This window comes from Megascapheus bottae, chromosome 11, assembly GCF_031878675.1.
Source record: "Megascapheus bottae isolate mThoBot1 chromosome 11, mThoBot2.hap1, whole genome shotgun sequence".
NCBI lineage: Eukaryota > Metazoa > Chordata > Mammalia > Rodentia > Geomyidae > Megascapheus > Megascapheus bottae.
The window spans coordinates 60,790,685-60,934,863 of record NC_143519.1 but is presented as its reverse complement, the minus strand read 5'-3'; the positions used below and the strand labels follow the sequence as shown (position 1 = coordinate 60,934,863).

General features: G+C 39.7%; 3 protein-coding genes and 1 long non-coding RNA gene across 7 annotated transcripts; 2 read left to right on the top strand and 2 right to left on the bottom strand.

The window, feature by feature from the left end:
• Positions 1 to 6,506: 6,506 nt before the first annotated feature.
• Amer2 (APC membrane recruitment protein 2) lies at positions 6,507 to 9,421 on the bottom strand. 2 transcript variants are annotated; one of them, XM_090342390.1, is made up of 2 exons: positions 8,404 to 9,421; positions 6,507 to 8,229 (listed from the first exon to the last, which is right to left on the bottom strand). In XM_090342390.1, exons 1-2 carry the CDS (start codon positions 9,326 to 9,328, stop codon positions 7,319 to 7,321), a joined length of 1,836 nt encoding a protein of 611 aa, XP_090198516.1. In that variant the 5' UTR covers positions 9,329 to 9,421; the 3' UTR covers positions 6,507 to 7,318. The 2 variants fall into 2 exon arrangements, with proteins under 2 accessions (XP_090198516.1, XP_090198515.1); XM_090342389.1 differs by having other exon boundaries at positions 6,507 to 9,421.
• On the top strand, positions 7,949 to 22,255 carry LOC150057244 (uncharacterized). Its single transcript, XR_016537167.1, has 3 exons — positions 7,949 to 8,029; positions 21,317 to 21,657; positions 21,885 to 22,255. It is a non-coding gene; the product is annotated as an uncharacterized LOC150057244 (long non-coding RNA).
• A 12,249-nt stretch (positions 22,256 to 34,504) lies between these two features.
• Mtmr6 (myotubularin related protein 6) lies at positions 34,505 to 75,504 on the bottom strand. 2 transcript variants are annotated; one of them, XM_090342387.1, is made up of 15 exons: positions 75,314 to 75,503; positions 62,216 to 62,332; positions 56,348 to 56,510; positions 54,367 to 54,524; positions 53,614 to 53,742; positions 50,468 to 50,602; positions 49,519 to 49,632; positions 47,791 to 47,923; positions 46,444 to 46,553; positions 45,869 to 45,994; positions 41,229 to 41,278; positions 39,889 to 40,089; positions 38,911 to 39,042; positions 38,336 to 38,462; positions 34,505 to 36,624 (listed from the first exon to the last, which is right to left on the bottom strand). In XM_090342387.1, the coding sequence occupies exons 1-15, from the start codon at positions 75,335 to 75,337 to the stop codon at positions 36,364 to 36,366; spliced, it is 1,980 nt and encodes a 659-aa protein (XP_090198513.1). In that variant the 5' UTR covers positions 75,338 to 75,503; the 3' UTR covers positions 34,505 to 36,363. The 2 variants fall into 2 exon arrangements, with proteins under 2 accessions (XP_090198513.1, XP_090198514.1); XM_090342388.1 differs by lacking the exon at positions 49,519 to 49,632 and having other exon boundaries at positions 75,314 to 75,504.
• Positions 75,505 to 84,534: 9,030 nt separating this feature from the next.
• Nup58 (nucleoporin 58) lies at positions 84,535 to 135,809 on the top strand. 2 transcript variants are annotated; one of them, XM_090342386.1, is made up of 15 exons: positions 84,535 to 84,819; positions 90,459 to 90,604; positions 94,452 to 94,601; positions 96,519 to 96,656; positions 99,379 to 99,489; positions 101,243 to 101,267; positions 103,841 to 103,906; positions 104,137 to 104,311; positions 107,541 to 107,620; positions 109,319 to 109,437; positions 109,857 to 109,939; positions 117,297 to 117,498; positions 123,801 to 123,899; positions 125,368 to 125,463; positions 135,461 to 135,809. In XM_090342386.1, exons 1-15 carry the CDS (start codon positions 84,713 to 84,715, stop codon positions 135,541 to 135,543), a joined length of 1,680 nt encoding a protein of 559 aa, XP_090198512.1. In that variant the 5' UTR covers positions 84,535 to 84,712; the 3' UTR covers positions 135,544 to 135,809. The 2 variants fall into 2 exon arrangements, with proteins under 2 accessions (XP_090198512.1, XP_090198511.1); XM_090342385.1 differs by lacking the exon at positions 135,461 to 135,809 and adding an exon at positions 126,725 to 128,814.
• The last annotated feature ends 8,370 nt before the right edge of the window (positions 135,810 to 144,179 follow it).

Sequence of the window (144,179 nt, the reverse complement as noted above, 5' to 3'; positions counted from 1 at the left end):
TATAACCCACCGAATTCAACCTAAAATTACATTGCTGGCTATTTTGTAATGATAAAGGCTTTATCAGAACTTGTAAGTATACTAGCTTTTGTAATATAATCCTCAATTTTGATGGATCTAGGTAAGAAAAGCACCTACTAATTAAGCCTCTGAGAGCATGCCTTTAGACTTGTAGGTAATTTACATGATTGAAGACCAGGAACTATTTTTTAATTGAGTTTAGCTAGCCACCAGTGACTCACATCTGTAATACTGCCCAGGAGGCTCAGCTCTACGGATTAAGGTTCAAAGCCTGCCCAAGCAGGAAAGTCCATGAGACTCTTATCACCAATAAACTACCAAAAAAAAAAAAAAGCCAGAGGTGGTGCTGTGGCTCAAGTGTTCAGGGACAGCACCCAAGCCCTGAGTTCAAGCCCCACCACCACCAACAGAAAACAAAACAAAACAAAAGCCAGACTTAATGGACTCAGAGAGTGGCAGTTACCAAGAACTGACTGTATATCCATGGACATAAAGTTTCTGCTACATCAACATGAATAACTTCTAGATACCAGCTCTTCAACAGTGTATGTACAATGAATACTAGTACCATTTTTTTTTTTTAATTTGAGAGGGTAGGGGTCAGGAGTGTGACCTAGTAGTAGAGTGCTTGCCTAGCATGCACAAAGACCTGGGTTTGATTCCTCGGTACCACATACATAGAAAAGAGCTGGAAGTGGTGCTGAGGCTCAAGTGGTAGAGTGCTAGCCTTGAGAAAGTCCAAGGACAATGCTCAGGACTGATAAAAAAAAAAAAAGAAATTTGAGAGGGTAGATCCCATGTTAAACGTTCTTACTACAATTCAAAAAACCTGTTAAAATGCATACACAATACCCAGAACATGTCTAGTCTAGACTTGAGGCAAGAAAAGAAAGGAATTGCATTTGAAACGATGGAAATCCAGTCTGGGAAGAAATGTTACCATGACAACAAAGAGGTGCTAGGTGCTCTTAGCTCTTGTCTGTAATCCTAGCTACTCGGGAGGCTGAGATCTGAGGATCATGGTTCAAAGCCAGCCCAGGCAGGAAAATCCATGAGACTCTTATCTCCAAGTAACCACCAGAAAACTGGAAGTAGTGGTGTGGCTCAGCTTGTCATGAGCAAACAGCACCCAGGCCCTGAGTTCAGGCCCCAAGACTGATACAATCAAACATACAAATAAAAAACAAAAACAGGAGAGGTTTCTATTCCCTGCTGATCTCTGATGAAGAAGGAACCTGGAAAAGAAAGGAGGGCAGGTGATAACCTGCCCTCATGAGCACCATAAATCTCTGATCTCAGCTGTTAAGGATTTCAGCAGCTCCTAGCAATATGTAACTCACTGCACACTAGATAATTTGTATCCCTGTCCCAGAGACCAGAGAAAGAGTAAAGAAGAAACAGAAGGATAAAAACAGAGGAGGCAGAGATGGAAGGTAGTTACAAATGAAAAACAATAACAACAGAAATGAATTAAAAGATATAGTACCAGGGGACTGGTGGCTCACACCTGTCATCGTAGCTACTCAGGAGGTTGAGATCTGAGGATTGTGGTTTAAAGCCAGCCTGGTCAGAAAAAGTCTGTGAGGGGCTGGAAGTTTGGCCTAGTGATAACAGTGCTTGCCTAGCATGCACAAAGACAGGGGTTCAATTCCTTGGTACCATATACACAGAAAAAGCCAGAAGTGGTGCTGTGGCTCAAATGGTAGAGAAAGAAAAGAAAAAGTCTGTAAGACTCTTTAACCACCAAAAGTTGGAGGTGGAGGTGTGGCTCAAGTGGCAGAGCAACAGTTGTGAGGAAAAAAATGTCATGCTAGAAAAGACATTACCTTCCTGCTAGGGATATTAACAAAAATTAAATATTTGTACAGCTACTATCAGTGGCTGGTACACCAATGTTAACCATTGCTCTAATTACTAGGACTTTTAGAAAGGTAAACCAAAGTAGAAGCAGTTTCACCAGTACTTACAAAAAAAAATTCAGTCACAGCACAGCAGCATGTGAGGCCCAAGATGAAAGGACTTTTAAAATTCTTAAATATTAGATATAGCACATATATGTGTTGCATTGAATTCAAGCAAATATCTTACCTGCTTAATTTCAGCTGGGGAAGGGGTCTTGGAATCACTTTACTTCGCTCTCTCTCTCTTTCTCCCCACCCCCCACCCTCAGTTATAAAAGGAGCTGCTTTCCCATAATCTTTAAGCTGGTGTTCTGAGTCACCCCTTGAAATCATTTTCTGCAGGAGAATAATCACTTTTCTTTCATCTGGTTCCTTTAAGTCATCCTCACTGTGGAAGAGCTTCTGAGGAGCAATAGACTCAAACTATCAGAAAGTCTTAAGCTAGCCAGAGTTCAGTGGCTCACACCTGCAAATCCTAGCTACTCAGGATGTTGAGACTGGAGGATTGTAGTTAGAAGCCAGGCCAGGCAGCAAAGTCTCCAATTAACTAACCTATCCTTCCTCCCCCTGCCCCACCCCCACCCCAGCTAAAAAAGAGTCAGAAGTGGAGCTGTTGTTCAAGTGTAGAGAGCGAGGGGGAGGGGGAGCTAAAAGATAACCCCCCATCCCCTACTCAAAGTTCAGGCCCCAGGGCTAGCTGACACAAAAAAAATTTTTAAAAATTAAAATGAAAAAGCTCAAGGAAATCTTGAGACTGCCTTGATAACTGCATGGGTGAAGGAAAGTCTATTTGTATATTCATTTAAATATAAATACTTGAGAACTACTGAGACTGAATAAAAACTTTCAATTGGGCAAGTTATCATTCTTAGATTAAATACCTACTGTATACTTGTATTTAAGTAGACAGAAAATTTTCTGTGGAAAATGTATCTAAACAATGTTCTTCAGTTTCTACCTGGCTTCCTTGTTAGCAGGTAAAATAGTATTGTTTTGTTCTGGTTATTTAAAATGTTATATAGTAGGGAAGTTAATGTGATAAAGCATAATATATACATGTACAGAAGAATGCAATGAAATACTTCACATTGTATAATTAATGTGCACTAATAAAAATAAAAGGTTTGGCAAGAAGAAAGTACAAATGCCTAACATAGAAAGAAATAAAAGATAAAAAATAAAAGGTTGTAGTAAATAAAATTTCTCCCACTGGGTACTAAGGAAAGAATAAATTACTTCTGCACTAAAGCAGAATGTTTTAAATCATATTGTGTAATAGATATTAAAGTCAAGCTTTTCTGTTAGTTCTTAAACTGACAGAATTCCACGCAGCAGTTGACTTGGCTTTGGCTGTTTCTTCTTTCTTTTTTTTTTTTTTAACCAAAAGATACTAAGCCACTGGGAATCTGAGAGTCATACACATTGAGAAAATATTACTTTCTCATATCCAATCCTTCCATTAAAAACCCAGATAAACAAGCTGGGCATGATGGCTCACGCCTGTAAACCTAGCTACTCAGGAGGCTGAGATCTGAGAATCATGGTTCAAAGCCAGCCCGGGCACAAAAGTCCTTGAGCCTCTTATCTCCAATTAACCACCAGAAAACCAGAACTGGCACTGTGGCTCCAAGGATAGGATGGTAACCTTGAGCTGAGGAGCTCAGGGACAGTACCCAGGCCCAGAGTTCAAGCCCCATGATTGACAAAAAAAAAAAGAAAGAAAGAAAAAAAAAACAGCTAAACAATCCCCACAAGGTTTGTAGATAATGCATTAAATAAAAACTGGCAGCCAGACACCAGTGACTCATTCTTGTAATCCTAGCTACTCAGGAGGCTGAGATATGAGGATTGAGGGTCAAAATCTTCCCAGGAAGGAAAGTGCATTAGGCTCTTCTAATTCACCACCATAAAACTAGCAGTGGAGCTGTGGCTCAAGTGGTAGAGCACCAACATTGAGCACAAAGGCTCAGGACCTGAGGCCCTGAGTTCAAGTTCCAGAATTGGCATATTTATTTATTTATTTATTTATTTTATTTTTTTTTTTTTGCCAGTCATGGGGCTTGAACTCAGGGCCTGAACACTGTCCTTGGACTTTTTCTCAAGGCTAGAGCTCTACCACTTGAGCCCCAGCACCATTTCCAGATTTTTCTCTATGTATATGGTACCAAGGAATCAAACCCGGGTCTTCATGAATGCTAGGAAAGCATTCTACCAGTAGGCCAAACTCCCAGTACCAGAATTGGCATTTTAAAAAAATGTATAAATGTAGAAAATTCAAATCAATATCTTTACAAACACAAAGAACAGCAAGTAACTCTTGACACAAAAGAGCAAATCCAATCCCTTCTGTTTGGAGAAAAAGTAGGCCACCCCCCAATTCTGCCACTGAGACTCTCTCCATTAAGCCAGCAGGCAATTTAATTCATTTCCACAAACACTCATTTGCCTAGTTGGGGTGCAATTACTGGAGATATAGGCAGAACAAACCAAACCACAAAAACTATGGGAAAAATAATTTTTAGAAAGAAAGCATTTAAGTCTTTGATAATGACTTCACTGATGGGAAATTAAGGTAAAGTTTGTTAACCTTTTCCTTGCAAAGCGAAGGTGGTACAATGACATGAATACAGACATTCATCCATTTCTTCTGATACTTCAGAAGAAACAGCTTTTACTACAACAGTATTTTCTTTCCCATGTATTCGTAACTTAACTAAACAAACAAAAAAAAGGACAAATAAAGCTTAGCCATGGAGTGGTGCATGTGTGTGTGTGTGTATGCATGTGTGTATACATATATACATGCAAGGAATCTATATATGCAAGAAATATATATATATATATCTTGTGCAGGAAATGTACAAGATTTAAAGATTTTTTTGCTAAAATTGCTAAAAATAAAAATACATACTCTGACCCATTTGCTGGGGGAAAGTGTGTTTTGGGTCTAATTAATAGTACTGATGGCAAATCAAATTCAAAACCTCTCTCAAGGACAGAAACAGCTTCCAAAACATTTCTAAACTGAAATAATTCTGCATGTCTTTTACCTATTAATTATATTAATTAATATATTCAGATGTATGTCGAAGTGCCTATGAGCTGCTAGAGTAAATACTTGATAATGGGTTCAGAAACCTTAAGGCTATTTCTACATATCAGACCTCTTCTATAGATATAAGGGAATTAAATATTACAACATAGCTTTGAAATAACATGAAGGATCTGAAACAATGAAATGACAACAAGCAATATAGGTATTTGGCAAACCTCTGTTTCCTTTTCTAATTGGATTGCTATTTAAAAATGACCAACATTATTTAAGCTACTAGCTTAAATTTGTTTTCCTCTAGTGTCTATTTATTCTATTTCCTTTACACTATTAAAATAGGCTTTAGTATATTTAATTTGTGATGGGGGAAAAAAAGCCTATAAAAGCAAAATAGAAAAGCATGTCACTTGTCCTGGCTACACAGGAGGCTGAGATCTGAGGATAGTGGCTTGAAGCCAGACTGGGCAGGAAAGCCCCTCAGATTTATCTTCAATTAAACACCAAATAACTAAATAAATAAAGGCCAGAAGTGGAGCTCTAGCACTCAAAATAGAATGCTAGCCTTGAGCAAAACAAGCTCAGGGACAGTACCCCAGGCCCTGAGTTCAAACCTCAGTACACACACACACACACACACACACACTAGCAGCTCATTACTAACAGTCTTTCTGGAAAATGAGAGTTATGGAAATGTTGGAGTCATCTCTACATGTATAGTGAATAATCTTTTTGATATGATGACTCAGTCCCTGCAAAAGCACTGGCTTTTGATGAATACACTCAAGTGCATAGCAAAGAGGATATAATTTAACCACCAGACATTAATAGCATTCTAGGAACTGCTTCACTTTATCATTTAAACTACTGAGGCATGTTAATCATATATATATATATGATATATTTATCACTTTTCAAGAAAAAAGTCTTAGTAGGATGGGTTTAGGATAATAAAACAAAAGTCGAATGACATTTTTAAAAAAGGAATGTATTTTCTGATTGATTTTCATTCTGTGGCCCTTATTCTGGATTCCATCACTGCATTTTGAATAGATGGATTCAAAATTTTGTAACCAACATCAAAAATAACAATCTCTGCAAACTAGGGTTTAGGGATTGAAGGATGGAGGACAAATAGACTCTTAACTAAGACAAAGCCAAGCCATCTCCCTAGAGCATCAACGCAACATGTATATATTTTCTTGCTTTTTGTGAACCAGACAACCCAATCAACCCAAACCAGCATTGCTTCCAGTTCTATTATATAAAAGGACTTCAGTGGTTTGTGGGAAGTTGTCATAATGTAGCTATATGACCAGATTTAAAAGGTTATTGACAATAGTATAAAAATCTTAACAGCGGGAGAAACTGTAAAATATGCATTATTCACACAAGAAAGTGACAGCTTAGAAAGGTGAAAAACGACTGTACCTAATGGCATTTAGTTGACATCTTTTCCCTGATTTTGATTTTCTTATTGGGAGAGAGTCTGTAGAGAGTTGCCAAGGAGGGGTGATTAGAGAGTGTTCCAAAACACAGAAATCTACTCTGGGAACCTTTTATTTCTCCCAACCAAACCAAAAGCTTGCTTTTATTTTCCTCATAGTAGATCTTTTACCTATTTGCATATCTAACCACTGAAAGTAAAGTTTTCTCCCAATCAAATAAGGTAAGTACTACCTGGCTCCTTCTGTTTTTCAGGAATTTGTCACACAGTGATTACAGCAAAGAGTCCTTTCTTTCTTTCTTTTTTTTTTTCTGGTTGTTATTTTTGTTTTTCCTGAAAAGGAAAGAGAGGGAGGGAGAAAGGGGAGAAATGGAGGGAGGGGAGAAAGGAAGGGAAGAAAACAGGAGTGAGGGAAGAAGGAAGGAGAGGGAATAATCCTCAGGTCTGTACTGATTTCTCCCGACCCTTTGGTTCTAGCACTCCCCCCATTCACCCCCTCACCAGTACTCTGGTATGACTTTTATTGAGATCTGGTTGTCTTAATTACTATTATTTTTTTTAACAAAGGAAAGTAAAGATGACTTCTGAATATTCCACCATGTTGAAGTGAGAAGGAGGAAAGAGGAAGGAAAGCAAAAGGTTTTTAAAAAGAAGTGGTGGGGAGGGGAGGCAGTGCTTGAAAAGGCTTCCCAGGGACTTATCTTGGTTGGAGGATCATTCTGGCACCCCTCTTTCCACTGTCATTCTCCCAGCCTTGTTTCCAGCCTGCCCAAAGACCTCCCGGCTCCCGGGACTAGGAAACAAGAGTAATCCTATCGTGTGCACGTCATCCTTCGGCAGGCTCCGGGAGCCCCTCGCGCGTCCTGGCCCGGCGCAGCCCGGGTCTCCAGCCGGGAGCGCTCACAACTTCTTGGCGCTGTCGTGGCAGGCCGCTGCCCGCAGCGTGGTCCCCGCTAAGCCTCGATTGCCCACCCTCCGGACCAGCACTTTAGACACCGGGATTTTTGTTCTGGGCATGTCACTCCTGGCTGGTTGCTGGGGTCCAACCGGGTGGCTCGCTGGCAGGTTTGTGAGGTGTTTCACGCTGATGGGGATTTTGGAGTCTTTCGGCAAACTGCCCGGTGTTCGCAAAGGACAGGTGATGGCGCCCGGAACCACAGGCTTTAACCGGGACAAACAGGTGTTCTCCTCGCTGGCAGGAGGGGCTGCTGGGCTGCCGTTCGGCTCAGGGTAGAGGCCGTACAGGGCGTCACCGCTGTCACTGTCCCGGGGGCCACTGGCCTTTTTCCTGCTGCTCCCTCTGTCTTCCTCCGGCCCAGGAGTGGTGGAGTCACAATAGCCCTCATCGTTGTTGGGGATCCCTTCTGACTGCTCCTCCTTCTCGGCGCGTTTGGGGTTCTCCTGGGGATGGAGATCCACGGGGATGCGGTGGAGTCGCCTGCGCTTCACGGAGGACGCGTCCTTCGCGGCTTCGCCACGTCGGGCGTCTTGGGAGGTTTCCGGTGCCGCCGGCGCGGCTTCCTGGGCCGTGGCCGGCTTGGCCGCTCTGTCTTGGGGCCTAGCTTCCCGCGGGTCCTCCGTCTGGGAAAGCATGTCCCAGAACTCCTGCAGGTAGGTGTCCCCGACCCCATCCGGGCTGGCCATGTCCTCGCCTCCTCCTTGGTAGGCGATCACGCTGGGATTCTTTTGAGAGCGCGCGGTGGCGGTGGCGGTGGCGGTGGCGGCGGCGGTGGCGTTGCCGGCCCCGGGAAGGTGCTTGTCACCGCTGGAGTCCGCCTCTTCTTCTTGATCTGCAATAATATCTCCACAGCCTGTAAGAGAGTCAAAGCTTTTCAGTGAAGTCACGTCAGAAAACATCAAACAAATACGGTCAGCCGATGGGTCAGAGGGTGGGTCGACAGAGTAGGAAAGGTCAGGGATGGCAGGTGCCCGGCCACTGCCACCTTCCGAGTCGACCGTGGGGACAGGCTTTATCAGAACATCACCTGTGCTGGGAGGCTCCTGAGCCGAGGGCGCCGGGTCAGCTCCGGGCTCGGGGGGCGTCCGGGGCTTCTGCGGGCGCGGGTGGGGCCGGGGGTGGGGACCCTCCACGGAGTCCTCGGCCTGGCCGTGTCTGTCGTTAGGACCCCCGGGGCTCCGGGGCTCCCGGGCGCCATCGGGGGTGGGGACGGCGGCGGGCACGGCCTCGCCCGCTCCGCGCCCGCCCGCTGGGGCCGGCGGGCTCTGGCGGCCGGCGGGGGGACTGGCGGGCCGGCCGGGGGCTCGGGGCGGTTCCTCCTTGACGCACTCCAGGCTGGCGGTGAGCGAGCCGGGCAGCAGGAGCAGGAGGCTCCCCGGGCTCGGGGCGCCGGCCGCCTCCTTCCCCGCGCCCTGGCCGCCGCCGCCGCCGGCGCGCCTGTCCCTGCGGTGCCAGCGCATGCTGCTCAGGATCCCTCGGAGTCCCTTCTTTTGTTTGGCCGCGGCTCTGCCGGCCTCGGGAGGCTCCGCGGCTCGGCCGCTGTCCGGCCTGCCGCCCCTCTTCAGCAGGGAGAAGAAGCTGTGGGACTTGGCCACCGAGCTGGGGTGCGGGGTGGCCGGGGAGCTGGCTCGGGGGGCCCCCGGGGGGGACGGCTGGCCCGGCTCGGCCGCCCCCCGCTCCGGGGCTGCCTCCTCCTCCTCCTCCTCCTTCCGGCCGCTCCCCAGCTCCGCCGCCGCCGCCGCCGCCTCCGCCAAGCCGTCGTGCGTCCTGCTCTTCACCATCCCCGCGGGGCCCTGGCTTTTCCCATCCCCTTTGTGTTTCACCCCGAAAATGCTAGGCAGGGGGCTCCCCGTCTTCCTCTTCTTGAACAATTTGAAAGCTGCTTTATTGATCTTCCCCGAGGGCTGCTCCGGAGCTGGCGTTTCCGAGGTACAGTCACCAGGTAAGTCCATGTCTGCCGCCGTCCACGACCCCGCGCCCGCCCCCGGCCTCCGCCGCCGCCGCCGCTCTCCGCAGACCCCCGCGGACGCGCGCGCTCCCTGTCAGCCTCCCCCGCCGCCGCCGCCGCCGCCGCCGCCGCCGCCGCGGCTCCCGCCCGTCTCCATGGCAACCGAGGGATCGGGGAAAGGGGAGGGGGGGCGGATAAGCAGCTTTCGTCAGCCCTGGGCTCCAGCCAGGCCACTGTCATCCGGATTCTAAATCAACCTGAGCCTCTCCGGCGGCCGCCGCTGCAAGAGAACGCACAGCCCAGACCATCTCTCCCTCCCTTCCCGCAAAGGTGCTTGTACAACGCCCTGCTCACCCAGCCCACCCCAGCCCAGCCTTGGCTTCCACACTGCCCAGCAGGTTGGTGATCAGAGCCAACAACGCAGCCTCTCGAGCTGACATTCAAATCGGGATTATGGAATTCACAGTCCATCTACCACTCACTCCTGTTCTTCTGGTTCCTCCTCTAGACTGACTGTTCCTGAGAATCTCACCATGGATCACACCCATACAACAACAACAAAGCAAGTTAGTTAGCTCAATGCCCACCCCCCTCAAAAAAAAAAAAAATGTTCCTGAGCTGGGTGTGAGCGGCTCACAGCTGTAATCCCAGCTACTCAGGAAGCTGACATCTGAAGATTGAGGTTGAAAGCTAGCCTGGGTAGAAAAGTCCACAAGACTCTTATCTCTAATTAACTAGCAAAGTTATAGAAATGGACACATGCCTGAGTTCAAGGCCCAATACTGGTACACACACACACACACACACACACACACACACACACACACACACACACACACACTTGCTCCTTTTATCATATGTGATGGTCTTCATGCATCCTGGTGTCTTTCCCTTCACAAGCCCAGCAGGGATGAAATGTACACTTACATCTGTCTGGACCAGGGCTAAATATGATCTTCAAATCAATGTTTCATCCTTAATATTAGGGCTCTTGTGCCTGCTACAAAAGCACTAGCCACCAACCAAGCACCAATTTACATCTCAGCAAAGAAAGCTCAACCAGCAGTTGCCTGGTGCTTTGGGGACATTGATGGGTTTTTTTCCCAGACTCCAGTGACCAAAGATTGAAGTTATAGAAGTCACTGCCTGCCGGAGCCAGCCAGCAACGAACCGGGATTCCTGACTTTGGGGGTGAAGACTGGGAAAAGAAATAGACAAGAAAAAGAAGGGGCCAGGAGGACTACAGCCTAAGTCAGCAGCCCAAGTTCCAACCTTAAATACTTTTCTTAAAACCAGGAAACTGCCAGGGGTTATATTTGTACAAAACAGCAATCAAGTCTCAAGTAGGTTAAGTGAGAAGCAAATGACATAGCCTAAAGTCATCATGATAACAGCTTACTTCCTTGTGTACTCAATTGTGCAGGTCCAAGGTCACTCTGACCCCATATTCGGTCCCCAACAACTGCCCAACCCACAATAGACCGAGCTGATGTTGATGTAACTTGGAAACCTCAGGTCCACTGCAAAGAAGAGCCTTGGGATCTGTCCAGGGTTCTGCTCTCTCTTTTTCCTTTTAGTGAGATACTGCTTTATTCCTGCCCTAGCCTTGAACACCTCCCAGGGCTGGCTTGTAGCTCACTTCATCCTGTAGAGCATGAAAAGCTGACAGGGAGCTTAGGGCTCCCTTTACCAGCTCTCACCCAGGTGAGCTAGAAAAAAGAAAATGCCTACCCTAGAGAACAGGCCAGTCAGGGTACTTTGACTTTGAAGGTAACTATTGACCTTGTCATCTTGATGTTTATTTTCATGATCCTAGCTGAGGGCTCATAAGCAGAGAAAAGAAATCTGGAGAAACACACACACATCATTAATATGTGTCATATATTTATTGTTCAATACTAGTATTAAATGCTACTCAATTATATAGAGAGCTTATACACAAATATCAATCTCTTTCCTACTCATCCTATATTCTTCCTTTCTTATTTTTCTTTCCTTCCTTCTTTTTCTTTTCTTCCCTCCCTCCCTTCCTTCCTTTTTCATTCCTGGTAATAAAGCTTGAATTCAGGGCCTAGGCACTGTCTCTGAGCTATTTCACTCAAATGTAATGCTCTGTCACTTAAGCCTCACCTTGGCTTTTCACTGGTAAGGTGGAGATGAGTCTCTCAGATTTGTCTGCTGACTTCAAATCATGATCTTCAGATCTCAGTCTCCTGAATAGTTGGGATTGCAGGCATGACCCATTGGTGCCCAGTTCATTTCTGTGGTTCTACTGTTCTCCTATCCCCTATCTCTAAGCCAGAGTGGCCTTTAAAAAAAGTCACCACATGGTTACCACTTACCAAAACCTCCCAAATATCCTCTTTGCTTCTGCTCTATTTAGCCAGAGCTCTCTGAGCAAATATCTCATCTCAGATTGCAGAACTAGATGGGGTCTCTTCAGTTGCCAGAATCCAAACAAGCTCAGGGCAGCCAAAATGAGGGCAGAATGAGGCCAAATAGCAGAGGGTGAGCAGTCAGAATGCCAGGGCTGTGGGCATGGATAAATGCAGGATGAGAGGGCAGCCAAGCATCAGTGGGAGTCATCTAATGCCAGCAGGGGAGCAAGGTGCAGGTGGCTACAATCCTAGCTATTCAGGAAGCTGAGATTTGAGGATATCAGTTTGAAGCTAGCCCAGGCAAGAAAACCCATATCAGACTCTTTCCTCCAATTAACCACCAAAAAGCCAGAAGCAGACCTGTGGATCAAGTGGTAGAATGCAAGCCTTGAGCAACAGCAGCTCTGGGATAGCACCCAGGTCCTGAGCTTAAGTCCAAAGACTGGCACCAATAGATACATAGATGAAATACAAATATGTATAAAAATGGGTGTCATTTATATAATTATATGACAATATAGCAATAAGAATTAGCACCAAGGGCTGTGAGTTTGACCCAGTGATAGAGTGCTCACCTAGCATGCATGAAGGCCCAGGTTCGATTCCTCGGTACCACAGTCAAAGAAAAAGCCAGAAGTGGTGTTATAACTCAAGTGGTAGAGCTCTAGCCTCGAGATAGCCCAAGGACAGTGCTCAGGCCCTGAGCTCAAGCCCCTGGGACTGGCAAAAAGAAAAAGAATCAGCACTAATAGATATAAATAGAGATGTGTAGATATAGATAGATATAGATATAGATATAGATACTAGCAGGGAAGGCAAGCAAGACAGTGTGAAGATGGCCCACAGCTGTGAGGAAGAACTGGAGGAGTAGGAATGTGAGATGATGAGGCTGAGAGGTATGAGTGATCCACTCACCAATGGCACAGTCATTCCAAGCCAACGCTCACAGTTGCTTGTGCCTAAGCCCTTATACTTTAGAGGCAAGTGATCTGTCACTTGAGACATACACCTCCATCCTTTTCATATAGGTTCTTGGCCTATCTGGGTTAGCCTCAGACTGTGATCCTCTCGCTTCTGCCTCCTGCTTAGCTGGCATTATAGCTGTCTCTTACCATGCTCAGCTTGGTTTTGGAGATAGGGGCTTGCTAACTTTTTAACTTGGTCTATCCTCAACCCTCCTATCTCTACCTCCCACGGAGCTAGCATGAGAGATATGTGCTACCTAAGCCTCTGCCTCTTGTACCCATTTAAAAAATCTCTGCTTTGCCCTGGGCTTCTGGATATAAAGTCCACATCACACCTAGCCCTTGGTTCAGCGCCCCCCTCAGCAGACAGATGGCACGTGTGAGCTCTCCTGGGTTGCGCTAATGCGGGCCATTCTGTCCAGGTTCTTCGTCCCTTTAGTTCCAGCAATTGGAGGAAGCAGCTTTCTGCTGTCACATCTCCTTGTCATAGTCTCTGGAATCATCCACTCCATTCCCAGCTACTTGCACTGCTTGTGAAGAGGCGTGAGAAGTCTCTCTTGCTTCTTTGGGCCACGCTTGTCCCTCATTTAAGTCCCCAGCCCATGATCCCACCGTGATTGTACTAGTGACACTCACAAGGGCTCCAGACAACGGGGAAACAGTGTGTGTCCCCACTCCTCTGGAGTTACCTTGTTTGTTTTCATTTTTGTGTGCTAGTAGTGGGGAGGGAAGTTGAACTCAGGGACTTTTGCTCTTGTTTGCCTTTTTTTTTTGGCTCAAGGCTATTGCTCTACTACCTGAGCCACAGCTCCACTTCTATTTTTGTTGTTGTTTGGTTGGTTTTGGTAGCTAAGAGTCTCCCAGACTTTCCTGCTCAGGCTGACTTTGTGGTTGTCAGATCTCAGCTTCTTCATTCAAGGCTGGTGCTGTATCACTTGAGCCACAGCTTCACTTCAAGCTTGTAGCTGGTTAATTGGAAATAAGAGTCTTACAGACTGTTCTTCCCAGGAATGGAGTGGAGCACTGATCCTCAGATCTCAGCCTCCTGAGTAGCTAGGATTACAGGCGTGAGCCATCAGTGCACCTAACTAATCCATCCTTTTTTCAAAGGAGCATTTCGGCACTCCTGAAGTCTGGGTACTGTGATGCCTGCCCTAGCCAGTGCCTGGATGGTAGCTTGGAGGTCATTTTTGCTCCTTTGGAAAAGAAAAAAACAAAACAACAACAACAAAAAAAAAACCCTCTGTTTTCTCCTCAATAGCCAGGTTTCATTTTGCCATGGACCCTGACTACCTACTGGATTTTCTTCACAGACTTTGGGTTAATACTCTCATCCATATTCCTTCAGCTTTCTTTCTTTTTTTTCCTTCAGCTTTCATTTATGTTTCTTTTACCAATCATCCCAACAAGCCTACTCTTTTTTCAAGTCAGAATCTCAGCCAATCTGTTCACCCAGAGTGTTCCCTGGACTCACACCACTGAGCTCATTAGCCAAGCTAAAGATGGGGCTTTTTCCCCTCCTTTTCTTTTCATTTTAGCTTTTAGCAAAGAGTGAAATCATGTGATCTGGCCCCAAGTTGCTCTCAAGCCTGTATGTCGGAGGGACACTGACTTGAATTGTCCCCTAGAAAGAGAACTGTGCTTTTCTAAACAAGCTTCCTTCCTGCAAGGGTCTGCTTTCATTTAGTGGAAGATTGAAACTCTGAGCAGGAAATTTCTAGGTCAACTCTACTTCACTCTTAAAAAAACAAAACAAAAACAAAAAAACACCCAAAAATCTCTAGCCAAAAAGAACAGCAAAGCTATGGCCTGGGCTTTCTTGGTGTGACTTTTCTGATTACCCAATTATTATGGCTTAGATTAGGATGGATTAAACCCTAAGGGTGGACAGATGGAGAACGCTATTATAATACCCCATGTGGGTTTTCAAAGTGGGATATCCGTGAACACCTGTCCCCATTTCTCGAGTTAGTCTGTCCTCATTTAGAGTCCTGAGTTTACTGGCTTTGAAGTTGGTATCTGAAGAGACTGAATAGCCTAGGAAACAAGTGGACTGCCCTGGCTGGTTCAGCCATTCTGCCTTGCTGGCTCTCTGCCACTGTCTCGTGCACTGCCCTAGATTGACACAGTAAAGAAATATTTGCTTGAACTATAAGTGACTTTGGGGTTATCACGCAGGGCCTGGGATATTTTCTGAAATCAGAGCAGACAGGAAAGATTTCAATTCCAGACCTGCTTTTTAAAAAAATTCATAACTGAAGAACTAACCAGTGTATCCTTCTTGGAGCCTCTGTAATTAGGGGGCTACTGGGAACTGGGTCTTTGTGATCTTAGCAGCATCCTCTACCCCCAACACTTGTGGGGAGATTGACAGAGTTTCTGTAACCCCTTCCTGGGTAGGGAGGTAAGGGACCTGTGTGTCTTTGCCTTCTGGCATTGAATTCATACGTAGAAAGGTACAGTGAAATAATTGCTAAGACAACAATGCCTAGGCCTTGAGTTCAATCACTAGTACAGGCAAAACAATTAGTCAAGATGAGGATGTCTTCCTTTTACAGTCAAGAAAAGCCTATTCAAGCTGGGCAGCACCTAGGGCTCATACCAGTAATCCTAGCTACTCAGGAGGCTGAGATTTGTGGATCAACGTTCAAAGCCAGCTTTGGTGGGAAAAATCTATGAGACTCTTACCTCCAAGCAATCAGTGAAAAGCTGGAATTGGGGCTGTGACTCAAGTGGTAGGTTGAGAGGAGAAGCTCAAGGACATTACCTAGGCCCCGAGTTCAAGTCCTAGTACTGGAGCATGGTAGCTGGACTCTAAAAACTGGGATTCTGATCATACAGTGCCCACCTAAGTTGAATCCATATATATATATATATATATATATATATATATAGTATGTATATTCTTGATATATATATTTTATATAAAATATATAATAGATATTCTTGACCCTTTCATGGGTTGTAGTGTATCTAAGCTATTTCCACTGGATTATTTAGTGGATAATAATTCCAGTAAATAATATTTACTTAATTTGTACTTAATAATATATTTACTTAATAATTCCAGTAAATAATATTTACTTTATTTATTTATTTACTTATTGGTGCCAGTCCTGAGGCTTGAGCTCAGGGCCTGGGCTCTGTCCATGAGATTTTTTTTTTTTTTTTTTGCTCAAGGCTAACACTTTACCACTAGAGTCACAGCTCAACCTTCTGCCTTCCTAAAAGTAGTTTGTTGGGGGCTGAGAGTGTGGCTTAGTGGTAGAGTGCTTGGCTAGCATGTATGAAGACCCAGGTTCAATTCCTTGGCACCACATACATAGAAAAAAGCCAGAAGTGGTGCTGTGGTTCAAGTGGTAGAGCTCAGCCTTGAGAAAACCCAAGGCTCAGGCGGTGGATTCAAGCCCAGGACTGGCAAAAGAAAAAAAAAGTCATTTATTGAAGACTGTAAACTCATTCAACCACTCTGGAAAGCAATATGATTCCTCAACAGACTAAATCTAGAGCTCCCCTATGACCCAGCAATCCCCCTCCTTGGCATTTACCCAAATGTCTAGAAACAAGGACATACTAAAGCTTCTAGCACAATTATGTTCATTGCAGCACTATTTACCATAGGAAAGATATGGAACCAAGCCAGATGCTCCTCAGTAGATGAGTGGATCAACAAGATGTGGTATTTATACACAATGGAATTTTATGCTGTAATAAAAAAAATGACTATTACCCCATTCGTTAGGAAATGGAAAGATTTGGAGAAAATCATACTAAGTGAAGTAAGCCAGACCCAAAGGACATAAGCTCAATGGTTTCTCTCATTTGTAATAATTAGTACACATCTAAGAGTCTCCTAGCAGAGGACAAGACTAAACGAAAGGAACTCTAGGATATGGAAACAAGAGCTGGGTACTATTTTATTTCTCTTCTCTTATTTTGCTCTTATGGTTAATCTCATGTTACTGTATCTGACTTTGTAAACTGGTATTTTGTATATACCTTTATTTGTTTATTTGAAATAGGGAAGGGAAGGGGAAAAACAAGATGATTGGGAGGGGGTGGGAGAGGGAAACAGGACAAAAACATGAATAGGAGTATCAGTGTTCTAGAAGTAATGCACCTACTACCTGACAAATGTAACTGTAACCCCTCCACACATTCTCCCGATCAAAAAAAAAAAGTAGTTTGTTGGAGACAAGAGACTCATGGACTTTCCTACATAGGCTGTCTTTGAACATTGATTCTCAGATCTCAGCATTCTGTGTAGCTAGGATTACAGATGTAATCCACTGGTGCTTAGCTTTCCTCAGTTTTTAGATGACCAAGAGTTTTCCTTCCAAGGATTTTCTTTCTAGCTGTGTCCCAGATTGTTCTCCATATAGCTTCTGTTTCCCCCAAGTATTTGATGATTTTGATGGTTTCTTGAAATTGGGAAAAACTGCAAAGGAACTGTACATTCACTCACAGTCTCTATCTCCCAGTTCCCTGAAGAAACTGACATGCTTCTTCCCAGATCTTTTTTTCCCTCCCCAACTCCCCCTCTTTTTCCCCTAAAAAGAAGTCTTGTATCAGTGGCTAATTATATACATTTCCTTTCAGATTATTGTATGAGGAAAATTTTGTGACATGGGAAAATGCTTAAGATAACAAGAATGAGGGGGTGAAGCTAGAAAGTCTTAAAGCTACATCCAGTATAGTCTCAACTATAGAAAAAAAATACATTAAAAGGAAACTTAATCAAGTCAGGTGTCGGTGGTTTATACCTGAAGCTACTCAGGAGGCTGAGAACTGAAAATTGCCCTACAAAGTCAGCCAGATTCAATTTTTTCTTTTCCTCCCTTCTTTTCTTTTCTTTTTTCTTTCTTTCATTCGCTCTTTCTCCCTTTGTTTCGTTCTTTTTTGTACAGGTCCTGGAGCTTGAAACCAGGATCTGGATGGTGTCCCTGAGCTTTTTTGCTCAGCCTAGTGCTCTACCACTTGAGTCACAGCTCCACTTATAGCATTTTGGTGGTTAATTGAAGATAAGTGTTTCACAGACTTCACTGCCCAGGCTGGTTCTGAAGCATGATCTTCAGATCTCAGAGTCCTAAACAGCTAGGATTACAGGCTTGAGCCATCATTTACCCAGCCTCAAAGACATTTGATGCAGCTCAAATCCTAGACTGATGCACCTTTTGAAATTCTTCCACTGATGACAACACATTTTATTTTATGAGTAGCTATTTCTTTAAATTATCTAGTACTATATATGTGCATCCAGATAGGTCAAAAAGGACCTCATCTGGTTTCTTAAAAAACTGAAAATAGACCTTCCCTACGATCCCGCCATTCCACTCCTGGGCATCTACCCTGAGCATCATAACCCAAGATATGATAAGGACACCTGCTCAGCCATGTTCATCTCTGCACTATTCACAATAGCCAGGCGATGGAAACAATCCAGATGCCCTCCTGCAGATGAATGGATACAGAAAATATGATTGACATATATATATATATATACACACACACACACACACACACACACACAATTGAATTCTATATAGCCACCAGACAAGATAAAATAATGGCATTTGCTGGGAAATGGATGAAATTAGAGCCAATCATGTTGAGTGAGGTAAGTCATGACCAAAGAGAGAAATGGCACATGGTTTCCATGATATGTGGACATTAGATCCAAACAGTACAAGAGCGATGATTCAATATTTGGGTATCCAAGGTTATACTCAAGACATGGTTTTGGAGATATAAACATAACTGCAGACATAAAATTCTATGATGGGATATATACTCTTTAGACATAGTGTTTTATTATGTAGATTAATATGTATCTATGACGTATAAACCCTCAGCTTAATTTTAATTAAGCTATCTAAAATCTATGTGCCAGTGATTGTATAGATAGAGATTCCCTTCTTGAATACTTGTTTGTTAAACATGACATTTGAAATATGATATAAAAATCAGTGTTAATAAAATCTTAAAAAAAAAAAAAAAGAGGGGGCTGGAACTTTAGCCTAGTGGTAGAGTGCATGCCTAGCATGCACAAAGACCAGGGTTCAATTCGTCAGTACCACATACATAGAAAAAAGCCAGAAATGGTGCTGTGGCTCAAGTGGTAGAGCTCTAGCCTTGAGAATGCCCAAGTTTAGCACCCAGGCCCTGAGTTTAAGGTCCAGGACTGGCAAAAAAAAAAAAGAGCAAAGAAAAAAAAAGGGCTTCGTCTGGTTAATAATCCACTCCCATGTGGGAACTGTAGACAAAACCACAAAGACCACAGGTTTAATGGTAATTGTGTAGTTCATAAGCTTTGACTATCTGGGCACTGGTAGCTCACACCTGTCATTCTAACTATACACAGGAGTCTAAAAATCTAAGTACTGAGGTTCAAAGCCAGCCTAGGGAGGAAGGTCCATGAGTTTTTAATCTCCAACCCTTCGTCCCACCAAAAAAAAGTCTGAAGTAGAGATGTGGCTCAAGTGGTCGAGAGTCAGCCTTGAGCAGAAAAAGCTAAAGACCAGTGCGCAGACCCTGAGTTCAAGCCCCAGGACCAACATACACAGTGTGTGCAGTGTTCAGGTCTGTGCTGTACTCGTGTGGCTTGTCACACTGTAGACATTTTTTTTTTTTTGTCAGTCCTGGGCTTGAGCTCAGGGCCTGAGCACCGTCCTTGGACTTTCTCAAGGCTAGAGCTCTACCAGTTGAGCCTCAGCACCACTTCCGGCTTTTTTCTATATGTGGTACCGAGGAATCGAACCCGGGTCTTCATGCATGCTAGGCAAGCACTTTAACCACTAGGCCAAACTCCCAGCCCTGTAGACATTTTTTTATTAAAGAATTTATTAACATTGATTTTTACATCATATTTCAAATGACGTATTTAACAAACAAGATTCAAGAAGGGAATCTCTATATACAATCACTGGCACTTAGATTTTAGAACATAATTATAATTAGGCTGAGGGTTTGTATGTCATAGATACACATCAATCTATATAATAAAACGTTATGTCTATAGAGTCATAGATTTTCATGTCTATGTAGTTGTGTTTATATTTCCAATACCATGCCCATAGCATTGGGTACACCAATATTGAGTCCTTGCTCTTGTACTGTTTGGGTCTAATAGCCACATATTAAGGATACCATGAGCCTTTTGTTCCTTAGATCTTGACTTGTCTCACTCAACAGGATTTACTCTAGATTCATCCACTTCCCTGCAAATGCCATTATTTTATCTTGTCTGTTGGCTATGTAGAATTCCATTGTGTGTGTGTGTGTGTATATATATATATATATATATCACATTTTCTGTATCCATTCATCTGCAGTAGGGCATCTGGATTGTGTCCATCGCCTGGCTATTGTGAATAGTGCAGAGATGAACATAGCTGAGCAGGTGTCCTTATCATATCCTGGGTTAGATGTTCAGGGTAGATGCCCAGGAGTGGTATGGCAGGATCATAGGGAAGGTCAATTTTCAGTTCTTTGAGAAACCTCCACACTGCTTTCAGAGTGGCTGAACTAGCTTACAATCCCACTAGCAGTATAGTAGGGTTCCTTTTTCTCCACAACCCCACCAGCACCTGTCATTGTCTGAGTTCAAAATCTTGGCCATTCGTGTTGGGGTAAGGTGGTATCTTAGGGTTGTTTTTACTTGCATTTCCTTTATGACCATGGACGATGAGCATTTTCTCATATGCTTTTCTGCCATTTTAACCACTTCTTTTGATAAGTCTCTCTTTAGTTCCCTTGCCCATTTAGTGAATGTTTTGTTTGGTTTGGGGGAGATTCGTTTCTTGAGTTCCCTGTAGATATTAAGGATTTGTCTGATGTATTATTGGTAAATATCTTTTCCCAGCTGGTTGGCTGTCTCTCTACTTTAGTGGCTATGCAGAAACTTTTTATTTTTAGGTAGTCCCATTTATCGAGTCTCTCTCCAATCTGTTGTGACCCTGGGATTCTGTTCAGGAATCTTTTGCCTGTGCCTATGAGTTCCAGTGTCTCTCCTACTCTATCATGTACCAGTTTCAAGGTTTACACTGTAGAATTTTAACATGCATGAAGTAAAAACAAGAAGATCAGCAGGCTCTGTCATGAAACTAATCTTTGAAGTAGACTTGTTGGATGTGAATTCTCTGCCAGTCAGCTTGAGAGGAGTCAGGCTTGGCGGTGGAGAACAGTCCTTGGAGACGTGTCTGGGTGACAGCTGTTCTCCCTGGTTGGCCGAAGAATTTAGCTGCAGAAATCAAATTTGGAACTCCCTAATTAAGCTAATGAAGTCAAATCATTTTAATCTGTACTGGGTCTGGCTCTGATTAATCCTAGAATAAATAGATAATTGTGACTCGGTGGCATATGTACCCCCTTTTATCTTCATACGCCAGCCAGGCAACATCTTTGTATGATTTTTTCTTTTCTTTTAAGAAAAGCAAAAAGAGTTGGGAACTTGAGAAAGGAAGGCAATGTCCTGAGTCAAACTCAGAATTTAAGATGAAAGAAAATCAGAACACTTCACTGAATCAACACACTCCTATTTTAGCAGCTTTGTTGTAAACCACTCTTACCTGCTGCTATAGCTACTCCTGCTTTATTTCTCAGCAGTTGCATTTGATACTAAGGGTGTCCTCCCTACTTCAAAAAATACAGATGAAAGCCAGAGCATCCTAGCTACTTTGGAGGATGCGATCTGAGGATCAAAGACAAGAAAGTCCGTGTGACTCCTATCTCCAGTCAGCAAAAAGCTGAAAGTACAGATGTGACTCAAGTGGTAGAATGTCATTCTGGAACCAAAAAATGCTCAGAGACAGTGCCCAGACCCTGAGTTAAAGTCTTGGGACTAGAACATCATCATCATCATCATCATCATCATCATCATCATCATCATCAACAACAACAACAACAACAAAACTACAGATGAATGCTCACACCCAGGGATGGCTCTGGAATCAGACTCAGCAACCATGTCCAGAGTTCATCTTCTTTTCCAGGTAACGGAAGCCAAGTTACTTATTGATTCATTTGCTGAATGTTTTTTCTTTGACAGTATTGACTGAGGTTTGAACTCAGAACCTCGTGCTTGCTTAGCTGATGAGCTTTCTCATGTGTCATCCCTCCAGCCCAAAGTTAAAAGTAACAATCAAAGCTTCTGTCTAGTGTGGTCATCTGTCTTTAGAAAATTTAATTTGTATCTCCCCACTTGTAATTTAATTTCTAGGGAAGTACAAGAACAGCTGAGCTACGCGAGAGGATCACAATTCAAACACAGCCCGGGAAGAAAAGTACAAGACACTCAATCTCCAATTAACCAGTTAAAGTCTAGAAGTGGAGGTGTGGCTCAAATGATAGAGCACCAACCTTGAACGAAAAAGCCAAGGCCCAAAGATCAAAACCTAGTACTTGCATGGGAAAGAGGGAGAGGGAGATAGACAAAGTAAGGGAGAGAGAGGAAGAGGGCGAGAGAGGAAGAGGGAGAGAGGGAGAGGGAGAGAGGAAGAGAGAGGAGGTGAGAGAGAAAAAGAGGGAGAGAGGGGAGAGAGGAGAGGAGAGAAAGGAAAAGAGCATGAAGAAAGGAGGAAAGAGGGAAGGAAGGAGGGCAGGAAGGGAGGGAGGGAGGGAGGGAGGGAGGGAGGAAGGAAGGAAGGAAGGAAGGAAGGAAGGAAGGAAGAATTTATTTTTCCAAAACACACTATAACTCCCTTCATTTTACCTTTAAAAACTTGTCAGGCGCTGTTGACTCATACCTGTTATTACTCAGGAAACAGATCTGGTTTGAAACCAGCCCAGGTAGAAAAGTCCATGAGTCTCTTGTCTCCAATTAGCTACTGAAAAGCTGGAAGTGTAAATGTGGCTCAAATGGTAGAGTGCTAGCTTGAAGCAAAAAAAAAGCTCAGGGACAGCAACCAGGCCCTGAGTTCAAACACCAGTATGCTCATATGCACACACACACACATACACACACACACACACACACACACACACACACACACACGTACAAGCCCTTGTCTTCCTTTGTGAATTCAGTTTCCTCTATCGTGAATATTCCTATTTCAGATACGTGTATCTTTGATGACTCCTCAGTGTTTACCAGTGTTTGCAGTAAAATCTTTATTTACTCATCACTAAATTCCAGGCAGTATTCCACAATGCCAACTGTGTAGCAGTGAGCTTTTTTAAAAAAATTTTCTTTTTTATTGTTTATAATTGGAGATGAGTGTTGCAGACTTTTCTGCCTGGATTGGCTTTGGCCCACAGTCCTCAGGTTTCAGCTTCCTAAGTAACTAGGATTATAGGTGTGAGCCACAAGCAACCAGAAGCAGAGAGTTTTTGCCATAATAATGTTGAATAACAAGCAGCTCAAATCTCAGTAGACCATCACCAAAGCTATTTCTCCCTCTTTTATGTATTTCTTCTGAATATCTTTTTAAAAATATCTGAGAGTACTGGGGCTTGAACTCAGGACCTTGAGCTTTTTTTATTCCCTCTCTTATGACCACTGCTCTACCGCTTGAATCATGCTTTGCTCTTGCTTTGCTTTTTCACTCAAGGCTTATGGCTGTTCCACTTGAATGACGCCTCCACTTCTGGCTTTTTTCTGGTTTCAGACTTCTGCCCAGGCTGGCTTTGACCTGTGAACCTCTGATCTCAGCCTCCTGAGTACCTAGGATACAGATTTGGCCACCAGCACCTGGTTTACATATTTCTTCATGCAGAAATTTTCCAGTCCTAATTCTATGAGTGATGAGCCAGGAATTTAGCTTCTGCAGGAGATCCTGGGTCGCCTAGCTACTCAGGGGCTGGACTCTAAGGATCACAGTTCAAAACCAATCCAGCCAGGAAAGTCTATGAGATTCTCATCCCCAGTTAAACACCAAAAAGCCAGACGTGGAGGTGTGGCTTAAGTGATAGTGTGCCAGCCTTGAGCTTAAAAAAAGCTCAGGAAAAGTGTCCAGCCCCAGCACACACACACACACACACACACACACACACACACACACACACACACCTCAGCTCTCTAAACCAGGCCAGACATGTTCATTTCCTCCTTGTTTTCCTCTCACTGCTCAATCATGGGCTCATTATTACACAGGCTCAGGACAACAGCAGCAGGCTCCTTTGCTAAGTGTGTGTGTGATTGCTGCAATTATCGCTAATGACAACCCCCCTCCCTCTGGAATGCCTGGTGGGCTGTCTTCTTAGAACCATCCATCCTGCAGGGTGGGGTATTTTGTGCGCATGCGCCTGCGTATGTCTCCATGCCAGCCCTTGGTCAGCTGTGAGATTGCCAGCCCCCATAGACAGCCATCCTTTTGGAACCAACTATCATGTTCTTATGCTGTAACAAGGCTGGGAATGTGGCACAGTGCTCTATTCCAAGAGATAGAACTCTGTGGTTGATGATTTATCAAATTCCCATCAAAGATTTTGCTCTATCCCTAGAGCAACAGCTCCACTTCCTGCTTTTTGGTGGTTAATTGTAGCTAAGAGTCTCATGGATTTTTCTGTCCTGGCTGGCTTTGAACTGGGATCCTCAGATCTCAGTCACCTGAGTTGCCAGAATTACAGGGATGAGCCACCAGTGTTTGGCTTCTATACAATAAAGTATTAAAAGGGAAGAATCTGACAGTCTTCAAGAATAACCAGTCAATGGGAAAAAAATCTTAATAAAATAACTTGAGTAACTAGAAGCAGAATAATTATATTGTTAAAAAGTCTTATCATTCCTGCCAGGCATGGGGCTCACACCTGTAATCCTAGCTACTCAGGAGGCTGAGATCTGAGGACCAAGGTTCAAAGCCAGCCTGGGCACACTAGGATCAGAGATTCATTTCTCCAATTAACCTCTAGAAAACCAGAAGTGGTGCTGTGGCTTAAGTGGTAGAATGGTAGACTTGAGCTGAAGAGCTCAGGCACAGTGCCCAGGCCCAGAGTTCAAGCCTCACCACCGACAAAAAAAAAAAAAGCCAAAAAGTGAAGCTGTCAGTTAAGTGGTAGAGTGAAATGGTAGAGCACTAGTCTTGAGCAAAAAAGCTCACCAAGAGAGCCCAGGTGCTGCCCTAGAACCGGCACCAAAAATAAAAATAAAACCACCACCTCCCAAAACAAGTATAACGAAATAATTGAAAATGTCTTAAAGCTTATGAGCTTGTTTCTTTCTGGAATTTTTCATTTTGTATTTTCAGCCTGTGGTTATATAGGACAACAAAAGGATAAGGAGGGGCTATCTATTGCTTTTTTTCCATACAGCATCTATAGGATCATAGTGAAGATCAGATGAGGGGATAAATCTAGTATTCCCTTTTGCATCTGGACATGCATAAAGTCTCTGGAGGTTGGGGCTGGGAGTTTGGCCTAGTGGTTAAAGTGCTTGCCTAGCATGCACGAAGATCTGGGTTTGATTCCTCGGTACCACATATAGAAAAAAAAGCCAGAAGTGGTGCTGAGGCTTAAGTGGTAGAGCTCTAGCCTTGAGAAAGTCCAAGGACAGTGCTCAGGCCCTGAGCTCAAGCCCAGGACTGGCAAAAAAAAAATTTAAAAAAAAAAAAGTCTCTGGAGGTTTTTGTTCAAAAATCAGAGCAGGTACAGCCCTATTTTCTATGTAGTGACCACAGGCCCTTGATAAACATCCTCAACACCTCCAAGACTCTTCTACAAACCACTGATGTAAGCCTATTCCTTCTAGACATTAAGAGAGTACATGAGAGAGAAGCTATGCACATCAGAAAATTCTTCTCAAATGTATCTTTTTCTTTTCTCACTTGGTCCTCTTGTCTCACTGGGTCAGGAGGGAGAATTACAAAGGTTTCACGTGCTTTTCCAATCTGTTTCAGACTTCCTCACTGATGCAGATGAGCCAGATTCCTGTCCATGGTAACTGGCCACAGACTCACCATGAATATTATCAGGCCTCTGGAATGTATGAGGACCCTACGTGAGCAGGGGGAGAGGGAGAGGGGGAGGGAGAAGAAGAGGAAGAGGGAGAGGGAGAGGAAGAGAGAGAGAGAGAGAGAGAGAGAGAGAGAGAGAGAGAGAGAGAGAGAGAGAGACAGAGAGAGACAGAGAGACAGAGAGAGAGAGAGAGAGAGAGAGAGAGAGTGAGAGAGAGAGAGAGAGAGAGAGAGAGAGAGAGAGACAGAGAGAGAGAGAGAGGGAGAGAGAGGAGAGAGAGAATTTCCTGACAGCCATTTTGGGGAAATGGATGACTGATAAAATATTTCTGGAATAGCGATTCTGCCAATTGTGCTCTAAAATAATATTTATGAAATATTCCAGGCTTTCAGTGAAAAGGGAGAGATGAGGGTCATAAATACAGCATGGAGGCTCATTAGGCAAGCCATGGTGCCTGTGTCATGGCAAATGGGTCTACAGCCGGGCTCCATTCATCACATCAACCCACAACTGTCTGAAGAGTATTAGAGGACTTTTCATGGGAGCACTGATTAAAGAGGACATTTATAACTCGGAAGTACAGAAGTCCAGCTAGGCCACCAGTACGTGGGGAAAGTACTGGTTGCCTGGAAATTTACTAAATGGTTTTGACATGTTCAACTACATGCCATGGAATGCAAAGCACTGGGAAAACCAGTGGCTCACACCTGTAATTATAGCTACTCAGGAGGCTGAGATCCAAGGATTGCAGTCTGAAGTCTGCCAGGCAGAAAAGCCCAGGAGATATAGTTCAAATGGTAGAGTGCCCGCCTTGAGTGAAAAAGCTCAGGGATAGAACCTAGGCCTTAAGATCAAGCCCCAGAACTGGTGCATATGCGTGCAAATGCATATGCATGCACACACACACACACACACACACACACACACACACACACACACACACACCAGAAAATGTAGTGTGTTGGAGCATGTCCTAAATTAGCAGAGGAAAATCTCTCTGCTTGTTTCATAGCTGAGTCTTGGGAGGCCCAGATGGTGCAGGAGGAAAGGCCAGGAGTGAAGCTGATTGGGACTTCATGAAAGCATCCCGGTGAGATAATCAGGGTTCACCCTCTTAAGATAAATGCTACATCTCTCAGAGACATTCCTCACTTCTCATACTCCTCATTGCAGTGAATGTGGGGTAGTCAGCTTCTCCTTACTGTGACAAAATAAATTATAAGAACAATTTATGTGGGCTCGCTTTCAGAAGTCCTCAGTCTGTGCTCCATTAGCATGTTGATTTGTGGCTAGTGGTAAAACAGAGCATCATGGAGGAGAAGGGGTATCAGTGTGTGAGAAGTAATACACCTACTATCTGGAAGATGTAACTGTAACCCCTCTATATATTACAATAAACATTTTTTTTTAAAAAAAAAAAGGACATCATGAAGGGAGAAGCCTGCTCACTTTATGGAAGCCAGCGAGTCAAGGAAAGAGGAAGAAGCCAGAGTTCCACAATCCCCCTTAAAGATACCCATACACATACATCCACCAATGACCTAACTTTCTCTTACTAAGCTTCACCTGCTGAGTTCTACCATTTCCCAATTAGCATCAACATCTGGAGGCTAAGCCTTTAATATGTGGACCTTTGCAGACACTGCAGATGCAGACTGTAACAGGGTATCTCTTGACAAGCTGAGATGAAACGATATGCCCCCTCCTCTAGTGGGCTGATCTGATCAGCAACAATACTAGATTTTTAAAGGTGATTGGACCTGCCTGGATTTGGGGATCAGGGTGAGGGGGTCAGATATGCTGACACTGCATGGGGGTCTTTGTTACTGCTATAGAGCTTGAGTTCTGTGTGTGTCCTACTCAGTTTACATACGGATCGCAGGCATAGCTGGGTCCTCAGCACAGAGCTGAGAGGCCAGGACTCCCACAGAGCTGCCTCAATATCCCACACATTCTGGAACCAGTGATGATTAATTACAGAGATGCCTTCAAAGAAAATGTATCAACACTAGGCTGGGCAGATGGATTACATTATATTATTATTTTATATATAGTATAGTACATATTATTGTGTAATAGAGAATACATCAGATGCTTTATCAAGGGCAATGTCCCTACTACAGACAGGAAACAGGGGCTGAGGAGCCCTATGTCAGGTCACAAGTATTTTTGCATTCATGAGAAAGGCAAGCCATCCATTTGCCATCAAAAGAACACAATCAAGTCAAGTGCTGCTAGCTCATGCCTATAATCTTAGCTACTCAGGAGGCTGAAATCTGAGGATTGCAGTTCAAAGACAGTCTGGTCAGGAAAGTCTGTAAGACTCTTATCTCCAACTAAATGCCAAAAAGCCCAAAGTGGAAGAATGGCTCAAATAGTGAGCACTAGCTTTGAACACAAAAGCCCAGGGACAATAACCAGGTCCTGAGTTCAAGCCCCAGGATTGCATGAAACGAAAAAGAAAAAGAATCAAATAGTTGAAAGTAATACACTGATGTTAGGTTATGGTTGTGATCAACGTGAATGTAAGATGTTGAGGCTGGAAGAAATGGGAGATGAATATAGACTTGTCTAAGTCAACACTATTCTGAAATCATTCTAAGACTATTTCAAAATTAAAAGCTTAGGGCCAGGCCTAGTGGAACATGCCTGTAATCATAGCTCTGAAAGAAACAGAAATAAGGAATCCAGTTTTGAGGCCAATCCACGTTAAAAAATATATGAGACTTCATCTCAAGAAATAAGCCAGGCATGGTGATTCACACCTGTATTCCAGCTACATGAGAGTCAGAGGTAAAGGATGGTTCCAGCTCAGCACTAGGCAAAACTTAGAGACTCTACCTAAAAAATAACAAAACTAAAAAGGGCTAGAGTGAGGGTCAACTGATAATAATAATAGACATAACATATTGGCTGAATGCTAATGGCTCATACATGTAATCCTAGTTACTTGGCAGGCTAAGATCTGAGGATCACCATTCAAAGACAGCCCAGGCAGAAAAGTCTGTGAGACTTGCATCTCAATATTCAGGCTCTGAGGCCCTAAATTCAAGCCCTAGGACTGGCACAAATACACACACACACACATACACACACACACACACACACACACACACAAATTACTTTTAATTATAATAATATATATCACATAACTATATCATAGAATATTGTATATAATACTATACTATTAGTAATAACTACTATTGTCTCATTATCTAGGGGTTGGGGATGTAGTGTAGTGATGAGTATTTATCTAGATTTGATCCCATGTCTCTCTCTCTCTCTCTCTCTCTCTCTCACACACACACACACACACACACACACACACACCACAGAGTTTAGAAACCTCAGATGAGCAGAAGCCCAAATAGTCTTAGATCATTAACAGGGGACTAAGAAACAGAAAACAGAAAAATGACGCCTGGGTCCTGTCACTTGTTCTAAGAACTGCTAAGACAACACAAATTGAAAAACAGATAATGACTTTACCCAATGTAATTTCCTCTGACTCAAGATGTATGACAGTACCTGCATCTATGCACAGTCATTAATCACAAAAGATTACCTAGGCAGTGAGTTTATATAAATTTTGAGTGTCATTTTTGCTCACAAAGATGTCTCTAACTTGCAAGTCACTGTGTGTGTGTGTGTGTCTGTGCCAGTAGTGGAGCCTGAACTCAGGGTCTGGGGCACTGTCCTTAAGCTTCTTTTTGTTCAAGGCTAGCCCTCTATACATGAACCACTTCCGACTTTTTTTGCCAGTCCTGGGGCTTGAACTCAGGGCCTGAGCACTGTCCTTGGGCTTTCTCAAGCTAGAGCTCTACCACTTGAGCCACAGCACCACTTCCAGCTTTTTCTATGTATGTGGTACTGAGGAATCAAACCCGGGTCTTTGTTCATGCTAGGCAAGCACTCTACCACTAGGCCAAACTCCTGGTCCACTTCTGGCCTTTTTGATAATTGGAATTTTTTTTTTAAAGTCTTGCAGATTTTTCTGCCTGGACTAGTTCTGAACCAAGATCCTCAGCTCTCAGCCTCTTGAGTAGCTAGGATTATGGGCATGAGCCACCAGATCCTGGTTTCCTATAGCTTTTTTGCTCAAAGCTGGCACTTTACCTCTTGAGTCACAGCTCTACTCACAGGCTTTCCTGCTTGGTCTGACTTCCAACTGGGATCCTCAGATCTCAGCCTCTTGAGTAATTAAAATTATAGGCTTGAGCCACTGCGCCCAGCTCTGCAAATCACATTTGTATTAACAGCAAAGGCATAGAAATGTCCTTGCTACAGAAGAACCATGTTTATGGAAGGGTGATGAGTAGACACAAATTTCTCTCTTTCCACTTCTGATCATGGAAAGGAATGGACCCATCAGCAACAGGACTAGTCTTAGAGAGAGCAGCCTGCCTGCTGGGAATTTACAGTTCTAGAGCTTCCACTCCCAGAGTATTGACTGGGGGAGATGGAGCTGGGCACTAAGGAGGATGGCTGTCTTCCTCACAGCAGAAATGACCTTGGCAACTGGATGGCCTCTTTCCAAATCCTGCTGCCATTTGAGTGACAGCTCGGCAGGAAATCCACCGAGCACAATGCAGGCACTGTTCTTCAAGGCCAATTTAGTAACCAATAGAGCTTTTTTTTCCCAGGCCAAAGATGCTGGACAGTGGCCCTTATTTCCAGCCCCCTTTGGCTTTACTTCCCATTGCCATCTTTCCTAATAAGCCAGCATTCACATACATAGCATGGTCTTGATGGTGCAGTGTTTAATTTTGACCTCATAAGGAAGTCATTTATCAGTCTACTATGGTGCACAAGACAGAGGTATGCACACAGGGAATGCTATGTTGTGATGAGGATTTAGATTTGATTCCATGGACTCCAGGAAGTCTTTGAAAAGTGCAGTCAAAGGGGAATTTAAAACACCTGCCTGGAACAAGAAAAGAAGGTTAATGGCTCTGTCATTGCCCTGGTAAATTTGATGACATGGTACAGAATTTGGAATCAAAAGAAAAAATAATTCTAAAGTCTTGGTCTCCTGAAAGGATTGCAAGCATCATATTTTTTTTTTTTCTGTGCCAGTGCTAAGGCATGAACTCAGTGTCTCACACTCTCATTTAGCTTTTTAACTCAAAGCTGGTACCCTACCACTTGAGTCATGGCTCCTCTTCTGGCTTTTTGCTAGTTGATTGGAGAATAAGAGTCTCACAGATTTTCCTACTTGGGCTGGATTTAAACCATAATCTTCAGACTTCAGCTTCTTTCATAGTTAGCACTGTAAGTGTGAGCCACCAATATCTGGCCAACTAATTTTTTCAAGCCATCCCTTAAATAGCACAAACACTGTACTGTACATTTGTTACTCTTGTACACATTTATGCACCTATCTTATTGAAGTGACTCTCTCCTGTAAGATTACATTTTGTTTGACAGTGTGGGGGTTTGAACTCAGATCCTTGCACTTGGTAGGCTGGGCCATGCCTCCACCTCTAGTCCAGAATTTTACTGGTCAATTAGAGATTGGTACTAGCCTTGAGCAAAGAAGAGAAGGAGGAGGGGGAGGAGGAGGAGGAGGAGGAGGAGGAACAGTCCAGGAACATCCAGGGCTTGAGTTCAAGCTCCAGAACCAAAAGGAAAAAAAAAAGAAAAGAAAAAAGATATGGTACTAGAGCCATCAAAGCCACTGAAATTCTGTCAGTACTAAAGGTAAAGGAGGTGGGGCAAAATACCAATGAAATCTACCTGCCTTCTAAAATGTCTTTCCAAAACATAAATCCGATGTGTAACATGGGCATGTGTTGTTTCGAATTCTTCATCTCACTCAAGTTTTCCATCTAGCACCCACAGCAGCAGAATAAAGACTGCAGGATCACCGGGTGCGATGGTTCACGCCTGTAATCCTAGTTACTCAGGAGGCTGAGATCTGAGAATCACAGTTCAAAAAGCCAGACTGGGTATGAAAATCTGTGAGATTCTTATCTCCAATTAGACAGGAGAAAACTGGAAGCAGCACTGTGACTCAAAGTGGTAGAGCGCTAGCCTTGAGCTGAAGAACTCAGGGATAGTATTCAGGCCCCAGAGATCAAGTCCCACAACTGGTGTGTGTATGGGGGCGGGGGGGGGGGGGAACCTGCAGGATCTAGCTAACTTCCATTCCCCACCTTGTCGTCCACCTACCATCCCCACCAATGTCCTGAGTACCAATGCCCAGAAATGCCCATGATTTTCTGATTCCTTCACGTTTATTCATCTCTCCATCACAAGTATCTTTTTGTTTTAACCTCTGCTGAATTCTTACCTACTATCTAAAACTCAAGCCAACTCCTGCTCTTTCTCTAGAACCTTCCTGACTCCTGTGTTCCTATAGTGGATGATTATGGGGAAATGTTGTCAGATTACTACACCCAGTCTACTCATTTTCTTGTATTATGTCTCAGGCCATCTGTTTTATTAAGCGCGCTAGGGCAGAAACTGCTAGTCTTATTTACACTTTTTCTTTTGCCAGCCCTAGGCTTGAACTCAGGACTTGGTCGCTGTCACTGAGCCTCTTTTGTGTTCAAGGCTAGCATGCTACTCAGCTTTTTCTGAGTAGTTTATTGGAGATAAGAGTCTCATAGACTTTCCTCTCCAGATTGGCTTTGAACCATGATCCTCAGATCTCAGGCTCCTGAGTAGAGGATTACAGGCACCTAGCTTATTTTTGTATTTTTAATAACAATATTTGAGCCATAGGTCCATCCTTCCTTCCTTCTTTCCTTCCTTCTATCCCTTTCCTCCCTTCTTTCCTGAACTTCCTCTCTCCCTTCCTTCATCAGCACCTGTACTAAGGTTTAAATTCAGTGCCTCACACTCACTTGAGCTTTTTTGCTCCAAGCTGTTGCTCTACCACTTGAGCCCTACTTATACTTCCAGCCTTTTGCTGGTTAACTGGAGATAAAAGAGTCTTGTAGACTTCTCTGTGAGATGGCTTCATATCTGTGATGTTCATATCTCAGTCTCCTGAGTAGCTACTCACCCTCACTTGAGCTTTTTTGCTCAAAGCTGTTGCCTCTAGTGCCTGAGCTATTCACTTTATCTTAAAGACAACATGAACTGGTCATTGGCTCATGAACCAGCCACTTTGCTAAGAATTTAATTCACAGGCCTTAATTGGATGAGAGACTAGAAACCTTGTCAAAATGAAGTATACTCGGAACTGACATGTGGTCAAAGGAAGGAAAGGCACACAGATAGCTATAAATACTCTTTATCAGACAGAGCAGCCTTCTCTTTTCTTTTTATATCTTACCTATTAAATATGTAGTCCTGGAAGGGCAACTGCTGCAAATTTTATTAGTTCAAATCAAAATCCCCAGGAATTCAAAAATTCATGCTAAGCTAAAGGATTTGCAGTGGGAAAGGCTTTATGAATACACTGACAGTAAGGGGTAGGAAATTAGGTCAAATTGGTGCTATAGCTCACCTCTGTAAGCCTAGCTACTTAGATCTCAAGCTGAGATCTGAAAATTGTGGTTTGAAGTCACCCTGGGCAGAAAAGTCAGTGATACTCTTATAAATTAACCAGAAAAAGACTGGAGTGGAGGTGTGGCTCACATAGTAGAGCACCACCCCTGAGTGAAGAAGCCAAGGGGCAGCTCCCAGGCCCCGGATTCAAGCTCCAGTTTTTGTTTTGGTATTAAATTGGAAAATGTCAAGGAAAACGAGCAATCGTGAGGTCCTCACAGAGAGGAAAGCCCTTCTCCAGCAGCTGTGGAAAAAAGGGAAGACGTGTAACATTTATCAGCAGTGTACATTTTCTGAAAGCATTTGGCAAAATGCCACCTGGCCTGGAACTGTGGCCCAAGTGACTTCAGAGCACAAGAAGGTTTTTTTGGCTAGTCCTGGGCTTGAGCTCACAGCAAGGTTAGAGCTCTACCACTTGAGCCTCTGCACTACTTGCAGCTTTTTTTTTCCCCCTATGTATATGGTACAGAGGAATTGAACCCAGGTCTTTATGCATGCTAGGCAAGCACCACTAGGCCAAACTCCTGCCCAAGAAGCATTGTTCTAAAGTTCCTTTTTATTTGTCTACTTATCTTGTGTGCCAGTCCAGGGACTTAACTCGGTGCCTAGGCCCTGACCCTCAGCTTTTTTTTTTTTTTTTTTTTTTTTTTGCCAGTCCTAGACTTGAGCTCAGGGCCTGAGCACTGTCCTTGGACTTTCTCTACCACCTGAGCCTCAGCACCACTTCCAGCTTTTTTCTATGTATGTGGTACCAAGGAATTGAACAACTTGCCAGGTGTTGTTGGCTCGTGCCTGTAATCCAAGATACTAAGGAGGCTGAGATTTGAGGATCGTGGGTTTTAAGCCAGTCAGGGCAAAAAAGTCCATGACTCTTATCTCCAATTCACCAAGAAAAAGCTGGAAGTGAAGTCGGCTACTCTTCTCTAGTTATATAGACAACTAGTATTTATTTACTCTGAATTTTCTAACTTGGAATCCTTTCAGAATTCTAAAACTTACCTGCAAAAACTAGCTTTCGTGAAAGACTAACCTGACATCATACTCCTGCAGTTTCCCTACCCACAACATAGAAGGCTTCTAGGAAAAGTTCCATTCTTCTTTTTACACTCAAGATTTCCCAACACTGCAACTCTCCCATATGACATACCAACCTTCACAGCCACGTTACCTTCTTCTTGAGAAGTCACTTTGCTCTCCATCTTGACAGCAGACCTCTCTTTGGAGAGAAGCTCATCCTGAATGTATGTGACTCAGTGAACATAGTACTCTATTAACAGTCAAGTGAGAAACTGTTAGCTGCATCCATGACTACTATGGGATATGGGAGTCATTCATCAATAGTGTTTAGAGCAATGAAAAGTTCTTACTTACACTGTTAATGTAATGCATATGATTGCTAGACAAGGGGGGAAAAAACCACAACTTGATCCCCCAAAAGAAAAGCATTAGAAATGAAACATGAACATTTAATTACTTTTAAATAATACATGAAATAATTTACATGCTATACATTCCAAGACTCAATGAACACAAATCCAATTTTATAAGACATATACATAGCCTGCTTTTTTTTTTTTAACCAATAGAAACCTTGTAGGTCACTTAGGATGCTGACTTTTCAGTCCACGTATGGGCATGTAAACACAAATATATGTCTAAAGTTGAAGGTTAAGATAACTGATGAGCTTCATGAATACAAGAAGTTTGCCATGGAAGATTCTAAAACACAATGTGACTAGAACCAAGGCACGAAAGCTTCTCTTTGTGGTTACAGAGATTACATCTTCTTTTCTAGGAAATAAGATTTGTTATTTGCTTACTATATTTTATAGTATATTTCTATTACAGTTTAAGAAGCAGTATTTATTTTTCCTTATTGCATAAAGGATTATAGAAATGAGCTGGAAAAATAAATTAGAGAAGCTCACATATAATATCAGCTGCATTCATATGAAAACGATGTATATGGTCAAAACTACTATGATAGCTAAAGTCACTTGAGCCATCTGAGCAGATTTCAGAGTTTCTTGAATTATGTCTGGTGCCAGCCACATTGCCCAAAACTCTGAGTTGTAAAGTTAGCTGGGTAATACTGCTAATGTCAATTGATTTCTATATTGTTAATGTAAAGATATGGATTAGTAAACAGACTAAGTGTGAAAATACCAAGGTGAAATGAAACCCTTCCCAGAGTTGCTTTTGTTAAACTAACTAGGCTCCTTCTATATTTAACAGAGAAGAAACAAAAATGTTTCACTTAAAAATTACTGAGATTTATGCAACTAAGCAAAATTGGAACTATCTGTACTTCCCCTTTTTACTTAAGTTTTTTTGCATACCAAAGTTCAATGTACGAAGGAGTACCAATTTATTGGGAGATAGAGGCCATTTAAATAAAAATACACATATGTACTATTCACTGTTTCAGGAACAAAAAGCTGTAAAGCTCTTCATACCTATGCCATTATTAAAAGACTAAAGACAACCACAAAATATGAATCAACAGGATGCAGTAATCCATATTTTAAAAATCAGTGTGCTTATACATGTTTAAGAAGTCAATAATCTAAGCTGTAAATAAAACCATCAAGCCAATTACAATCCAAACAAAACCGTCCATTTCATTCCTCTGAATCTAGAAGTGGGGTTGGCTATGAATAAATGTACAACTTGTGCAACTGTGGGTGCCAGAGAGTGCAGTGAGTAACACTGAAGTAACAACAGTGTTAAATCTGTACCCACAAAATAAGGCTGCCCAGAAGAAAAACAAAATATTTTCTAGTACATTTTCAAACTGAAGGGTAAAGAAAACATTGAGAATTTAAGGCCCTCTTTAGAAATGTTCTTTGTGGCACTTCAAAATTCATATCACTAAAAGGCAAAACAGGTCAACATTGAGTTACACAGTCACATAATTAGAAATACATGCCATGTCAATAATTAAATAGGGATCATTTTGTCTGGTTTGCTTTCTGAAAGTTAAATTATACTTAAGGAAAGCTAGTCATATTTGGCTGTAATAAACACAGAAACCATACAGAAATGTCATCTAGTGTACTGTGCAAATTGTGTTTTGAGGAAACTTGTCAAATAACACTCATTTCTTACAGAACTGACGGTCATTCCCCTTGCTAAAGAGATGCAAGCAAATTTGACTTCTTTCTCTCACAACAAGGACAGTTATTATTCTGTCTTCAACTATTTTAACTACTGCTAACCCCCAAGGTCAACATTATTACTCGAATCCTTTTGGCCACTTGCAGAGGCCATCTTCACCATCACCTGTCTCTTGTATTGCAGTTGGTGCAGGCCTAACAAGTCATTCTGGCCACACCGTACTCTAAGCTGACCACAGTGGGTTCTGACTTGGAAAACTCTTCAGCGTAGTCATGGTAGCGATTATCCGCGGGGCTGCTGCCCTCTATGGTTCGCAGTGCCTCACTCATAGGCAGCAGAGTCTGCTCTTTAAGACACATGGAGGTTTTGAGGGGAGGAGATTCAGGATGAACGGAATGTAACAATTCCTTGGGGATGATGTCATCCATTTGCTGATGTTTTCGTTGCTTGATTTTCTAAACAAAAAGTAGGGAAAAAATAACTACAGATACTACGTGGTCACACTAAGGTAGGTGAAATAAAACATATTTTTACCAATGAGCTACATGTGATACACCAATAAATTTCAAAAAGATCATAATGGCTAGTATGATCAACATGAAAATCTTCACTTAAAATGATAATCCACATCTTTTGTAGTGAGAAATGCTTAGCTAGGTTTTTATATTTATTAATCAAGCCAGCCAGACTTGACTGTAAACATAACTAGGCTTTCATATGTGAAAAAGGAAATGTATTACCTGAGAAGTCTGGCAAGTAAATGCTTAATAAAGACAAAGGATGAACATGATACACTTTCCTAGAAGTTCTAGCTATTAGCGATCACAAGCTTATTTAGCTGAAGGTCTTGATTTTTTCCCTAGGTCTCCCTATAACTGTTTGCTAGCTGAACATACTGCTTAGGAACCCAAAAGAACTATTTTTTCTTTCTCTTTTTAACAGTGGGTTTTAGAAGCATCCTGTGGCAGGATATCATGCTGTTCTAACCTTAGGAGTAATCAGGACAGTTTCCTCTTGTTTCCCATATTTTGAAACTCTCTAACACTCTCTTACAACTTGCCCAAGTTGTTAGCTAGAGTTGACTAAAGGATATCTTCTCAAGAGGCAGAAAAGACAATCATTGTCTTCTGTGAAAAAAGTTGTCTACAGCCAGGAGTGTAGCCTAGTGGTAGTGTTCACCTAATATGCATGAAGCCCTGGGTTCAATTCCTTGGTACCACATACTCAGAAAAAGCCAGAAGTGGTGCTATGGCTCAAGTGGCAAAGTACTAGCCTTAAGCAAAAAGTGTCCCAAGGAAAGTGCCCAGGCCCTGAGTACAATCCCCAGGAATGGAAAAACCAAAGCAAACCAAAACCAAACCAGAGATGGGGCACTGGTGGCTTACACTTATAATCCTTACAACTCAGGAGGGCCAAGACCTGAGAATCATGGTTCAAAGCCACCCAAGGCAGGAAAGTCTATGAGATTCTTTTCAATTACCCACCAGAAAATCAGAAGTGGTGTTGTGGCTCAGGAACAGTGCAAAGTCCTTAAGTTCAAGCCCCACAACTAAAAAAAAAAATTGTCCAGGATTTTTTTTTTGGAGGGGAGGGGCAGTATTGGGGCTTGAACTCTGGGCTTGGGTGCTGCCCTTGAGCTCTTCAGCTCAAGGCTACCATTCTACCACTTGAGTCACAGTGCCACTTCCAGTTCCTGGTGGTCAAATGGAGATAAGAGTCTCACGAACTTGCCTGTCTGGGCTGGCTTTGAATCACGATCCTCAGCCTTCTGAGTAGCTAGGATTACTGGCATAAGTCACCAGTGCCAGGCTGTCCAAGATTTTTTAAAAAACATAAGGATTGATAAATTTGACATGAAACTTCATAAAAATCAGTATAAAATATATGACGTATCAAGTGGAAAAAAGACTGGACAGTTCTTTGTAATACACATTCACTAACAGAATTGCTATCTCATGTATTATGAGTTCTCGCAAACCTTAACAAAAGGCAATTCAAATAAGCAAAAGTTTGATTAGTCCATTCAAAGAAACAGAAAACTAAATTGCCAATGAACATGTTAAAATCAATGAAATTCATTTGTAGTCATGGAAATCCAAAATGAAAAATTAAATATAGTAAATCAAATGAATATTCCAACCATATTAGACACTTCAGAATACTTACAGATTCTAGGTCTTCAATATCTTCCTCTAGTTGTTGATTTTGTTCATTCATATTCAAAATTATATTGTATACAGACTGCCTAGGATGTAATGTTCGGTCAAACTGGTGGTACATGTTTCTCCAAAACCTTTATCACAAAATAAAGAAGCTTTACCAAAACATAATTAGACAGTATCAATAAAGATCAATGATCTCCAATGACTATAGTTCACTATCCTGCTGTGTATTTTATGAACAATGAGAGGAGCTCAAAGACTCCAATTACAATAAGAAAACATTATTTATCCTTATTTGATCATTATACATTGTTTACAGTACTCAAATATATCTCATAAATACATATAATTATACAATCAAAAAATCAGTTTTAATTTAAAGTTTTGGAAATGTAACTACCCTTTGATCTTTACACATTGTATATATGTATCCAATTATCACACTACACACTATGTATAATATAATAATTTTAAAGATTCGTTACACTTTTAAAAGATAAAGAAATCTTTAAAAATTAAAGGTTCATTAAACTATGACTAAGAAAAATCAAATATAACAGTGCAATGATGCCAACTTACTTAAAATTAAAAGAGACTGTATTTGGCTCCAGAACTGTAATTTTCTGAGACTTAGAACTGTACAGAGGATTTAAGTATTTCTTTTGATTATCCATGAGAAATTGCCACAGGGAGTGAGTCTTCTCCTTCAATCTTAATATAATGAGAGAAACAAAGATCTTGTTCAGAGATGCAAGTAATACTTCTATAATGTTCATGTTTATAAATCAGAAAACTACTTTCAAAGTAGATTTAAATTTTAGGTTTTTCTTCAATCCAAGATTCATCTCTCCTCTATGAATTCTGGGTTTTTTTTGTTTTTTTTTTTAATTCTTAACCATGTAATAAGTTAAAAGCCAGGGGCAAGAGTTTGGCCTAATAGTAGAGTAGCACGTATGAATACCCAGGATTGATTCCTTAGTACCACATACATTAAAAAAGCCGGAAGTGGTGCTGTGGCTCAAGTGGTAGAGTGCTAGCTTTTTGAGAAAAGCCTAAGGCAGTGCTCAGGCCCTGAGTTCAAGCCCCAGGACTGGCAAAAAAAAAAAAAAATTCACCATACTTTAAAACTAGTGATCAGTGTTTTCTGGGAAGCAAAATACTGTAAAGATTTGTGTGTTCTAAAATATATCTTCAAACTGAAAATCAGCATAACGGAAGTTTCTAGGGAACAGACAACGGTTCCTGTTCTGAGCTTGTTACACAGGTGTGTGAATTTGGAAAGACTAGCCTGAACACTTATGCTATATACGTTTTTTTGTATGTATAGCACACTTCAAAACTGATTACAGGATGAATGCTTCTGTTGCTGTAAGGGTGAGAAACATTAGGAAGGTACATTCAAAACTACAGACAATAAAACCTACACTTGAGTTCAGGTTCTATTTTATACTGTTAAGACATGTTGTGAAGACAACCACCATAGCTGTAGACAACTATTGCGGTAGGACTTGTTACGAAGGAAATGAAATTGAATCTATTTAAATCAAATCATCTTACTTGAGCTCCTCTCTTTCCTTCTGACAATTTCCAAGGAAGTTCCCAAATTGACATGAATGAATATGTTCGTGGATCTGAAGAAGAAATTCTTCATTGAATTCAAAAGCTTTTGGGAACTGTTCCGTCAAATGCCACACACATTCCAAGAACTGAGTAAATACTGGTGAGACTTCCTTTGGGTCACCATCTAAGTGGCCACACCTACACCCCCAGGAAAGCACAGGCTTTTAGAAAGGCCTCGGAAAGAAGTCCTGTATTAAAGAATCATAAATGCACAAACCACAATAACACATAGTTATGTGCATAGCACACATATATAATACACATGCAAAATAGTCCTAAAACACTGTCAGATGAGCAGAGAAGTATCGTTTTATTGAAGCCATTCATATCTGTGAATTTTGTAACCACAAATCTTTGGTTTTGACAATACTGAGGCTTGAGCTCAGGCCTTTCCACTTGTTCAGCTTCCTTGCTCACCTGGGTCCTCTACTACTTGAACCACACACCTACTCCTACTTTTTTGCTGGTTAGAGATGGACTAAACTTTTCTGCCTGGGATAGCGTGGCACCAGTTAAGATTACAGGCAGGAGCCCAGTATCCAGCTTTGTAATCATAATTTTAAAGAATTATAGCCATTTTGGGTTAATAACTAATCTTGAATATTTGCAAAGGTATGAGAATTGAATATATGTACCACCTACATAAAAAAAGCTGGAAGTGGTGCTGTGGCTCAAGTGGTAGAGCTCTAGCCTTGAGAAAGCCCAAGGACAGTGCTCAGGCCCTAAGTTCAAGTCCCAGGACTGGCAAAAAAAAAAAAATCTGACGTCGTATAGCACTTTCACCTCCTGTAACACATGCTAATTCATAAAGGATAGAAACAGCTGGGTACTGATAGCTGACGCTTCTAATCCTAGATACTCAGGTGGCTGAGATCTGAGGATTGTGGTTTGAAGCTGCCCCTGGCAGGAAAGTCTATGAGACATGTATCTCCAATAACCTACCGCAAAAGCCAGATAAAAGCCAATTAGAGCTGTGGCTCAAATGGTAGGGCACTAGCTCAGGAAGAACACTCAGACTCGCTCCAGGACACACACACACACACACACACACACACACACACAAGAACAGAAACATTGTAGTACTGTAATTTGACCTAAGTGCTGCCAGGACTAGCAACACACACCTGTAATCTCAGACCTAGGAAAGCTGAGGTAGGATGACCATGAGTTTGAGGTCAGTCTGGCCTACACAGAGTTTCAGGTCAGTCAGGGTTATGAAATCCTATCTCCAAAACCACAGGGAAAAAAATGATCTAAGTATATGAACAGCCACTCACCTCTCTGAAAATTTATGTCCAAATGAGATCCAATCTTTTTCTATTAAGACCTTAACAGGAAAAAGTAAAAATTTACTTTATAACTATTTATAACAGAACAAAACAAAAACCACAAACAAAAACCAGCCAGAACTAGAATTAGAGAATGGGCTAAAGAATAGTAACACACACACACACACACACACACACACACACACACACACACACACACAGTAATTTCAGGGTGGGGAAAGGGAAACAGGGACATAAACATAAGAAGGGTTATCAATGTTCAAGAAATAATGCCCCCTACCACCTGATGACTGTAACTGTAACCCCTCTATACATTATTCCAACAATTAAAAAAAAGTCATTTCATGACTAATTCATTTTATACATTCTTAATTGAAAAGTGTACACCATAAAGCAGTACTATATTTAAAACTTTGTACACTGAAGATGACACAGGAAACTTACTTGATGAAATATAAACTAAAATGTTAGCAAGAGTTGACTCTGAATAGAAGATGAAGGTGGAGTTTTTAAACTTTCTGGCTGACTTGTACATTATTTACATAAATTTTTCTGAAATTATTTTTCTTATAGTGATTAAAAAGAGGGCTAGGGGTTTGGCCTAGTGGTAGAGTGCTTGCCTAGCATGCACGAATTCCCAGGTTCGATTCTTCAGTACCACATATATAAAAAAAAGCCGGAAGTGGTGCTAAGGCTCAAGTGGTAGAGCTCTAGCCTTGAGAAAGTCCAAGGATAGTGCTCAGGCCTTGAGCTCAAGCCCAGGACTGGCAAAAAAAAAAAAAAGAAAAAAGAAAGAAAGAACATTGAGTATGATAGGACACTTCAATAATCCCAGCACTTAGGTGAGGCAGGAGGATTTCAAGTTGGAGGTCAACCTGGGTTACATAGCAAAATCCTGTCTCATAAATAAATAAAACCAATGAAAACAGTAGCTGGTATTCAAATCCAAATGTTATGTTTCTACCCTCTCATATGAAATATGTTTTTCTCTATCATGGCTTTTCCTCTTATTAAAACCACTGAAATAGTTATTTTGAATTTTCTTTTATTAGCTTCTATTAGTTTTGCAAGTTTCATTCTGACATATCCATATTTGTTTATAACTCACCCCATCATATTTACACCACCCACTGCTCTCCTTCATTCTCCCCTCCCTGCTTTTTAAAACAATTCCAACAGGTTTCATTATTCTATTTTCATACATGCACGAAGTACTTCAACTATATTTGTCTTCTTTCACCCTCATATTTCTTTCTTTTCTATGTCTGCAAGATCCAGGATAGTGTCTAGCACACAGTAGGTGCTCAATAAAGGTTTGATGCATGAAAAAATCAATTTACCTGGAAACTTTGCTTTTCCATCACCTTCTTTTATATGTGTCAGAAAAGCTTAGGACTAGCTGGGCACCGGTGGCTCACACCTCTAATCCTAGCTACTCAGGAGGCTGAGATCTGAGGATTGGAGTTTGAAGTCAGTTTGGGCAGAAAAGTCCACAGGTTCTTAATGCCAATTAATCAGCCAAAAGCCAGAGGTAAAGGCATAATTCAAGCGGTAGAGCACCAACCTTCATCAAAAATGCCAAATGAGGCCCTGAGTTCAAGTACCAGTATCGGCACAAATACAAAACTACTGAAGCAAAGTTTTGGCCCAAATCAGAGGCTAGAGCAGGTTCTGGTAAAGGATGTTATCCTGCAGCAACCAGGGGGAGGATAGGGAGCAGTAAGAGTTTTGGAATTAACTATGGATATGTTTTAATTTCTTTATGTGTGACTTCATCTCAGGGCCTGAGTACTGTCCATTAACTTTTTTGCTGAAGGCTGGGCGTTCTACCATTTGAGCCACAGCTCCACTTCCAGCTTTTTAGTAGTTAACAGGAACTGTTTCATAACTTTTCTTGCCCAGGCTACCGTATGAACCACGATCCTCAGAGCTCAGCCTCCTGAGTAGCTAGGATTACAGGTGTGAACCACTAGCACTCAGCTTTGTGATTTTATTCTGATGCCTGGCAAACAACTAGAACCACATATGAAAAGAAAACATGACTCATACTTATAAAGTAAGTTGAAAATTAACTATATTAGCTGTTTTCTTACTTGCATTTAATCTGTCCCAGACTCAACATGTTAGCAGCACAAAATAATACTGCTGAAATAGGAACAGGGATTTTAAATCTTACTTTGCTTTAAGATGACATTGTAATTACTGTGCACTTAGGAAAACTGTCTAGTATCCTTTATTCATCATATATTAACACAAATTTTGAAAGTTAATCTGATCATAAGCTATGTTTAAAAAAGCCAAACATGTATGGTTTTGCTCCTATGTAGAATTTAGAACTAAAAGACATATTTGTGGACACATATATACACACATATATACATATATACATATCCACAAACATATGCATATATAACATATATACATGTTCACAATGTATCTTTGGGTTTTTTTTTTGGTTTGTTTGTTTTTGCCAGTCCTGGGCTTGAGCTCAGGGCCTGAGCACTGTCCTTGGACTTTCTCAAGGCTAGCACTCTACCACTTGAGCCTCAGCACCACTTCCGGCTTTTTTCTATGTATGTGGTACCGCGGAATCGAACCCAGGTCTTCATGCATGCTAGGCAAGCACTTTAACCACTAGGCCAAACTCCCGGCCCCACAATGTATCTTTGTATATGTGAATATATATGATTATGTACATAAGTATGTATATGTACTTATAAACATATACACACACAATGTGATTGCAACTATGGGATTATTTAGGAGGAAGGGAAGGGGAAAGGAAAAAAGGATGGAAACATTGTATTTATAACCTGACTGAGGGAACTGTAACCTCTTTGAATAATTAATAATAATTCAAAAAAGATGGAGATTGAATAATTTCTAAATATATTACAACTATATATGTCAATGGCATAAGGAATCTTGACTAATAGGAGATTTGGGGCGGAAAAAAGAAAGCAAAAGAGAAGATTATTATGAGCAAAATCTAGACATACGGTGGTATAGTTAGTACACACTTAAAAAAAAAGAATGACAGGAAAGTAAAGTAGGATGATAAGGGCATCCTTGAGAGTGGGGATGGAAAATAGACTGAATGAGGATGAATATGGTTAAAGTTTGTTTGCATGTATGAAAACAAAACAATGAAACACACTGCAATTGTTTCAAACAGAGGGAGTGGGCTGTGGGAGAGTGATTAGGGATGATGCTGGTCATGATATAATGTACACAAATGTGAAACAATAAAATCCTTTCTGGGACAATTAAGACTGACTAACAGGAAAGTTAGCTGGTAAATCAGGAAGTCAATTAACAAATACAGTTTCAGAAAACTTCAGTTAATGAAAAATATTTTTTTTGCCAGTCCTGGGCCTTGAACTCAGGGCCTGAGCATTGTCCTCAAGGGTTTTCAAGGCTAGAGCTCTACCACTTGAGCCTCAGCACCTCCGGCTTTTTTTTTTTTAATGTATGTGGTATCAAGGAATTGAATCTCAGTCTTCGTGCTTGCTAGGCAAGCACTCTACCAACTAGGTCAAACTCCCAGCCCTGAAAAATAATTTTAAAGAAAAAAAAGTTTCATTAATGTTATGAAAAAAAGTTAACTTGATTAGACATTAAAAAGCAAGTAAACAGGGCTAGGAGAGTGGCCTATGGTAGAAGCTTGCCTAGCATAATAAAGCGCAGGGTTCGATTCCTCAGTATCACATACACAGAAAAATCCAGAAGTGGCACTGTGGCTCAAGTACAAAATGCTAGTTTTGAGCAAAAACTATCCAAAGTCCTGAGTTCAAGCCCCATGGCTAGGGGAAAAAAAGCAAATAAACATTAGCCAGGACTTTAGCTTCACAATGGAAAAAAATCTGTTCAAACAGAATTTTTTTTTTGTTGGTTGTGGGACTTGAACTCTGGACCTGGGTGCTGTCCCTGAGCTCTTCAGCTCAAGGCTACTTACTGCCCTACCCCTTGAGCCACAGTGCCACTTCCAGGTTTCTAGTTTTCTAGTGATTAATTGGAGATAAGAGTCTCAGGGACTTTTTAGTGCCCCGCTGGCTTTGAACCACAGTCTTCAGATCTCAGCCTCCTGAGTAACTAGGATTACAGGCATGAGCCACCATGCCTGGCTCTATAGATAAATTTTAGAAGTGGGAACAAAAGGAAAAATGTTTAAGTCTATTATTTTGCCATAGATATGAAACCAGTGTGACTCATTATCTCAACCTCAGCAGTACTGATGTTTGGGGCCAGACAATTCTTGTTATTTGGCCATCCCATGCATTACACCATACTTATTACTACTGTCTACCATTGTTTTTAGCATCTCCAAACACTGCCGAATGTTCCCTTGGGAAACAGAATTACTCCTGCTCAAGAACCATTGGCCTAGGGCTGGGAGTTTGGCCTAGTGGTATAAGGCTTGCCTAACATGCACAAAGACCTGGGTTCGATTTCTCAGTACCATATACATAGAAAAAAGCCAGAAGTGGTTCTGTGGCTTAAGTGGTAGAACTTTAGCCTTGAGGAAGCCCAAGGATAGTGCTCAGGCCCTTAGTTCAAGGCCCAGGACTGGCAAAAAAAAAAAAAAAAAAAAAAGAACTATTGGCATTGGCCTAACAATAAATCCTTACCATGAATCCTTTAATTGTCCTGTAGTAGGAATCCAGTAAAAGTGAACCAAGGGAACAGACTTGGGAGGTCCTGTCCCAACCATCTGAGCAATGTACCAACACACTTGCGTTTTCAAGTGCTATTGCCTGAAAAGAAAGATAACATGCTTAGATTCTAACAGAATGCCTTTTACATAAATCAGTAATTCTATTTACTTGACAATCACCCTATCAGGCATATATATATATATATATATGTACAAATACATATATAAGTACTCTACCCACTAGCCGTGAGCTGAAGAGCTCTGGAACAGTACCTAGGCCTGGAATTCAAGCCCCACGACTGACCAAAAAAAGAAAGTACTCTACCTTCAGTAATAATGTTACTATAGCATAATTCAAAACAAAAGAAAAAAAAAGATACAGACATATATGTTTCAAAGGATCTGAGGATTTTAAGCTTCTACGGTAAGTGCCATATGATATATTTATAGTTCAAATTAAAGTGACCCAGAGGTAAATACCAATACCCAACAGGATAAATCTACCCCTTCATTTTAAGCCTCTAAATCAAGTATGAGAGATGAAGTTACTTTGGCTAAGAAGATTGCAGCATCCATAACAGCTTTGATATGGCGAAGCCATCCTGAGCTCTCCAAACCGGAATAGAAATCGTTGACAGAGAGCCCTTTGGTGCCATTCACTAAAAAATACAGAGGTAAAACAATTGCATTAAGAATGAGGAGAGAGGGTAACACTGTCTAAAAAGAAATATACTCTTTACCTTACTTATGTAACTGTAACCCCTTTATGCATCACTTTTATAATAATAAAGAAATTAAATTAAAACTAATGAGGCTAGAGTTTTCACTTGTCTTTTTATAGATCTCTCAAGGTGAGAAAAATTGAGAGAGGAAAGGATAAAATAAATATGCAAAGGGCCCGGGAGTCTGGCCTACTGGTAGAGTGCTTGCCTAGCATGCACAAAGACCCGGGTTCGATTCCTTGGTACCACATACGTAGAAAAAAAGCTGGAAGTGGTAGAGTCTAGCCTTGAGAAAAATCCAAGGACAGTGCTCAAGCCCTAAGCTTAAGCCCAGAACTGGCAAAAAAAAAAAAAAAATATATATATATATATATATATAAATAAATAAATATGCAAAGCTTTTTACAAAAGAAATATGCTATTTAAATCTTAATGATTTGTTGGGTACATTTCCTGTAATGTAACAAGTGTTTAATTAATATTTAACATTTTAATTTTTTAATTCTAAGTCATGATTGTTAAGATACCTTCAAACTTAAGTGAAACAGTAGCATAAATTTCATTGTACTAATTACTCAAGAATCAATCTCTAATAAACTTTTTTTAATAATACCATTAGAATTGTACTAATTTAAAGGGCCAGGTGTTTTGGCTCACATCTGTAATCCTAGTTACTCAGGAGGTTGAGTTCTGAGGATCACGGTTCAAAGCCAGCCTGGGCACTAAAGACCATGAGACTCTTATCTCCAATTAACCACTAGAAAACCGAGAGTAGCACTGTGGCTCAAATGGTAGGGCAGTAGCCTTGAGCTATAGAGCTCAGGGACAATGCCCATGCCCAGAGTTCAAGCCCCACGACTGACAGAAAAAAGAAAATTGTACTAAATTTAAGATACCACCCAAATGTAGCTACTGAAATGTGACCGGGTCAAAGGAAAATGCTTTATAAATGTAAAATACACAATTGAATTTGAAGATAGTGAAAATTAAAATATCGCTACTTTTATACTGACTACATGTTAAAATTTTAATGTTAAGAGAATGTTACCAATATCAATTTTACATGCTAATTTTTTACTTTTTTAATGCAGCTGATAGAAAATTTTAAATTATATGAGATCAGCATTGTATACCCATTGGACAGAGATGTCTAAAAAGTAAGCAACAATCATACCTTCCAACAATTTTTGAAGGCTGGACCTCATTACATGAATATTTTCTATTCCAACGAACTGAAATCTAATATTAGAATAGTTGTCTTCATTTTCATAACCTTTTCCAGCTGCTCTGTTGGCTATTGCATTCAGCTAAAATTTAAAAAGTTAGACAATGAGAATCAAACTACTTTTACCTATAAAATTAAATTACCAAAATGTCATAAAATCACTACATAAGCCATGTTTTAGCTAGAAGAGAACTTAAAGGAACTCATCAAAACTGAACAAGTTATCTATGTTTTTTGAATAGGCAAGAATGTCACATGTTACCTAAAATAATGATATGGTTGTTATGTAAAGGAAAATCTAAACAGGTAGCGTCCACAAGCTTAGGAAACTATGCTTTCTGTCAGTTTCCTATATGTCTAAAACATAAGAGTATCCCCTTATCTCAATCTTAAATGACTTAGAGTTAAGTAGAGTCATTTACAGAATAAAATTGGGATTCATTTCAGAACCAAGACTTGGAATCCCAAGGACCCTGCAAATCTGATCTGAAAGATGTCTACAAATTGAGAACCACATGTCAGGAATTACTGGAGAGCAAGGCAACTGTGGATGAGAACACATACTTCACCAGTCTGATAAATGTTCTTTTTTTCTCCAGATTTACTTTTTTTTTTTTTAGCCTGATATATATCTTTAAGAAATGGATATAAAATCAATTTGTCTCTAGAGGAACATACTGCATGGTCATTCACAATTATGCCATGTTATTAGATGTTCCGTGAGAATAGGATTTCATATAGTATGTTACTACAATTGATGATGATTCTCTCATGAACTTGGATGAAAGAAAATCTAAAACTAGAAGAGAAAAACGTTTCATTATCTAGATTGGGGGCTTGAGATTTGTAACAAGTACACTTAATTGTATTTACTGACTTACTAGTTTACTCAGCACATTTAAAGAAGATACTAAGCAAATTAAGAGCACTTAAGTTATTACTACTCAATTTCTTAGAAAAGGAAAGGAAGATTTTTCTGTGTAGAAGACAATTATTCATACAAATCACAATCAGACTTCATCTTCCAAAAGTTTGATATTTCTGAGTGTTGTGGCTCAAGCCTGTTATCCTAGCTATTTAGGGGGCAGTTATTGGGGAATTGTGGTCCAAAAGTAAAATAAATAAACAAACAAACAAACAAAAAGTTCACAAGACTCTGCTGTCCCTAGCCATGTGGGGAATAATAAGTAGGAAGATCACAGTCTGGGCTTTCTTTGGCAATAAAGCAGCACCCTATCTCAAGAGTAACCAATGCAAAAGGGCAGGCAGAGTAGCTTAAATAGAAGAGCACCTACCTAACAAACACTAAGATTTTGAGTTCTATCCCCAGTACCACTTTTCAAAAGTTTTCTATTACAATCACATCTTATATCTAATATTAACTAATAATTAATCAAGCCAGATTATACAGGGAGCAGAATGAAATGTTTCTTATAGAAGACACCACCAACTCTTAACTCCTAGGAAAAGTCTCTCTCTCTCTCTCTCTCCTTTTTAATAAGAGATATAAGAGATGATAAATCACCAATTTCTAATGGTTACTATTTCCTATATGCTATTTCAAATGACTCTCATCTTCTATTCCTCTGTCATCTCATCTAATAATGAAAATGACTCTAAGGCAACTACAGTTCCTTTGCAAGCTGCCTAAAATTGATTGTGTTCTATTTTGCTCACTCGCTTTTTCTCATCGCTTTCTCTTATTTTCTCATCATTCCAGATTTTTGAAGAAATCCTCACTATAATTCTGCCAATGTCCTTTTGTGTATCCCACCAGCTCTGCATGCGATGCTATAATAAAAATTAAAAGCAAAGTTAGCTATTACCATTGAAGATTTTAATGACTTTAACTTCAGCTCCTACATGTATTGGCTGCTTAACTGTGCTTATAAAAATTAAAAAGGATTCTGACTTAGTCCCAATGGTAAAAATCTACAGCCTTATACCACAGGTGTTTTACAGAATAACAATTTCCGGTCATTTTTAATGCTCTTATTCAATGTTTCCTAGGTTAACTCATTGTTATTACTTATTAGGTCAAATTATTTTAAAGCAAAGTATCTTACATATTAAGAATGACATTAAAAATTGTAAAAATTTTTTAATTGTTCACAATACACACTTAATATTTCTTCATAATACACCATCAAGCTCCCAATATATCTGAGCACTGGTGAGGATGGCAGTTTGAAGTTAGCCCAGGAAGGAAAGTAGTCTGTGAGCCTATTAATCACCAAAAAGCTGAAAATGAAGGTTTGGCTCAAGTGGTAAAGTGAAAAAGCTAAAGAAAAGCACTCTGAACCTGAGTTCAAGCCTCAGTACCACGGTATGCATGCATATGTATACATATACATATGTATATGTATATGTATATAGAAGTATTTTTATATGTACATACATATACACGCATACATATATAACACTTAACTATAATTCAGTTTTCTTAAAGTTATAAATATATACCAAAAAACAATTTGCCACCTCAATTATTCAGAACTGGTCATATAAGTTGGTTTTCCTTAAAGTACTAATTTCTTTGGTATCATTAGCCTCCATTTATTTCAAACCAGGATTAAAGCAATAAAGAGAATGACAGAAGCAGTCTGCATGTATTTAAGATACATACTTTGGGCCTGGTATCCACAACGTACATGTAGCGATTGACTGGGTTAGCCTTACTAATGGCTTGAAGCAAATGTTCATCCTCCAGGCACCGGGCACTGAATCCTGACAGTGGCTGACTGCATCGACATATGGCAGCCTAATTTTAAAAAGACAGAAAACACATTATACAAAGATCTCTAAAGTAGCACTCAAAAAAATGCTTGCGGTGCGAGGAGTGTGGCCTAGTGGTAAGAGTGCCTGCCTAGCATGCACAAAGCCCTGGGTCCAATTCCTCAGTACTATATACACAGAGAAGGCTTGAAGTGGTGTTGTGGCTCAAGTGGCACAGCACTAGCCTTGAGAAAGCCCAAGGACAGTGCCCAGCCCTGAGTTCAAGCACCAGGACTGGCAAAAAAAAAAAATGCTTGAAAGGAATGTGTCCTCATCAGAAAGTATTAGCTTTGAAATATAATTTAATTCTATTTCAATATCTTGAGTTCCCAATATCTTCTAAGTTTTCCCAATATCTTCTAAGAAAATACAAGATCCCGAACTTAAGCCCTAGTACTCCATAAAAAGTAAGTGAGAAGCCAGGTGCCAGTGGTTCACACCTATAATTCTAGCTATTCAGGAGGCTGAGATCTAAGGATCCTCACACTATAATTCTAGCTATTCAGGAAGCTGAGATCTAAAGATCGGGGCTGGACACCTAGGCAGGAAAGTCTGAGACTCTTACCTCCAATTAATCACAGAAAAAGCCAGAAGTGATGCGGCTGTTCATGTGATAAAGAGTTCTTGCTTTGAGCAAAAGGAATTGAGACAGTGCCCAGGCCCGGTGTTGAAACCCCAGGCAACCACAAACAAACAAAAAACCAACAACACTGATGGCTCAAGCCTGTAATCCTAGCTACTCAGGAGACTGAGATCTGAACTTAGCCATTAAAGGCAGCCCAGACAGAAAAGTCCATGAGACTTTCCCTTTTATTAACCAGAGGTGTTGCTATGGCTCAAGTGGTAGAGTGAACTCAGGGACAATACCCAAGTCCAGAGTTCAAGCCCAAGCACTGGCAAAAAATAAAAATAAGAGAAAGGAAAACAAAGTGCCTTCATTCTTATTCTGATAATATATGAATACAATTTTAAGCAATTAGAACCAAACAAGCAGTATGTGGACTGCACCATTAGGACATCCTGTGTTCTATCTAGATTACAGAATGTTTTCAACTGAAATTCAAACGAAGTCAAAGGAATAGCTAAATCATTCAGCATAGGAATTCTTTAATTAGCCACATTTAAACTTTTATTTTCCAAAGGCTTTCAGATCTCTAATAGAAATCAGCAATTTTTTATGTATTGGTGAGACATAAAAGCTTCTATTAAAATTCAGCTTAGAGGGCCAGGAGTGTGGCCTAGTGGTAGAGTGCTTACCTAGCATGCACAAAGCCTTGGGTTTGATTCCTTGGTACCATATATACAGGAAAAAAAAAAAAAAAAAGCCAGAAATGATGCTGTGGCTCCAGTGGTAGAGCACCAGCCTTGAGAAAGCTCAAGGACAGTGCCCAGGCCCTGAATTCAGGCCCCCGGACTGGCAAAAAAAAGAAAAGAAAAGAAATTCTGATAATATATCCAATGATGGTAAGCAGAGCTTTAAGAAACTGACATTTTGAAAATTTAGAAAATTACTGTTTTAGCTATTGGCTGCTAAAAGCCCTATAAGAGATTTAAAAGAACTAATCACATTTACCTTTCTCTAATGTCACCCTGTCAACTCCAACTTAACTCTACTCAAGACATTCCAAATGCAAAATCATTAAGGGAAAAAATATACACTCTCATTGTTGTATATTTGAAATACTGCACATAATAAAAATTCAAATAGGAAGAAAAGGATAGTCTCACTAAATTCTTTTTACATCTTTGTTTTCTCTTAAGTTGGCTACTGGGTATTCTTAGCCAAACTTTTCCTTAAACAATGTATACAAGCACAAATGTGTGATACCAGATAACCTTACTTCCATTTACATTATAAAAAGCAAATAACTTTTTTTTTTGCCAGTCTTGGGCCTTGAACTCAGGGCCTGAGTACTGTCCTTAGGCTTTCTCAGGCTGGAGCTCTACCACTTGAGCCACAGCACCATTTCTGGCTTTTTTCTATGTATATGGTACTGAGGACTCAAACCCAGGTCTTCGTGCATGCCAGGCAAGGACTCTACCACTAGGGTAAACTCATGGCTCAAATAACAAACTTTTGATATGTTCTAATGTATCCTTACTACCATTCCCTTTCAAAATACCAGATAATATTCTAACAGATTTAAGATGTATAAAACCATAGAGCAAAAGAAATGATGAAGGAAGTACCAAGAGAAATGTCAACAGATTTTGGGAAGATAGGAGCAGCTTAGTAAGTGGTAACTGATTTGGCTGAAGAAAACTAGTTGCCAACCAACCACATTAAGAAAGGAGTTCAAATGTAGTCATTATCCTTAATGTACATTACTTAAAATTTAATTATGTAACTTGAGGGCAAAAATCAAGAGGGGGGAAAAATGTAGGAGAATGAAAGAAATGACAAGTAATTAGTAAACCTTCCCTACGAAGAATATGCACATAGGGAATATTTAACACACAAGACCTTTAGCATATTGTAAGGAGGCCAAAAAAAATGAAGTTTTATTGCAATGAGTAATCTCTATGGATTGGAGGTGTAGCTCCATGGTAGTGCACTTTTTTAGTATGTACAAGAAACTAGATTTGATCCTCAACAACATATACAGATATACATACATACACATATATGTCATAGATACATATCTCAGTATTAACATACTTCCTTTTTACTGCTTCCTGTTGAAAATTTTCAATCTTAAGAGCTTACTTATAAAATGGGAACCTTCAATGCCATTGGTTGTCAAACTATCAGCTTTTCAAAATATACAGAGAACCAAAGAGAACTACAGAAAACAAAGAAAAACTTATCTGTTCACTAATGCCATTATTCTCTAGTCACTACTGAAGAAAAGGAATAGGAAGGAAGATACAAAGTATGAACATTCCTTTATTTCAAGACAGTTTTTTTTTTCAGGGTAGTTTTATATTAAAATTTCAAAATGTGACTAAGTGAAAATCCAGTACTTCTTTACAAAACTCCAAACAGAAGGTGTCTACCTTTTTGTCTTGATGATAGTAGGAAAGAACTGGGAATCTTCCCTTGCTCCGGAACTTGGAACTACCAACAATTATTGGTTTGCTTGCTATCCAGGGCACATAAAGTTCTCTGGGGTAAGTTTCACAAATCTGTAAATAGTAAACAAATACGGTTAACAAGTCAAGACCTAAGGAACAAAAGGCGTATGGTATCCTTAATATGTGGCTATTAGATCCAAAGAGTACAAGAGCGAGGATTCAATATTTGCATACCCAATGCTATGGCCATGGTAATGGAAATATAAACATAACTATATATACATAAAAACTTATGACTCTATAGACATAATGTTTTATTTCATAAACTAATATGTATCTATGACATACAAACCTTTAGGCCAATTTTGATTAAGTTCTAAAAACTGCCAGTGTTTGTATATAGATTCCCTTCTTGAACACTTGTTTGTTAAACTTGTCATTTGAAATATGATGTAAAAATCAATGTTAATAAATTCTTTAATAAAAAAAACATGAAGTTAAAAAAAACATATTCCAAAACTTTTAAAACTTAAATTCAAAACAGTTGTATATACACAAATAACACAATGAAGGGTTGGAGGCATGGCTCAGATGGTGGAACATCACCTGGCCAAAGAGTGAAAGCATCAGATCAAGAGTTCAAATCCCAGGCTGGGAATGTGGCCTAGTGGCAGAGTGCTTGCCTTGAGATATGTTAACATTTTTTTTTAATTTCTCCCAAAGGCAGTAAGTTACCTTGTATTCTCTGTTGGCATCAGACAACTGCCAGTGTGAATTTGGCACTCCCATCCTCTTATATTCCTCAGCAAGGTTGATAAGGTCCCAACCTTGCAGCCGTTCTGAATCGTTTTGTTTAGGATTGTAAGAGAATGCATAGAGATCTTCATATTTTGCTAAAGAATTCAAAAACATAAAAATGTAACTTATAGGACCTAAAATACTATAAATAAAAGCAATTTTTCTTTAAAACCTCCAAAGAGATGTGAACATACTTGAACTTGGTATTTTCTAAGCTCGATAATACAAATGATCATATCAAAAAGAGATAAATAAATGAGATTCATTTAATCTGAGATTTAATTCAAAAGTTAATCCTGTAATCCTAGCTACTCAGGTGGTTGAGTTCTGAGGATTGAAGTTCAAAGCCAACCCAGGCACTAAAGTCCATGAGACTCTTATCTCCAATTAACCACCAGAAAACCAGAAGTGGGGCTGTGGCTCAAGGGTAGGGTGGTAGCCTTGAGCTGAAGAGCTAAGAGATAGCACCCAGGCCCAGAGTTCAAGTCCCACAACGACAAAAATAAGTTAGAGCCAGGGCCAGGAGTTTGGCTTTGTGGTAGAGTGCTTGCCTAGTATGCATGAAGACCCTGTTTTGACTCCTTGGTACAACTTACACAGAAAAAACTGGAAGTAGTACTACGGCTTGAAAAAGCCCAGCGACAGTGGTCAGATCCAGAAATGCCCAAAAAAAAAAAAAAAAAAAAAAAAAAAAGTTAAAGCCAATAAAGAATACAATTAGTGCTTAGTAGTGGACTGCTTGCTTACCATGCCTTTTTATTTCCTCAGTATCACATAAATAGAAAAAGCTGACAGTGGCGCTGTGGCTCACATATTGTGCTAGCCTTGAGTAAAAGAAGCTCGGGGACAGTGTGCTGGCCCTGAGTTCAAGCCTCAAGACTGGCAAAAAAAAAAAAAAAAAAAAAATATATATATATATATATATATATATATTTAGACTTGTTTGCTAAATTCTGCACTGAAAATTTTCTTTTCTTAAATGTAAAATATACTCTTCCTATATACCCCTTTCCCTACATAAGAAATAAAAACTAATAGTAAAGTAAATGACGGGAAACAGTGACACTGACCATAATCCTACCATTTAGGAGACTGAGACAAAGAATTGCAAGTTCAAAGCCATTTTGGCTATAGAGTGAGACCCTACCTAAACAAATAAACTAAAAACAAAAAACTTTCCAGGTGCCACAGGCTCATGCCTGTAATCCTAGCTACTGGGGAGGCTAAGACCTGAGGCCATGGTTTGAAGCCAGCCCAGACAGTAAAGCCTATGAGACTCTTATCTCCGATTAACCACAAAAATACCAAAGTGGAGCTGTGGCTCCAGTGGCAGAATGCTGGCCTTGACACAAAAGCTCAGGAACATCACCCAGGCCCAGAGTTCAAGTCCCAAGACCATCATAAAACAAAAACAAATAAAAGCCCACTTAGAACTCTAGAGATGGCATAGTGAACATGAAATTCCATCACATTACACATTCTTTCAGGCCATTGTGGACCAAAGCAATGCTTGCAAAACTCAGGAGATATCAATAAATCTGCAGAGTCAGAACCCACTGCAGAATACACTGTGGCTTCACATAGGCCTGCAATAGATTCTATGTGCTGAGAGAAAAGAGTGAACATAGACCTGCTCCTAGAAACATGTGCAACTTGTCAGGAAGCTTTAAGAATGTTAATATAAGTCTATGATTTCTTTGGTCTACTATAGATGGTTTGTTACTATTACCCTTACTTTGGATACCTTTCTTACAGTTCAGATCAGTAGCTTCTAATTATTTCAGACTCATTTTAGAAATGGAGAATAAACGAAAACTTGACTACCAGAATAACAAAATATGAAATACTGAGATCTTAAAAGCGTTTTGGAAAGCCTTTTCAAATTTAGCATGCATGTTTTAGTCCCTAAGTACCACACCTTGTTTTGACAGTTGCAGTAGAGAGTTATAGATATCGTGACAATCTCTTTCTCTAGGAACAATGAAATGCACAGTCCTGAAGTTCTTGCACTGAATCACAAGTGGGCATCCAGATGTAGTCAAAGCAAGTTTCTCCACTGAGGCAATATGGTGATGTAATATCTACAGGATTTAAAAAAAAAAATCAAGAAAGCACTTAGTATTTATTCCCTTTGAGTGGGTAAACATTAGGAATACCCTCCTCGTATAAAGTAAAAAATGTTATTTCATTCACACTCATAGTTAATCTATTCAATAGCTTAATTAATGTTCAAGCCAGAAATATGGGTGTCACCTGAGTTACACCCATACATTACTTCTCTACTATACTATACTACTATAAACTTATACCTTGATAGCATTTTAAATGTATGACTACCATCCTCACTGCTACCAATAATACTTTATTACTGAGAAAGTCTTTGCCAGCCAGGCATTGTGAGTTACACCCATACATTACTTCTCTACTATACTATACTACTATAAACTTATACCTTGATAGCATTTTAAATGTATGACTACCATCCTCACTGCTACCCATAATACTTTATTACTGAAAAAGTCTTTGCCAGCCAGGCATTGTTGCTCAGGCCTATAATCCTAACTACTTGGGAGGCTGAGATTGTAGGATTGTGATTTGGAGACTAGCCTAGGCATAAAAGATCACAAGGCTCAACAAAATAGCTAGTCACATGGTGGAGACGGTGCAAGTCTATCATCTCAAGCTAAAGAGGAAGCAAATGGCAGGGCACTGTGGCATGAGCCTACCATCCAAGTAACAAAAGGGAAGTAAATGGGATGTTCAAAGTCATTTTATGACTCAGCATAAAATGAGACCCTATCTTAAAAATAACCATCACAGGGAATAACTGTAGGCTAAATAGGTTGCAAGGAGGTGACTCAAAATCTAGGGACATCTAATAATCCATTGGTTGCTAAGGAAGGGGCCTACATGATGATTATTACTAAGAGTAAATTCTTTCCAAAGGAAGATAGGGAGCAATAGCATAGTTTTCTATTAGCAGATTGTATTCCCAATGTTATTTTATAAATTACTTCTATATAACATACTCATTATTTTCTGATATATTCAAAGGCTGATCATGGAGTAGTTTTCATAATTCTTTGGATGTTTAAGGAAAAATTTATGACTCAAGTGAGTTATTTCATTATTTAGTATTTTATATTGGTGCATTTGTGCTGTTTTTTTTGTTTTACTTTTTTGCTAGTTGTGGGGCTTGAACTCAGGGCCTGGACACTGTCCTTGGACTTCCTTTTCTCAAGGCTAAAGCTCTACCATTTGAGTCTCAGCACCATTTCCAGCTTTTCTATGTTTGTGGTACCAAGAAATCAAACCCGGATCTTTGTGTGTGCTAGGCAAGTACTCTACTACTAGGCAAAACTCCTGGCCTATGCATTTTTTTCCCATGCTTTTTTTTTTTTTTTTTTTTTTTTTGCCAGTCCTGGGCTTGAGCTCAGGGCCTGAGCACTGTCCTTGGTTGGACTTTCTCAAGGCTAGAGCTCTACCACTTGAATCATAGCACCACTTCTGGCTTTTTTCTATGTATGTGGTACTGAGGAATTGAATCTGGGTCTTTGTGCATGCTAGGCAAGTACTCTACTACTAGGCAAAACTCCTGGCCTATGCATTTTTTTCCCATGCATTTTTTTTTTGCCAGTCCTGGGCTTGAGCTCAGGGCCTGAGCACTGTCCTTGGTTGGACTTTCTCAAGGCTAGAGCTCTACCACTTGAATCATAACACCACTTCTGGCTTTTTTCTATGTATGTGGTACCAAGGAATTGAACCCAGGTCTTCGTGCATGCTGGGCAAGCACTCTACCACTAGGCCAAACTCCCGGCCCCTCCCATGCATTTTTAAAAGTCATATTGTGTACCAGAATTTTAATATATGACAGTAGTAGTACACTGAGGTGAAAAAACAGTACAAACTATGAAAAAGAAAAGTTCTAGACAGATTGGAAAAGAAAAGCAACAATATTAATAGCACAAATGGAGGCATCCTGTAACACAAAGACATATAAGATCAAGGCCGATGAGGGCACAGATGTAATACAGAATAATATAGTACAGAATTATAAAACATCTATAGTGGGCCAGGAGTTTGGCCAAGTGGTAGAGGGCTTGGCTAGCATGGACAAAGACTGGGATTTGATTCCTCAGTACCACATACATAGAAGAAGCTAGAAGGGGTGCTTATGAATTGTTCAAGTGATAAATATGGTTTATTGTTTGAATCTAATCAAATATTTAAAGTTTAAAAAAATAAAAACACTGGGAAAGAGGCTTAGTGGTAGAGTGCTTGTTTAGCATGTATGAAGCTTTGAGTTTGATTCCTTAGTATCACATAAACAGAAAAGCCTGGAAGTAGTGCTGTGGTTCAAAGTGGTAGAGCACTAGCTTTGAGCTGAAGAGGTCAAGGACAGCACCCAAGCCCAGAGTTCAAACTCAATGACTCCCACCACCCCAAAAAAGTGGTAGAGTGCTAGCCTTGAGCAAGAGAGCTCAACGACAGTGTCCAAGTCCTGAGTTCAAGCCCCATGATGGAAAAAAAAAATCTGCCCAGGCACTCCTACCTCATATCTGTAATCCTAGATACTCAAAGAGGCTGAGATCTGAAGATCACAGCTTGAAGCCAGCCTGGACAGACAAATCTGAGAGACTCATTTATCTTCAGTTAACTAGTAAAAGCCACAACTGGCGGGAAAGCTCAAGTAGTAGAGCACCAACCATGAGGAAGCAGAGTGGGAGCATAGGGTTCTTGAATCAAGCTTCAATGATGTAACACACACACACACACACACACACACACACACACACACATATTAAATTTAAATAAAATACACAAAAGAGAAGCCAAACACTTGAAGGAAGACATACACATCTGACAAAGTATTGAGATTCAGAATTCTTATAAAATCAATAATAAAAAAAAAAAAACACAGGGTTAGGGATATATCTCAGTAGTATAGCACTTGCCCAGAATGGGCAGGGTCCTAGTACAATTATCTACACTTGTCGGGAGCAAGAGTGGAATCAAACAAATTGGGGTTCCTGAAATAAGGGGCAGGGACTGGAAAAATTAGGAGAGAGACAAACACATCGGGTCCAGGAGGTCTGCAGCCCAAGCAAAAACTGCCGCCTCGTTTATTCTTAACTCAAAGTTTTTATCCCTCCTTCAGACCAGGGCACTCCCAGGTGTTACATCCAGATGGTTAATCAGGGAACTGTTGGGGGTTACATTCATATGGTAAATCTCAGATCAATTGAACAGGAGAAGGCCAAAAAGCAATAAGACAATCAAGCAATTATCTGATGCAAATCAAAGTACAGTAGAAAAGATCATTGCAGTACAGCAGCTGGTACAGGAACAGCTGGACTTGGGGCATGTGGCCCCTTCTAACTCTCCATGGAATTCTCCAATTTTTGTTATAAAGAAAAAGTCAGGTAAATGGAGGCTGTTACAGGATTTGAGAAAAATAAATGCCACAATGGAACTGATGGGGGCCCTACAGCCTGGCATGCCTTCACCCATGGCAATCCCAAAGGATACTTATAAGATTATTATAGATTTGAAGGATTGTTTCTATACTATACCCCTGGCGCCTCAAGACTGTAAGCGCTTTGCCTTCAGCGTCCCCTCTGTTAATTTTAAAGAACCCATGAAGCGATATCACTGGCTTGTGCTTCCACAGGGCATGGCAAATAGCCCAACTTTATGTCAAAGTTTTGTAGCTAGAGCCATTTCTTCCACTCGTGAAAAATTTTCTTCTGTTTATATTGTTCATTATATGGATGACATCTTGTTGGCTTGTTCTGACCCTATCATCGTATGACAAGCCTTTGGACAACTAAAGCAAGATCTGAGCCTCTTTGGCCTTATAATAGCAGCTGAAAAGGTTCAGGAACACCCCCCTTTTACATATCTAGGCCATATATTAGGCCCACACTATTTTAAAAGCCAAAAAGCAATAAGACAATCAAGCAATTATCTGATGCAAATCAAAGTACAGTTTGATTCCACTCTTGCTCCCGACATACACTACAAACACAAATAAATAAAAAGAAAAGAAAATAGAAAAAGAAAAGAAGGGGGCTGGGAGTTTGGCCTGGTGGTAGAGTGCTTGCCTAGCATGCACGAAGACCAGGGTTCAATTCCTCGGTACCATATACATAGAAAAAAAGCCAGAAATGGTGCTGAGGCTCAAGTGGTAGAGTTCTAACCTTGAGAAAGTCCAAGGACAGTGCTCAGGTCCTGAGCTCAAGCCCATGACTGGCAAAAAAAAAAAAAAAAGAAAAAGAAAAAGAAAAGAAGACCCAATAGACAAAATATAAATCGAAAGGAATAGTTCTCAATACTTAGCAAGTTAACAGCACAACTGTACATCTAAACACATAAAAAAGTTTTTAAGTAGACAATGGAAATGTTACTCCCAGGCAAATACCTAAGATAAACTCTAAAATATCTAGCTAGTTAGCTAACTGCACAAACAAAAGATGTTTGCATAGTTTCCTTTTAAACATCATGTGATCTGGAGGCACCAAAATGCCCTATCCAGTCAGAAACCCAAACACAACTTTTGGCTTCTCAAAACCTTCACTATTATTATTAGCCTGCTGATGCCTGGGAGAAAACATTACTAATAACACAAATCAGTGAAAATGCATATTTTATATGCTAGACATTATAAGCAGTGAAAAGATAAATGAGAACAACAAGACATCATTTTTACTATACTATGCAATTTCCTAAAGACAGATATACTGTATCTTTTGTTTTGGGTTTTATTTCTTCCACACTAAGGGTTGAACCCATAGCTCTGATTAATACTTTTTTTCAGAGACAGGGTATATCCACTACCTTTATCCAGGCACTTGAGATCATCCTACTTCTACCTGTAAGTACTGAGATTATAGGCACACACCACCACATCCAGCCACTACTCACAGTATTTGAAGTGGACACTCACAACACGTGAGCTCATACAATAGCAATGGATGTGGCAATGAAAGTATTACAATACAGTATATAGTATGCTAATTTTATGCAAATGTGATTTGCTGTAGCATGCTTATGTTTCTTTATTATCTGTACCTGTGACAATATTACCTGTATACATTTTATGTATCCGTGACAAACTTTTCATTGGTTTATTCGATATTTGCATATTGCTTATATCCCTGTCTTTACAAAATGTTATAAATATCAAGAACAATCAGTCAACTAAAGACTATATGATATGTACATTTTCAAATATACTTTTTGTATAAATATGAACTGCATTTGTCTTATATACTGCAATCTTTATAGTAACAAAAACCTGTAAGCATTATAGTTTTAATTCCATATAAAAATACTGAATTATACAAATAATTCATACAATCTGTTAATATATTTCAATTTTTAAAACAAAATAACAAGGAGGTATTTTCAATTCTTTATGGAGATAAAGAGTCAGGTTACCCTATGGAATTCCATATTACTCATGACATCACTGACTATAAAAGGAAGTTCAGGACTAACTGAAATTATTTTGGTTGAGCATTAGAATTATATACCTATAAACCCAGCACTCCCAAGGTAGAGGCAGGAGAATTGTATGTTGGAAGACAGCTACGCTACATAGAGTTGGGAGTCCAGCCTGAACTATAAAATGAGATTCTGTCTCAAAAAAAATTTTTTTTGTTTTGAGGTAAGCAATCAATGATTAAAATTTGTTATAGACATCTTTATATTTTGAATATATTCATAATAAAGCAACAGTAGATCAGTCCATTTTTAGTACAATGGCAAACATTCTCCTCCTTACCCAGGTTTCTTTTTGATGGGAATCGATAAATAATAGATGTGTGGCTGTAAGATACAGTGTTCCTGTTAATGATTTGTTGCTGGTACTGAATCGGTCAAGTAATTTTACTTGTTCAACCTAAAAAAGAAAAAGATGTCATTTTTCATTTCAAAAGCAGAAAAGTAATAGTTCTTTTTTAAATGCCAGGACCTATAAGCATCATTTTCAATTTTCTCTTCATCTTGTGGTGAAATATAACCCCTATTTAATACTCAACATTCAATTTACTCTACCTTTGAGGGGACATATATGTCACAAGCAATAGAGATGTACTCAATATGGAAGGAGGCTGGAAACACATCAACATTAACAGTACGTGAAAAGTCATAAGTATGAATAAGCAACAACATTTTTTTGTATCCCTGAGTCCTTCTTTATCTGGAGTTGAAAAACCAAGGGTCACTTTTCCAAGCCAGACCAAGCAGAAAGTCCCCAAGACTCCTCCAATTAATCAGCAAAAAGCTTGGGTCAATCAAGTGGTAGAGGTACCAGACATGAGCAAGAAAGCTGAGCAAGGCCCTGAGTTCAAGCCCTAGTACTGACAAAAATCAAGTATATAAAGTTATTAAGTTCTAGAGCAAACTAAGAAAATTAAATCAGGAAGAGATAAATTTACAAACTCCAGTTTAGATTCTATTCTCTACACTATCCCACACTAAACACTGGTTATTCTGTGTCTAGCCTGAGCTTTTAGTCAGATTATTCTTCCCAACACAGGACTCTTGCTTAGCTGATATGACCCTTCCTCAGAAAACTAATTCCACTTCAATTACTCAGTACCATATACACAGAAAAAGTTAGAAGTGGTGCTGTGGCTCAAGTGACCGAGCACTGGCCTTGAGTAAAAGTGGTCAAGGTCAATGCCCAGGCCCTGAGTTCAAGCCCCAGGACTGGCAAAAACCAAAAAATTAAATAAAAAGTTGCAAAATATACTGGCAGCTAGTTTTATTGTTGTTGTTGTTTGTTTTGTCAGTCCTGGGGCTTGAACTTAGGGCCTGAGCACTATCCTTGGGCCTTCTCAAGGCTAGAGCTCTACCAGTTGAGCCATATTACCATTTCCAGTTTTTTCTATGTATGTGGTACCAAGGAATCAAACGTGGGTCTTCGTGCTGGGGAAGTATTCGTACAATATTCATACTTTTCTATTGGACTTTATCCCTCCCTGCCCAAAAGGCCTTTCCCTATAGAAAACTTATTTACTGTCACTATTTTAAACTTGTTAATAAGTGACTCTCAGAACTACAGGTACAAAATGACTTATCCTGAGTTATGAACATATATAACATGTAACTGTAATCTCTAAAATAATACTGAGGACTTACTAGGTGCCACTACTATGGTAAGTGATTATCACCCATTACTTTTTACTTTCACAACTGCTATGTGCAGTCACTATCCCCAGCTACCGAGGAGTAGCTACTTAAGTAGGACAGCACAGTTTTACCTGTGTGTGGTCTGAATGTTGAACTGGAATTTTTTCACTCAGAGTTATACTGTCTCTATCTGGATACCTTGAAGGCCCTGTGAATTATACTAAAATAACTGATTCCCCGGCTCAGCCTTCACAAATATAATCACAATTGTGAAATACTGTTACACTGCACTCAGCAAGTTATCCACACTGGAAATCTAGAAAGTGCCCTATCTCTTTTTGACTCGTATTGCTCCATCAATCACTAACTGCTACCAGTTTCATCACCTAAACATTTCAAAACTGGCTCCTCCACCATTATGAAAGCAATGCCTGTCAGGATGAAAGCATCTATTCATCTACACATCTATTCATGTGTTTAAAACTCTAACATATCTCAGGGCAAGAACAGTCTCTTTTCTTTCTGAATCACTATTTTGATGGCTAAAGATTTTGACATAAATGTTTATTGACCTAAGATGAACTTCTCATAGGGGAAAACCAGAAAGTGATCACAGTTTACCAGTGGTACCCTTTTCTCTTGAAATCATTTAAGGGAGTTATTAAATAGGATTCGTTTTAATCCCATTATTCTGTTCCTTATTTCTTTCAGCTCTTTTCTTACACAGTGGATGAATTCCTGAATAAACTGCAAACAAATAGAAAAACTACTAAGCACAGCTTGTCTACCTACTTACTTTAGTAATACAAAGTTCTCTATAGATGTTCTCTCTTGTCATCTTATCACCCAGTCTGGGGGAAAAATTATTCTTCTAAATCGCTATAATATTATACCATTCTTTCTGGCTGAGGCTATATCTGATGTTCTCTGTAAATTCAGGTTGAAAATATGTTTTCTAGCACTCTGATTTCCCCTAGGACTAGCTCCAAAATTACTTAAAATCCCTCTGTTAGATCTGTACTTTGAGTCAGCTATATTTAAGATTTAAAGCCTGACTGGTCAAATGAATCATCTCCAAAAGTTGGCAAAAGTCCAGTCTCTAGCAGTACCTCAACACCTCAAAGCCACTCAGTCATTTGAAAGGATGGGGACAAAGACTGTATTTAACAAGCTGAGTTGCTCATTTTTATGCAACTGGTTTTCCTTCCAGCCTTAATGGGGAATTCAACCCCTCTCACTCTCACTCTTAACTCACTCGAGTGAGCTTTCTTCTCTACCTTTAGTCTGCTTTGACAATATCTAAGGCCCTACCATGTCTAGGTTCCCCACTTTCTAAAGGAATTGATGTACGACTTTAACCTTTTAAAATATATAACTATTTTATGCATGCATACACACATACGCACGCGCACACGCACGCACGCACACACACACACACACGCACGCACGCATGTGTGTGCAAGCTCTCAAAAGAAATGTACATACCGAGTAATCCTAGCTACTCAGGATGCTGAGATCTGAGGATTGTGGTTTGAAGCCAGCCCAGGCAAGAAAGTCCATTAGATTCCTATCACCAATTAATTAGCAAAAAGCCAGAAGAGGAACTGTGGCTCAAGTGATAGAACATTAGCCTTGAGTAAAAAAAGTTCAGGGACAGCACCCAGACCCTGAGTTCAAGTTTCCAGACTAGCATGCACATACAAAAAAAGAACATGTACCTAAATTCAGTATTAGGAAAAAGAGCTTACTCATTCACTAAATTAAAATTTACTGGCTATTAACTCAAGACCAATCTATCTGGGTCTCATTCCTCATTTGTATAATAATAATAATAATAATAATAATAGCTTCCTCAAAGACCTACAGTAAATCTGGGTAATAAGTATCAAGTATTTTACCCTCATTTCCTTAGTAAATGAAGAGAATAAAATGTACAAATATGACTATAACTGCAGAAATGACTATAGTTGTTAATCTGGTAAGGGAGTTTGCGCTCTGCTACTTCTTTGTACTAAGCTACTATGCAGTTAAGCTCAAAAAGATAAAGGAAGAAGGAATGCACGTGGAGTTTATTCTAAGTGCTCAGCAATTGGTGGAGGGCAGTGTTTCTCTAATATAACTTGTTGATAGCAAGGATTAATCAAACTGTCACCATCTATAGGAATATGGAGAAAATGCAGAAATCTCAATGGAGCCAATTCAACATTTATATTTCAATAAAGGAGGTGCAGTACTTTATCTGATTAAAGAAAAATATACAGTAAGGTAGAGATAAAGATAAATAATCAGGTAGATAAAGATATACAAATAGTTTTTTAAGCTCAGTAGTCCATTATAGATAGGATAGGGTTTTTAAGATCATTCCAATGTCAAAATGGGGGTGGGGGAAGGAATGCTGGGTTGGGTATGGAGTAGCTTGCCTAGAAGGTAATGAAGCAATCTAGGGATGATTAAAGAGACAATAAGGCCTGGAAGCCCCTTTGGGGCCAATCTCAAAGCTAAGGACAGGAGGAAGAAAGAAAGAGTTTTGTCTATTTGTTTTAAAGACTTCACACTTATCAAGATTGGTTATAGTGCTGGAACAGTGAGTGATTCATACCTGTAATCCTAGCTACTCAAGACTCTGATATCTGAAGGATTTCCCTTCAAAGCCAGCCTGGGCAGACAATTTCAAGAGTGTGTCCCATTAACCAGCAAAAGTAGGAGTGTGTTTCAAGTGGGAGAGTACCAGTCTGGGGGAAAAAGGCTAAGCTAGAGTACAGCCCTTGATTCGAATGTGGGAAACCCTAAGTTTAAGCCTCAGCACAGGCACAAAAGAAAAAAAGACTAATTGTAATTCACTACAATCAGGAAATAGAAAGGGAACAGTAAGGCTAAGAAAAAAAAAAGTATGGGGGCTGGGAGTTTGGCCTAGTGGTTAAAGTGCTTGCCTAGCATGCATGAAGACCCGGGTTCGATTCCTCGGTACCACATACATAGAAAAAAGCTGGAAGTGGTGCTGAGGCTCAAGTGGTATAGCTCTAGCCTTGAGAAAGTCCAAGGACAGTGCTCAGGCCCTGAGCTCAAGCCCAGGACTGGCAAAAAAAAAAAAAAAGAAAAGAAAGTATGCCATAAGTAAACAGGATTATTCAATACCTTAGCAAAATTACATTCAAATCAAGAAAAGATAATAGAAAAGTCTTTAAATATAAATGGTTTAGTGATTGGGTGATCAGCATATGGATATGATCAACAATAATATTATGTTTGCTTAGTATTTAGGCTTCTGGAGAAAACAAATTTCTGAGGAAAAGTTGCTTCCTCTTTACTACAAATCTCACCTCTCCGAGAGAAATTGAATCTTTTTTTTTGTTAAAATCGCTGGTAATGGGACCGGGAGTTTGGCCCAGTCGTAGAGTGCTTGCATAACATACAAAAAAGACCTAGGTTTGATTCCTCGGTACTACATACATAGAAAAGGCCAGAAGTAGTGCTATGACTCAAGTGGTAGAGACCTCTAACCTTGAGAAAGCCCAAGGACAGTGCTCAGACCTTCTGTTCAAGCCCCAGGACTGGCAAAAAAATTTCTAAGCAAAGACTCAAGTGAATTTTTTAAAGCCACTGCTTTATATTTCTTTATATTCAATCCTTTACAGATTTGCCACAGGTTCTCCTCCAAGCATTTCCCACAAAGCAGTAACTATTTCAGGTCACTATCATTGAGGCACTATAAAAAGAGTGCTAGAAATTCTTAAAAGAACAAAAGGTAAGGGGTAGAGAGTGTTAAAGGGTGCAGGGAGTGCTAAGGGGAGCAGGGACTGGCGCCATCCAGAATGCCTAAGAGTTCCCAGCCCATTGTGGAAGGTCGACAATGGTACAGCCCGGCCACCTTGACCTCCCCCTCCCCCATGAGGAGGGATATCTAGTACAGCCCAGCCACCTTTGCCCTTCTAGGGAGGGGCAACCTTGACCTTCTCCCCACCCCAGAGGGGGGATATCCGCTAGATGGGGTTGGGCCTATTTGAGTAAATTCAAACACTGGGCTGTAACCCTATTGGCTACCAGCATGTGGCTGGAGCTAGCAATGGTCCCTCTGTGTATGTGACTATCCCATTGGCCAGGTTCGACCGCATGGGTTTTGCCCTTAAAAACCCAGCATGAGCGCTGCTCGGGGTCACAGTGTCAGCTCCTGAGTCTGCACTGTGTCCCTGGTCAGTTCACCATCTACTTCCCCAATAAATTCACCTTTTTATATGAGACTGTCTCTGTGTGGTGGACTCTGGTGGGACGTGGAATCCCCTCCTCTTGATCCCATAACAGAAAGGATTTGGGAAAGAAAAGAGTACCTGAATGACAAAAGGCATCAGTGGGGCTCACACCTGTAATTCTAGCTGAAATCTGAGGAACATGGTTCAAAACCAGCCTGGGCAAGGAAGTCTGTGAGACTGGTTATTTCCAATAACAACTGAAAAGCTAGAAGTAGACCTCTGGCTAAAGTGATAGAGCACTAGTTAAAAAAAAAAAAAAAAACCTAAGGAACAAAGTGCCCAGGCCCAGTAATAGTACACACCTTCCACCCTCCCCCCCAAAAGGAAAGAAATGAAAGAGTAACTAAAGGAATACATGGGACCAGGAGAAAGGAATTGAGAGTGTGTAGTGACTTGGGTTAAAGATGGTAAATAGCAATGTACTATCAAAGACTATTTAGTTAAATTGTTACCAACTGAAGGACTACACTAAAATGTATCTTCTTTTTCTATCCAGGAAGCTGAAATTTCAGCTACTTACAAAGTTGGGAAGGTTAAATGCAGGAAATCACACATATACAGAATCACACATATATAGAATCACAGTGAAAGCCAGATGGGAATCGGTGGGTCACGCCTATAATCCTAGCTACTCAGGAGGCTGAGATCTGAGGATCAAGGTTCAAAGTCAGCCTGGGCACAAAAGGACCTGACATTCTTACCGCCAATTAACCTATAGAAAACACGAATGGAGGGGGGGCAGTAGCCTTGAGCTGAAGATCTCAGGGACAATGCCCAGGCCCACGGGTGGTAGTAGCCTTGAGCTGAAGAGCTCAGGGGCAGCACCCAGGCAGAGTTCAGCCTCCTGACCCACCAAAAAGAAAGAAAGAAAACAGGAAGTGGGGCTTGGCTTAAGGGTAGGTTAGTAGTCTTGAGCTGGAGAGCTCAGGGACAACGCCTAGGCCCAGGGGTATGACAGCCTTGAGCTGAAGAGCTCAGGGACAGCGCCTAGGCAGAGCCCAAGCCCTACGAACCCCCCCACACCAAAAAAAAAAAACTGAAAACAAACAAAAGGGAATCACAGTGCGGAAATTTAGACACCTCTGGAAAGGATGGTCTATGTCTGTCTTCTGTCAAACTTCCAAGAGCAACAGCTGCCCTTACTACTATGACAATGTGTTCAGTGCTCCTAAACAGAAAATGCACAGTCAGTTTCTCTAGCTTCTTGTTCTACCTCCCAATAGCCAGACACCTACTTGGGACTTTTAGAATCATTATCCTACACTTACATCCTACCAAGAATTAGCTACTAAAAATAATGAGCAAGACGGATTTGGTGGCTTACAATTACAATCCTGGTTTCTCAGGATGCAGAGAGGACAGCTCAGGCAAAAAAGATCATAATACCTATTGTCATCCAATAAAAAGCTAGCCCTGATAAAATGTGCCTGTCATCTCAGCAATGTGAGAGGCAGAAATAGGAGGATGAAGGTCCAGGACAATATAGGCAAAAAAGCAAGACTCTATTAGAAAAATAAAAACAAAAGGGTGAGGGCATGGCTCAATTCATAGAACATATGCCCAACAAGTACAAAGCCCTGAATTCAAATCCCACTAATGTCTAAAAAATAGCTCATCTTCATGAAGTATAATGTCTAATGGCAGAACATAGTTATATTTCATCAGTCATTTCTAATCTAAGAGTGAAAGCATTTCACTGTTAAGTATTTCAAAGCCCAAAATTGGTTGCATTAGGTATATTCACTTTTTGTTATTAATTTGTTTTAACTAACTTTTTGTTATTAACAAGTTTGTTAACTTGTTCAGGAATTCATGCTTGTACCCCAAGCCTGGCCACTGTCCATTAGCCTTTTTGCTCAAGGCTAGCATTCTATCATTTGAGCCACAGCTCCACTTCTGGCTTTTTGGTGGTTAATTGGAGAGTTTCATCACCTGCTTTCCTGCCTGGGCTTGTCTTTGGTTAAGGCATGAGCCACCAGCGTTAATTAGCTATCTTACTAACATTTTCAAGCTGTATGTAGTTAACTATAATACTGTATGACTGTTTAGTAATCTTTTTTTAGATAGCTGTATATGAAAAGTAATAAATGTCATTTTCTAAGCAGCAGTACAATAGAAGCCAATTATAGGATACTATATAATTTCAAAATGTTCACATTTCACAAGTACATTAATTTAGTGGGTATTGTTGCTAATTAGAAAAATAGGCTCGAAGAATTTAAGAAAACTGCCCACTTACCTCATGATGAATAGTTAGGCTTGTCTGTTCTAAAGACTATGTATCTTTAAAGTTTTGTTTTTCTACCTTCTTTTGTTTGCCCAGAATGGAGTAGAACTCATGGCCTAGACACTCTCCCTTAGCTTTTTCTATTCAAGGTTGTTGTTCTACCATTTGAGCCACCCCCTCCACATCCAGCTTTTTGCTGGTTAACTGGAGATAAGAGTCTCAAAGACTTTCCTGCCCAGTCTGGCTTCCAAGCTTTGATCCTCATAGATGAAGTAACTAGAAGCCTCCTAAGTAAGCAGGATTTCAGGTCTGAGCAACTGGCATCTGGTATACATATCTTTAGTTTTAATCTAATGGTTAATTTGTACTAATTTAATAAATCAAAATAATAATTCTAAAAGATTGTTATCCCTCACCTTGTCATATTTAGAGTCACTGTATCATGGCCTGCTAGCTAGAGATTAGTAGGGTTTTGCTGAATATTAATTAAATGTTTTTCCGGATCTGAAATTCAAGAACAGGCTATCATCTTGTTTTGGTCCGGCCCAGGCAGGAAAGTAGATGATGAAACTCTCCAATTAACCACCAAAAAGCCAGAAGTGGAGCTGTGGCTCAAGTGGTAGAATGCTAGCCTTGAGCAAAAAGGCTAATGGTTATTTGCAATGAGTAGTTAACATATTTAAAATCAATAAAAGCATAAAGCCAAAAAAAAAAAAAAAAGGCTAATGGATAGTGGCCAGGCTTGGGGTACAAGCACAAATTCCTGAACAACAAGTTAACAAATTTGTTAATAATGATACCTAATGCAACCAATTTTGGGCTTTGAAATACTTAATTTTTCACCACAAAGTAATTATGTTCAGATAAAGGATATACATAATGGAAAGAAAAAGTTGGCTATGAGCTGGGTGACAGCAGTCTATAATCCTGCTACTCGGGCAGGAAAAACTGAAACTCCTATTTACAATTAACCACCCAAAAGCCAGAAGCAGAGCTGTGGCCCAAGTGATAAGAGTGCTAGCCTTGAGTATAGAAAAGATCAGGCCTAAGTTCAAGCCCCAGGATCAGTATCAAAAAGAAAACATGGGGGCCAGGAGTTTGGCCTAATGGTAGAGTGCTTGCCTAGCATGCACAAAGACCTGGGTTCAATTCCTTGGTACACATATATAGAAAAGTCAAAAGTGGCGCTATTCAAGTGGTAGAATGCTAGCCTTGAGGAAAGCCCAAAGACAGTGCTGAGGCCCTGAGTTCAAGCCCCAGAACTGGTTAAAAAAAAAAAGAAAAGAAAAAAAGAAGGAAGGAAGGAAACATAGTTATTCCAAATTACTCTTAAGAATAAGCTCTTTTAGGGGCTGGCAATGTGGCTTAGTGGTAGAATGCCTGGCATACATAAAGTCCTGGGTTCCATTCCTCAGTACCTCATAAACAAACCAAAAGAAGCTGGAAGTAGTGCTATGGCTCAAGTGAAAAGAATGCTAGCTTGAGAAAAAGAAGCTCAGAGACAGTGCCCAGGCCCTGAGCTCAAGTCCTACAACAGGAGGACGAGAAGGAAAAGAAGGGGGGAGGGGAGGCAGCACTGGGGTCAGCACTGGCGGCAGCAGCAGCAGCAGAAGCTCTTTTCCAAACATTAATAATTTAAAAACTATTAGTCCATTCAGCAATTACCATAATGCATTTCAAGGTCCATGTCTGGCTTGCTGTTGTATACTCCACTGTCTAGTCAGCCAGTGCCTGACATCTAAGAGATACCTAGAAGTTTAATAGCAGTTTATACAAACTCATTTAACATTATTCCAGAGGGAGTGATACAAAGCTAGAAAACAGCACAAATGAATAAAGCAGCATGTCTGAAAAGAAAGTTTATTAGAAATTTTGTCAGAAATCCCCTAATTTTAAAAAAGGCACAAAAGACCTACACTGCTATGAAAGGATAAAGCTAAATGAGAAAAATAACTTGAAGTAATATTTTCAAGGATATACTAAAAGAAGCTATCACTATAAGAATAAAAACAGGAAGCCGAGCACTAGTAACTAATGCCTTTAATTCTACCTACTCAAAAGACTGAGATCTGAGGACTGTGTTCAAAGCCAATCTGGGCAGGTAAGTCTGTGAGGCTCTTTTCTCCAATCACAGAAAAAGCCACAGTGGAGCTGTGGATCAAGCAGTAGAATGCTAGTCTTGAGGAGCTCAGAGAAAAAGGCTAGACTCAGAGATCAAGGTGTGTGGGTGTGCGCGTGTGTCCTAAACTGAAGAGGAAAGACTTTAAAATAATGAAGAGGTTCTGATTTCCCAATAATGTTTTGCTATCATTCACTTAGGAATAGGATTTGTTTTTGATGTTTTTGATACAGTTCACTTTTACAACTGTTCTTTGGTGTACTACACACTGTAGCAAGCACAAGAACAAAGCAGGGCACTGGTGGCTCACACCTCTGCTGCTGCTGCTACTACTACTATGCCAGCTACTCAGGAAGCTGAGATCAGAGGATCCAATTTCGACGCCAGTCCAGACAGACAAATCTGAGGGACATTTATCTCTAATTAACTAACTAGCCAAATTGGAGGCATGACTGAAGTGGCAGAGCATCAGCTGAAAGCAAGAAAAAATAGCCAAGTGAAGTCCTGAGTTGAATGATACCTTCCCCCCTCTCTCTCTCTTCCTCCTTCCTCCCTCCCTCCCTCCCCATGGGGTGTAAAAGGAAGTCCCCTGACATCTAATCCACATCTGGATCCTGGTAAACAGGATAAGAACTAGCCCCAGGAAAAGCACCCATAAGCACCCTATTATTATTATTATTATTATTATTATTATTATTATTTTGGCCAGTCCTGGAGCTTGAACTCAGGTCTTGGGCACTGTCCTTGGGGTACTTTTTGCTCAAGGCTAGCTCTCTGCCACCTGAGCCACAATGCTACTACCAGCTTTTTCTGTATATGTGGTGCCCATAAATCAAATCCAGGGCTTCATGCATGCTAGGCACGCACACTACCACTAGGCTACACTCCCAGACTCCTACTACTCTTTTCACCTTCCAACACTTTGGATATTTACCTCATCACCCTTCTATTTTCAAACTTCCTCAGCAATTTTATTTCTTAATTTACTTTTCTTTTTACACAGAAGCCCAAAAGAGCAGTTCCAAACATCAACACTATTTCTAAACATTTTTTTATCTAGATATACTCCTAGGCATAGCTAAAATCAAAAAAGGTAAAATATCTCATTGATTTCTGTTTAGCTCACTGTGCTCAATCAACACTTGCTGACTTAATGTAATTTTTTTCATTCAAAAGATTTTTGATTAAGTTCTAAAGACTAAGTCCCAGAGAATGTAATTAGAGATTCCCTCCTTGAACAATTGTTTGTTAAACTTGTCATTTAAAATATGATGTAAACATAAGCCATATAATTAATGATTGTTATTCTTAAGGTACTATGTTATCTCTCATCACGTCTACTGTCCCTTAGTTATCTCATATTGTTACACTATCTCACTTTGTTACCTGATATATCGGATATATTTGTATTTGATTATCTGAAATTGGATAGGGAACCAGGGAAAACAAGATGAGGGGTTGGGGTGGGGAGAAGGGAAATGGGGACCACGACATGTGAAAGGGTATCAATGTGTGGGAATTAAGGCACCATTTATCTGGCAAATATCATGTAACCCTTCTATTAATTACAATAAAAAATATATCAAAAAAAGATTTTTGAAGAAAAAAACAGATTTTAAAAGGGGTTCATTTTCAGCATCTTTACAATGGGTGTCTGACTGGCAGACTCTCCACAATCTTAAAATGTTTTTCAATTTTTTTTTGACAGTCCCAGGGGTTGGTCTCAGGGCCTGAACACTGTCCTTAGGCTTTCTCAAGGCTAGAGCTCTACCACTTGAGCCACAGCATCATTTCCATCTTTTTCTATGTATGTGGTACCGAGAAATCAAACCTCCATCCTTATGAATGTTAGACAAGCACTCTTAGACCACTAGGCCAAACACCAGGCCCCTGTTTTTCATTTTTTCTGATCACAGTTTTTCTTCCTCATCAGCTTCAATGTTGCTGAGAACATTATCTTGTGATATTCTGATGTCATTTCCTCCTATCTTGAACTTCCTAAACATAATCAAAATACTCAGCCTCAAAATAAATGTCATTTCGTATACAAAAAGTAAGCATGGGATTTTTTTTTTCAAGTTTCATAGAAGAAAAGTTTCCACCGGACCTTAAATTACAACTTAACATCCTTACCCGCCCCCCACCCCGCCATGAGTTCTGCTAAAGTGACTATTAAGCCCTTAGGGTCCACGCCTCAAGTTGGAAGCCCACAAAAAGAAACAACCAGATCTAAAGTATGTCAGACCCAGGCGCGGTGGTTCAAGCCTGTAATCCTGGCTATCAAGAGGCTGAGATCTGAGGATCGCGGTTCAAAGGCAGACTCATCTCTAATTAACCATGAGAAAACCAGAAGTGGTGCTGTGGCTCAAGGGGTAGAGCGGTAACCTGGAGCTGAAATGCTCAGGGACAGCGCCCAGGCCCAGAGTTCAAGCCCCACGACCGGAAATAAATAAGTAAATAAATAAAAATAAAGTAAGTCAAAGCCTACTACTGGTCTCGGCTCCTCCAAAACCTGCATCATGAGTCTATGACACGGGACAATGAAACATGAGCCAAGACTACTTTACACGCAAGGTAAAGTGAGGTTGGGGACCCACTGCTTTTGCCGTAAAGCGGCGAATGGCAGAAAGGACCCCTCCCCCGACCCCCTTCTAAAATATTGAGCCCCTGTTACTCGTAGCTGCTCGGGAGGCTGAGATCGGAGGGTGGTGAGTCGAAAGCCAGTCCAAGCAGGGAAGTCCGCGAGACTCTCATCTCCAATTAAGCACCCCCAAAAAGCCGGAAGTGAGCTGTGACTTAGGGGGTCCAGCGCTGGCCCTGAGCATGAAAAGCTCAGGGACAGGGCCCAGACCCTGAGTTCAAGCCCCGGGACCGGCACCGAACAACAGTAATAAAAACAAAAGTTGGAGCAGTCTCACCCTTGCCCAAGAAAGTATGGAGCTAACAGGGCGGCGACCAGTTTCCCAGATTTTTACCCCTAAGCACCCCAAATCGCTTTAGAGCCCCCTGTTCCCATGGATAGATTCCGTACCCCGTTATCCACCCTGGCAGGGTCTCCCCACCAAGCCCCGCCAGGCCCCGGGCCCGGGCCCCGCGGGTTCCCGGCAAGAGCCCTCGTCGCCTCCCGCACCGCCGAGCGACACCCTACAATACCTTGGTCGTCCGGATGTGCTCCATTGCGAGGAGACGACTGCCGGCCGCCGGTCTCACCGGCGAACCATGGAGCGACAGAAAACCGGGCGGTGACAGCGACCGAGACCGAGTCTGAGGGAAGTCCCTCAACCGACTAGCGCCTCCGCCCCGTCAGCCCGCCCCAGACAGGGCAACTGCGCAAGCGCGGCCGGCGAGCGTCGTCTCCTAGCAACTCTTCCCAAACCCAGAGGCCAGTGGGAAGATGGGGCGTGGATGGGCATACAATGTTGCCTACGGAGAGAGGCGCTCTCATTGGCCTGAAACCGCCTCTACGTGCCACAGCGCCCCCGGCTGGTGGAGGACTAATACTGTACACCAACCATCCCAGGGGCAGCCGGGCCAGGATCACTGTTCTTTTGAAAATGGATCCTGAGTAAAGGGAATTTGATGCGTAAGGCGTGACTGGATGTCTCTGAAGTCCATCACTATACCAACCGACAATACCAAGTTTAGAAACTATGTAGGGGAGGGTTCCAATGGTATCACTCCTTTGAACAACATAGTTTATTAAAAATAAAAAATGCCAGGAAGCTAGAGCATGTGTTATTCCGGGGTAGGGGTGTGGGGGGAGTCAGGGTAGACAAGTGGAGATAGGAAGATGATCCAATTATAATATTCATTGTGGATATGTGAAAATGGAACCACGTAAAATTAAATGAAAGGGTGAGATTGGGAAAGATGAGGGAGAATGATGGAAAGGGTGACACGGATCAAGATTCACTATGCTCACAAACTTACGAGTTACATTTGAAAACCCTTTATATAACTACTTCAAGTCAATTTTTAACTAGAAATTTCCAGTGTAATTTGAAAAGCAACTTGGCTACTCATTGGGATTTACTCCAAGAAAATAATGTTTAGTGTTATCTCAGTCGAGATAAATCTCAAATACTTCCGGATTAGTTATGCAAAGTATGATGTATTCATTAAATGTTAGTACAGGAGTTCATTAAAAATCATAGAGGGAGCTGGACATGGCTGTAACCTTAGCTACTCAGAAAGCTGAGATCTGAGGATCTAGTTTGAAGCCAGCCCAAGTACGAAAGTCCATGGAACTCTTGTCTCCAATTGACCAGCAAAAAGCTAAATGGAGGCCAAGTGGTAGAATTGGTCAAGAATAGACGAGCAAAAAAACCTTAGGGACAGGCAGGAAGTTTGGCCTAGTGGTGGAGTGCTTGCCTAGCATGCACGAAGACCCGGGTTCCATTCCTCAGTACCACATACATAGAAAAAAAGCTGGAACTGGTGCTGAGGTTCAAGTGGTACAGCTCTCTAGCCTTGAGAAAGTCCAAGGACAGTGCTCAGGCCCTGAACTCAAGCCCAGTACTGGCCCAAAACAACAAAATTGGAGGAAAACTGAAAAGGAATAGGCTGGACTCCATCCTCAACAAACTCAGGACTGTTTATTGAAGAACAGTGAGGGGGCACAGACCCCCCCCCTTGGGGTGGGTTTGGAGGTTGTACAAGGGACTAGATCTTGGGGTAGGCTTATGTTGGCCTTAACAAAGAAGCAGAAAATAAAAAAATAGGTTGTGGTCTCTTGGTGGGCCTAGGGCAATGTCCTTTGGCCAGGCCCACAGTGGAATGCTCCAACTTGTTTGAGGGGCTACCCTGGGGACTAAGGGTGGAGCCCTTGGCCTGGCCCAGATTGTAAACTGCCTGTAGACAGGCTTGTGGCCAAGCCTGTTCAAGTGTACCTGGTGTCTTGCTTGACCTGGAGGGAATAAAGCAGGACTCAATCCTTCACCCAATCCCTGAGTTCAAGCTCCAAGACTAGCACAGAAAAAGGAAATTATCAAGTGATAGATATTACAGAGCAAAAAAATGCTGATACTATACTATTGAGATCAGGCTAACTATAGTACAGTAAGTTCAATAGGACCATATTTCATAATTTGTCTTTATGAAAACAAAAGGTTTTCATTTCTGGGTGGTAAGATTAAAGATGACTTTTTGTTGTTATTATTTCTGTTAACCCTCTAATGTAGTAGTTACCAGCACAGAAAATCTCTCCAGGGGCTGCTTGGTGACTTGTGGAGTCCTGTTTGGTTGTCTTGGCTGCCTTGATAAGGGTTTGGATGTATGGTACCTGGTGGGTCCAGGCTAGTTTAGCTGCAGAATATAGCACAGCAGAGAAGTCACCCACAGAGAATCATCCCAATCCCCCCATGATGTCAGCAGTGCAGGAGTGGAAAAACTCTTCTCCAGATTGTCTGCATCTTCTGTGCTGAGCACTTTCACATTTGTAATTAGAAAATGATAGTTCAAGAGGCTAAGATCTGAAGATCTTGGTTCAAAAACAACCTGGGCAGGAAAGTCTATGAGACTCTTATCTCGAATGAGCTACAAAATAGTCAGAGGTGAGGTGTGGCTCGAGTGGTGGAGCACCAGCTTTGGGGAAAAAAGAAACCTAAGGGACAGTGCCCAGGCCCTGAATTCAAGCCCCAGTACAATTACAATAACAACAACAATGACAAAAAGATGATTTGAAAAAGAAGTGAGCTGGAGCTTTTCCTCAGTGTCAGAGCAGGTATCTAGCATGTTGGAGGACTGGGTTGGATCTCTAGTACCAAAAAGAAAAAGGAAAGGGAGTGCAATTAAGAAGGAAATTTTCTTACTGTGGTTGACATTACAAAAACTTAACATCTATTTTTTTCTTTCATAGGAAAAAAAATGGTCCACTTTGTTTCTTTTTATTCTAGTTATACTGGTGTTTTAAGTGCATACTATAGTTTAAAAACAATGCCAATGCAATGGAGTTGCTATTCTGATTTAACAGCCTCTGTAGTGATGTTGCCAATCCTTGTAAAATACATATGTAATAAAGATTGAACCACGTGGAAACCAGTCTGGGCAGATAACCCCCAGATACACACCTTTCAAAAATAAATAGAAGGGGCTAGGACCGTAGCCTAGTGGTAGAGTGCTCAGCTAGCATGCATGAAGCCCTGGGTTCGATTCCTTGGCATACTCAGAAAAAGCCAGAAGTGGTACTGTGGCTCAGGTGGCAGAGTGCTAGCCTTGAGCAAAAAGTATCCAAGGACAGTGCCCAGACACTGAGTTAAAGCCCCAGGACTGGCAAAAAAAAAATAATTAATTAATTAATTAATTAAAAAGCAGTGGAGGGGCCGGGAGTTTGGCCTAGTGGTAGAGTGCTTGCCTAGCATGCACAAAGACCTGGGTATGGATTCCTCTATACCACATACATAGAAAAAAGCCGGAAGTTGTGCTGAGTAGAGCTCTAGCCTTGAGAAAGTCCAAGGACAGTGCTCAGGTCCTGAGTTCAAGCCTAGGACTGGCAAAAAAAAAAAAAAGCAGTAGAGGTCTTTATTGAAGATGTTTTGAGAAAACAGGTAAATTATACTGCATAATATACAACGTCTTTCATAAGGAAAAAAGCATTTTAAAAATATTTCCCTCTAATTTGTATTTTACCCCATTTACTCTCTCTTCACATAATTTCACATTATTTCCTCTCATACAGTTATAATGACTTTGACTAACATTTAAGTGATTATCAGGTAACAATGTGTAGTGCCTTCCTTAGATTATGAGGAAAATATCACTTTCTTCATACCAAAGATGAGAAAAGTGAAATTCAGTGAATTAACCACTCAGTAGATAAAACTACATAATATAAAGCCAGACAGTCTGCCTCCAGACTATATACTTTACTATTCTACATTGACTTGCTTTTCAAAATCCATATCAATGTTCCACTCACAGTAATATGATAGATTGGAAAACCACTCTACTTGGAAAAAGAAAGTAATGGACAAAATATAAAATCAAATTCTATGCATTAGCTAATGATTGATGGAAATAAAACTAATCTATGCAAGCTATAAACGCATGTATGCACGCGGAGAGGACAGCAGAATGCTGAAGTTGATTTTGCAAGAGAATTGCCAAATCAGGTAGATTTAGTATCTGATTTGATGAATGTGGATCCCACTCTAGCATTACATGGTTATTGGACAGATTTATACCTAGATTCATATCAGCTATGTGATCCCAAAATACTTTTTGATCCCAAAATATGTAAGCTGACAATATAGTTCAAAGTGTCAGGGCCTTAGAACTTTATTCTAGCAAACATAAATCCTTTTGGATAGGACATATCTCTGTAACTGATCTTGTATAATTCTTAGAATTATTTTCAAGAAATAGTAAAGACATGAATTAGTCAAAATAACATTAGAGGGCCGGGAGTTTGGTCTAGTGGTAGCTTGCTTGCCTAGAATGCACAAAGACCACATACATAGAAAAAACTGGAAGTAGTGCTGTGGCTCAGATGGTAAAGCTAAAGGTCTAGCCTTGAGAAAGCCCAAGGGCAGTGCTCAGGCCCTGAGTTCAAGCCCAAGAACTGGCAAAAATAAAAATAAAAAATAAAATTAGACAAGAGGAACCAGGAGTTTGGCCTAGTGGTAGAGTGCTTGCCTAGCATGCACGAAGACCCGAGATCAATTCCTGGGTACCACTTACATAGAAAAATCCAGAAGTGGTGCTGTGACTCAAGTGGTAGAGCTTTAGCCTTGAGAAAGCCTTAGGCAAAAAAAATTAGACAAGAAAAGATTTCTCAAGAAAACTGATAAGAACAAAATAATAATATTTTATAATTATTAGACTTAGTTTATAAAAACAATTGTGCTTCATATATGTAAAACAAAGACCATAAAAGAGATAGGCACCAGTGATTCACACCTTTAATTCTAACTACTCAGGCAGTTGAGTTCTGAAAATTGAGTTTCAAAGCCAGCTCAATAAGTAAAGTCTGTAAGACTCTTATCTAAAATTAACCAACAAACCCCAGAATTGGAACTGTGCCTCAGCTGGTAGAGTGTTAACCTTGAGCAGAAAAGCATGGGGATAGCACTCAGGCACTGAGTCTGAACTGTACGATGTGTACCAAAATAAATAATTAAATAATTAAAGAAGCCGGGAGCTCATGCCTATAATCCTAGCTACTCAGGAGGCTGCGTTCTGAGGATCACAGTTCAAAGCCAGCCCAGGCACTAAAGTCTGTGAGACTCTTATCTCCAATTAACCACCAGAAAACCAGAAATGGTGCTGTGGCTCAAGGGATAGGGTGGTAGCCTTATGCTGAAGAGCTCAGGGACAGTGTCCAGGCCCAGAGTTCAAGTCCCATGACCACCACCACCAACAACAACAACCATAATCATAGAAAGAGATTTGTTTAAAAAAATTCAAAGAAGAAAAAGAATAGGTTACTGTCAATAACCCAAAACTGAAACTGAGATCCAAGTTCTTACTAGCAACAGCAGAATCATACAACTGAAAGTTACTGGAAGGCTGGGAATGTGGCTTAGTGGTAGAGTGCTTGCCTAGCATGCATGGATAGCCCTGGATTCCATTCCTCAGTACTATATTAACAGAAAAAGCCAGAAGTGATGCTATGGCTCATGTAGTAGAATGTTAGCCTTGAGCAAAAGAAGCTCAGGGAAAGTCCCCAGATGCTAAGTTCAAGTTCCAGGACTGGTGAAAGGAAAGAAGGAAGGAAGGAAAAAAGGATGGAAGAAAGGAAAAGAGGGAAGGAGAGAGGGAGAAAGGGAGGAATAAAAAGAGAGAGAGACAGAGACAGAGACAGAGAAAAAGAGACAGACAGAGACAGAGAGAAAGAAAAGAAGTTACTGGATGTCACTGTTGCTGTACCATGACTTTGCCAGATATAAAAGATATTTATAAAGTTGAACAAAATAAGTTCTCTATTTGTATCACCCTTTCTCTAAAGCTGAAACTTTTATCTCAGATATCCTTTATTTCTTTTATATAAAAGTTTCATTTTACAAGTTACAGATTATAGATTTCCAATATACTCCACAGCCAGTTTTTTTCTATTGTAACAGATGGTGAGACACACCTCTTCCGAAGAGATAAGTTAGCAACTGTTAAATATTGTTAAAGTGCTGCTATTCATAAGCCTTTGTTGTAGGCACTATTGTGTGTGTGTGTGTGTGTGTGTGTGTGTGTGTGTGTGTGTGTTAATCCTGAAGCATATATTCAGGGCCTGGGCACTATTTCTGGACTTCCCCACCACCCCCTCGTCCCCCCTTGGTTTGGGGAATTGAATGGGGCCTGTGAGCTGTCCCTGAGCTTCTTCACACTGTACTATTTGAGCCATAGCACCAATCCTGATTTTCTAGTGGTTAACTGGGGTAAGAGTCTCATGTACTTTCCTGACCTGGCTGGCTTTGAACTGAGATCCTCAAATCCTGGCCACCCAAGTAGCTAGGATTAAAAGTATGATCCATCAGCACTCAATGGTAAACACCATCTTAAAAGTTTACTTTTCTTTAAAAATGTGCTGAGAAATTGGGATCTGGGAAGGCTTCCTAATTGCTGTAAAACCATTCTCCAGGACTTGGTTGTTTTCAGAAAAGGAGTGCCAACCAACATCTAGACTCCCCTTATGCCAATACTGAAGGTATGACTCCAAATCCAGAATACACACTCTCAGCAAGAGACTCTTACCCAACTGACACTTGTTTGGCCCAACAGAAAACCTACGGTTGGTACAAACACATCCTTTATTTGCATAACAGATTGAACTATGATTAGTACAAACATAAGTGGACTATAGTGTTTGGTACAGATTCCTTTGTCCCTGCCTCTTTCTGTCTAAGCTTGCTTGTGAAAGCAGATAGGGAAGATCTTCTTTGCTTGCAATAGAGCAAGGTTGCTAATAAGGACTGTTGTTTTCCATGGTGTTGTGTACATTTGTTAAGCTGGAAACATTCAAGAAAAAAGAGCATAGGTGAAAACTTTCTAAGTAAAAATCCAGAAACACAATAAATCAAAAAGGAATTGATAAATGAGATTACATTTTAACTTAGAAATTTATGCATAGCAAAGGACATAGCTAACAAGCTAAAGACAAAGATAACAGAATGGGAGATTTTTAAGTGTTATCAGATAAGGGCTTAAACTATATCTAAGCTATATCTAAACTATACTTACTGCTTAAAAAACTGAATCCTCAAAAAATAAACTATCCAACTATTTACTCAACTAGTAAATAGGCTAATGACTTAGAGAATTCTCAGAAGTAAATATGGCCAAAAGATACATGAAAAAAAGTTCAATATCTCTGGCCATAAAAGAAATACAAATCTATGAAATACAATACTATGGCCAGACACTAATGGCTCACATCTGTAAACCTAGCTATTCAGGCGGCTGAGAGCTGGGAATTGTAGTTCAAAGCCAGCCTAAGAAGCAAAGTCTGTGAGACTTTTTTCCCCAGTGTGGCTTGAACTCTGGGCTTGGGTGCTGTCCCTGAGCTCTTCAGCTCAAGACTACCACCCTACTCCTGGAGCCACAGTTTCACTTTAGTTTTCTGGTGGTTAATTGGAGATAAATATGCTCATGGACTTCAGTGATTGGCCTGGCTTTGAACCATTATCCTCAAATCTCAGCCTTTTGAGTAGCTAGGATTACAGGCGTGAGCTCCTGTACCTGGTTAATTATATCCCGTTAACCACCAGAGAACTGGAAGAGGTGCTGTGGCTCAAAGTGGGAAAATACTAGCCTTGAGCATAAAGAGCTCAGAGACAGTACCCAGGCTCTGAGTTCAAGTCCCATAACTGACAACACACACACACACACACAGTGATACAACCTTACTCCAATTAGAATGGCCATTATTAAGAAAACTAACAATAACAAATGCTGGCATCCATGTTGCCCAAAGGGAACACTACTACACTGTTAGTGGGAATGTAAACTTGTTCAACCACTCAAGAAAGCAGTATAAAGGGCCCTCAAAAAACTAAACATAGAACTACCCTGTGACTCAGCAGTTCCATTTCTAGGCATTTATCCAATAGAGCACAAATAAGGACACACTAAAGCCACCATCACAATCAATTTTACTGCAGTATTACTTAGCATAGTGATGATAGGTAATCAGCCCAAATGCTCCTCAATGGATGAATGGATCAAGAATTGTGGTATATATACACAATGGAACTCCTTCATCAGAAAGAAGGAGCCATTTGTTTGTTTTATTTTATTTTTTTTATTGTTGGGGTAATGTGAAGAGGAATTACAGTTACATTCGTCAGGTAGTAGGTGCATTAAATCTCATACAATGATACCCCTTTTCATGTTTTTCCCCCTTCCCTTCCCTATTAAGAATGAACGATTTGGAAAGCACCCAAATGCTTAATTAACTAAAATAACAAAACATCTGGAGAACATAAATAGAATAATTTTTAGAAAAACTCAGTCAAAGCTTAACAAAATGAATATTAAGAAGTGGGGCCGGGCCTGGTGGCTCACACCTGTAATCCTAGCTACTCAGGAGGCTGAGATCTGAGGATCAAGGTTCAAAGCCAGGCCAGGCACAAGAGGACCCAAGACTCTTATCTCCAGTTAACCTCTAGAAAACGAGAAGTGGGGCTTGGCTCAAGGGTAGGGTGGTAGCTTTGAGCTGAAGAGTGCAGGGACAACGCCCAGACCAAGTTTAAGACCCATGACCCACAAAAAAAAACAAAAACAAAAACCCAAAAAGCAAAGAAAAAAGAAATGGGTACTTGCTGCATTTAAATGCCCAGAACTGAGAAAAATGAAGATGCTGAAAGGATGACATAGATTAAGATGCATTGTACACATAAATTGCTTTTCTAAATGGCAAAACGACCCTCAATTTACAATCTAAAAATTAAGAAAAGTGAAGGAAGGGATGGCATGGTGAGAGGGGTGGGTGAAGATGTTGAAAGGGGTGACATTGCTCAGGTGGCACTGTGTTCACCAACTCTTCTGTTGAAGGGAAACTTTTGTACATGTACCTGAAGGAAATAAAATATATTTAAATAGATATTATATGAGCTCTGGGGCGAAAATAAAGAAAAAAACAGAAGCAACAGCAGTGTCAGGGAAGTGGAGTGAAGCAATACTTGAGATTCCTTAGCTCTAAAATACAGATCAAGAGAGAACAATTAGAAAAGAGGGAAATGGTTACTTTGTGTCTAGTAATTCCTGGGCGTCTATCCCTTTAAGGTGCACAGCGGCCACGGCTTTCCCGTGCGCATGCGCAACGTTTCGAGCCGCCCCCATTCCTCCAAACCCCATTCCTCTCCCAAGGTTCCCTGCGCGCCTTGGGAGGACTTCCGGTGGGCTTCGCGGCGCGCGTCGGGATTGCTTCCGGTGCATTGCGGTGCGCTCGCTGGCTCCACCCCCTCCTTTTCCGGTCTTGCTTCGCCGTGGTCCCGGCTTGAAATTCCCGCCGGGTCAGGGCTGGCGAGAGTGATGGTGCCCGGCCCACCTCGCCTTTGAGGGGGAAGAGAAACATCCCCACACCACTTTCTGTTTGCTGACCGCAGCGAGCCCCCGGCAGGCATGTCTACGGGGTTCTCCTTCGGGTCCGGGATGCTGGGCTCCACCACCTTGACGGCGGGCGGAACCAACACTGGCGGTGGTTTCTCCTTTGGGACCGGGACGGCGAGGTAATTATCCATTCGTTGGTCTTTCTCCCCTGGCGAGGCTGCCTGCTCCCCGGCCTTCTCTCTGAACCGTTGGGTTTCTTCCTGGTGAGCTGGGGAAGATGCACTTGCTGAGCCGCCGGCCAGCGCAGGCCCTGGTGGCGGCCTGGTGGGAGGGGGGAGCGGGGGTCGTCCGAGTCACCCGCGGACGGCGCAGACAGGCCCTGCCCTGTGAGCAAGGTCTGCCGAGAGGGTTTGGGGTTTCACTCCTAAGCCTTATACTTGGGAATAGAATGAATGAAAATAGGCCTTGTAGTGGGTATTAGAGACGACTAAAGCAATATTATTTCAAGATTCCATCCAGTACTTTTTGTTTAATATTTCGGACAGTGTGTATGTGTGTGTATATATGTATATATGTATGCATGTTTGTGTGAGTGTGTATGTAGCTTGGGGTTTGAACTCAAGGCCGGGATGTTGCCCCTGAGCTCTTTTGCTCAAGGCTACTGCTTTAGCACTTGAGCTTTCTTTTATGATTGGTTAGAGGTGAGTGTCATGGACTTTTCTGCCCTGGCTGGCTTTGAATAGATACTTCGTATCTCAGTCTCCTGAGTAGGATTATAGACAGGCATGGGCAATTGGCTCTTAGCTGGGTTTACATTTTGAGTCTACTGGTATTTGAGTTCAGGCACTAGAGATTGCAGGGCTAGTGGTCTGGCCTCCAGACCTTTTATGCTAGTTAATTAGAGCCTCCTGAATTTTTCCACTCCTGGGTAGCCTTCAGCCGGGATCCTGCAGATCTCAAGTAACTAGGGTTACAGATGTTTGTCTTCTTATTATTTGCCAGTCCTGGGACTCGAAATCAGGGACTGGGTGCTGACCCTGAGTCCTTTGCACTAGCACTTTTCCACTATGAGCTACAGCTCTTATTTTCTGATGGTTAATCACAGGGGCCAGGAGTTTGGCCTAGTGGTAGAGTGCTTGCCAGGCATGCACAAGGCCGGGGTTTAATTCCTCGGTACCACAAACATAGAAAAAAAGCCAGAAGTGGTGCTGTGGCTCAAGTGGTAGACTTCTAGCCTTGAGAAAGCCCAAAGACAGTGCTCAGGTCCTGAGCTCAAGGCCCAGGACAGGCAAAAAAAAAAAAAAAAAAAAAAGTCTCACAGACTTTACTGCTGCCCATGCTGGCTTTGAACCTTGATCCTCAGATTTCAGCCTAAGTAACTAGGATTATAGCTGTGAGCTACCAGCACTTGGCTTAGTATCTCCAATTTTAAAGGGTATTGTTGTAGAATTAAAAGGCAAAGAAACTTCCACATTATCTATAGTTTTAAAAAGTGAGGAGAGAGCCGTGGCTCAGTGGCTCACCCTGTAATTCTGATCTGAAGATCTAGGTTCAAACCCAGTCTCTAGAGAACGGGAAGTGGGGCTTGGCTCAAGGATAAGGTGGTAGCCTTGAGCTGAAGAGCTTAGGGACAACACCCAGGAGAGAAGCATCACAGTATACACAGTTGAAACTAGGTACCAGTGTCTCATGCCTATAATCTTAGCTACTCAGGAAGAAACTGGAAGATCTCTAATTAAACCATCAAAAAGTTAGAAGTGGAGCTGTGGCTCAGGTGGCAAAGCACATGCCTTGAGCAAAAAAGCTATGGGAGAACTCACTGACCCAGTGTTCACACCCCAGTACTGGAAACAAACAAAACCATAGTCTGTACAAGCCCTGTTTGCTTTTACTTTTAAAGTTTCCATTTGTCTTAATTTCCTGTATCAATACCTCGGTCCAGGTTGTCATTCATACCACAAATGCATGTTGGACAAATTGCAGTGGGTTAGGTTCTCTTAGCTTATGGAAATTTAACTTGGTTCTGTTTTTCTTTTTTGTTTAAGTATTAGAGCTTAAATTCAGTCTTTCCTGGATGTTTGGCTCTCTCCACTCATTGAGCCTTACCTCCACTTGAAACTTTTTGCTAGTCAATTGCACATAGGAACATTTTCTGTCTAGGGTTGGCTTGACCCAGATCCTCCGATCTCAGCCTCCTAAGTAGCTGGTATTAAGGTATGAGCTGTCAGTCCCTGGCTATATATTTGGTCCTTGCCTTGCCTCTTTTCCCTTCCCCTTATTTAGTTCTTAATTGATTTACTTGTTTTGTGGTTCTGGTGATTTAAACTAAGACATCAAGCATGCTAGACAAGTGATCTACTAATGAGCTACATCCCCTATCTTCTTGTTAGATTTTCAGCCAGCCATTGTTCTTGTGTTATTTAAAAACTTGTTTGAGTAATCCCAACTTTCATCTTAAAATCTGCTTTCACTCCAGGTGCTGATGGCTCATGCCTAGCTACTAAGGAGGCTGAGATCTGAGGATCAAGGTTTGAAGCCAGCATAGGCATTAATGCTTTATTTCCAATTAACCAGCAAAAAATTGCAAGTGGAGTATGGCTTAATTGGAGGAGCATTAACTTTGAACCACTCAGAGACAGTGTCCAGGCCCTAAGTTCAGGCCCTATTCTGCTTTAGTGATTTCCTCAGTGTCCTCAGAATGAAGTAACAAAGAGAAAAAGATCTTCTTGTAGTCTTCAAAAATGGAATCTGGAATTCCATTTGGGGTCCATCTTGTCATTTCATTGATGTACAGTGAGTGTAAAAACAAAACTCCCAAACTAAACATTTATGTTATCATAGAGTATATTTACATAAATAAAACACTTTCAGGGAAACTCATTTATTTATACTTTATGGGATGTACTTTGCAATTTTCTATGCATTTCCATTTCATTGAAAATGCTGCTTTGTGTCCTGTTAAATTAACTTTATACTTTTCTGATGGTTCTGATCTTAATTTGACAACTATTGCTCAAGTAACATGTCCTTTTCTGAATTTCTCATGGGGAAGCTTCCCTCTAGGGCAGGCTTTCCCCTCCCCCAATACCTCTCCCTCTCTATACCTGTCTAACACCCAATTATCTTTTGGGACTCAAGTAGGCTCTTCATCAGGCAAGGATTTTCTGGCCAGCTTGTCAGTCTGAGATTTTCATTCTGGTAGTGCCTTGTATTAGATCACTTAGTTCTAATTGTTTGTATTATAATGATCACTTAGTTGTAATCATGGTTGTGATTAGTTTATTAAGATTACTGTTTGCTTGACCCTACGTGTAGCGTTAATTTTCACAATGGTAGAGACCTTTCATACTGCTTATTAGTCCAGTAGATACAGAATCTGGAGCTCTATACATATTTTGTGACTGAGTGAATGCTTAATGTCTGTTTCTCACTGTGGAAACTTACTAGTTATTTACCACTTCATTCTTAATCCCTAGGACAGTGTCTAGTATATAGAAACACAGACTATTAATGTTTTTTTGTTTTGTTTTTTGTTTGTTTTGTGGGTCTTGGGGCTTGGACTAGGTCTGTGCGCTGTCCCTTAGCTCTTCAGCTCAAAGCTACCACCCTACCCCTGAGCTAAGCCCCACTTCCCATTTTCTAGAGGTTAATTGGAGAAAAGACTCTCAGGTCCTTTTGTGCTCAGGCTGACTTTGAGCCTTGATCCTCAGATCTCACCCTCCTGAGTAGGTAGGATTATAGGCGTGAGCCACCACACCCGGCTTTCAAGGTTTTTTTTTAAAACTTGTCGTTGGGAGCCAGTGGTAGAGTGCTTGCCAAACATGCATGAAGACCCCGATTGGATTCTTTGGTACCACATACATAGAAAAAAGCCAGAAGTGGTGCTGTGGCTCAAGTGGTAGAGCTCTAACCTTGAGACTACGGAAGGACAGTGCCCAGGCCCTGAGTTCAAGCCTCAAGATTGGCAAAAAAAAAAAAAAAAAAGATATAAAAGTGAAATATATAAGCCAGATTTTGGTCTTTCCTTCATGCTTTTTTCTTGGTTTTGGTGGTGGTACTGAGTTGAAGTCAGGGGTTTTCACTTGAGCCACAGTTTTAATTATTTGGTTTTAATTATTTTAATTAATTATTTATTTATTTTTGTGGGTCATGGGGCTTGAATTCTGCCTGGGTACTGTTCTTGAGCTCTTCACGGCTACTGCTCTACATCTTGAGCCACAGCCCCACTTCCCCGTTTTGTGGTGATTAATTGAAGATAAGAGTCTCAAAGTCTTTTGTGCCCGGGCTGGCTTTGAACCTTAAGCCTCAGATCTCTGCCTCCTGAATAGCTACAGGCATGAGCCACCATACCTGGCTTGGTTTTAGTTATTTTATTCATATTTATGTTTTCTACTTTTGACTGAGGCTATCCTGCCTATGCTTCCCACATACATACCTGAGATTACTGGTTGCTGCTCCTATACCCAGCTTGTTTGCTCAGATGGAATTCCCATAACTTTTGGCCCAGATTGGCCTTACACCACAATCTTCCCAGACTCTACCTCTATAGTAGCTGAATATAACCCTGAGTCACCAAGCCTCCTGCATAGTTTTTGAAGTGTCAGTTTGTGCCAACATTTTGCTTATTTTCACAATTTGTCTCCCTACTTGTAAAGAGGATTGGTAAGAATGAGAAGATTTTGAGCAGTCATTGGTTTTTACCAGTTGCAGTTCTTACCTCTCAGAAATTCTCTACAGAGAGGTCTTCTGGTGGACTCAGTCATGATGGAGAGTGGTGATGCTTATTATATTTAGTTTTTGTCAGAAAAGGCCCACTACTCCAATTTTTCATTTTTAGTGGCAAGATGCTATACCCATGAATATAATAATAGAACCAGAGAAATGGTAACAAAGATAGCCTAGATAACTTCCCATTTTTGGACATACCTTTTAATGTGAGTAGCTAAGGAACAGCTGAATTTAGAAACGTGAGCTGTAGCTGAATCTGAAGGAAGAGTATCATATCCATAAGATTTCTTTTTTTTTTTTTTTTTTTTTTTTGCCAGTCTTGGGCTTGGGCTCAGGGCCTGAGCACTGTCCTTGGACTTTCTCAAGGATAGAGCTCTACCACTTGAGCCTCAGCACCACTTCAGCTTTTTTCTATGTATGTGGTGCCGAGGAATTGAACCTGGGTATTCGTGCATGCTAGGCAAGCACTCTACCACTAGGCCAAATTCCCAGCCCCCCATAAGACTTCTTATACTCATTTTTAAATGTGCCTGATGAAGTCAAAATATGTAGGCCTTGCTTGTGACTACTTTGAGGTCTGTTTTTGTTATTTTGAAACCTGGTATTGTACATATGTTAAAAAAAAAAGTTATTGACTGGCACCAGGGCTTGAATTCAGAGCCTTGTATTCTCTGTTGGCTTACTCTATCACTTGGTGCTCTACCACTTGAGCCATGTGTCCACTGCAGTCTAGCATGTTACTGGTTAATTGGAAATTGACTCTTGTAGACTTTCCTTCTTCGAGGGCTGGCTTTGAGCCACAGTCCTCCAGGTCTCAGCCTTCTTAGCAGCTGGAATTACAGGTGTAAGCCCATAGGTTCCCATTTTGGAATTGTAAGTTTTAGAAATAATGTTACATTTGAATTTATTATTAGGAAAAACTAAGCTCTTTTCAAATTTTATTAGTTCAAGGTAAATTTGTTAGTTTCTTTTGGATTTTTAGATGTATTAGATATGTGATATGAAAGTAACTATAGAGTTAATTTTTATTTCACTGAAAAAACATTGGCATTAGTAGACTATTTTTCTTCTTTTTTAAAAAATATACAAGCAACCCTTCCGTGGGGCTCAGTTTTGGAACTCTTCCTGGAAGCACTACAACTCCAGCAACTACATCTGCTCCTTCTACTGGTTTTGGAACTGGCCTCTTTGGAACCAAGCCTGCCACTGGTTTCACTCTAGGAGGCACAAGTACAGGTGAGAGGGGGGTTGAAAGGGTTCTTTTCCAGTATATGTAGTATCCCCCTTTTAAGAGATTGTTAGTAATAGAACTAAAAGTCAATGCTTAGATAACAAAGAGTACTTGGATTTGAATAGAAGAGTAACATAAAGATATCTTTCTTTGGCTATAATGAATTAAAGTGATTTAAACTTTTGTATTATATGAAGATTTTCTCATAACTTAAGTAAGTTGAGTTACTGTTCTACTCTTTTCCCCTAATACCTCATGCAAAGAACTGAGTGTTAATTCCAGTACTAACTTTTTTTTTTTTTCCGTTCCTGGGGCTTGAACTCGGCCGGAGCACTGTCCTTGGGCTTTTTCCTCAAGGCTAGCACTCTTCCACTTGAGCGACAGCACCATTTCTGGCCTTTTCTATGCATGTGGGACCGAGGAATCGAACCCAGATCTTCGTGCATGCTAGGCAAGCACTCTACCACTAGGCCAAACTCGTGGCCTCTCCAGTAATGACTTTTTAAAGGAACTTTGAGTACAGTTAAAAAGTGGATATATTTATTTTCATACCTTTAATCCAGAAAACAGTGTTTTAAATACAGAAATATTTTTAAATGTGGAAATATATTTCATGATACTTTTTCCATTATTAGTTTTGAGAAGACAAAGTACCAAGCTACATGTTTGTAGTCTTGGAAGTAAGCCGTAGTTGTATCTTTACAAATAGTGATCGGTTGTGAGATATTAAAGAATCATATAATATCTAGGGGCAAAATATTTTTGTTGCCAGTGAAAGTATGATATTGTAGGGCTGAGGATGCAATCAATGATAGAGTACTTGTTTTATCATATTCAAGGTGCTGGGTTTGATCTCCATCACTAATAAATAAATATATTGATTATTAGTAGAAATTCTAAAAATTTTAGGTTTTGTTTCAGCTCAAAATCAATAGTTTTTGTAGTAGTATGTGTAAAGAGATGTACCTAGAGTGTCAATCTGGATGTCCATACTGGATGTCCATAATGAGTGACAGACAATAGAAAGGGAAGAAAGAAGTATTTTTTTGTTTTTTGTTGGCTGGTTGTGGGCCTTGAACTCAGGGCCCTGATGCCTTCCCTGATCTCTTCTGCTCAAGGCTTACATTCTGCCAGGGCCATTTATAGTGTTCTGGGGATTAATTGGAGATAAGAGTCTTGTGGACTTTAGACTGCCTGGGATGGCTGTGAACCATGATCCTCGGATTTCAGCCTCCTGAGTAGCTAGGATTACAGATGAGAGAAGTGATTATTTATTTATTTATTATTATTATTATTTTTTGCCAGTCCTGGCTTGAACTCAGGGCCTGAGCACTGTCCTTGGGTTTTCTCACGGCAAGAGCCCTATGACTTGAGCCACAGCTCCACTTCCACCTTTTTTTCTATGTATGTGGTACTGAGGAATCGAACCTGGGTCTTCGTGCATGCTAGGCAAGCACTCTACTATTAGAGAAAGAAGTGATTTTGAAAGGCCCTTAAACTAAGAACTCTGTTCACTTGAATGCTACATACCTGTTAGCAGCAGAAAACAACCATTTTTTTCCCTACTTTTGGACAAGCAATGAAATTTTATTTTCTGTGATTAAAAAAATTTATCTGTAATGATTTTGAAGCACTGTTTTGGCAGAAATTTTTCCTTTGTGATCAGGGCAATCTAAAAAGGATAGCTTATGATTTGTTTTCTCTCACTGATTTATGCAGTTCATTCATGCTTCTTTTCACTTAAATATTTTGAGTAGTTACTATGTCCTAATTATAGCTGAATAATATGTCTTGAACATTCAATATTAGCTTGTATTTATAGCAGTGGTGTTGATGCTACTGATGGTGATGATGACATTAGATGCCTAAGTACATGAGCAAAATCATCTCTTGTGAAATGAGGGAAATAGGCAGGTATACTAACATGTTCTTGTGTAATATGATAGAATTCTAATCAATGTAAGAAAGACACAATGGAAGGAAGAGAGTAGGTTTACTTTGGTAGCAGGAAGCAATCCAGAAAAGTAGAAAAGTACTTTTTCTTTTCTTTTTTTTTTTGTGAGTCATGGGGCTTGAGATTGGCCTGGGCGCTGTCCCTGAGCTTTTCAGCTGAAAGCTAAGGCTCTACCCTTAAAAATAGCCCTACTTCCCATTTTTTAGAGATTAGATGGAGATAAGAGTCTCAGATCCTTTTGTGCCTGGGCTAGCTTTGAACCTTGATCCTCTGGTCTCAGCTTTCTGAGTAGCTAGGATTACAAGCATGAGTCACTGTGCCAGCCCCTGCGCCTGGTGACAAGTTCTTTTTCAACTAAAATAATCCAGGAAATATGAAAAGTACTTTGTTCTTGGAGCTTTGTGATTAAAAAATAGAAATGGTAGACTTGAGCTTTGAAGAAGAGGATGGGACTAGAAAAGAAGGGATAGTTGTGTGTTGGGTCTTTTAAAGTTTAGGTTTTTTTGTTTTGTTTTGTTTTGTTTTTTTTATGCCAGTCCTAGGCTTGAGCTCAGGGCCTGAGCACTGTCCTTGGACTTTCTCAAGGGTAGAGCTCTACCACTTGAGCCTCAGCACCACTTCTGGCTTTTTTCTATATCTGTGGTACTGGGGAATCAAACCCCGGTCTTTGTGCATGCTAGGCAAGTACTCTACCACTAGGCCAAACTCCCGGCCTCTTAAAGTTTAGTTTTTATAATAGTTTCTTTTCTTTTCTTTTTTTTTTTTTTTGGCTGAATTCAGGGCCTGAGCACTGTCCTTGAGCTTTCTCAAGGCTAGAGCTCTGCCACTTGAGCCCAGCACCCCTTCCCACTTCTTTTATGTATGCGCCACTGAGGAATTGAACCTGGGTCTTTGCATGCTAGGCAAGCACTCTACCAGTAGGCCAAACTCCCAACCCCTCTTGTAATAGTTTTTCAAACACAAAAATCACATTAGAATTTTGACGTTACCAGTAAATTAAGGTTACTTCGGAAGTAGAATTGGTTGAAATGCAGTGGAAGGAACGTATACTAAAGAAACTTGTGGTTTCTGGCTTGAACAATTGAATTGACAAATGTGGAGATAGAGAGGGTTAGTGGGGAGGGTTGGTGTTTTTGTGCATGCTTGTTTTGTGGGAACATTAAGAGGAAGTCCATGGAGATCCCAAGGTAGAACTTGCCAATGAGGATTCAGGTAGAGACAGAGTTGACTTAGGTATCTGTATATGAATGAACAGAGTAGACAAGGTCAGTGAGAAAGCAATAACACATCCCTGGGAAGTACAATTTAAGAAAAAAAATTTATACAAGAGGATGGAAAGTGAATAGTGCCAGGAAGAACAGGAAGAAAGCTGGTTGCTGGTAAAAAATGAGCTAAAAATGGGAATGTATTTTTAGACAAGGGAAACTTTTCTTCTGGAAATAAAGGGAAAGAAAGAGGATAAGCACTACTGTAGGTAAATCTTAGATAACATTGATCAGCATTGATTTTGACGGGTTTGCTTTTGCTTTTTTTTTAACATAAAGTGCCATCTTTTCCATATTCACCATGACTTAATCCCAATATGTCTGTGGATAAACACTATTGTAGATAGTGAAATTGATCAGCATTAAAATTGATTGCTTTGATTTTGCTTTTCTTAACCTAAAGTGTCATCTTTTCTATATTCACCATGATTTGATTTTAGATTTATAGATATACATATGTATGTATATACATATACATACAAATTATATGTCCATATGTATGTATATATATATATAAATATATATATTATTTTTAAATTTCTGTTGCCATAAAGGGTCACTGACTTTTAGAGATCCTCTTGGGACCAAATGTGATATCTGTATATTAAAGGTAAAATGGATTTTTTAAAACAGGAACTGCAGCCACTACATCTGCATCTACAACAGGCTTCAGTCTAGGGTTCAATAAGCCTGCAGCATCTGCCACACCCTTTGCTCTGCCTATCACTTCTACCTCAGCCAGTGGTCTTACTCTTTCATCTGCTCTGACATCAACTCCAGCAGGTGAGGCACAATGGGAAAGAATTGAGTTTAATGGTAGTAAATTGGTTGTTTGGTTGGAGAACTAAACATTGGGGATTGAAGTAGATGGGGCCATCTTGAAATATGTTCCCTACTTACAGAGCAAAGCATGGGAGAAGGTTAAAGAGGAGGCATGTGGAGCCACTGTGGACTACAGTCCTCCTCTTTGTGCTTCCTGGTTGCCAGGAATGACAGGTGCTCACCACCTTGCCCAGCTGTAGCTAGGATAGCAGATGTATATCATTACACCCAGCTAGTGGTTGAGATGGGATCACATGAACTTTTTGTCCCAGAATGGCCTTTAACTATGATCTTCTAATCTTTGCCTCTCATTTAATTTAATTTGATTTTGAAGGTGGAATTGTAGTCTGGTTTGAAACTTCGTTATTGCTATCTAGCATCAGTAACATGGTACCATGCTAATCTTTTTTTTGTTATTGGTGGTTGTGGGGCTTGAACTCTGGGCCTGGGCATTGTCCCTGAGCTCTTCAGCTCAAGGCTACCGCCCTACTCATTGTCCCTGAGCTCTTCAGCTCAAGGCTACCGCCCTACTCCTAGAGCCACTGCGCCACTTCCGGGCTTTAGTACTCGGCTTGCTTTGAACCATGATCCTCAGATCTCAGCCTCCTGAGTAGTTAGGATTACAGGCATGAGACACCGTGCCTGCCCAAGCCATGCTAATATTCTTAATTGCTAACATTGAGTTTTGATTTAAAGTTACTGTTGCTTCTTTACCTTTTTATTGTTGTTTGGTTGGGTTTTGTTTGTTTGTTTTTGTTTTTGCCAGTTCTGGAGCTCGAACTCCCTGCCTGGGCACTGTCTTTGGGCTTTTTTAAGGCTAACTACTCTCTCACTTGAGCCATAGCACCACTTCTGGCTTTTTCTGTGTATGTGATACTGAGGAATTGAACCCAGAGCTTCCTGCTTATATGTGGACCTGGGTATTGACCCTGACCTCAAAGTTCAAAGCTAAGAGTCTACCACTTGAATTATATGTCTGCTTCTGGGTCTTTTGGTAGTTCATTGGACATAAGGGTCACCCAGACAGACTTAACCATTCCAGCTAGTTTTGTTTTATTTAGCCACTGCTAGAGCTTGAACTCAGGGCTTAGGCATTGTCCCTGAGCTTCTTCTTTTCTTTTTTTTGTGGGGCATGGGGCTTGAACTTGGCTTGGGTACTGTTCCCGAGCTCTTCAGCTCTGGGCTACCACCCTACCCCGGGGCCTGGGTACTTTTTTTGTTGTTGTTAGTGGTTGTGGGGCTTGAACTCTGGGCCTGAGCACTGTCCCTGAGCTCCTCAGCTCAAGGCTACCACCCTACCCTTGAGCCAAGCCCCACTTCCTGTTTTCTAGTGGTTAATTGAAGATAAGGGTCTCAGGTCCTTTTGTGCCCTGGCTCGCTTTGAACCTTGATTCTCAGATCTCAGCCTCCTGAGTAGCTAGGATTACAGGTATGAGCCACCCTGCTAGGCTCCCTGAGTTTCTTTTGCTCAAAATTAGCACTCTATCACTTGAGTTGCAGCTCTACTTTTGGCTTTTTCTGTTTATGTGGTACTGAGGAATGGAACTCAGGGCCTCATGCCTGCTAGACAAGCACTCTACCGCTGAGCCACATTCCCAGTCCCTCCAAGTTGATTTTAAACCTGAATAGCTATGATTACAGGCATGAGCCCAGCTTATTTACTAAGCTGTTAATCCTCCTTATTCAAGTATATATATGTATATATATATATATATATATATTCATCTTCAACAAATTATTTTTCTAGAGAGCCGTTTTTTTTCTCATGGAAATCAGATTTTTGTTTGTTTGTTTTGTTTTTTAAGCATCCTTGTGTTTTTCTGTGGCTCTCCTAAGTACTATCTCTACTTGAAGGCTTAGTATCTCATTTTTTTACAGCATCCACGGGATTTACTTTGAACAATCTGGGAGGAACAGCTGCAACAACAACAACTGCTTCAACTGGCCTTTCTTTAGGGGGAACCTTAGCAGGTTTGGGAGGTTCACTTTTCCAGAGCGCAAACACAGTGACATCAGGTAATTGATAATTATTCTTCATAACAATGAACATTTGTATCTGATGAGTCCAGAACACTTTAATCTTTGTTTGTGCTAATAATGGGGCATGTCCCTTAGTTTTTTTGCTTGAGGCTGACTCATTCTCTACCATTTGACCTCCACTTTTGGCTTTTTTGCTGATTAATTGGAGATCAGAGTTTCAGGAACTTTCCTGCCCAGGCTGGCTTTGAACTTCAATCATCAGATCTCTGCTTGTTGAGTAGCTAGGATTACAGGCATGAATATTTAGTGCCTGGTTTGATTTCCTTTTAATATATAATGTTTTTCATATATGCTTAGACATCTTCGTAATATTTCAGCAACATATTTTCCTCTTTATACTGGCTAATTAGATAAGGAAACAAGTCTATTTCAAGTGTCATTAAAAGTTCCAGAGAAAATTTTTGTGTGGGCCACCCCTAGGGCTTGAACACAGCTTATGTATTGTTTCTAAGCTTTAATGCTCAAGGGTAACACTCTATCGCTTGGATCACAGTTATACATCTGGCTTTTTTTGTTGTTGTTAATTGGAGATAAGTGTCTCATGGACTTTGCTGCCGAGGCTGGCTTTGAACAACAGATCTCAGCCTCCCAAGTTGCCAGGAACACAGTGTTGAGTCGTTGACACCCTGCTTGAAACCTTTGCTTTTTTTTTCCTTCCTTCCTTCTGTCCCTCCCTCTTTCCTTCCCTCCCTCCCTTTGCTTTTCTTTCTTTCTATCTTTCTTTTTTTCCTTAAATAAATGTCAATTAAATATTCTTGGGAATCAGAGGTTAGAAAGGGATGCTGGGTTGGAACTCCAGCCAGATAAATGTATTAACATGCTTTGAAACTAATATTTTAAGACAAAGATATTAAGTCATTTCACAGAAAATCCAAAGTATCAGTCTACATAGTATTAGCATGGAATTAATGTTTTGGATTTCAATTTGAGTTTTCATATCATGTTTGTTAGGAAATTTTTAATTTGTCTAATGTTCAGGGTTCTGTATATACTTTGAATTGGTTATAGCTAATGCCCATATAAGAAGTGAGGTTTTGTTGTTGTTTTGTTTTCTTTTAGTGCCAGTCCTGGGAATGCAGGTCTGGATACTGTCTCTAAACTTTTTCACTCAAGGTTAGAGCCATTAGAGCCACAGCTCCATTCCTAGCTTTGTGGTAGTTCTTTATATTTAACAATCTCATATACTTTTCCTTCCCAGAGTAGCTTCAAACTGTGATCCTCATAGTTCAGCCTTATGAGTAACTAGGATTGCAGGAATGAGCCACCAGTGCCTGGCTAGAATTGTATATTTTGAAAAGCAAATGGGGGATTTGTAGGAGTGAGAAAAGCCCTCATAGTATTTAGAGGAATTATTTACCTCCCATAGCAATGCAGTATCGAAAAGTTTCTCTTCACTGATTTACTAATTTGGAGAGTTGATATGAATCGAAAATATATGGCTTCTGATGATACTTGGAGTAATTTTAATGTCTTCAGTTTCAGAAGTTTTGTAGAGCCTTAATGTGTCTGGTACTTGGTTGTATAGGAGAGAGGAAGGAATATAACTTGATCTTTTCTTAACTAAGCTATAGATGCTTTTGTCCTGTAGATACTACTTTGATGAAAAAAAAAACAGGTCATTGGAAGAGAAGGGAGATAGTCAGGATATGTAAGTTATGGGTGTGTGTGTGTGTGTGTGTGTGTATGTGTGCGCCCATGATTGAATGTTGGGTGTCTCGTGTGACTTGGTAGTGAGCACCCTGCCATTTGAGCCATATCCACAGCCTTTTTGTTTGATTAAGGCTCTTGCTTCCAAGGTGGACTGGCCTTGCACCTACAATCCTCTTACCTTTCTTTCTTAAATAGCTAGCATAACAGATGTACACCAATATTTTCCAACTTTTTCTTAGACTCTTTATATATATTCAATGCTTGTTTCATGCTTATGTTAACTGAAGGAGCCATTATTTTTAAGGAAATTACAGGTTCATTATCTTTTCTGAAATACTTGGAGCTATTAGTGTTTATGGTTTGAAGTTTTCAGATTCTGGGATAGTTACAGAAACTTTACTAGTTGAATATCAGCATCGTGCTTAAAAGGTTTCAGATTTTGGAGCAGTCAGATTTTAGATATTTGGATTAGGAATGTTTACCAGACATAATGTTAGTTATTTATTTAGCTATATTCGTATTACAGATTCCCAGAATTTAAATCCAGTGTTCACTTTTACATGCTACTAATTACTGTTTTGTCTTTCTGAAAGAGCGTCTCATCTTCTCTAAGAAAACCATAAGAGAACCACAACTGTATTAGCTTAGGAATGCATGTGTTTATAGAAATACAGGGTTATCAGCACAAGGGCTTTGAAATTTTGATACTTGACTTACATATACTTTAATCTCTTTAATTAACCACAATCCCCTTGATTCATTTTGCCAGTGAAGTAAGATTTGAATACTCAAAGCTCTATGTTTTTAGATACATTTTCTGGAAAGAACTTCTTGGTAGTATGCTGTTATACTTAATGTATCTTATACTCAAATCTTGTGAATTAATGCTAGAATAATTTGAAAATAAAACTGGGAAATGTTTTACCTGGAAATATACCAACTCAAATTGCATTTGAAGAAAAATGTTTTAAAAATAACAAAAAGACTTTTTTTTTAATAACATCTTTACTTCTGTGAAATTGGTTAATGATGCTTAGGTTATTTTCAGGTCTTGGACAGAATGCTTTAAGCTTGACATTGGGAGCTCCAGCAGCCACTTCAACTACAGGCAATGAAGGACTTGGTGGTATAGATTTTAGTAGCTCATCAGATAAAAAGAGTAAGTAATGTTATTGTAATTTTACCTAGTAGTGCTATTGGGAAACTTCCAAGCAATTCAGAATCCCCTGTGTATGGAATCTCTAAATATTCAATAGAACAGTTTTACATGGGCTTCCATTATCATTAGTATTTTACAGATTGTAGCAGGCATTTAAGGTTTTATTGTCTTAGTTTAGATTTGTGTGGTGATTGTGTCTTATGCAGCTAACTTATGTGTACATTGACAGGTAGTTTTAAATTGGAATCATGATCCACAGGTTTTGTAATCCATCTTATATAACAGAAACAGTATCAATAACTCAATCAGGTGTTGATTTTGTTGTTTTACTCCAAAAAGGATGGTAAGAGTAAGAGAATGCAGCTAATTTTCTGTTCCTGTCTTCATCATCTTGCTGTCTTAAGTGTACCTAAATTTGACTTGAACAGTAGTAATAGGTAGAATAAATACACCAGAAAGCACCTTTTGGAGCACCAAAAGGTCAGATGCCAGAGATCATAAAGGGCTCAACATATGCCACATTGGCTCTTTTTTTTTTTTGGTCACTTATAGGTTTGAACTTAGGGCCTAAGTGCTGGTCCTGAGCTTTTTTACTCAAGGCTAGCGCACTACTACTTTGAGCCATAACGAGCCATAACGTCACTTTTCTGGTGGTTAATTGGAGGTAAGAGTCTCATAGACTTTAGTGTCCAGGTTAGTTTTTAAACTGTGATCCTTAGATCTCAGTCTATTGAGTAGGTACAATTACAGGTGTGTGCCACAAGTGCCCAGAAAATATGTAGTTTTTAAATGCTCCCAACCACACACATTAATAAAAATAAGTTTCTGAAATAGGAGTATTTTATATGGGTCCAGTGTTAGAAATAGATGCATGAATTTTGAAAATATATGGGACAAGGGATTTATACATTTAAGTTAAAATTTTTTAATTAAGAAAAATACCTCAAGACAAATTATAAATTACATGAGAAGGCGTTGCACAAATGGAAAAGTACACTTATCTGATGGCCATTTGAAGAGAATGTTTACTTCACTAGAATGGTAAGAAATGTGTTGAAATTAAAATTGAGTGGTATTTTTTCACATGCGTGATTAGCAAAGATATTGTTTAAATGTCTGCTATTGGGGAGATGAATGTACTTGTTTGAGGGGATTTCCAGTTTTTATTAAGAAATTATTAGACTGGAGAAGTTTGGGTAATCTGAAAAGATTATCAAGTAAAAAAAAGTGTGTTAAATAATCTGTACAGAGTTAAACTGGTAGTCAGGATATAAACTGTCTATACAGGACATGTTTTGTGGAAAATAGCTAAAACAGAATTTTTTGAGGGGCAGGGGCAGGGGCAGGGGCAGGGGCAGTCCTGGAGCCTGGGCACTGACCCTGAGCTTGCTTTGCTAAAGACTAGCTCTCTACCACGTGAGTCCTATTTTTCTGTGGATGTGGTACTCAGACAACAAACTCAGGGCTTCATACATGGTAAGCAAACACTCTCCCACTAAGCCATATTCCTGGCCCTAGAAAATTCTCTTGAAAGAAATAGATGCAGGTCAGATATATAAACATGTCTGCTTATGGGTACAAGTCTTAGAATAATTCAGTGTTCTTCCAAATGCATGCCAAGGCATGACATCACTGTATGTTTTAACAAGCAAGTTAAGAAATGCTTTAGTTTATATTTATATCTCAGTTTGTTAATTTAAAACATTTGAGTTGTATTAAGTTACCTATTTTTATATCTTCTTGTATTTTCTAGGTGACAAAACAGGAACAAGACCAGAGTAAGTTTATATTTATAACTTTTAAGATACGTAAGAGTTTTACTTAACTATTAGCTATTAGAAACTATAATTGGAACTAAATAAAGCCAGGTATTTAGAAGAAAAAGAATTTAACTTTGTTGTTGTTATTTTACTGAAAGACTAAAATTACACATCTTCATTTTTAGTCATTAAGGCAGTTAAAAATAATTTATTTATTTATTTATTTATTTTTTATTGTAATTAGTAAAAGGGTTACATGATATTTGCAAGATAGAAGGTGCATTAATTCACATACATTGATACCCTTTCACATGTCTTGGTACCCATTTCCCTCCCCCTTAAAAATCATTTCTTTGGACCGGGAGTTTGGCCTAGTGGTTAAAGTGCTTGCCTAGCATGCACGAAGACCCAGGTTCGATTCCTTGGTACCACATATATAGAAAAAAAGCCAGAAGTGGTGCTGAGGCTCAAGTGGTAGAGCTCTGGCCTTGAGAAAGTCCAAGGACAGTGCTCAGGCCCTGAGCTCAAGCCCAGGACTGGCAAAAAAAAAAAAAAAAAAAAAAAAATCATTTCTTTATAGAAAGGTAGTAGCTCACATTTCTCAAATAATACAGATAAGCACAAGCACAGGTCTTTTGTGTGTGTGTGTGTGTGTGTGTGTGTGTGTGTGTATGTGTGTATGTGTGTATGTGTGTATGTGTGTATGTGTATGTATTTCATTTTGTTTTCTGGTCTGGTATTGATCCCTGTACATGGTGAGCATGAGCTCTACGATTGAAGAATTATATCTACACTCTTGAAGGGAGAAGGTAAACGTGCATTTGTAGCCCTGGGATTTGAATTGAAAGACTTGCCCTCGGCTGGGCAGGCATTTTACCACTTCAGCCACACATCCCATCCCCTCAGTCATTTTCTTTTTTTTTTTTTGTCAATCGTGGGGCTTGAACTCTGGAACTGGGTTCTGTCCCTGAGCTCTTCAGCTCAAGGCTAGCACTCTACCACTTGAACCACAGCACCACTTCCAGTTTTCCAGGCATGAAAGTCCCAGTCTCTGGGACTTTCATGCCTGGTCTGGCTTTGAACCATGATCCTCAGATCTCAGTCTCCTGAGTGGCTAGAATTACAGCCAGGAGCCACCAGTGCCCAACTTTTAGTTGTTTTTGAGATAGAGTCTCCAAATTTTTGTCTAAACTGGCCTTGGATCACAGCTCTCTTCCTATGATTTCCTCAGAGCTGGGATTCTAGCACATGCCACCACACTGACTTGAAATGGGGCTGACTTAATCTCCCTAGGCTTGCCTCAAACTTTAAACCTTCTTATTGCTGCCTCCCATAGTAGCTGAGAGTACAGATGCTTACTTACTACTACATGCAATCTTACTGCATCTTTTTTTTCATATATTTTTTATTGTAATTAAAAGAAGGGTTACATTATATTTGCCAGATAGGTTACTGCATCTTTTTTATATGCATAAACTGCCACACTGTTGTAGTTTTATTTCCTACGTCTTTAATGAACATGAAGACAATTATTGTTTTTAATCACCAGTTATCATGACCTTTTTTTTTTTTTTTGGTGGGTCATGGGGCTTGAACTGGTCTGGGCTGCTGCCCCTGAGCTCTTCAGCTTAAATCTACTACCCTACCCCTGGAGCCACAGTCCTACTTCCCCTTTTCTAGAGATTAATTGGACATAAGAGTCTCTTAAGAGTCTTTAGTAGTGCCTGGGCTGGTTTTGACTCAATCCTCAGATCTCAGCCTTCTGAGTAGCTAGGATTACAGGCATGAGCCACTGAGCCCCGTCTTATCATGATCATTTTTATTGCCAATTATATTTTCTCATCAAATTCCTATTACCTGTGTATATTTTAGCTTGTTATTAATTGTAATAGATTTTGGTTGAATGTCCTTTGTATATAATATTTGGGGCTAGAAATTTTTCTAGTTTTGGATTTTTTTTGTTTGAAATGTTTAAATGTAATTTATAAGTTGAGTTTCCCTAATACAAACTTTTAAAAGTTTAAATGAAGAAGCTGAGAGACTAAACTCTAGGGTTATGAAACATGATTCAGTAAGCTGAATTTAGTTGTTTGATTTCATTAATCATTTGTGGTTCCCTTGTTAATTTAAGATGTATTTTTCTTTTCCAATGCACGTTAAGAAGACAGTGAAGTTAATAATGAAGTAATGAACTTCTTTTATGAGTTTTGTAGAAATTAACGTATTTAGTTAATGCTTTAATATTTTTAAATTGAATAAAACCATAAGTTATAGGATCTTTGTACAATTCTTCAGCCAGAGCAAACTTAGTTCACCATTACATTCAATCTGTAGTATTTTCTGATGTTAGACATTTATTCTTTCAAATGTGCTTAGAAGAGATGTCAGATTTCTTAGATAAATTGCTAAAATTATTTAAACAATTAGAATATATATATATTCCTTTATAAAGAAGTTTTGAACATCCAAAGAAAGTACAAATGGAAAACAGTGCTGTAGTTTCTTATATTTTAACATGTGTTCTAAGAAAACTCATGTTCATTTTTTTTTAAAGTCTGATGGGTTTTATGCATCTGTTACTTCTTTCTTAGGGATAGTAAAGCCCTGAAAGATGAAAACCTCCCTCCTGTCATCTGTCAGGATGTGGAAAATCTCCAGTGAGTATCAAATGGAATTAGATAATTACTGTTGAAAGAATTCTGGAATCTGTTTTAAGGGAAACATCATTTCCTCCTTTACATTTTAACTTGGGTTAAAATTTTATGGCTTCTAAAAAATAAGAAAAATAAGGATTATGTAACTGCTGTTCTATTACAATGTGAATTATAGGTGAATTTTTAGTTTTGTTTCTTAATATACTCAAGTTCAGTCTTGTTTACTATTTTAGGAAATTTGTGAAGGAACAAAAACAGGTCCAGGAAGAAATTAGTAGGATGTCTTCAAAAGCAATGCTTAAAGTCCAGGAGGATATTAAAGCCCTGAAGCAGCTTCTGTCACTGGCTGCCAGTGGACTGCAGAGAAACACCCTCAATATTGACAAATTGAAAGTAGAAACTGCCCAGGTATACCATCATATAGCCATTTTACCATAGGATGCTTCTACTGCTTTTTTTTCTAAGATGAGATGGGGATTATATAATTACAAACGGTGATACACATATACTACTAGAAAACTAGATCATTCATGTAATGTTACTTGTTTTACCATGTGCAACAGTATCTTAAGCAACTTTCATCTGTTAACCTTGTTCAGTTTTCACGGCAGCTCTTTGAGGTGGGTACTGTTATCTTCAGTATATAAATAAGAAAATAAGTAGAGAACCTTGTCAATAAGTTGAGAAGTTCAGCGTCAGGCCTGGTACTCCAATTATATAGTTATGCCCTTAGCTATTTTGTTTCTTAAGAGTAGCTAAATTGGGCTGGGAGTGTAGCCTAGTGGTAGAGTTCTGGCCTACCATGCATGAAGCCCTGTAATTCCTTGATATCACATACACAGAAAAAGCTGAATGTGGTGCTGTGGCTCAAGTAGCAGAGTGCTAGCTTTGAGAAAAACCCAAGGACAGTGCCCAGGCCCTTGAGTTCAAGCCCTAGGATTGGAAAAACAGCAAAAACAACAACAATAAAAAAAAACCACCATTGTTGGTCTGTTAATAGTTTTCCTGGTTTTTTACAAATTCTTTGGTAATATAGTATTCCCTATGTTTCCTTCTCATTTGTTTTCCTTTTATCAGCAGATAGGTACTTTCTAGGAAAAAGAAAATGCTAATTTTTCCTTTAGGCAAGAATATGACACTAGAAAATAAGGGTCAAATGTGAGAAATGATTGCTGCAGTAGGACTCACTGTAACTAAAACTATTCATCCACAAATATATATGGAATATGTTTTTGTAGCAGACTTGTTTAATAGTCTTTAGAGATTAAAAAAGGCAATGGGTTGTTACTAAAATTGTAAGAGATATAAGGAGAGCATGAATATTATAAAGGAAGAAGGTTGGAAACAGTTTGCTTAAGGAAAAGTATTTGAGCTGAGTTTGGAAAACTATAGGCTACATCAAATAAAATAGGTTTGAGTTTGTACTGTTATTTCCAACATTTAGGAATGGGCTCCTAGGTTATAGTGAATTACCAGTTGAGAAAGTATTAAGAATTACTCCAGAGTCCGGTGCTCATGGCTTACATGTATATAATACTAATTGTTCAGGAGGCTGAGATCTGAGAATCGAAGTTTGAAGCCAGGCAGAGCAAACGAGAGACTCTTCCCTCCAGTTAACCACAAAAAGCTAAAGATGAAGGCATGAATCAAGTGGTAGAGCACCAGCCATTAGGCATCACATCAGTTCAAGCCCCGGTATCAGGCTTGATTGCAAAAAGAATCCTGGGCTGGGAGTTTGGCCTAATGGTAGAGTGCTTGTCGAGAATGCACGAAGACCCAGGTTCAATTCCTTGGTAGCATATATATAGAAAAAGCCAAAAGTGGCTGTGGCTGAATGGTGGAGCTCTAGCCTTGAGAAAGCCTAGGCCCTGAGTTCAAACCCCAGGACTGGCAAAAAAGAGAAAGAAAAAAGAATCCCACAAAGAGTTATCAGTACTATTTGGTCCCAAAGCATTTCATTCAAATAAAGCTTTTTAAAGAAAAACAAGCAAATCTTGAAGGGCAATATAGACCAAAATCAAAGTGTATAACTTCATTGTTTTGGCAAATAACGTAACTAACTAGATTATGATTAGTTCTTTTTGTATGGAGTTGGGTGCCGTCTGGTTGAGCAGTATTTTATTACTGTTTAGTCATTCAATTAATGTGTTTTTTAAAATGATATACTGTGACTTTAGAAATTAAGGACCAAAAGTTATCTAGGGAATCTAGGAAGTGTTAAATCAACAAAGGATAGTATGTTCCAGATACAGGGTATGTTAGGGGCACAGAGTGATCTTGCATGTGTTCTTACCATCTAGAGAATGGTACCTCTATGTTGAATCTTGAAAGGAAAAACTGATAATGAGCAAAAATCGGCAGTATGACATAGGCATGCTGAATTGTCTGCACTGTAACCTTGTAAGTCTGGATTTGGCAAAACTCAAGCTTGATGATCCAGACCTTTCCAGGGCATTTGAATGCAGATGTGAGTTTAAGAGTAAAAAGGAAGTAGAGCTATGTGCCCTGGTGGCTCATGCCTATAGTCCTAGCTGAGGTCTGAAGATCATAATTTTAAACCTGCCCAAGCAGGAAAGTCCATAAGACTCTTATCTCTAATTACCCACCCAAAACTCCCAAAGTAGACCTGTAGCTCAAGTGGTAGAGAACTATCCTTGTTCAGGACAGCAACCAGGTCCTGAATTCAAGTCTCAGAACTAGCACACACAAAGAATAGAAGTTGAAGTGGGCTCACACTTGTAATCCTAACTACTAAGGAGGCTGAGATCTGAGGATAACTGTTCAAAGCCAGGCTGGGCATGAAGATCCCTGAGATTCTTATCTCTAATTAATCACCAGGAAAATGGCTCAAGTGATAGAGCACTAGCTTTGAGCTGAAGAGCTCAGGGACAGGGCCCAGGCCAAGTTCAAGCCTCATGAAATGTATGTGGCTCTAACTACATTTCTTTATAAGAAAAGAAGCATTATGTACTTTATAAGGTTATTATTGAGAAGTAACCAAAATAATAAAGCCTTCATCATAAGGCTTGAAGTATTAGAAGCATCCAAATGTTGTTGTCAACATCAGCTTATATTATTGTTTCTGCTTCCCTTTGTTTAAAATAGTGTTCTCTACATTTGTATATTAAAGAGCAGGATAGATTTTTCCATTAGAATTCTGTACAATTCATGAACTTAATTGTTAAATATACCAGCATAGGCTGAGAGTTTGGCCTAGTGGTAGAGTGCTTGCCTAGCATGCACGAAGACCTGAGTTCAATTCCTCAGTACCACATATGTAGAAAAAAGCCAGAAGTGGTGCTGAGACTCAAATGGTAGAGCTCTAGCCTTGAGAAAGTCCAAGGACAGTGCTCAGGCCCTGAGCTCAAGCTCAGGACTGGCAAACAAAACAAAACAAAACAAAAATATACCAGCAGTTTATTATGGTTTTATCATAAAATTAGTTAAAAGTTTGTCTTCTTTTGAAAGAAGCTTCACAATTTATAAAGCAACTTCACATATCTCTTATTGAAGCATGAACCTCCAGCTGGTATTGTTTGAAATCTCTGTCCAGAAGCAATATTTTTAACTAGCTCTTTAATTACGTGTTTTTTTTTTTTGTTTTGTTTTTTTAAACAAAAACCTTCTGATACATTAGGAGTTGAAGAATGCTGAAATAGCTTTAAGAACACAGAAAACACCACCTGGACTTCAACATGAAAATACAGCTCCTGCTGAGTAAGTTACTAGGTTTTTCAAAACAAGTGTTTCCTATTATAACAAAGCATAATGGGCTGATGGTATAGCTCAAGTGATTGAGCATCTGCCTAGCAAGCACAGGGCCTGAGTTCAGTACTATAAAATTTTCAAAAGAAATGAAACAGAACAGTAATAATATACAAGCTGTATATCTTCGGGCTTGAACTCAGGCTTTGACACTGTCTTTGAGCTTTCTAAAGGCTAGCCTAGCACTCTACCTCTTGAGCCACAGCACTACTTTCAGGTTTTTCTGTGTATGTGGTACCCAGGAATTGAACCCAGGGTTTCGTGCATGTGAGGCAAGCGCTCTACCACTAGGCCATGCTCCTAGCCCAAGACGATAATTTATCATTCCCATTTTACTAAAGGATAAGTAAAGGCTGAGACTTGAACTTTGAGCCATCTTTGATGATAATAACTGATATGTCCTGGATACTTACAATTTGTGGAGGAATTCACTCAGTGCTGTCCATGCTGACCTTTGCTTACTGTAGTCACAAAATCTCCACAGCTGTTATTCTGGTAAAGAAGCCAGAGGCATGTAGGAGGTAAGTAGTTAGTCTATTGGATTCCTGGCCCTGTGTTTTTTCCCTTATAGCTTTTTACTATTTGGACTTACAGAAAAGTCTCAAGAATAGCACAAAAATTTCTTGCGTGGCTTTTATCCAGGTCCTTGATATATTAACATTTTTACCTGCCTTGTTTCTTGTTCTCTGTATACATTTTTTCCTTCAAAACTGCTTACAAGTATTTTAGTGTATATTTAAAAAAGAATTGGTCATATACTAGTACAATTAACCAGAATAAGGAAACCTACAATGGAACTCCTGTTACCTTACTCACATCAGTGTGTTATGTGCTTGCACTATACTTCCTCTGACGTGTTCCTCACACTGACAACAGTGCTACATTTTCAGAGAGCTTTTATTGTTGCTCATTTCTTATAGAAAATACTCAGATTCCTCTTACTACTGTGAAAACTTGATTATAAAATCTGATAATTTTAGACTTAGAGAAAACTGTAAAGATAGTAGTTCCTTTCATACCTTTCCTTGCTTTCTTTTCCATAGTGCTAATGCAGTATAGTTATCACAGTGGGAAATTAACATTGATACAGTGTGATTGATTAAAACATTGAACTTACTGAGAATTCACAGCTATTTACACTAGGGTAATTTTTCAGATCCAGGATCCTCTTGAGGATATCTCCTTAAGCTCCTATCTATGATTATGGAGTCCTTCCTTATTTTGGATGATCCTGTTACTTCTAAAGACTATTATTTAGTGTTGCATCCATTAATGTGCATTTGTTTCCGGTGCTGAGAATAATGATATTTATTTACAGCATTTCTAAGTTTTTGCTTCTGTGATATGATCTCTAGTTACTTTATCTTTAAGTAGTTGTAACATTTCATGAAACAGCTTGAGTACTGTGCATCTTGATCCATATCACACTTTTCATCATTTTTCCTTAATCCTCCGAAACCAATCCCTCCCCTCAACTTTTTAGTTCCTTAGGATATGTATTGAATATTATGACTACATTCTTCCTTTCTTCATTTCTTTCTCTTCCATAACCTGTGAATTATATATCAAATTAACTTATTTGGTACTTTGAATATAAAGAGAATAATGTTTTTGAACTTTTGGTCTGACTTTTAAAATGTGTTTTTGTAGTTACTTCAGAATCTTGGTTCAGCAATTTGAGGTCCAGCTTCAGCAGTACAGACAGCAGATTGAAGAACTAGAAAATCATCTTGCCACACAAGCAAATAATTCACATATAACTCCTCAAGGTAAGATGCTTACAATGGGATTGCTTTGTGATAATACTATTATTTTATTGGTTAGAAAGAGACTGAACTTTCATCCTATGGTAGGTATGTACTAGTGGCTGTGTTAAGCAAAAGGAAATTCCCTTAATAGTCTTAGATTTCCCTGTAAATATAAAATACTGCATTGTGAGCCGTTACTGTTATGACAAGGGCTACAAGAGCAGGTCCTAGGCCTGTCCCTTCTCAGATTACTGATATATATATATATACATACATACATACATATATATCCTCTTAATCTTCTTTATCTGCCACCTTTTCAAGCATAGGAACATAGATGGAGGTTTTTCTCTTACACATTAACTGTACCAAAAATAGGCCTTGAGTTGTAGAAAAATAAAATGGTTGTATTTGTTTTACAACAAAATTTTCTTTTATAGATTTATCAATGGCTATGCAGAAAATTTATCAAACATTTGTAGCTTTAGCTGCACAACTTCAGTCTATTCATGAAAATGTTAAGGTAAGTGTTCATTCATTGTCAACATTGTCATCTCATACATCTGGATGTCTAGATCCATGTGTTCATTTGGGAATACATGTGGTCATGCTTATTACAGAAATAGTTCAAGTTATATGTAAGTGCATAAACTAAGACTTATAAACTAATTGTATGCGGATATAACCTTTGATAAAGGTCTGTTTTTCAAAAAGATCCAAATGCCCAATACAGTCTGTACAATGGGAATAACTTCCCCCATTAATATACATGTTCCTATAGCACCATTTTTGGTATGTTTGTTTTACCATCCTCTGTTCGATATTCATATTGTTTCCATCTCTTCACCAGTATAAATAGCACTGCAGAAAATAAACATTCCTAGCAAAACTTTCTGCACCAAATTAATACAGTTCCAAATATATGTTGGCCATTGCATTAAAAACATGTTTATAACATTCTTTGTTCTGTTACTTTATTATTATTTTTAGAAGTACTGGTGTTTGAACTCAGGGCCTCATATTTGTTTGGCTTGCCTGCTTGAGGACTGCTCTATTACTTGAACCATTCCTTCAGCTTCATTTCTTTGATCTAAATAGAGGGAACACTTAGTATTTATAAAGTATGTGAATAATTTATTGCTTATTTTTGTTGTTGTTGTTACTAAGGTTTGAATTTGGGGCTTTGTGCTCACTAGGTACTCTACCACTTAAGCCACATCTCCAGACTATAATTATTTTAGTCCTCAAGTACTAATGTTAGTTTGAAATTTTTGCTGAAGTGAAATGTTAAGTAGAAGTACACTTTTTTCTCTTTTCTTTTTTTTTTTTTAAACATAATCAAGCAGAAGTACACTTTCCATATGAGCAAGTATAAATTCTAATCCATGCTTCAGGAAATCCTTTAAAACTCAAAGCAGCTAAAAGCAAGTCTGAAAATATTGTATAAAACTGATCTTAGGGCTGGGAGTTTAGCCTAGTGGTAGAGTGTTTGCCTAGCATGCACGAAGGCCCGGGTTCGATTCCTTGGTACCACATACATAGAAAAAAAGCCGGATGGGGCCGGGAGTTTGGCCTAGTGGTTAAAGTGCTTGCCTAGCATCCGTGAAGACGCGGGTTTGATTCCTCGGTACCATACATAGAAAAAAAAAAAAAGCCGGAAGTGGTGCTGAGGCTCAAGTGGTAGAGCTCTAGCCTTGAGAAAGTCCAAGGACAGTGCTCAGGCCCTGAGCTCCAGCCCAGGACTGGCAAAAAACAAAACAAAAAAAAATCCTGATCTTATCAGTATTTTAGAAGTTAACTGTTCAAATTGGATCATTTTTTAAATGATAATGCATTTTAAGCTTTTTGCTTTTACAAATTTGAAACCTTAGGCCAAAATGTTAGGAGTTTTTATTAGGCTTTTTTGAAAACTTAATCTATAATATAAATACAACTACGTAGACATAAAAATTTATGACTCTATAGACATAATGTTTTATTACACAGATTAATATGTATCTATGACATATAAACCCTCAGCCTAATTTTAATTATGTTCTAAAATTTAAGTGCAGTGATTGTATATAGAGATTTCCTTCTTGAATACTTGTTGTTAAACACGTTATTTGAAATGTGATGTAAAAATCAATGTTAATAAATTCTTTAAATAAAAAAATTAGTCTATAATAAACATTGCTTTAAATTGGTAAAGATGAGCTGGGCGCTGATGGCTCATGCCTGTGATCCTAGCTACTCAGTAGGCTGAGATCTGAAGATAACAGTTAAAAGCCAGCCTGGGCTGATTCTTACCTCCCACGAGACTCTTATCTCCAATTAACCACTAGAAAACTGAATGTGATGCTATGGCTCAAATGGTCAAGCACTAGCCTTGAGCTGAAGAGGTCCACACCCAGAGTTCAAGCCCCACGACCAGCCTAAAAAATACATAAATAGGGCCGGGAGTTTGGCCTAGTGGTTAAAGTGCTTGCCTAGCATGCATGAAGACCCGGGTTCGATTCCTCGGTACCACATACATAGAAAAAAAAAGCCAGAAGTGGTGCTGGGGCTCAAGTGGTAGAGCTCTAGCCTTGAGAAAGTCCAAGGACAGTGCTCAGGACCTGAGTTCAAGCCCAGGACTGGCAAAAAAAAAAAAATACATAAATAAATTGGTAAAAATGAATATAGGTTGTCACTTTAAAGTCTATTTTAGTTATTATTATGAAGATTTTCAAATGAACCCAGAAGTAGAATACTGCTGTGAATAGGACACAGGTACTCCTATCTCATTCCACCCATGATGATCCATATCAGCTTGTTGGATCAGTTCTACACTCAGAGCAGAATTTCTGTTTCCTGTGGAGTAAAGTACACCATAGATGTTAGGGTACATGTTTTAACCTTAGACTTTCTGCTCCTCACTTGGAAAAACATTCTATTTGATAAGAGGAAGGTTTTTTTTTTTTAATAAAACATAATAGACATAGCTTCAACATTTAATCATTTAATCTATTCTGTTTTGTTTTATTCTGATTCTGGAGCTGGAACTCAGGGCATGGACTTTGTCTCTGAGTTTTTCTGCTCAAGGCTAGGACTCCTATAGCTCTTCTGGCTTTATGGTGCTTAATTAGAGAGAAGAGTCTCATGGACTTTGCTACCAAGGCTAGCTTCGAACCCTGATCCTCAGATTTCAACTTCCTGAGTAGCTAATTTCTTCCTTTTTTTTCATATATTTTTTATTGTAATTAATAGAAGGGTTACATGATATTTGCCAGATAGATGGTGCATTAATTCCCATACATTGATACCCTTTCACATGTCTTGGTCCCCATTTCCCTCCCCCCCACCCCTCATCTTGTGTTCCCTATCCAATTTCAGATAACCAAATACAAATATATCCGATATATCAGGTAACAAAGTGAGATACTGTAACAATATGAGATAATCAAGGGGCAGCAAAAGTGATGAGAGATAACATAGTACCTTAAGAACAACAATCATTCATTATATGGCTTATGTTTACATCATATTTTAAATGACAAGTTTAACAAACAAGTGTTCAAGGAGGGAATCTGTAATTACAATCACTGGGACTTAGTATTTAGAACTTAATCAAAATTAGGCTAAGGGTTTGTATGTCATAGAAACATCAATTTATGAAATAAAACATTATGTCTATAGAGTCATAGGTTTATATGTCTATATAGTTATGTTTGTATTTCCATTACCAATTTCTTTGTTTCTTGAGACAGGATTTTGGCTGTATTGTTAGCATTGGAGTTCAGTTCCTTTTTCTTTAATATATTTCCAAGAACCAAAGAACGTTTGTTGACCAGATTTGGTATGTTGCCACTTATTCTCAGCTTGTTTGTTGTGAGCAGCTTCCTAATTCTAGGTATTCATTGTAGAAATCTCACACAGGTGTTTTTGTTTAAGTTCTTTCATTTGATAATATGTTGAAACAGACTTAAATTACTCCACCCAGGCCATACCACAGTTAAATTAACAAATTTGGAAATTGCAGGGATTTGTGGTGGATACTGACTTTAAAAAACAAGAAACAAAGACAAATCATCTTTGTAATGTCTCTGAGGCAGATCTTCATTATGCATCTGAAGGAGAAGAACTAAAATTTGTGTGCCGCTTTATATATGAATGTGGGAAAGAGGAGGATAGACTGGGGAAGATCACCAACAAAGTTTCCCTCACATTGCACACTCTTCTGCCTCCATGCTTTCTCAATTCTCAGTTTTTAGCCCAGTTGCTTATTTTGAAGTTTTAGAACATTAACTTTTTCAACTTTTTTTTTTTTTTTTTTTTTGGCGGTCGTGGAGCTTGAACTCTGGGCCTGGACATTGTTCACGAGCTCTTCAGCTCAAGGCCACTGCCCTATCCCTTGGGCTGGGCCTTGCCCCTGGGCTCTTCAGCTCGAGGCTGTGCCCTACCCTTTGAGCCACAAGCACCACTTCCGGTTTTCTGGTGATTAATTGGAGATCAGAGTCTCATGGACTCTGCCCGAGGTTGGCTTTGAACCGAGATCTTCATAAAGATCTTCATATCTTGGCCTCAGAATTATAAGTGTGAGCTACCACGCTCAGCTTCATTTTTTTTCTTATTTCTTCTTATTTTTGTTGGTCATGGGCCTTGACCTTAGAGCCTGAGCTCTTTTGCTAAAGGCTGGTCCTCTACCACTTTGAGCTACAGCTCTATTTCCCATTTTCTGGTAGTTAATTGGAGGTAAGGATTTTCCTCTGGAGGCTGTCTTGTAACCTCAGATGTCAGCTTCCTGAGTAGCTAGGATTTCAGGTGTGAGCCATCAGTGCCTGGCTTAAATTTTTATTATTAATGTCATCATTTATTTTATTTTTACTGTCCCCTGGCAGGATTGAAGAAAGTAATTTGAATTATCATATAGGGCCAGAGAAATTTGTTGGAGCTGAGACATCTTTTTTAGTAGTGTATTTACTTTGTTATATCAAAAGCATTTGATATGTTGAAAGATGGCCTTACCATTAGAAAAACCTTTTAAATAACATTTACTTAAAAAAAAAAAAGACTGTGAGGAAGTTGAACCATTTTTTGTCTATTATAGTTATTAGGAGGAGGGTGAATAAAGACAAAACACTATCTACACATGTAGTATGGAACACAGCAATGTGGCGAGTCTGGTTGGAGAATAGGGAGTGGAGGAGGAGAATCAAGAAGCATTCTAGACACAACTGGACTTTTAAAATGAAAGTCCTTTGTACAATTAATTGTCCACTTAACAAAAAGCCTTATGCTCATGCCCACTACCGGTGGTTCATGCCTGTAATCCTCAGGCAGCTGAGATCTGAGGATCAAGGTTCAGAGGTAGGAGAGTTTATGAGACTCTTACCACCAATTAGCTATCAAAAGACCTGGAGTAGGGACTGGGAGTTTGGCCTAGTGGTAGAGTGCTTGCCTAGCATGCATGAAGACCCGGGTTCAATTCCTCAGTACCGCATACATAAAAAAAAGTCAGAAGTGGTGCTGAGGCTCAAGTGGTAGAGCGCTAGCCTTGAGAAAATCCAAGGACAGTGCTCAGGCCCTGAGCTCAAGCCCAGGACTGGCAAAAAAAAAAAGGCCTGGAGTAGAACTGTGGCTTATGTGGTAGAGTGTTATCTTCAAGCACAAAAGCTCAGAAACAGATCCTAAGCCCTAAGTTCAAGTCCCAGGACCGGTAAAAATAAACAGCTTTATATTTTAGGAAAAGCTTGAATGCTAGTTTCTTCCACAATTTCCTCAGTATCAGTTTATCCTTTGTTTTAATTCTGCTGCTCCTTGCATAATGGAACATTTTATGATTTTCATTATAGAAGTCTTTTACCTCCTTAGTTTATTCCTAAGTATTTTGTTATTCTTTTAAGCATTGTGAACTAAATTGTTTTCCAGATTTCATTCTATAGTCTATTATTGTATAGAAAAGCCCCTGGTGGGCTTGGAGTTTGGCCTAGTGGTAGAGGGCTTGCCGAGCATGCAGGAAGACCCGGGTTTGATTCCTAGGTAACACATACAGAGAAAAAGCTGGAAGTGGTGCTGTGGCTCAAGTGGTAGAGCTCTAGCCTTGAGAAAGTCCAAGGACAGTGCTCAGGCCCTGAGTTCAAGCGCCAGGACTGTTTTTTTTTTTTTTTTTGGTGGGTCATGGGGCTTGAACTCAGCCTGGTTGCTGTCCCTGAGTTCTTCAGCTCAAGGCTACCACCCTACCCCTGGGCCTGAGGCTACTGCTCTACCCTTGAGCCAAGACTTACTTCCTGTTTTCTAGGGGTTAATGGAGATAAGAGTCTCAGGTTCTTTTGTGCCCAGGCTGGCTTTGAACCTTGATCCTCAGATCTCAGCCTCTTGAGTAGCTAGGATTGCAGGTATTAGCCACTGGGCCCAGCCTAAGACTGTTTTTTTTTTTTTTTTTAATGTTCTTTTTATCTTGATACTTTTACCAAAGTGTTTAGCAGATCTAAGAGGTTGTTTTTTATGTTGTTGTAGTCCTTTGTGTTTTTCAAGTGTAGGATGGGTAAATAGGGATAAAAAATTATTTCTTCATAAATTGAATTCGTATTGCTCTGGCTAACAATTCAGTTCCACTATTGAATAAGAGTGGAGAGTAGACATCCTTGGAGGGTTTTGTTGTTTTAATCAGATATAACAGTTTAGGGTGGCAATTATTTTCTTTCAGAGTTTGGGATTACAGGCATGAGCCATAAGCACCCAGTTTGATTATGTTTTCATGCCTTTAGCTTGCACTTCTGTTTTTCCTATGCTCATGAATTATAAATTTGATTTTTTAGTTATGTCTCATGATCTTTGCTGTTGCACTCATACTTTATTATTTTCCTTTATGTTTATCTGAATGTTTTAAATCATCTACCTTATTTTTAAGCCCTGTTACTCATGTTCCATTTTATCCAATATATTAGCGAACTTCTTAACTGAATTTTCAAGTTACCGAGTTTTTTCATTTCCAGTATTTCAACTTCATTTTCCCTATATTCTGTATCTTTTTCGAATTCATCTTTATTGTCTTGTATTGCCTTTTATGCTTCAGGTATGTATTTGCATTTTCTTGGAATTCATTCAGGTGTTTTTAAATCTCCTTTTAATTACATTGAAAATTCTTAATATTTCTTGAGTTCTATTGTCTGAAATTTCATTTGTGTCACTATCAGTATGATGAGCAAAACCACATATTCAGTAACTAATGTGAAATAGGATCATTTATGTTACTAGCTATAGTTACCACCTATGTTGCATTGGACAACTTGGTCGTTTTTCTGCTTCTTGGGATGCTAGCTCAGCCATCTTCATTGTGTAATAATGAAACAATACTGATAAAGAATAAGCTTTTACAATTGAGTTGATGTGTTTGAGACTCGGATATCTACTTGTCTTTTCTAATAATGAAATGTAACACTAAAGCTTGTAGCTGACAAATTAATATCACCAAAATACAATTAGAATTCCATGCTTTGTGTACTTAAAAAAAAAAGAATAAGCTTTTATTATGCCCTCCACCCTCACTATGTGTATCACTTAGCTTTTTATAGAAAATGTATGTAACAAGTCTATATTTAATGCTGGCTTACAGTCTAGAAATTATGAAACGGCTAGGCATTTGAGAGAAAATTTCATGTAATGTAATACTTGATTTTATTCTGCTTTCCTAAAAGTTTAGTTAACTTGTAAAAAAAAAAAATCTCACAAAACCAGTAGAGTTTAGGTGGCATATGAGAAAAATAGGGAAGAGTAGTGCTACTCTCACACTGAAGACTTCTTACATTAGTATATATTACTTGCTCTCTAATTTACAACTTACTGGGATATGAATAATAGAGGTGTGTATTTGATAATTTATCTCTGGTGCATTTAAGGTTTTTTTCCTCATTCTTTAGGTGCTCAAAGAACAGTACCTTGGCTACCGGAAAATGTTCTTGGGAGATGCTGTAGATGTGTTTGAAGCCAGGCGAATGGAAGCTAAGAAGTGGCAGAATGCACCCAGAGTTACTACTGGACCTACTCCTTTCAGCACCATGCCAAATGCAGCAGCCGTTGCCATGGCTGCAACACTTACACAGCAGCAACAGCCTGCTACAGGTCTGAATGCATTCAAGTTATAGCTTCTTACTGTTCAAATGCAGAGCATTTATGTGCAGTTTTATAAGTCTTCCTTTTGTGTGAGCACTGATAAAATTTCTATAAATAGCTGTTCCAGTACAATCCAAAAATTGTGATAGACACAATTACAAACATACCTGACAAAAAATGCAGGGTAGTCTAGCAATAATTAAATATCAGATATTGAATATTGTGACTTTGCATAATGTTTGCTGTATTGCTATAAAAGCCCTATTAGAACATGATGTTTCACTACTGAGGTACACTTACGAATAGCATTAGATTCTAAAATTGTGATTGTATCATTTATTGTTTTAAAATCAGAGCCCATCCATCCATATGTTGCATTTACATGTGTGACACTGGTAGATGGTGCCTTTTCATTTTCCCTACATAATAACTGCACCATGCCCACATTCAGCGTATTTATCCACTGAAGAGGTGTGGAAAAGATCATAACACATGTTACTTGTATGTACTTTGTCTGGAAATAATACAGACCCTTTAAACCAAATTTTGAAGAATACACATGCTAGAATTATATCTTCTCAAAATGAATGACATAGTGGCAGAAGTAGGAACATTTTGTTTTATTTTTGGTGTGGTCCTGGGACTTGAACTCAAGGGCCTGGCCACTATCTGCAACGTTGGTTTTGTTTTGTTTTGTTTTGGTTGTTTGTTTGCTTTTTACTAAAGGCTATTACCTCTTGAGCCACAGTTCTACTTATAGCTCTGAGGGGAATTAATTGGAGAAAAGCGTCTCAAGGGCTTTCCTGCCTGGGCTGGCTTTGAATCTCAGTCCTCAGGTCTCAGTTCCTGAGTAGCTGGGATTGTAGGAATGAGTTGTTGATGCCCAGGCAGGAAGATGTTTGAGAAATGGAGTGCACATGAAGTAGCTTCTGGGAAGTTGGGTAGATAATTAGTGAAATACTGGAAAGCAGATCCCTTCACTCCTGGTTTAATTTCACTTCTAATTATAGAGATATTCTTCATATAGTTTTGTTTTGTTTTTGGTTGGTCATGGGACTTGAACTCTGACTTGGATGCTATCCCTGAGCTCTTCAGCTCAAGGCTACTGCCCTGTCCCTTGAGCCACAGCACCACTTCCGGTTTTCTAGTGATTAACTAGAGATAAGAGTCTCATGGACTTTAGTGCCTTGGCTGGCTTTGAACTGTGATCCTGATATCTCAGCCTCCCAAGTAACTAGGATTACAGGTGTGAGTCACTGGCGCCTGACCCACAGTATAGTTTTCAGTGTTTGATTTATCTATTGTCCCTTTTATCAGGTTTGAAGTTGGTCATAGGATATGGATTTTTTTGTCCTTTCATCGTTTATAAATTTTTGAGTGGCCTTATTTATTCCATAGTATGTATGTTCTAAGTAGTCCACATAACTAATAGTAAATTATAGTACAAAGGAAATTTTTTAAAATGTATATTTCAGTTACATTCAGACTGCCTGTACTAGAGAAACATCTCTGATCACTGTTTAAAGAAATCCTTCATGTATGAAGCTGATGTCATTGCTTTGCCATCAATGAAGGGCTGATGGTAGATTTATACCAAATCCTTTGTATTCCATGGCTGGACCATGTGATTGGCAGCTAGCATGGGCACTGTCTAGATGTTCCATGGCTGGTTGGAATGTAGGGTTCTGCTCTCCAGTGTAAAGGGAAAAAGCCACTATGGAGTTGATTGCTCTGAAGAATGCATCCAACAATTACTGTTATCAGTTCTCATGATCATAAACCAACTTTAGTGCCATTTTACTTTTTAAAGCCCATTTTTCATCCTAAAATAGATCAGAAGATATGGGTTGAGGTGTTTATTCAAATTAATTAGTTTCCTTGAAGAAATAAAATGAGAAAAGTCAGTTACCAAAATGTTTTGTTCTACATGACTATACTATGGTGAATAACCAAACTTAAAGCAGTCACTTGTCAACTTTTTTTTTCTTTCTTATCTAGACTGTTTCATCTTGAGAAGTGTGTATGTTTTCACTCATATTTTTGGCTAAAGGGTATAAATCTATAAATATAGTGCTGACTTTGTGCCAAGCTTAGGGGTTACAAAGATAGATGTATGTGTTCTGTGTGGTGGGTAGAGAGCATGTGAACATTTGTTTAGTTTGGAGGAATACTCCCAAAGAGCCCTTTGATATATTTTAATTTTGGTAGGTACTTGTGCCAGGGTGTGTGTGTGTGTCTGTGTGTATTGAGGCTTGAAGTCAAAGGTCTTGCGTTCTCACTTGGCTTTTTTCCCCTCATGCTGGAATTCTACCACTTGGGCCACACCTCCAGTTCCAGCTTTTTTGGAGATAAGAGTCTTGTGGATTTGCCTGCCCAGATGGTTTAGAACTAAGATCTTCAGATCTTAATATTTTTTTTTTTTTTTTGCCAGTCCTGGGCTTGAGTTCAAGACCTGAGCACTGTCCTTGGACTTTCTCAAAGCTAGAGCTCTACCACTTGAGCCTCAGCACCACTTCGGCTTTTTTCTATGTATGTGGTACTGAAGAATCGAACCGGGTCTTTGTACATGCTAGGCAAGCTCTCTACCACAAGGCCAAACTCCTGGCCCCAGATCTCAACATTCTGAGTCACTAGGATTATAGGAGTGAGCCACAGCTTGCTTCTTGTATGCTTGCAATTTTAGAGTCTACTTAAGTGACAGGAACTGAAATTTACTAATCTTCATAGTCTTTAGACATGTTTTCACTTTGAGTTGTTGAAGTTTTAGGATTAAGAATTTAAACAATAGTGGTAATAATTTTGTATTATGGCTCTCTTCCCTTTTTTTCTGCTAGGGTCATTTGGATATTTATAACAGCATTACAGGCCATCCAGAACTCAGTATAGGCAGATGATGATAAACTTTCCATGTCTGTTTTGTTGTGTACCGAATGACTTTGTCAGTCCATTCCCTTTCAACTTTCCCATTCACAATGTCAGTTTTTAGTCAGTAGTCACTTACTGTGAGTGTGAGGTTCATGGGCTCTGGTAGGTAATGACTTCTTAAGTATAACCACTTAGTAATGCCCCTATTGGTTACTTTTTAATATCCCTCAGGAATATTTTAAGTACCAGTAACAAATTTAAATCATCTAGGTGAAGCTGGCAGAGCTTCTACATTTTTACACACCATTGGTGATCTGTATGGAATGTAAGTTATTAGAAAAGTTTGGGTTTTGTCTGCATGTAGATTTTTAAAATTTCATTAATGTAAATAGGGAAAAATTAAGCTTTTAAAGTAATTGCTCTGTTGTCTTTGGATGGACTTAAATGACACAGACCCTTCATTGTTTTCTCTCTTAGTGGGACTGGAGCTTAAATCCAGGACCTGGTATATGCTAAGCACTTAACTCTACCACTGAACTACACCTCCAATCCCCAATGCTTTCTTAGTGAGCAAAATGTACTATAGGGGCTAGGCATGTGTGATTTATGGCTGTGTGTTCTGAAGCAAGAATTGATGGAAAACCAGCAGTGAAACGAGCAAGTTACATGTTAGTGGATCTTGACTACACTTGTCTGCAAGTGTCTCTCAAGCCTCCTAAAATGCTTATATTAGACTCTCACATTAGGCTTGTCTGTATAATTTTACATTAGGATAGGATTTTTGTTTCATTTTGTTTTTCAAGCCATGTCAGGCTGGGGTTGGATTTTGCTGTAGTGTTTGACACTTCAACTTCAAAGTTCTTGATGTTTACATAGTAAGATTTTTCTCATGTGACTTAGCTGCTGTTTTTAAGGAGAGCTGAGACATTTGTGAGGAATTTCTGCTTTCTAGCTTTTAGGAAAGATTTGGACATTTAAGGTATAGTGTAAATAGGAACCTTTAACCTTTTAGTTCTTTGTGGTTTTGTGATTTTTGTTGTGTTTAACAACCAAAGGAACATTCCCCATTAAGTCAGTAAGAGTAAAATTTTTCAAATTGGGAAAAGGGCATTTTTTTGGTGTTTGGGGAGAAAATTATTTTAAAAGATCATGTAAGAATTAACTGCATTAATTACATTAGGCAATTTTGGTGATCGTGGAAATTTTTTAAAAAGAAAAATTAGCACTTTAATCTTTTTTCTGTGACTGCAGTTTTACATTTAAGAAAGAATTTATTCTGATAAATATGAAGTACAGTGCTAAACTTGATTTTGTTGTATGTTACTCAATCATATGACAACTTTTGTAAAATGTTACTCTATGTGAAGATTCACTTTAAGCAATCATTGGAATATATTACTATTGATTTGATTTTGTGCATGGAACTAAGAGCCTCTCATTAAATGAGTGAGTATTCAAATCCCAAGCAGACTTGAATTGTTTACGTAACTTTTGCCTAAGGTATTTAAGATTCTGCTTTCTAATAGTGAAACATATATATATATATATATACACATATATATATATATATATGGTGACCAGAGTATAATATATGCTAATACTTTGGTGAGGGAGATATTTACCATGAGTTTTTACTATTTAAAAATGTTATACATTTGCCTACTAGTTTTATAAATAATGTTGCCTTCAGAATTTGTGTGAAGGTACAAGGTACAAAGCTCAGAATATCATGTATCTCTTGTGCAATGGAAAGTCTTGTCATTATTAGTCTTGAGATTCTGAATATAATGATTAGAGAAACTGTCCTGTTGCTCTTCAAATCAGACCCATCCACATCAAAATGCATGCTGTTTGGGTGACTTATTATGACCGACCTGTAAGACTGAGGGCTGTGGTGTACATTATTCTTTAGGGTCTTCACCAGCAGTGCCTCCTGTTAACATATGATACTTAAAGTAAAAGAAACTGGACATGTGTTTTCTACTTATTATTTTTATTAGAAATAATAAAATATGCTTCATTTCTTTTTCCTATAGTAACATTTTACAAAAGAGCTGTTAGACAAGTATTTATTCTCAAATCAGTCTCAAACTGGATGTAAAATTGAAATTCTTTTTTTTAATTTATTTTTTTAGGAGTAGTAAAGTTTGGCTGCTATTAGTTGTTCTTTATTTTCTGGATAAAAGCTGTTTGGAAAGTCCAGTTTTTGTCCCAGAGAAGCAAATTGTAGTTCCTCCTCTTCTTGTTTTTTTCTTAATGCTTTATAATTTTACACTACCTTTCAAATCTACAAACCTCATTCATTCTTCATTGGACAACTTGAAGGCTTCCATTTCTTTTTAAATTTAAATGTTGATATCTGTATTACTTTGGCATTCCCTAAACTTTGAGATGCACTGATCACTGTGCTTGAAAAAGACAAGACTGAAGATTGTACTATTAAATTTATTGAGTAATTTTCATAAATTATTTATCAAATGAGAGATTTTTAGATTTTTGTATTCTGCTTAGTTTAAAAAAAAATAGTTACGAAGAGGGGCTAGTAAGTCTGATGCTATTCTTGATAAACAATCTCAGCCAAAATCTTTGACGTAGTAGATGGGAAAAGGATGACAAGTGGCTCTGTATCTGAGTACATTTTCCAGAATGTTGGAAAGGAGCTTCGGAAATGAAGTTGTGAATGTATTCGATCTGTCAAGGTGCGCAGTGGTGCCTTTTGTAAATGTTCATTATCTATCATTTAATCAGGTGATAAGTGGTGTGATGTAGCAGAACATAAGAATAGAACTCAATTATCACTTTTTGTGAACAAGTTGGAATTGTCATGTTACTGTGTAATTGGTTTGCTTTAAAATGAACAATAAATTTAATAAAATTAAACATTGTCTTGTTTTTTATCTATTATTTATATTTATCATTTATATATCATATAGAAAAATCATGCCTAGTTTTTTGGGTAGTTTTATGAAGTAACAGAGTTTTACTATGTTAGTGTCAATCTCTGGATCAATTGATATTTGACTGTAACAGAGGAGCTTGTTTTAAAAAATAAAAAAAAAATCACCAGCTAGTTTTATCAGAAGACAAATTGAGAGATTTAAAATAGTTGTAGGTCTATACCTAAAAGAACTATAATTCCTGATACCTTAAAGACTTTGGGTTATGTAGTCAATTAAACACTTTTCATTGTGGTGGTAAGCCTCTTCTAATTGAATTCTTCTAGGCAGGTTTGTTTAAGAACTTTTTTGAGGGGGTAGATTACTTGGGGCTGATCAGTTAGGTCAGAAAGACATCTTGAAAACAAAAGTTTTAACATAGAATGTGTTAAAAAGTAATCTCTGTTCTATTTTTAAATAATTTGATAAAAAAACTTTAATCTTGAAAGAGTAAGGCAAATTTGTTCCCCCCCCCATTTTTTTTTCTTTTTTTTTTTTTTTTTACACCAGGGCCACAGCCATCTCTGGGAGTTAGTTTTGGAACGCCATTCGGCTCAGGTATTGGTACTGGCTTGCAATCAAGTGGCTTAGGTTCTTCAAACCTCGGAGGTACACTTTAACTTTTCTAATGTTTTATTGAACTATTATACATTTGAATTGATAACCTGTTTTAAAAATAATTCTAACAGGGTCTGCTGCTATTTTGGACGTTAAAGTTCCATCTAGCAAAATTGATTCTCTAAACTAGCAAAAGTGATTCTTTAAACATAATCATTGCTTCCTAATGTTAGAGTTAGAACTTAAAGAATCCCTCCATCTTCTGTGATTAATAAATACAAAAATGCATTAAAACTATGAGAGGTGGTCAGGATGTTTCAGTTCCCCAATCAGCATATTGAACAATGAACTTGAGAATTCCTTAGCTTTAATTGAATTATTAAAATTTAGTAGTCTTAATATTACTTTGGACTCCAGTCTGTTTCTAGATGATTTACATTGTCTTCTCCACTCCTCAAAATGAGACTAAATGGGGAATTAATTTTGTTATAAAGTAAATAGCTTGACTTCTGTCCACTTCCATGTACTTTGGGCAGATCTGACTGTACACATATAGGCATAAGTAGTGGAGCTTATATTAATAGTTTCATAAATTAGTAAGGTATTAAAAACTCATTAAAACCCATGCTAAATATACGTGCTTTCACAACTCTTTGATATGGATAATTTAGCATTAATTGTATTTGACAATCACATTGTAGTCTGATGACTAAGATTTATTTATTTCCACTAAAATAGAAGAAGCCTCCAGGCTATCATTATGACTCAATATAGATTCTGTCCTGTAACTAGACTCATGGCAGGCAGCTCAGTTCTCGTGATCTATTATATAACTCAGTTTGCTTAAAGAATTAAAGGTCCTGATAACTGTCAATCTTAATCTCAGGATAACCTAAAAAGAGTTTAGATGTGTTCATATCAAACACATGGGGAATTAGTCTTCAATACCTAGAATCTGTAAATGAACAGATTTACTTAATAATATTTTAAGTGCTAATAAAATAAGGAAAAACATGCCCTATTCCACATTTGCCACTATTAATGAGGATGGTAGTGTGCTGGAAAGTTATGGCGTTGACTTGCAGTACTGGCTTTTGTGTAGTTAGGCAGTTTCTTAGTGGGGAAGACTATTCAAAAATGTTTTGGCAAAGCAGAATACAATTTTCCTGTGGTACCAATATTTACAATTTGCATGTTATGCTTGTTTATGAATTTAATTTATTCAGTCTTTTTTTCAGAATAAATACCTCTCCGATAAATACGTCTATAACTTTATCCAAAATTGTAATTGAGTAGTTAATGAGATATCTAGCATATTTTCAAGAAATATATCCAAAGTTTAATACTTTTAAGGATTAAGGATATTTCCTTGATAAATCCAGAGTTCTCAACACTGTATTTATTTGGCCTTCTCAACACTGTATATATTAATTGACTGGTAATTTTGGTTTTACTTGTAAGTGTCCTTTAACTTGTGTTTTATGTACCATTGTATATTTTTCTATTACCCTTCCACCAGGATTTGGAACTAGCTCTGGTTTTGGATGCAGCACCACAGGGGCCTCCACATTTGGATTTGGAGCAACAAATAAACCCTCAGGAAGTCTTAGTGCAGGTTTGTGTGCTCCTGCCTGAGTCCAGGCAGTTCTGAAGGTGCCAATCATTGAAAATGCGTGTTATGATTTTCAATAACCCTGAATGATCCCTGACTGAAGTGTGCAAGCCTAAGTGATTATATCAGCTTTCTCTCTCTTAGAAACTAAAGAGCAGATGTGTAGAATCTTTCTAATAAGACTTCTTACTTTTACTTACTAAATAACACTTCTTAACTAAGTGGAAATTCATTTGATTTCAAGAAGCTAACTCGTGGTCAGTTTTCTTATTATTGTGAAAATAAACCCATCATTGTAAAAGTTTAAGCCTTTTTAGTTGTTGTTATTATATATCAAGAAGAATCATATTTAATCCAAAGAAATGTTCTTTGGCTAAAAATCCCTCTTGAGTTTAAGAGTACAGCAACCTTATAAATGATCATATTTTTGGTTCTGTATTTCATTTTTGAAATGCACATAATCTGTTGACTCTTAGAAAGTTTCCAAATTTGTCTGCTCTTTCACTTGCCCCTTATTTGTAAATAATGACTTGTTTTAACTTGTAATGCATAGGGCTAAATAGATGTTGAAAAGAATGGCAAAACACTGTTAAAGATGTATTTAAACTTAGAGAATTTGAAGGAAATCCTACTTCCTATTAGAGCTAAAATCAGTGGTTCCAAGGAATATTATACAGAATTCAGTGGTTTCATGACTATAAGCTAACTATTATGTTAGTTTCTGGGGCAGCCGTAGGTCTTGGTCTTAATTATGTGAGAGCTCTTATAATCACAGCAATCAGTATTGACTGATTTTCAATGTCCTCATTGTCCTGAGCACTGTGAGACTTCCCTGGAGAGCTTGGGGTACAAGGATGGGTGGGTCCAGGTGTGATTAATGTCTCTCTTCTGCTTGATGCTAAAATATTCTTGAGGGTGCTAAGAAGGAAGGTGCCTTGACAGAGTAGCCAAGATTCAGTCACCTTGAACTGTCTTGTAGATTCAGTACTGGTGCTAAGGTTTCTATGGACTTGTATCACTAAATTTCCATCTGAAGGTACAATTTAGTTCACTAAATTATTTTCCTGTAAAATTCCTTGTAGTCTAACATGGAATCTAGAGGCCTAGGGTATGTATGTATGTGTATATATATATATATATATATATATATATATATTCCTTCAGGTAGAAGAAATTTATAGCTCATTCCCACTTTTCGTATTTATTTCTTTGTTTGGTTTATGATTTAACTTCTGATATGAATATTTTCTTCCCCAAACATAAGGCTTTGGCAGCTCAAGTACATCTGGGTTTAACTTCAGCAATCCTGGCATCACGGCATCAGCTGGTTTGACATTTGGGGTGTCCAATCCTGCCTCTGCAGGTTTTGGAACAGGAGGACAGCTCCTTCAGTTGAAGAAACCTCCAGCTGGAAACAAAAGAGGAAAAAGATAAACATGGGTTGATATCTTGAGAGAATCCTTAGCAGGGTTGTTCATTCTATGAATCTATTTTTCTAATGATGCAGTAATTGAATTGCATCCCAGATTTATAAAGTTTTGATATTTTTCCCTCTCTGGAATTGAAACTTACTTTGTCACACTGAACATCATCTTTCTTGTAAATTTAAAATATAGTTGTATTTTTTTTCATTGTTTCTGATTCTCCATGTAAGAAATGTTCTGATTACATTACTGGATAGTGGCAAAAGAGCCATTAACCTAAAATCTATAATTTACCTAGTGTTAATAGTGGTGTTTGTTGATAACGTTTACATTATATGAATATATGCACATTGGTTTCTTATACAGACAGTATGAATCTAGGGCCTATACTAGAATTAGTTTGTTCCTTGAAAAGGCCTTTTTGAACTACACTGCAGGGCATCTTATGAATATGTAAGTAATTATATACAGAGTAGTGCACAGTTGTGTGTGCATATAAAAATATAATTACATACAACTTTTGCCTCTGACTGTTCCTCTTTTCTAAGCGTATTCAAGTTTTCACTTTTAAAGCTTCAAATCCTCAATGCTTGTAGAATGGATCACCTAGAGTTGCCCTGTCATTTCAAGTTTTTGCAAGACTTTTTCATGATTATTGCCATGAATATGTAACCAACTCAGCTTCACTGCCCTGAGTCTTCCTCATTTTTGTCTTAACCTTAGCCTTGAGCAGCTACTCCAAATGAGGAATGCTGTAAGACTCACCCATCAAACTTCAGCAAAATCTTATTAGCCTGTATGTCCGCATATCACCGCTAGGAGATCTTGTTTCCATCTCTTGAGATGGCCCTTCAGAAGTATGTTTGAACTCTAGACAGTGTTCTGGTGCAAAGAGCTATTAAGCCAAACTGAATTCTATGCAGGTGAAGGATGCACTATTACTTCAGCGAGAACTTTTCTAGCTGTTCCAATAAAATATTCCTTCTTAGAGGGCTACTGCTATTGACACCAAATGGAATGGCTTCTCAGCCTTGTGATGTCTTAAGTGAATACATAATTTGGAATAGAGAAACAAAGTATTTTAAGAAAGAAAACTATTCTTTTTAGCGAACTCTTCCCCAGTTTTAACAATGATCAGAGCTCCAGATAGCACAAAGCTTTCAGGTTGCATCTGTGTAATTGTCTGTTAGTATTAATGATGTTGAGTGCATGAGAACCCTTGGAAATGAGAGTCCTTGGAGAGAGAACTGCCTTAGTTGTTAACTGCAGAGAGAAAGCATTAGATAGCTGGTTTATCTTGAAGAGCAGTTTTCATGTAGGATATAAACACAAGTCCCTTGGAAATAATTTAATTTCTTACCTAGAAGGTTTGTACATAATGTGCACCAGTGAATATTTTCAGAATTGTTTTCCCCAAGGCACCTTTGTTTTTCTAAAATAAGTATGGTGTATATAAGTATGCACACACATATATATTTTTAGTATAATGTTAGTTGGGTTTGATTATAAGAGTGGTGTCAAGTCAGTTTTATTTCTCTGCATTTAGCAATGATTAACTGTTTGAATTGATTTTTTTGCATCTTTATGCATTAGATTAGGAAAATTATTTGTCTCTGAGTACTCAACTTGTTTTTATTGTTTCATATCTAATACTTCAGTCCCCAAGTTCAGATCATAGGGGAGGTTAGGAATGAGCTGTGAGTTTTGCATTTTCAATTACTGTCAGAGTTAAGGACATTTCATTGTGTTACAAAAATATGAATATTTATATTCCTTGCTGTTGTTTGTTTATATGCTTTGCATTTTCATATGTTGAACCACTGGAAATCTGTAACAGATTAATTTGTGATAGGAGTCTGAGTGTGTTGTTAATGTCTTGTCTTTACTTTGTCCCTCGCCTATTATGGAAACAATAAAATCTATCGTGTCAGTTGCTTTGAATCTTTATAGGTGTCAATAGTTGTTCTTACTATGTAATTTTAAAATTGCTTGTTTATTCTCTTTGGTTGGTTTTTGTTTCCTAACACTATAGTGACTCAAATATTTTGCTTGCTGTTTGCTTTTTTCCAACCAAAGACTGAGAGAAGACAGTAGGATCTTTGTCACGTGATTTTTGTCTTCTCAAAATGGCAAGCACTGAACATTGAGTGTTGCATGAAAAGGAAAAGACTCCTACTGGTATGCTCAGACCGGTCCTCCCAGAGTGTTCACGTCCACTGCAGGTTGGAGGATGGATCTCTGCAGACATTTTCAAAGTGCCCTTTTCAGTATGTGTGCACACATGCCTGTTCTCGTTCCTTTTTTCTTTGCTGTCCATCATTTTCTCCTATTCTCTCATCCCTCTTTTTCTATAGCAAGTGGATTAAAAAAAACGGTCATCCTGTGACTTGCATATTTTCCCTTCAGTGGTATCTTGTCAGCCTCTTTATGTATCAGTGCACATAGATTTACATCAGTATCTGTCACAAGGATGAATAGAAATTGTCTACTGGTCAGCTGGTTCCTGTTGGTGGGCAGTTAGGCTCAGTCCACTGCTTTAAAAAAATTATCTTTCGCTATACAAAGGAAGTTTAATCTAACAAGTGAGTTTGTGACACAGTGCATCTTGATCAATATCAAAGGCCCACCCACCTTGATTTACTTGCTTCCATTTTTACATATGTGTATTGAATATTACATATGCATTTGTCCACTTTTTCTCTCTCCAGTCATCTGCCCTCATCCCTTGACTTTATTCCCCACCAGCACAACACATGTTCCAGCTTCCTGGTATTTTTGTTCAACTGTTATTTAGGTCTAATGGGGTGTTTTGTTTTGTTTTTGAGACTGATTCTGGAAGAATTGCTGAAAGGGTATAAAAGTTACATATTTAAGTGTAAGATTGCTACTCTAAAATGCAATTGCCAGTGCATTATGAATACCCCTCTCATAGCATTCTCTATATTCCTGGGTATTAACAATCTGAATATTTGTGAGGCTGAACTTTTATATATAAGTGTGTGTATACATATATATTCTCTGCATATTCACTTAATTACATGTTACGGGCTTTATTTTATACAAAGTTACTTAAGGCTTTTCCTTAATGATTTCTGGAGTTCTGTTAATCATTTTTTTCCCCCTTAGGAAGTATTTTTTTTTTCTCTTTCGAGGTATTAAGTCACCTGGGTTCAAAACCTTGCCCTGCCCCTGTATAATGTGGGGCAAGTTATTGAACCTTTTAAGGCTTCAGCTTCATTCTCTAAAAATAAACTTAACGTGGACGTATTATGCTAATAACTTTAGGCAGGCCTTTGACCATTTGAGCCACATCCCCCAGCCCACAATCTGCTTTAAAGCACCTGGGTAAGCAAAAGCCCTGATACTTAAGAAGCATCGATTATGTGTGTACATACAGCTCCATTGTAGTAACTACTACTGTATTTATCAAGTTGTGTTTTGTTTTTGTGTTGATTCTGGCACTTTTCATTCCAGGCTGTGGCATACCACCACTCTCCACTTCTGTCTTTTTGGTAGATAATTAAAGAGCCTGGGGGCTTTCCTGCCTAGGAAACTAACATCCTGAGAACTCAGCCTCCTGAGTAGCTAGGGTTACAAGAGTAAGCCAAGTTTAGGTGGGGGGAGGGAGGGGGCAATCATACTCTTAAGAGCTTTCCCTAGATTAGTTCATTTACTCCTTAGTCCAGTGATGTCAGTGCTAATACAAATGAGCTGGGAGCAGAGAAATTAAATGTTACTCACCTCTTAAACAGATGGCTTTTGTGTGATTAACTGGAGAAAGAATCTCACTGGCTTTGCTGCCTGGGCTGCCTTTGAACTGCAATCCTCAGATCTTAGCCTCCTGAGTAGCTTGGAGTGAGCCAACATTGTCCAGCTCTGTGGGCCTCACTTTGTGAACAGAAATAATACTGTCTTTTCACTGGCCCTCCTAAAGTAAGCTGTGGCTAGATGTAATGATTTCATTTTAACTTTTAAAATGACCTGTGGGAAGTTGTGTTAAGACTCAAATTCGGGCTTCTTTGTACACCTGGTGGGTCTGTAATCCAACACATGGGAGATAGAGGAAGGAGGGTCCTGAGTTCTAGGTCAGCTTGGACTTGTAGACCCTGTCTCAAAAACTAAAATTGAAAAAGACTTCAGGTATTATGCTAGATTTATATTTTTCCCAAAGTTGTTATGTGTATATACATCTATAAATTATAACTGAAAGTTGTCCCAATTTTATGATATACAGACATATTTTGACAAACTTTTGCCCCAAAATTGATAGTCAAGTAAATTTATGAATCTTTTGAAAATAAGATATATTTACCTTTTGAGATTCAAAGCTAAGGAAGGCAAAGTTAATTGAAAGTTTAGTTTTAGAAGTCTTTAGCTATATTCATTATACAGATTTCCTTATTACATCTCCATATGTTTACATTGTATTCCTCAACCTCAACAGGTTTCACTTAAGGCTAGCTCTCTATCTCTTGATACTACTTGAACAAATACTCTTATTTTGACAGGGTTCTACCTCCATTCTTCCATAGCCTCCCCCTCCACCCCCACTTTTTTTTTTTTTTTTTTTTTTTTGGTCAGGAGGCTTGAACTCTGGCCCTGGGCACTGTCCCTGAACTTTTCAGCTCAAGGCTACCACGCTACTCCTGGAGCCACAGCCCCACTTCCCGTTTTCTAGTGATTAATTGGAGTCTCATGATCTTTTATGCCCCAGTTGGCTTTGAACCTCGATCCTCAGATCTCAGCTTCCTGAGTAGTTAGGAATTCAGGCATTAGCCACAGTACCCCGCCCAATCCCCATGTGCTGGCACACACCCCCATTGACAATCTTACTTTTTCTCCACCTCCATAGAGACGTAAAGACCTGAGTAGCTAGAATTATGAGCATGAGCCACTGGTTGTCTGTCTCCTTTCAAGAGATACCCGGAAGTTACATACTTCACTTCTGCTCACATCACATTTGACAGACCCTTGTCACGCAGTGGGGCTGGGCTATGTAATTTACAAAAAGCATGGAAAAAGCAGAAGAGACATTTGGTGCAATACATAGGCACTAGTGCCTGGATCTCTCTTGTCTCCTGGGAAGCTGCAGGGACCTCTATATCTTTGATGATAGACAATCATCACCAGTCCCAGCCTTCCACATACTTCTACTTCACTTTGGCTCCAAGAAGTGACTGTTCTTGTCAACTGAAACATGCTTAAAAGGTGGCTCATACCTGTAATCCTAGCTAGTCAAGGAGGCTACGCTGTAAGGATCACTGTTCAGAGCTAGCCTGGGCAAGAAACTCCAGCTATCCTATCTTTAACCAGCAAAAGGCCAGACATGGAAGTATGGCTCAAAATGGCAGAATGCCAGCCTTGAACAAAAAAAAAAGCTAAGGGGCAGTACACAGGCTGAGTTCAAGCTTAGGTATCAGCATATTAACCAAGGCCAGGGCAACAAAAGTTTGTGAGACTTATCTTCAAATGAACACCAAAAACATCAGAAGTGGAGCTATGGCTCAAGTGGTAGAATGCTAGCCTTGAGCATCAAAATTCAGGGATAGCACTCAGGCCCTGAGTTCAAGCCCTAGGATCCTCTCTTCTCCCCCCTCCCCTCTCTTTCACACACACAAAAATTGTAGCCATCATTTTCTAATGTTTTGTAGATGCATTCTAAGAGATCTAATATAAGTACTTCAACATGGGAACCTTGTTTTATAATGGTAAGCGCTGGGTGTGGTGGTTCACACCTGTAATCCTAGCTACTCAGGAGGCCGAAATCTGAGGATCAAAGTTCAAAGCCAGCGTGGGCACAAAAGGACCTGAAACTCTTATCTACAAAATGGGAAGTGGGGCTTGGCTCAAGGGTAGGGTGGTAGCCTTGGGCTGAAGAGCTCAGGGACAACACCTAAGCCCCGGACTAGGGCAGTAGCCTTGAGCTGAAGAGCTTGGGGACAGTGCCCAGGCTGAGTTCAAGCCCCATGACCCACCAAAAAAAAAAAATAATAATAATGAGAGAACTTGTTTTTTAAAATAGGCTTGTTAATAATCAAGAGTGATTTTTCCACAAAGAAATGGCCTATAGAACTAGATTCTTTTCAATATTTCTGCCTCAAACAATAAATGTGCAGGAGTAATTTTTTTATTTTTGTGTACTATTTTATTTGCAATTGGTTTAAAATTAGTGGTTCTTTGCTTTTGAAAATCCTCTGCTTTCTGAGCAGATTAGTGGAGAGCGATTGTAAACTAGGACTTTGGTAAGTAATTCTTCCTTGTATCCAGTCTACAAGACTATTGGAGCCCTTGAGATATGGCAGGTACAGAGATGCATTAAACTTGTAACCTTCCTCCAGATTTAAAGCCTGACAATTCAAGTAGTGAGCAGCATTTAACTTAAGTGTGTTTGAAACACTATAGGTACAGGAATTTCCATTTTCAATGATAATTTTATGAAATATAAATGCATACCAAGTATTTTAAAAAAAGACAGGCAAATTGAGAATTATTTAGATACCAATTTATATTGGGTTTCAATGAAATAGGAAATGGGATAGCAGTGTAAAATGCTTTGATTGTATTTTTATATTGATATGTTACAATAATTGAGTTAAATAAAATTTATAATATTAAAGTTAGTACTTTCTTTACCGTAATATGGTTAGGTAGGTGTGTGTGTATGTGTGTTACTGAAAGGGTGAACAAGCCTAGGGCTTGGGCATACTAAGTAAGCACTCTTAACAATGGGTTATACTTCTCAAATTCCTTAATGTCGTTAGTATTATTTTGTCTGAGACTGGGATGCAAAAACTCAGTATCTGAAGCTTTTGTTCATTGGCAGGCAACCTACCACCTGAGTCATGCCTCTTATCCCTTAAATTTTGCATTACATAAGTGGTTTGTATTGTATTTTCTGTGTCAGGCAGGTCTGCTTTGAAAGATAACAACCATGATCCTAGGGCCACAAATATAGTTTATGTACTTGAAAGAGAATTAGGTTATAATTTGCTTCTTTTGGGGGGCAGAGGGAGGATAGGGATAGAGGGAGCAGTGCTTGTATTAGGGCTTGAACTCAGGGCCTGTGAAGTGTTCCATAGCTTTTCCGTTCAAAACTGGGTTTCTACCTCTTGAGCCACAGCTCTACTTTCGACTCTTTTTTTTTTTTTTTTTTTGGCCAGTCCTGGGCTTGAGCTCAGGGCTTGAGCTCAGGGCCTGAGCACTGTCCTTGGACTTTCTCAAGGCTAGAGCTCTACCACTTGAGCCTCAAAACCATTTCCGGCTTTTTTCTATGTATGTGGTACCGGTGCTTTTGTGGTTTGTACCGTGGTTCCTCATCAGAGTTTTTTGTTTGTGCCAGTCCTGGAGCTTGAATTCAGGGTCTGGGCACTAATTATCCCTGGGCTTTTTTTTTTTCTCAAGGTTAGCATTTTCCCATGTGAGCCACAGCTCCACTTCTGGCCTTTTGTTTATTTGTTTGTTTATTGCCAGTCCTGGCTAGGGCCTGAGCACTGCCCTTGGATTTTCTCGAGGCTAGAGCTCTGCCATTTGAGCCACAGCACCACTTAGGGCTTTTTCATTGTACGTAGTAGTGAGGAATCAAATCTGGGTCTTCGTGCATGCTAGGTAAGCACTCTGCCTCTAGGCCAAATTCTTGCCCCGCTTGAACTCTGGATCTGAACATTGTTACTTCTGGCATTTTGGTGCTTAGCCAGAGATAAGTCCTATGGACTTCCTGGCCCTGGCTGGCTTTAAACCTCAATCCTCGGATTTTAATCTCTTGAGTAGCGAGGCTTACATACATGAGCCACTGGCACCCAGCTTCACTGGCATTCTTAAAATTACCTTTTCAAACTGTGAATAGGCTCATTCTAATCACGTAGTTACTACACAGTCTAGACTCTACCTCTTTTGCTGACCTTTCTCCCAAGGCCATCTCAGAACACTGTGCTTTTTCATACAGTTTCATTCACACCTTGAGTGGATCCATCTGGAACAAATTGGTTCCCGCTCCCTATCATCTTCCTTCACTCTCCATCTCCTCCAGCAAAGTTCATCTGTACCCATTGTATTCTGACTGGACTTTGGACCTTACCATGCAGACTTACCACATTGTATTTTGTTGCATTTGATGGTACATTTGTCACCCTCCTTAAACTATAATCCCCAGAGCTTTGTCTAGTTTTTACTTGGGTTTTTGTATCCTCAGTATTTATATCAAATTGGACTCTATAAGTAGTAATATATTTATTATTAATCAATTGGATAATTAACATAAGAGTTAATTCAGTGACATCCCCCACAATCCATCCTACTGGCCTTCCTCCCTCCCACATAAGTCTTGCAACTATGTTGCTCTGGTGAAAATCTCAGCCTTTCCACTTAATAGGTGTTTGACATTAGCCAGCTAATAACATCTTGTACATCAATAATAAATTGGGATGATAATCATCAATTAGGTTAATGAGCAAACAAATGAGCTAACATTATATAAAAGTTATTTAGATGTGTGCCTTATGCAGAAATTAAACATGCACTAAGCATTAACTGTTAGTGTGGTTGGAATACAGTCTAAACTATTTTTCTTTTTCTCTCAGGCTCCAAATCACACATTTTAACTGGATTTCGAAAGCCTAGTGTTACAGAAACCAATGAACTAGGAAGAAAAATCCAATTCTGAGCAGTCAATGAATCAACAAGTATCTACTTAGCAAGGAGCTTCTAGCATTCATTTTGTGAATCTTATTCTTTAAGAAGTGCATATAAGAATTAGAGTTCCTGTGGTCAATATAATTTCTTTGTTTTGGGATAATCTAACGCATCATATACTAGAATTGGGAATTAGGCCTAGAATTGGGAAGTAAGCCACTATTCTGTATAATAGACTGTGGAAAGTTCGCAGATGAAGTAGGAGAAGTTGATGTGAAATAAAATTCAGCAAGTATAGTGAGTTAATATTTGAACTTTATTATTTTAATTTACACTTATTTATTGTATCAGTAACTGGGGCTTGAACTGAGGGTTTGGGCACTGTCCCCAGGTTTTTCTACTCAAGGATGGCACTCTACCACTTGAACCACAGCTCCACTTTGGGCTTCTGATGAATAATTGGAGATGAAAGTCTCACAGAAAAGTCTTCTTCTCAGGCTGGCTTTGAACTGTGATCTTTGAATTTCATCCTTGTAAGTAACTAGGATTATAGGCCTGAACTACCAGTGCCTGGTTGATAGACAAGTATTTATATAAGTATCACTGTAGCATGAGAACAGAACTCTGAATTAGTACTTTCTCTGAGGAGGCAGCAGCTTCATTAACTTTCCATATTGTCATCTGATCTGGAAATAAGAAAAACCTCCCTACCTTCCTTCCCTCCCTCCCTCCCTCCCTCTCTCCCTCCATTCTTTCCTTTCTTCCTTTTTTTTTTTTTTTTTTTCATTTCTGCCAGTTCTAGGCCTTGAACTCAGGCCCTGGGCACTGTCCCTGAGCTTTTTCACTCAAGGCTTTGAGCCACAGTGCCACGTCTGGATTTTTCTGCCAGTCCTGGGCTTTTGTGCTCAGGGTCTGAGCACTGTCCTTGGACTTTCTCAAGACTAGAGCTCTACCACTTGAGCCTCAGCACCACTTCCGGCTTTTTTCTATGTATGTGGTACCGAGGAATCAAACCCCGGTCTTCGTGCATGCTAGGCAAGCACTCTACCATTAGGCCAAACTCCCAGCCATGTCTGGATTTTTTGATGGTTAATTGGAGATGAATCTCATGGCCTTTCCTGCTCGAGCTGGCTTTAAACCACCATCCTCAGTTCTGAGCCTCCTGAGTAGCTATGATTACAAGGGTAAGCCAGTGACATGTGAATCATTTTAATTCCTTAATGGGTGCAGAAAAGACATCTATACCCCTAGACAGCCTCTCCATGACATTTCTTCTACAGAGGCCAAAATATTTTTAGACATATTTTACCTGTCCTGTTTCATCTGTCTTTTCAATCTCCTTGAGAGAAAGGGATAGCAACTTTTGAAGGTCAAAGGGAATACATTTTGAAAGTGACCTACAAAGTTTATAATAATGACTTAGGGCCCGAGAAAGCCTATTGTGAAAGTCTGAGAAACACAAAAGAAGCCCATCACTCACTGAGTTTAAAGTGTCAGCATCTTATTTTTTCTAGAAGAAAATTTCCCTGTTCCTAAATAAGATGCAGAAATAAAAGGAAAATGTGTGTGTGTGTGTGTGTGTGTGTGTGTGTGTGTGTGAATTGAAAAAGGATTCAAATGCTACAGATTCCTCAGGCCAGGAGTTGGTGGTTCATGTCTGTAGTATCAGCTACTTAGAAGGCTGAGGTCTGAGGATCACAGTTCAAAGCTAACCCCAGATGGAAAGTCTGTGAGAGTCTTATGTCCAGTTAACCACCAGAAAACTGGAAGTGGCACTGTTACTCAAAGATATAAAATGATAGCCTTGAGCAAAAGAGCTCAAGTTCAGTGCCCAGGCCCCGAGTTCAAGCCCCATGATGAACCATTTTTTTTAAGTGAATAAATAAACAAGTGTCAGACAAAATGTAATTTGGCTATTTGGAAAGGGAGGTGGATTGAATGGGTATTTTTGTTGTTGTTGGTGGTGGTGGTAGTGGGGCTTGAACTCTTGGCCTGGGTACTGTCCCTGAGGGTTTTCTGGTGGTTAATTGAAGATGAGTGTCATGGACTTTTGTGGCTGGGCTGGCTTTGAACTGCCATCCTCAGATCTCAGCCCCCTGAGTAGGTAGGATTATAGGCGTGAGCCACTGGCACCCAGCTAGAACGGGCAGTTTTTAGTTTTAGTATAGAATAGTCAGAAAAATTGACGAGAGTTTAGGATGAAAGTAGGTTGTAACAGTCAGATTTCTATCACCTGAGATAAATCAATTTGCCCAGTGGAAAGGTTTATCTTTGCATATAGTTACAGAGCTTTTGGTCCGCTTGTCACTTGTTGCTTTGAGCCTGTGGTAACAGTTAATTATTGTGAAATCAGAAAGTCCCATTTACGTTCAGGCAGCTGGGAAATAATGGAGAAAGAACAGAAAGGGGCTTGGATCTCAGTATCCTCTTTTAGGACACATTCTCAGTGACTTAATTTTCTCCTAGTAAGCTGCTACTGCCCAATAGCCCAAAGCTGAGAACTAATGTATCACCAGATCCAAATTCTAGGAGTTTTATAGGTATGGGAGGTGGACAGAGCAAAGTCAAAAGACAATTTTAATTCCAGGAAGCAGCTAATATGGCTGGGAATAATAAAAAAAAAATAAATAAAAGCCAGGCACTGGGGGCTCTCATCTATAATCCTAGCTGTTCAGGAGGCTGAAATCTGAGCATTGCAGTTTGAAGTCAGCCATTGCAGGAAAACTACTGGTCTCTAAACTACTCAGAAAAAGTTAGAAGTGGCACTGTAGCTCAAGTGCTGTGGCTCACAGCAAAAGAAGCTCAGGGACAGAGTCCCTGAGTTCAAGCCTTGGGACTTGCACACACACACACACACACACACACACACACACACACACACACACACAAATATTGTCAGCAACTAGAGAACTTGACACAGAAGGTCCATAAAAATTAGCCTTCAGACTGTGTCTAAGGAGGAGACAGCTGGCTGCAGCTCTATTTTAAGAACATAGAGATGTCTACAGAGTTAAAGAAACAGTCTTCTTAAAAACAAACAAACAAACAAATAGGGGCTGGGAGTTTGGCCTAGTGGTAGAGTGCTTGTCTAGCATGCACGAAGACCCAGGTTTGATTCCTTGGTACCATATACAAGGACAGTGCTCAGGCCCCGAGCTCGAGCCCAGGACTGGCAAAATAAATAAATAAATAAATAAATTAATTAATTAATAAAATGTTTTTGAAAATTTTATTTGGAAACATAAATCAGCCAACTTGAGAGAGTATGAATCATCAGAAAGGTACAAGTATAACATTTAAAATATAATTATAGAATACATTCTAGAAACCAAAAGAAGGACAAAATGGCAAGAGTTGAAAAAAAGAAAAACCTGTACTCTTAGCTACTCAGAAGGCTGAGATCCGACAATCATGGCTCAAAATGAACCTGCCCAGGCTGAGACTCAAATCTAATTAACCACCAAAAACTGGAAATAGGGCTGTGACTCAAGTGGTAGAACACAACCTTGAGTGAAAAAGCTCAAGTGCCCAAGCCCTGGGTTCAAACCCCAGTACTACCACCAAAACAAGAGCTGAGGCTAGAGCCCTGGTATATTATGGTCAGTGTCCTCATTTTCATCCTAGTGTTGTGAAAAGAGAGGAGGAAGAAGAAGAGAAGAAAAAGAAGAGGGGAAGGAGGGAGAGAAGGATTCCTAAACCTTATATAATTCGGAAACCTTACAGGCAAAGATTATAAGAAATTTGCTAGCCTGACCACGAAGTCCTCCATCTTTGCTGGACTCTGCTGTCTGGAAGATCCTTGGTGTTCTACCTCCTGTGCAAGTGGGCCCAGCTGTGAGCAGACCTTAGTGCTTACTGGGTGTCCCAGCAGTGCGACCCTGGGGTGCAGTACAGAAGAACTAAAGTGTTCCCCTGAGAAGACTATCCAAGCTCAGCACCATGGAGGATTCTGGGAGTTTGCTCTCCCTGACTCACCTTTTTGGAGCCCATGGGTCTGTTAATCTCTTTTATGTTTTGTGCCAGTCCTGGGGCTTGAACTCACTGCCTTGTCATCTCACTTGAATTTTTTACTCTGGCTGTCTCTCTACCATTTGAGCCACAGTTCTACTTCTGACTTTTTTTTTGGTCCAATGTAGGGCTTGAACTCAGGGCTTGGGTGCTGTCCCTGAACTCTTTTTCATTCAAGACTAGTGCTCTACCACTTTGAAACACAGCACCACTTTCAACTTTCTGGTAGTAGATCTCATAGACTTTCCTGCCCCAGCTGCCTTTGAATTGCAATCCTCAGATCTCGGCCCCCTGAGTAGGTAGGATTACAAGCATGAGGCACCAGAGCCTGGCGTGTAAAATAGTGGCATTTACCCACTACTTTTCATTCATAATATGGGCAGCTCCTCCATCTATAATCTGGGGGTGGGCAAGGGGAAGTTCTCTAGAAATATTGCATAGACTTGCTTTTCAAAGTTTCATCACAAATGAAATGGTGCATATTGGTATCAACCCTTAGGGAGGGGACACAAATGGAGTCATAACTAGCAAATATTCAAATATACTATGCCCAAGGGGTCTGCTGTAAAGTCATAGGAGGTCGGGGGAGACCACTGAGCTGTACCGTAGTCAAGAGATGCTTCTGGGGCCTCCAGGAACTTAAGACAATTCTTGGGTGGCCTACAATCTGGCAGGACATACAGGCAAGCTAGAGGGGACAGGTCATAGACCCATGGGAAAGGTGGGGAGAAATCCTCTCAGCATTCGCACTTGCTTCCTGGCTGAGGGGCTGTGGTAAGAGTGTCCTAAGTGCACTTCTGCCACTCTGCCAAGATGTAACCGAGAGCATTTGGGTTGTTAAATAATTCAGGATGTGGTCTTGTTTAAAATATTCATCTCCCTTTGTCATTGCTCTTAAAACACAGAGCAAGAAAGTCTAAAATAGTGGTGGGGGGAACAATGGTGACTATTAATGTCATGTGGGACATCCAGTGGACATAATTTTTAGTGCACCGGGAGTGACAAAGCAATAACAAGCCCAGTGAACAGGCTGAAACAGCAGGTACTGAGAACGAGGCTTCTGTAGGAAGTTCTAGCCTTTCAGGAGCCCATGGAATTGCCAAAGGGCAGTGCTTCCACTGCGCCTGCTGCTACCTTCAGGGGGGTGAAGAGGAAGAAGATTTGAACAAAGCCTTGATACTTTTCGGAATATCTCTTCCTGCTCCTTCTTTTCAACTCCTCCTACTTCTTTTTTTCTCTCGAATCTTCTCTTCCCCTCCTTTTCCTCTTCCTCCTCAACTTCTTCTCCTGTTCCTTTTCTTCATCTCCTCCTCCTCTTCATCTCCTCCTCTTTGTCTTTCTCCCTTCCTCCTCCTCCTTCTCCTCCTTTTTTCCCCTCCTCATCTTCATTCTCAACTCCTCCTTCCTCCTTTTCCTACTTCTTTCTCCTCTGCCTCTGCTTCATCTCTTCCTCTTTTTCCTGCTCTCTTCAGGGTCCTGCCCATGCTAGGCAAGAACTCTCTTACTGAGCTTCATCTCCAGCCCTATGTAGCTAGTGATGGTCTCAAACTTTCCATCCTCCTACCTCAGGCTCTCAGTGCTGAGATTGCAGGGTTATTCCACAGCACAAAGAGAAGAATTCTGAGACTACAGGTAGGGTAATGGGGGCAGGAAAGATTTAGGTGACATTTAATTTAGCTGATAGCTTCAAGCTGAATCAACAAAGAAAAAAAAAGCCTCCACATTCCTTTCCTGTGTGCTGGGTGGAATTTTAAATTACTTGCTTATTCCTTTTCCATTGGACTTCTTTTCCAGTTACTTCACAATATTAATAACATTGAGTATTCTACTATAAACATCTGAAATTTAATTTCTTTTTTCAGTATTTTAAGGGTCAAGATGCAGCTTAAAACAAAATCCATAGATCATAACTACATAGTTGAATAATCTTTCTAAATTATAAAAAATTGGTAGTACTGATATCTGAACTCAGTACCATATGCTATAGGCAAGTGCTCTACACTCACCCCAAACTTCCAGTACCATATTATCTCCTTCTTATGAATATAAAACCCTTGAGTTCTGCCCAAATAACTTCACAGCTTGACTCTTGGAGTTCGTTCTGCTTGGTCTTAAACCTCATTAAAATGAAATCATACTGATCCAAGTTTGGTGGTTCACACTTGTAATCCTGCTGCTACACAGGAGACTGAGATCTAAGGATATAGGTTCAAAGCCAGCCAGGGCAGAAAAGTATCTGAGACTCTTCTCTGCAATGCACCAGCCAAAAGTTAGAGCTGTGGCTGTAATGTAGTGAGACTCTTATCCTCCATTAACCACTCAAAAATGAGAAGTAGAAGTATAGCTTAAGTGGAGAGCTCTGGCTTTGAGTTTAAAAAGCTAAGCCAGAGCATGAGAACCTTGAGTTCAGTCCCCAGTATCAGAAAACACACACACATAAAAAGTTTTCCTTTTCAGCCAGGAGTATGGCCTAGTGGTAGAGTGCTTGCCTAGCATGCATGAAGCACTGGGTTCAATTCCTCTGTACCATATACACAGAAAAAGCCAAAAGTGGTACTGTGGCTCAAGTGGTAGAGTACCAGCCTTGAGAAAACTCAAGGACAGTGACCAAGCCTTGAGTTCAAGTCCCAGGACTGGCACAAAAAGATCTTGCTTTCATAAGAATGGAGGCAAAAATGTACTTTTCTCACAGTCTCATTGCTTTTCTGAATTTTGCATCTCCTCTTCCTTCTGGCAGGCATCCTATCTCCCTTGGTTCCTGCCCAGACTGGCAATGGGGAAAGGATCTGTTCTCTAAGTCAAGCCAAAGTCACTGGGTGATCTACCAAGGCATTCCAAGTCTAAGCCTAATAATAAACATTGGTGATGGCTTGCTTTGGTGTTTGTATCCATGATTTCCTTGAGGATCTCAAAGACAGGATTGAAGCCTCGATTCTGTGGCCAATGTCAGCAGGCTAATTTCTCCAGCTGCCTTACAAAGCAGATCAAGTGAATTAACCACGGAGATTGTGTAAATTCAAATAAAATAATCACCTATTGCTCTGATTTGCTTTACACTTTGTTAAGATTAATTCCATGTGTCTTGTTAGTTGTATTCTGGGCAGTAGGGTTTTGTGACTGGAGTCCCTCTGCTACGAGCTAGCACTCCAACAAAGACTCCAAATTCAGCCTTTAAGTGGTGGCTTTTCTGTTCTTGTGACTGGATTTATTTATTTATTTATTTATTTATTTATTTATTTATTTATTTATTTATTTATTTTTGCCAGTCCTGGGCTTGAGCTCAGGGCCTGAGCACTGTCCTTGGACTTTCTCAAGGCTAGAGCTCTACCACTTGAGCCTCAGCACCACTTCCGACTTTTTTCTATGTATGTGGTACCGAGGAATTGAACCCGGGTCTTCATGCATGCTAGGCAAGCACTTTAACCACTAGGCCAAACTCCTGGCCCCAACTGGATTTATTTTTGATGGGGCTACAGGAAATCAGAGTGGCCCTGGGTCAGGCCTAGGCCCTGGGCCCTGTGGCCCAGACAAATGTCTTGCATTTAACATTTAACATATTTTATGTCTTTCTTGAAAATTAAACAGCTGGGCATTGGTGGCTCACACTTGTAATCCTAGCTACTCAGGAGACTGAAATCTGAGGATGGTGGTTCGAAGCCAGCCAGGGCCAGAACCATCAAAAAGCAGAAGTGGAGCTGTGTTTCAAGTGGTAGAGTGCTAACCTTGAATGACAAAGCTCCAAGACTCTTCCCAGGCCCTGAGTTCAAGCCCCAGGTCTGACATACACACATCTAATTAGGGCCTGATTTGTTTTCTGTTCACTTGAGGCTGGAGAAAGAAAAAAAAAAGCTTCCTTCAAATCCCCTTGACAATCCTGCTCCGTTCCTTAGGGGGTTTATCATGGGTGGCAAAGCTAGGGAGCCATTAGTGGCACATTCAATGCCTGCAGTGCTTGGATTAATCCAGCTTAAGGCTAGGCTCAGTTGTTAGGATACTTTTTGGAAAAACATCTCCTACTCTTGAAGCTGAGCTCAAGAATTGAGATTCAACTTCCTGCTAAAGGCCTACTTGTTAGAAATACTTTTTTCTGGAGAGTCTAGACTGAACAAGCAAGAAATCTTACTGGAAATTAGTTTTGCTTTTGGTAGCTTAGACTTTTTTCTTTCTGGTGCTGGTACTGAGGTTTGAACTCAGAGCCCCAGCAGGCTTTTATGCTCAAAGCTGGTATCCTACCACTTGAGCCACTGCTTCACTTTTGGCTTTCTGGTAGTTAATTGAAAATAGAGAGTCTCACAGACTTTTCTTGCCTGAGCTGGTTTCGAACCATGATTCTCATTTGCCCTTGGCTTTTTTTTTTCTTTTTTTGCACTGTACCCAAAAGGAGCAAGCACAGTTGGAAGGTTTAATGACAAGGTAAAAATCTAAGGAAAAGAGATGGCATACCCTTGAGACAACACCCTTCACCTCTTTTAATAGCTGTTTTGTGTGGAGTGTCTATTTATGTGAATGTGTATAGAAGGCACGTTTCCCTTCCCTAAAAGGGGAGTGTGTGTGTGTGTGTGTGTGTGTGTGTGTGTGTGTGTTTACTAGAGCTTGAACGCTGGGCTTGGGTGTTGTCCCTGAAATTTTATGCTCAAGGCTAGCATTCTACCACTTGGG

Bases quoted from the DNA above. Each gene is read 5' to 3' on its own strand.
- Amer2 (XM_090342389.1), bottom strand. From the start codon at position 9,328: ATGGACTTACCTGGTGACTGTACCTCGGAAACGCCAGCTCCGGAGCAG.
- Mtmr6 (XM_090342387.1), bottom strand. From the start codon at position 75,337: ATGGAGCACATCCGGACGACCAAG. The intron at 53,743-54,366 runs GTAACTTACTGC...TACTATTTACAG, and splicing joins ATGCCAACAGAGAATACAAG to ATTTGTGAAACTTACCCCAG. The intron at 45,995-46,443 runs GTAACTTCATCT...CTTTCTTTTCAG, and splicing joins CTGCAATCTTCTTAGCCAAA to GCAATAGCACTTGAAAACGC.
- Nup58 (XM_090342385.1), top strand. From the start codon at position 84,713: ATGTCTACGGGGTTCTCCTTCGGGTCCGGGATGCTGGGCTCCACCACC. The intron at 84,820-90,458 runs GTAATTATCCAT...AAAATATACAAG, and splicing joins TTTGGGACCGGGACGGCGAG to CAACCCTTCCGTGGGGCTCA. The intron at 125,464-126,724 runs GTTTGTGTGCTC...CCCAAACATAAG, and splicing joins CTCAGGAAGTCTTAGTGCAG to GCTTTGGCAGCTCAAGTACA.